General features: G+C 45.5%; 1 protein-coding gene across 1 annotated transcript; it reads left to right on the forward strand.

The window, feature by feature from the left end:
- Positions 1-2765: 2765 nt before the first annotated feature.
- Positions 2766-107682, forward strand: LOC132588946 (uncharacterized). Its single transcript, XM_060261424.1, has 3 exons — positions 2766-3120; positions 28918-29156; positions 107302-107682. The coding sequence occupies exons 1-3, from the start codon at positions 2766-2768 to the stop codon at positions 107536-107538; spliced, it is 831 nt and encodes a 276-aa protein (XP_060117407.1). The 3' UTR covers positions 107539-107682.
- The last annotated feature ends 7590 nt before the right edge of the window (positions 107683-115272 follow it).

The following is a 115272-nucleotide window of genomic DNA, read 5'->3' on the forward strand; positions in this document are numbered from 1 at the left end:
TGTGTTTCCTTTCTATTGTATCTGATGAAGTATACATGCATACGAAAGCGTACTTTCTGAATAAAACTTACTTGATCTTAAAGGTGCTCCTGGACTCCTACTTTGTCCTATCGCTTCAGGCCAGTATGGCTGCCCACCTGGATCTACACACATGCGCATGTGCATGCACACACACACACACACACATACACGAGAGAGAGAGAGAGAGAGTTCTGTAGCTTTACCACTCTGCGCAATGCTCTATCTTAGGCCTCGGATTCCACAGGCGCTCACAGGAGCGCAGCTCCTGAACCTTTCTGAGGGTTCCCCTCCTCCTCCCCACCTTGCCCATTGAATAGTAGGTGCAGCTGCATAACAAGTCCTGGATGAGCATTACCACCTATTTTTCTACAAAGTTACCCCTGCCCTCTCTCCTTCCACTTTTCTGTTGCTTGTAAGGAATGGCACAGTTCACACTTCTCATAAAATGAGCTCTGACTCGAAAGTTTATGCTGGAATAAATGTTGTCATTGAAGGGGAACCCCTGAATAATTAATTAATACCTCTGTAATGAATGAAAGCATGCTTCTGCCTTCAAAACCAGGGCGTCTGATGTAACTGTCCATTAGAGGCCAGACAGCTCCAGTGAGTGTGGATTCAAGTTGTGTATTAGATAAGAGACAGGGGCCTCATTGAAGGCGTCTGTCTGAAGCAGATAGAAAGAGGGGCCTAGCCATGGAATTTTACTAGAAGAGCAGTGAGGGAGATGTTGCAATCAGATAAGCTTATGCGCCTGCATTGCTTGCTTTGCGCTTAAGACTGTCTTTGTATTATAGGATTCAGTTCAGTATTTGGGGTCTACCATGCTTCACTGAACTCTGCTTTTGGCGCCTAAGTAAAAACCACACTTCATACCAGTTATTTTGTGCGGACTCCGTTATTTTTCTGCTACATTAACCTGGTGCATTGGTTGAGAAATAACGGGGTAGGATCTTTCCTTCCACTTGGGGTGGCTGTATAACCATCTGCCTTCCATCCTCGTGGCAGGAAGATCGGACTAGGCGCCATGGTCACATTTTTGATCGAGTCCAGCTCTCTTCGCCCCGGTGGGGGAGAGTGCCTGGTCTGTCAACCAACGTCCCACGCCTGGTTGAACCAACGTGTGCAGGAAATCAGAAGATCTTCAGGATTGTGAGAATGAACTGTCTGGGAATCTGGATTACCTCTTCTTGAGAAAGAAGAAGGATCTGATCACCCCTTAAGCCCTGTTCAGTAGGCTCCGCTTTGGCACTGAAGCGCAAAGGCTAGGAGCTCGGAGGATTTCTGTGGTGTGTGTGTGTGTATGAATGAGAGGAGGCAAAAGCCTCCAAGCGAAAGTGGACTCTCTATTACGAGAGGAAGTGAAAACCCCCACGGCTTCCTGGCTGTCCAGACCCTTTAATGGCGGCTGCCATTTTTCTGTTCTCCCTAGAAGTGTCTTGTCTAAACGTCTGGTGCCAAGTGTTTAGACAATTCAGTCAAAAACTCCGCTAGAATACATGTGTATGAACTTTAAGGAACATTTCTGTGATGATTATGGAGTCAAACTGCCTCCTGAAACTCTGAAAGCGTTATGTCAGAAAGATTGGGTGGCCTTACATGTAGAATGGCCGCCTGAGGGTCGCTTTGACCAAGGCTTGGTTCACCAAGTTTATAAGAGCGTGGTACAGTCCCTGACTCGTGAAAGTCAGTTTCCCTACATCGATCATTGAGCAGCAACGGTGCAGAAGTCTTACAGGCCACAGAAGTTACAGGGCATGAAGAAAAGATGGGCTCAGAGGGCCGCTGATAAAGCTGCAAGTCAAGTTATGGCTTCGCGCTGGGATGTATTAATAAAAACAACAATCCCTTCAAAGAAGGAAAAGCCTCCAGTGTTAGATGCCGATCCCAAAGACTCCTTGGCAAGTCCATCACCATATCTTCCAATGTACCCCTCTCTCTCCCAATGCAGCCAGCTGAAAGAGGTCCTGAGGCAGCAGAAGGAGGAGGTGTTGACGGCCAGGATCAAGCGCAGCCAGCCAAGGGCGCTCTAAAATCCTTTGATGTAAAGAGCCAGAAAATAGAGATGAATGAGGGAGCTAGAGCTGAAAAAGGGAGACCTACCCCCCCTGCAAACTCTAAATTCGGTTCAGCAGCTGTTTTCAGAGCAACCATTTCTTACAACAGCTCCTCGTTACTTTACGCCTGTGTTTAATAGTCAAAGGTTGGCTGCAAGTTTTAGTTCGCCTCCCGAGCCTCCCCTCAACACAGAACTCTCATCCAGTACTGAGCAAACTTCCAGCTCTTCCACGGCCTTCCCCTCAACTTTTCCAGGTTTTACATCTGGCACAGAGATCTCACTGCTAGCTCCCCTTTGGGAAATGCATATCCCTCAACAGCCTGGCCCTGGCAATGAGACCCGATACATGTACGTGCCCTTCACTTCTAGTGATCTAGTAAACTGGAAAACTCATACTGTTGCATTTTCTGATAATTCTGCCCCAATGACAAATCTTCTAACCAGCATTATGGCTATGCATCAGCCTACCTATGCAGACTGTCAGCAGTTTTTACTGTCCCTCTTCACAACTAAGTGAAGCCGTTTCCTGCATCATGCCAGAAATGTAGAAGGAAAAGTCCCTCAGGGAACTGTAAATAGAGAAGAGTGGATAAAAGCCCGTTTTCCTGCAACAGATCCAAAATGGAACCCCAATTCTCAGATTTCCAAATAGCATCTACCAGAATACAGGCAGGCAATCTTAGAAGGGATGAAAGAAGCAGGCAAGAAGCCCATTATTATGTCTAAAGTCAGTGAAGTTCTCCAGAAAATAGATGAAAGCCCCGGAGCCTTTGCTGAGCGCTTGATGCAAGCGTTTCGAATGTACACTCCATTCGATCCTGAGGCTGCAGAAAACTTGTGCATGGTAAATACAACTTTTGTTGTTCAATCCTATGCTGACATTCGCAAAAAGCTTCAGAAGCAAGATAGCTTTGCTGGCGTGAATTCATCCGAACTGTTAGAGATTACCCCAAAAGTTTATGCCAATCGGGATGTAGACCAGAAGCAAGAGGAAAAAAGAAGGATAAAAAAGAAGACTGATCTGTTGGCAGCAGCTTTGGCTGGTCAGCCACCTATGAGAGGCAGAGGGACTGCTCGGGGAAGGAATGAATGCCAGAAATTAAAGAATGGTGTTGACCAATTTAGACCCAAACCAGTGTGCGTTTTGTAAGGATTTTGGGCACTGGAGAGATTCATGCCTGAATCGACCCTGACCCCGGCACACAAGAAATCCAAAGTGCCCCTAGACAGATGAGAGGACTGGAGTTTAAAGGACGTGGGAGCAGATGAGCCAGAGCGAGGGGAAGAGGAAGAGGCCAAGTCCAGAGCGGCAGATACTGGAGGAACAAAGAAGAGCCTGTCCAGGGCTTGGCTGGGCTGGAAGGATGGGATGACTAGGACAGACTGGGCACCGACAATCCTGACCCTGCGGAGCCTATGGTCACAGTTGATGTTGAGGGTCGGGAGATCACGTTCCTTGTAGATACTGGAGCTGCGCGATCTGTTGTGCCTGATAAGACTGCCCCTTCAGTTTGCAAATATATTAATATAATTGGAGCTAAAGGGCATAAACAATCCAGACCACTTCTAGCCAAACGAACTTGTACAATAGGAGGCCAGTAGGAGGCCATGTGGTCCGTCACAATTTTGTTCATTTGCCTGATTGCCCAGTGCCACTGATGGGAAGAGATGTGCTTTCCAAGTTGTGCTTTCCAAGTTGCGAGCCCGATTGGCTTTTGAATCAGAAAATCAAATGAACTTTGAGCTGCCTTATATAACCTCAAAAGGCGAATTGCCGTATCAAGGTGTATATGCTCTAGAATGCTGAGGGTAGAATGCGCACGCTCTAAAGAGAAGAAGCCTCGGCTCGCCCCTCTCCAGATAAGAAAAGAGATTAGGACCGAAAGATAAGTAAATATTGAAGTTTTTGGGGTCATAATATTTGGCAGTGAAGCTAGAGAGTCAAAGAAGTAAAAGGCGTGCTCAGAAGAAAGCTAGCACTGAGAAAAAGGGAGTATTTTGGCAAAACAGATAAGAAACGGAGGCAGTGATTAGCACCGTTAAAATGGCTGCCACTACAGTGAAACAGCTTTCCGAACAAATAGCACAGTTCCAGGCTTTAATGATGCAATCTCAGAACAAAATAGAGGAGACTGTTGCTGAAATTAAAAATGAAGTTAGTCAGATAAACAAGGAACTGCAAGATATTAGGCAGCTGGCCAACAAAGGAGATAAGGCAGCTTCAACAAATAAGAAGGACATAGTTCATTTAAAGGAACAGATTAAGAGCCTCTCTGACAGAGCAAGAAGGGCAAACCTTATCGTTCATGGTATTTCAGAAGACATTGACTCACGACACTTGGAAGATGGGATAATAAATTGGCTTTCAGAACAGCAAACAGCTGTTATGATTAATGCTGACCAGGTTGAGAGAGTTCATAGGCTTAGATCCAGAAGATCAGGAGGAGATCCTAGACCAGTGATAGTTAAATTCACAAGAGAAAAAGTGCAGCAGCAAGTCTTTTTTGGCTTTGAAGAAGAAGAGGGGACTGAAATTTAAAGGGAAAAGGGTATATGTGAGACAAGACTTTTGCAGTGAGACACTGGAAGAAAAAAGACAAATGAAGCCATTTGCAGATAAACTCTTTCAGAACAAGATACTGTTTACATGGGCTTACCCAGCCACTATTGTAATTTATAAAGAAGGCAAAAGACTCACAGCAAGGAACCCAGCTGAAGCAAAGAAACTCTTGGAGAAGATGGGTCTGGACACAGGCGAAACAAGAACTCAACCAGAGGAAGAGCTTAATGTCGATGAACCAGAGGAGGGGCCCTCTACACGTCAGGAGAAATGACAGAGGACGAGACTATAAGACGTCTAAGGAGAAGGAGGAACTTTAAAAAAAAAGGGAAGTACCCCACAAATAAGAGGGAGGGGATATCACGGTCTTAAGTGAAGGAAGGAAACAATAAAAGATCCAGGGTGGGGGGGAGGTGTGCCCACCTAAAGGTATAGGGAGGGTGGAGAGATCAACCCAAACGCAAGCCCTATACCAGAAGAGGGGAGGGGGGATGATGGGGAAGAGTGGAGGGAAAGGGTGTGGGAGGGGGAAAGGGAGAAAGGGGAGAAGCATAATAGACCTTGTTATCCAGCCAGGGAAGGGAGGGGAGGTGAATGATTATGGCTAAAACTTTGAAAATGCTCTCACTGAATGTCAATGGACTAAGTTCAGACCTGAAAAGATATAGATTAACAAGAATGGCAAAACAACAAAATATAGATATAGTGTATTTACAGGAAACACATAAGGCAAAGGATGACATTAAACCGTTGATTAAACACCCAGGGTGGAAAGTATTGGCTGAAGCAAGAAGTAGAACTAAGACGAGAGGAGTAGCAATTTTAGTACACACAAGGATTGATATTAGGATACTAGATCTCATTAGTGATAGGGAAGGGAGATATTTGTTCATCAAAGGTAGGTTTCAAAATAGAGTAATAACGCTGATAAATATATATGCCCCAAATACAGGACAGAGGAGATTTTTGAATAAAGTTATGCAAAAAGTTCAGAAATTCTCAGAGGGAGAAGTTATTATAGCAGGAGACTTTAACATAGATATCACCAAGGAGAAGGAGGCTAGGTGGAAAAGGAATTTGGTAGAAGCGCATGAGGCTTTAGGCTTGGTTCCAAAGCTGACACATTAATCAAGTAGACACAAGACAGCTTCTTGTATAGATTATATATTTCTTAAAAAATCAAATAATTGGGAGTCGAGGAAAGTAACAACCCATCCAATATGGATCTCGGATCACGCTCCACTAAATATAGAACTGGTGACAAAAAACGAGCAAATTAGAAGGACCTGGAGATTTAACAGTATGGTCTTATTAAAAAAAGAAAATAGACAATATATGGAAAATCAAGTAAAACAATATTTTAGAGAAAATAAGGGAACAGTGGCCACAAATATCTTGTGGGAAGCAGCAAAGGCAGTGTTAAGAGGTCATTGTATGATGAAGGAGAAAGAAATAAAAAAAGAATGGTATGCTAACAAGACACAGAAACTCCAGGAATTAGGTGCACTGCAGAGCAGTCAAGGTATTAGATTCTGCCCTGATAGGAAAAAAAAGATCGAAGAGATTAGGAAACAATTGGACTTTGTGGATTCGAGGGCATTATGGAAAAAACAAACCATGGTAAGAAATGAGTTTCAAAGAGATTCAATAAACTCCATTAGGAGACTGGCTAATTATCTCAAGACTAGGAAAAGCAAAAGGTGGAAAGTATAAAGAGACAAGGAAAGGTCACGCAGAACCCGAGAGAAATTAGGCAAGTGTTTCAAGAATTCTACAAAGAGTTATACGCTAGGAGGGATATAACAGAACATATTGAAGAAAGTGGAGAAGTGTTGGAAGACATAGATAAAGAGAGTTTGGAGAAGGAAATAACAGTTCACGAAATAGAGGAAGTTGTGAACAATTTAAAAGTGGGTAAATCCCCAGGGCCAGACGGCTTTACTGCGGATTTTTATAAGGAGATGAAGGAGTTACTGATCCCCGAATTACAACAAGTGTTTAATGCTATATTGAAGGGAGGGAAAGCTCCCGACTCTTGGAGAATGGCTGAAATAACCGTAATATTAAAACCCCAGAAAGATCCTCGGGAAGTGGGTTCATATAGACCAATAAGTCTACTTAACCAGGACTACAAAATATTCGCTAAAGTTTTAGCAAATAGGTTAAGGAACATATTACCTTATATAATAAAAGAGGATCAATATGGTTTTGTGAAGAATAGGAGTATTGCACATCCTATAAGGAATATATTTAATGTATTGTACCATAAACATTTTGGGCAACTTGCTTTACTTAAATTAGATGTATACAAGGCATTTGATACGCTATCCCATGAATTCTTATGGTCCCTAATGAAGAAGTGTGGGATTGGGCCACTATTCTTAAAAGCCATTCAAGAGGTCTATAGGGAGGGGTCAGCAGTGGTAAGAGTAAATAACGAACATACGGATCAGCTCCCAATTGAGAGAGGTGTGAGGCAGGGGTGTCCACTTTCCCCACCCCTGTTTATAATGGCGATAGAGCAACTAGCAGAAAGGATCAGGAATTCAGGGAGAATAGAAGGCTGTAGAATGGGAAAGGAGGAAATAAAAATCAATTTATTTGCAGATGATATAATCATGACAATATCTAACCCGAAAGAAGCCATTAGGGAAACGAAAATTATTTTAGAGGATTTTGAAGCCATGTCAGGTTTAAGAATAAATATGGGAAAGTCTGAAATAATGTACTTTAATGTTGGTTTGGAAGAAAGGAAAGAGATTAATAGGATAACTAATATGGGGATGGGAGTTAAGAAATTTAAATATCTAGGGATAGAAATTTATAAAAATATTAACAGGATAGTGGAGGGAAACTATAATAAAATCTGGGAGAAAATAGAGAGGGATATGCAGCAGTGGGGGAAAAGGACGATGAGCCTGACCACTAGAATAAAGAGTGTATCGATGTTTTGGATGCCAAGGTTGTCGTACCTTTTTCAAATGATACCATTGGAGTTAGATAAGCAAAAAATGACTAACTGGAACACTAAAATAAGGGAATGGATATTTGGTAGTAGGAAACTTAGATTCCCAAAAAAATTGGCATACAATCATAAATCGGAACTTGGATGGGGAGTCCCAGATATAGTCAATTATTATGAAGCATTTCAGCTTAAGGCATTATTAGAAATAGAGAAGGAAGGGGATCAGAAATGGATAAGGTTTGAGAATGAAGCTAATAATGGGGTAGGAAAACATGGCATCTTTATGAACATGGGGGCGAAGGAACTTAATTTAAACGTGGGACCAAGGGAACATGGGCTAAATGTTTGGAAGAAATGGCAACCAAAATGGCTGAATCGGGTATCTAGATGGACGCCATTAGAAATGTTGAAGGAAGGAGATAAGGAGCATAGGTGGAACGAACTACTTAAGGCTAAAGGATTTAGAAGGGTAGAAGATTTGTTAATACTAGATAAGTTAAAACCATTACATGAGTTTCAAGAAGTCGTAGGAATACAATACTGGCTTAAGGCTACAGGATTGTACACTAAAGTTAAGAAGGAAGTGGAGAAGAGTAATTTAAATGAAGAAGAACCTATGGAAAAGTTTTATAAATTAATGGGTAAAACAAAAAAAGGATTAGTAGGCATCCTATACAGGAGTATGAATTCAGGTAACGAAGGAGCAATAAGCTACCTTCAACGGTCATGGAGTTTAGAAGGCCAAATAACGAAACGAACAGGGGAGAAGATAATGGAAGGTTTAAAAAAAGTTAAGATACATAAGGTTAGAGAAATGGAATTGAAATTTTTCACTAAATGGTATAGAACTCCAGCTGCTTTAGCCAATATGTTTCCTGGGTTGAGCCCTAAGTGTTGGCACTGTAAGAAAGAGAAGGGATGGTATTCCCACATGTGGTGGGAGTGTCCTGAGGCCAAGAAACTATGGGATATGGTAGTGGGAATGATAAAGAAATTCTTTCAGGTAGAGCCGAGAATTAACTTTGAACTAATGCAGATGAGTTTATTAGGGAATGAAAAAATAGGGAAGAACAATCAAGATTTACTAAAAGCAATTATATCAGCGGGTAAAGCGGTAATAGCAGCAGGATGGAAGGATAAAAGTAAATGGAAGGAAAGTACTTGGCATAACTACCTCTTTGATTTTGTCCAGTCAGATATAACTGCTATAATGTCACAAGAATAATCATGGGAAGAAAGAACATCAAGAATTAAAGAAAAGTGGCGGACCTATCTGAAATGGGCGAAGGAAGAAAGGAGAGTGGACATTCAGTGGAAGCTTCAAGTCCTTTGTCCCTGGCTGGAAGAAGAAAAGGATGTATAGACTAAGGGGGGTGGGTTGGGGGAAAATGTAAAATGGATATCAGAAACCATGTAGAGAAACAGATAATGTATAATAATAATAAAAATATACATAGAGAAAAAATATGCTCTAGAATGCCCCCAAGGAGAAGAGTGGCGGCTTTACCAACTAGCTCCTGTAAGGGCCATGTCAGAAGTCTGGGTTCAACAATTTCCAGATGTATGGGCAGAAGAGAACCCGCCTGGGCTAGCAGTAAACCATGTGCCTATTAAAATAGAATTAATCCCAGGGGCCATTCCAGTCCGAGATCTCCAGTACCCAATCCCTAAGAAGGCAGTGGTTGGCATCCAGAAACACCTTGACAGGCTTCTTGAATATGGAATTCTTATTGAATGTCAATCTCTGTGGAATAGCCCCCTTTTGCCAGTTCAGAAGGTAGGTACCAATGATTATAGACCAGTGCAGGATTTACGTGCTGTTAACGCTCCCACACAGACTTTGCATCCTGTGGTTCCCAATCCATATGTCTTGTTGGGACTTATACCTGCCTCTGCTGCTTATTTTTCAGTGGTGGATCTTAAGGATGCCTTCTTTTTTCTAAGACTGGCACCTGAGAGTCAGCCACTGTTTGCCTTCCAGTGGGAAGAGAAAGAGACTGTGTGTGCTATTCCTGTGCCCACTACCAACCGTCAGCTAAGGGTATTCTTGGGAGCCTCAGGGTTGTGCAGAATCTAGCGTCCCAATTTTGCTATAATAGCTAAGCCCTTATATGAAGCTACAAAGCGGGGGAGAAAAAGCACCTTTTGAATGGACAGAGCAATGTCAGGATGCCTTTGAAACCCTGAAGCGTCATGCAGTCTCCAGCCCTGGGATTACCAGATACTGATAAGCTCTTTACTCTGTATGTACATGAGCGATGAGGAATAGCTGCAGGAGTTCTGACTCACTTGCTGGGATCCTGGCCCAGGCTGGTGGCATATTTGTCTAAGCAATTAAGTGTAGCAAAAGGGTGGCCTCTCTGCGTTCAGTTGCTGCTGTTGCAGAACTTGTGAAGGAGGCAGACAAGTTTACCTTTGGAAGTCAACTTGAAGTAAGAGCCCCCCACTATGTGCAAGCCCTTCTGGAACACAAAGGGAACTACTGGTTCACTAATGCCTGCATGGTCAGATATCAGACACTTATGTGTAAAAATCTCAGAGTGAAAATAGTGACTGTGTCAACTCTGAACCCAGCCTCTTTGTTGCCAACACCTGGTGATACATTGGAACATAACTGCCTAGAAGTTATGGAAGAAATATTTTCCAGCTGGCCTGATCTAAAAGATGTCTCATTTTAAGATCCAGATATTGAATATTTTACTGATGGGAGTAGCTTTGTCCCAGATGAAAAGCAGAAAGCAGGATATGCAGTAGTTACCTTGGAGGCAGTGATAGAAGCAGAACCACTGCCGGTTTCTACCTCTGCTCAGAAAGCTGAGTTAATTGCCCTCATCAGAGCACTCCGGTTAGCAGAGGGACTTAAAGTAAATATTTACAGAGACTCAAAATATGCTTTCCTGATCTTGCATGCCCACAGAGCTTTGTACAAAGAAAGAGGATTAATAACTGCCAGTGGAAAAGGAATTAAAAATGGGAAAGAGATTTTGGAATTGTTGGAAGCTGTCTGGGCCCCTCGGCATATAGCTGTCATTCACTGCCGTGGCCATCAAAAGCCTCTAAGTTTGGTGGCAAAAGGGAATTGTAAGGCAGATTTGACAGTGAAGGAAGCTGCCCTCAAGCCTTATCAGGGAGGTACAGAAGTCCTGCCTGTTTTCCAAATCTCCCTAACTGAATGGAGCCCTTAAGATTCACTAGCACAGCAGCAGTGGGTAAGGGGCAGTAACCAAATGAAGGGATGGCTGGTACGTTCTCCCTGATGGCAGAATTTATATTCCAGAAGCTGTAGGTGGACGTTAATCTGGCACTTACGTGAGGGAACCCACTATGGGAAAACTGCACTAGAGCATTATGTGAGTCAGTGGGCATATATTAATAATGTGAGTTCATTGACAGCCCAAGCCTCTGCACAATGTGTTACATGTGCAAAGAACAATCCAAGGTCGGGCCCCACTCAACTGCCTAGGAGTCAGCCAGTGGGAGCAACACCTTTCTCCTCCCTAGTTGTGGATTTCACTGAGATCCCCAAAGATGGACGTTACCTACATGCTTGTACTTGTTTGCACGATGTCTGGATGGATTGAAGCTTACCCCACACGCACTGAGAAAGCTAATGAGGTTGTAAAAGCCTTATTAAAAGTCACTGTGCCTAAATCTGGTTTACCTGTAATCATCGAGAGTGATAATGAGCCATCGTTTATAGAGAAAACTGTACAAGGTGTATCTACGTTGCTTGGTATTACCTGGAAATTGCATGCTGCCTACCGCTCACAGAGTTCAGCAAAAGTTGAAAGGGCTGGTAGATCTTTGAAGAATGCCTTGTCTAAACTCTGTCAGGAAACCCATTTGCCATGGACTACAATGTTGCCAATTGCATTGATCCGGTTGCACTGTTTGCCACACAAACAACTTCGTCTGCCACCTTTTGAGATCGTTTATGGAAGACCCCCCCGTCCAAGGAGTTTGAGGTGACCTTTCACAGTTGGGGAGCCTTATAACTTTTGAGGAATTGCAAGCTTTGGGCAAAGCTGTAAAAGATGTGAATAAGTATGTGTTTGAAACTTTGCCATATCAGATTTATTCTCCTGTACATGCTTACCAGCCAGGGGATAGTGTGTGGTTGAAAAGCTGGATGACAAAGACCTGCGGTGGAGGGAAGAGAGGTGGTAGATCAAGAAGGAATAAAAAGAGAATTCTTTAAGTATTATGCCAAATTATTTAAGGGTGTTAAAATAAAGAAAGAAAAGATGGAAGAGTATTTACAAAAGATTAAAATAGCTCCCTTAACAGAAAATATGGGGAAAGTTTTGAATGATCCAGTTGAAAAAATAGAAATTGAAGCAGCAATTAATGCAATGGAAAATGGAAAAGCACCTGGGCCAGATGGATATACAGCTAAATTTTTTAAAACCTTCGAAGAGGAGTTAATACCATACCTTCAGAAATAGATGAACGTGATAAGAATAAAAGGGAAAATACCAAATAGGTGGAAGCTGTCATTTCGTTGATTCCAAAGGAAGATCGAGATGTTACGAATGTAAAAAATTATAGACCAATCTGACTATAAAATATACAAAAGAATCTTGGCAGAATGGCTTAAACAACATTTGACAAATTTTATAAAGGAAGATCAAGCGGGGTTTCTACCCAAAAGGCAAATAAGAGAAAATATTAGAACTGTTGTAAATATTGTAGAATATTATGAAAGACATCCAGAAAAGGAAGTAGCATTATTCTTTGCAGATGCAAAGAAAGTATTTGATAATTTAAATTGGGACTTTATGTTTGCAATAATGGAGAAAATGGAGTGGGGGAAAACTTTACAAGGATGATAAAAGCAATATATACTGAACAATGTGCAAGGCTATGTATAAATGCAGATCTTACAGAAGACATGATAATTAGCAAAGGTACAAGACAAGGCTGTCCATTTTCCCCACTGTTGTTTATAATGACTCTTGAAATCTTACTGATGCAAATCCAAGAAGATAAAGAAATAGAAGGATTAAAAGTAAAAGGATTTATTTACAAATATAGAGCATTTGCAGATGATATAATGTTTATAAATGAAAATCCCATACAAGACACACCTTTGTTGTTAGCTAAAATACAAGAATATGGGGAATTGGCGGGACTTTGTATTAATAAAGAAAAATCAAAACTTCTATGTAAAAATATGCAAGTAAATAAGCAAAAGGAATTGCAGAGGCTAACGGGTTGTGAAGTTACTTCTAAGGTAAAATATTTGGGTGTGGAGATAACAATGAAGAATATTGATTTGTTCAAAAATAATTATGAGAAGCTATGTCGTAAAATGATTGAAGATATGTTAAAATGGAATAATTTGTCGTTGCTGGGCAGAATAGCCGCAATTAAAATGAATATTCTACCAAGAATAATGTATTTGTTTCAAACTATCCCAATTGTGAAAAACAGTAAACAATTTAATAGATGGCAAAGAAAAATTTCAGAGTTTGTGTGGGCTGGGAAGAAACCAAGGATTAAAATGAAAATTTTAACAGATACAAAAGAGAGAGGCGGATTCCAATTACCAGATTTAAAATTATATCACGAAGCAGTTTGTTTAGTGTGGATAAAAGAATGGATGATGCTGTTAAACAAAAACCTTTTAGCGTTGGAAGGTCATGGAAATAAATTTGGCTGGCACACTTATATGTATTATAGGGAAAAAATGATGGATGGTTTTTTCTCTCACCATTATATAAGAAATAATTTGCTAAATACATAGATGAAATATAAGAAATATGGAGATGAGAGAAAACCGTTACGGATAGTGCCAGCAGAAGTAATAAAAATAACAGCTGAGAAGGGTGAAGAAATGTCATATAATCAACTATTAAAAATACAAAGTGGCAAAATAGAATTGAAAACTGCTAAAGAGCTGAATAATTAATATGATTGGTTCCAAATGCAACAAATAAAGAGCTTGGTGGATAATGATATTAAAATGGAAGGAATAACAAAAGAGCAAACAGAAATGGAAAGAGTTCTGCTTGGAGACAATGAAAAATTAATTTCAAAACTATATACATTACTTTTAAAATGGTCTATGGAAGATGAAGTAGTGAAATCTCAAATGATTAAGTGGACAATAAATGTAAATAAAGAAATACAGATGGAAACTTGGGAATATTTGTGGAAGAACTCTATGAAACTTTCGACATGTCGTAGTATTAAAGAGAACTGTTTTAAAATGATGTATAGATGGTATATGACTCCTAAAAAGTTGGCAAAGATGAACAATAAGATGCCAGACAGATGTTGGAAATGTAAAAAACACGAAGGTTCTTTCTACCATATGTGGTGTACTTGTGAAAGAGCAAAAAAGTATTGGCAGATGATTCAACAAGAAATTTCTAGGATCTTGGGATATGAATTTAAGAAAATTGCAGAGACTTTTCTGTTGGGATTACAAATGGAAAAATTTCTAAAAGAAGATAGAACTATAATTTAGTAATTGCTTTCAGCTGCTAGGACATTATATGTGCAGTTGTGGAAGCAAGAAAAAATACCAGAGAAATGGGATTGGATTGTAAAAGTTATGACATGGAGTGAAATGGACAAATTAACAAGAATTTTAAGAGACTATGACTTAGTAGGTTTTACGATGGAGTGGAAAAAGTTCAGAAGATATGTAGAAAAAGAGTGGAAAATAAAAGGACATTGGACAATTTTTGATAATGATTAAGCCTTAGAATGAAGAAGAATGTAAATTTTTGTTTTTATTAGTTACGCGTACCTTTTAATATTAGTATTATAAGTAAATAACACCGGCGGGGGTCAAGTAACGGGGGGAGGGGTGGGTAGAAAGTAATATATGGGATAGATAAAAAGAAGTTATTAATGATGCAGGAATAAGATACTGTTACCATATGTTACTAAATAAAAATTGTTTTAAACAAAGAAAAGCTGGATGGCAAAGGCCTTGCAACCGAGGTGGAAGGGCCCATTCACTGTTCTTTTAAGTTCCCCTGCACCCACCAAGATACAAGGAGTAGCAGTGTGGATCCGTTGGTCTCATTTAAAGTGAGCTGCAGTTCACTGGAAAGCACAACCTGTTCCAGGGAAGCCATTAACTTTGAAACTTTATAAAGACTCTATCCAGCCTTATGCCACGCAGTAAAGACTGTTCAAAGTCAACAGCTTGTAACTGGTGGGACTTGCTTGGGAAGCAGGTCCAGCATACCTGAGCTTCATCGGCAGCCTTGCTCTAGCTACACCCGGAGGCTGGTCTACGCACAGCCAAATAAAAGGAAAAAAAACGGATAAAAGGAAGTACTTCTTCACCCAAAGGGTGATTAACATGTGGAATTCACTGCCACAGGAGGTGGTGGCGGCTACAAGCATAGACAGCTTCAAGAGAGATTTAGATAAAAATATGGAGCAGAGGTCCATCAGTGGCTATTAGCCACAGTGTGTGTGTATATATATAATTTTTTTGGCCACTGTGTGACACAGAGTGTTGGACTGGATGGGCCATTGGCCTGATCCAACATGGCTTCTCTTATGTTCTTATGTGACACAGAGTGTTGGACTGGATGGGCCACTGGCCTGATCCAACATGGCTTCTCTTATGTTCTTATGTGACACAGAGTGTTGGACTGGATGGGCCACTGGCCTGATCCAACATGGCTTCTCTTACGTTCTTATCTTATTGCTATATTTTTGCCTGTGTGCCAATATGCTGTACGCAAGCCGTGAGATGTACTAGATGCTGAGAAGGAGAGGATTCTAAACGTATGTTGTGTGCTCAATCTAAGGGAGTGCAGGGAGCCTGCATAGAGCCTAACACTCAGTTTGTGTAGAACGTGGAGTGTCTTATTATCAGGCAAAAATTGAGTATCCTGGATCAAGCAGGACAAACCTTTTAGAGGAAATTTCCGCTGCCCGACGTCACAGTGGGTATGCTTGCCGGTTGATTTAAAGTCTTACGAGGTGAAAAAGCCTAAGCTACCTGTCCAGGAGACTAAGAAAATTCTATATAAGGCTGTGTTTAATGATGCTCAGCATGAGAAATTTGTCATTCCAGAAGCTGGGAGTAATCTTTTAATAGCCTTAGCTGAGCAGATAGCTGCCTCCCTAAATATTTCTAACTGTAGGATATGTGGAGGTCCGCTGATGAGTGAGAGATGGCCTTGGGTTGGCACTGAGGTTTTGCCTTCTGACCTAGTCCAATGGAATAAACCTAGATCAGAGTCAAAGACAGAAGAGAGAGGGGGCGGAGCGTCGCAGGGCAATGCCGGATGCTTAATTTCAGCGCTCTTCCTCTCTACTTTAATTTTGTGAAGACAGCTTGGAAAACATCGGGCGAAAATAGATTATTTTAATGAAAAAGGCTTTGAAAGTCAAATGGAGAGCAAGAAAGCCTAATCCAAAGTCAGTGAAAGACTTTTTTGGTGCAGGAAACTCAGCATCAGCAAGGAGGGTAAAAAAGACCTTGGAGAAGGAAATGACGGCCACAAAGAACATCAGTCCCCCGGGGCAAACGGACAATGACTCTACTCCAATAACAAAAGGAGACCTCCTTCTCTCTTTTTTTTTTTGTCCCAAAACCTTTTTATTGAATTTAATAAACATACAAATAAAGCAATCAATGACTGTATCTGCAATCATTCTTTGTGTATAAGCATAGCATACCAGCAGAAAGCAATATACATATATATACAATAAACAATATATATATATATATATATATATATATATATATATATATATATATATATATATATATATATACATACACAAAATACAAACACAACAAAACACTATACACACACACACACACACACACACACACACACACACACACACACACACATATATATATATATATATATATATATATATATATATATATTCACACACACACACACATAATTGGCAGCTGAATTAAAAAATAAGTACTCGATCCATATATGGCAGAGATGGCAGAGGCAACCCGTTTTTTCTTAATTAAATTATTTAGCCCATTACAGTTTAGAGATAGAAATTTCAAGTGGCACTCTGCCATAATTGAAAGAGGAAATAACCAAGGTTATCAAAATTATTGCAATTCATAGCTTTGAACCCAGGTGCCACCAGGATAACTAGAGGCGAATCCTTTAGAACAAATTTCAAAGGTATGAGGACAGATTTCAGATCAAAGGCTTTAAAAAACTTCCAACTAAAACCATAATAATTCAATACAGTTATGCTGCCCATAACACAAACAAAAAAACATGTGACACAGAGTGTTGGACTGGATGGGCCATTGGCCTGATCGAATATGGCTTCTCTTCTGTTCTTATGTGACCCAGAGTGTTGGACTGGAGGGGCCATTGGCCTGATCCAACATGGCTTCTCTTATGTTCTTATGTGACACAGAGCATTGGACTGGATGGGCCACTGGCCTGATCCAACATGGCTTCTCTTATGTTCTTATGTGACACAGAGTGTTGGACTGGATGGGCCATTGGTCTGATCCAACATGGCTTCTCTTCTGTTCTTATGTGACCCAGAGTGTTGGACTGGATGGGCCATTGGCCTGATCCAACAGGGCTTCTCTTACGTCCTTATGTGACACAGAGTGTTGGACTGGATGGGCCACTGGCCTGATCCAACATGGCTTCTCTTCTGTTCTTATGTGACACAGAGTGTTGGACTGGATGGGCCATTGGCCTGATCCAACATGGCTTCTCTTATGTTCTTATGTGACACAGAGTGTTGGACTGGATGGGCCACTGGCCTGATCCAACATGGCTTCTCTTCTGTTCTTATGTGACACAGAGTGTTGGACTGGATGGGCCATTGGCCTGATCCAACATGGCTTCTCCTACGTTCTTATGTGACACGGAGTGTTGGACTGGATGGGCCATTGGCCTGATCCAACTGGGCTTCTCTTATGTTCTTAAAGTACCCTTCATTAGGTCATTAATTCTCTTTTTTAAAATTTGTTAGGGGTGGGGCGCAAGTAGGTAGCTTCACCTATGGTGCCAAAAATCCTGGCTGGGAGAAGTTGAAAGTGGCAGCAGGGAAACAGGAAGACCCAAGGAAGCCGTGGCCCTCAGGCGGTAGGACTTGGGCAAGGCTGTCAACAACAGGACGTTGGGGAGGTCAAGGGCTCTTTTTGTAGCAGGAGCTCCTCTGCATATTAGGTCACTCCCCCCTGCTGTAGCTAATCCTCCAAGAGCTTAGAGAGCTCTTAGTACAGGGCCTACTGTAAGCTCCAGGAGGATTGGCTACATCTAGGGCTGCCAATCCCCAGGTAGGGGCAGGGGATCCCCCGCTTTGGAGGGCCTCCCCCCGCTTCAGGGTCGTCAGAAAGCGGGGGGAAGGGAGGGAAATGTCTTCTTAAAATTTATTATTATTATGGGAACTCTATTATTCCCTATGGAGATTTATTCCCATAGAAAATAATGGAGAATTTATCCGTGGGTATCTGGGGCTTTGGGGGGGGGCTATTCTTTGGGGTAGAGGCACTAAATTTTCAGTATAGCATTTAGTGCCTCTCCCCAAAATACCCTGCAAGTGTCAAAAAGATTGGACCAGGGGGTCCAATTCTATGAGCCCCCAAAGAAGGTGCCCGTACCCTTCATTATTTCCTGTGGAAGGAAGGAATTGAAAAGGTGTGCCGTCCATAACAACATAAGAACATAAGAGAAGCCATGTTAGATCAGGCCAATGCCCCATCCAGTCCAACGTTCTGTGTCACACAGTGGCAACATTTCTCTCTCTCTCTCTCTCTCGGCTTGACTTCGCGAACGAAGATTTAAGAAGAGTGCAGTAGTCCACGTCTGCTGCAGGCTTGCTGGTGGCTGACAAGACCAATGCGGGACAGGCAGATCTGGCCACAGTGGCTGCAGGGAAAAGTCTGATTTGGGGTTGGTGCTGTAGCAGTGCGATTCTTCCTCAATCTCCTTTTGTCCTCAAGACCAGCTAGAACTCCCTTTGGAGTTCAATTATGCTTGTCACAGGCTTGATCTTGGCTCCACCCCTAAGGTCTCCTGGCTCCACCCCCAAAGTATCCTGGCTCCACCCCCAAAGTCCCCAGATATTTCGTGAATTGAACTAGGCAACCCTAGCTACACCAGGGGGGCGTGGCCTAATATGCAGAGGCACTCCTGCTAGAAAAAGAACCCTGGAGGTCATGATTTCCTTCCTCTCTTTTTTTGTATTCCTTCCTCACAGTTATCCCACAGTGATTGTCGTTCCTCAGCAGTGTAGGGTGGTAGTCCTCTGCCGGTTTAGGTGTTAAAGGCCTGCCGAAATAGTTCAGTCTTACAGGCCCTGCAGAATTGGGAGAGATCCCACAGGGCCTTTATGGCCCCCAGGGGAAACATTCCACATTTCTGGTACTGCCACTGATATTATTTGATGAATGAACAGCCCCAATGCTTTCTGGCTGACTGAAGAGAAGCTCTTTGGACTAGCCAGAAGCCGACTTTGGTCATTCTTTGGCCTTTTCTCTTCCAGATGCCTGTTGGGGCAACAGTGATCCTTTTCCGGGTGTGTGCGCAGGAAATATCTGATGTCATGGATGTTTTGTTTTAAATAGCAATAAACTGAATGCTTTCACTTTTTGCCTTCTATTTTTTACCACTTAGATTTTCCCATTGGCTTATTTGCGTGCGTTTGGAATAAAAGAAATAACCTTTTCCCACATTTGCTCTTTGTTTCTGCAAGACTCTCTGGATCGGGGGTGGCCAAATTTGCTTAACGTAAGAGCCATATAGAATAAACGTCCGATGTTTCAGAGCCCCAAGACAAGAACAAATATTACACACATGACTTTATTAAAACTCTTAATACTTTACACAGAAGGATAAAATACAAATGTATGCACTGTACACCACGACCGTGCTAGAGGGAGACTTTTGAGAGCAAGAAAAAAAACAATAGCTAGGAATAACAGTCCCCATAAGACTTGCATAGGGAAAAGTTAGGGAATTTTTGTTTGTCACCAGTGGGAGAAGGAAGCACACATGTACCATATGAATCACTGACCCCCATTTGCATCCTTACACATCTCTTTGTGTGGACTCCAAGGATAGTAAATACAGCTCCTACAACAGCTATGAAATTCGGGGGGGATCCTGCACCACCCTCTTTAATGCCATCCCTCCTAGCAGTGGCACCCTTGGCTCTTGCACTCTCTTTCTGCACTCTAGGTCTCTGGGTGACCTCTGTGGTGGAGGAGAAGAGTTTGCAAGCCTGCCTATTTCCTGCTTCACACACGGAAGAAATAGTCACTCAGAGGCTGACTGAGGCTCTGACGCTAAGCACACTTATGTGAGAGTAAGCCTGCATTCAGTTAATCCTCAAACTCCAGGAGCTGCACAATATGTGTGAAAGAGCCGCATGTGGCTCCCAAGCTGGAGTTTGGCCACCGTTGCTCTAGATTATTCTTCCCTCTGTGTGTGTGTGTGTGTGCGCACACACATGAGAGAGGGGTGGGGAAAGAAAGAGAGCTATGAAAGTTGGCTGAGGTTGAGGTACTCAAGCTGCAGTTCTTCTAGGGGGCCTGAGAAAACACAGATGCTTCTGACAGGGCCGATTGCAGAGCGCTGCTCTGTCGACCCCCTATATTGAGCACTTGGAGGGGTTCCCCAGAAGGAGAACTCAAACAGAGACTCAGGCGAGGGTCTCCTGAAGCAGGGAGCTTGGCGAGAGCCGAGGATCTCAACGGCGGTCGGGTCCTCAAACTCTCAGTCGTCCCTACGCTCCACCGATGCAATCGCCATATTAAATGGCATTAGAAGCGAACACCCGCACAGCTTAAATTGATTCAAGCGCTTCTGCTGATTCCTGCTGGATTGTGACAGTTTTAACAGAAATAGGTTTTTAGCGGTTTCTCTTTGCCGTGCAAAAACGGCGATAAATGCTGAAGCCCCGGGAAGATAGCGGGAAATCAGAGGGACGCCGCGCTGAAAAAGAGGAATGTCTGCATATATATGAACATATGAAGCTGCCTTCTACTGAATCAGACTGCCGGTCCAACAAAGTCAGTCCTGTCTACTCAGACTGGCAGCAGCTCTCCAGGGTCTCAAGCTGAGGTTTTTCAAATCTATTTGCCTGGACCCTTTTTAGTTGGAGATGCCGGGGATTAGAACCTGGGAGCTTCTGCCTACCAAGCAGATGCTCTACCACTCAGCCACCGTCCCTCCCCTAAGTCTGATTGCAAGTTATTTTACTTTACTTGGACTGTAATAGCGTTGGGATTTATTACCATGGAACAAAGATAGACTGATATTGAAAAGGGGAGGGTGGGTTGGCAGAAGTTTGGCAGGCCACCCTTCCCTGAAGATCTGGGTTTCAACCGACTTTTCTTTACTGGAGATTTTAACTTTGATTTTGTTCCAATGAAGTTTTATTTTGAATACTACTCTCTGTTTGGATGTTACCTAGTTATGGATGTATACTTTTACTTAAAGTTTCCTGGCTGATCTGAAGATAAGTGGAATATCTGGAATATCCTTTGCATTTGTCTTTCTAGATCTATAACTGGCTCTTATACGGGTTTGGCCAGTTTTGGCTTTGATTTTTAAGTTTTGCAAACTTCTGGGGCCTATTTGGTGAGCCAGTTTGGTGAAGTGGTGAAGTATGCGGACTCTTATCTGGGACAACGGGGTTTGATTCCCCACTCCTCCACTTGCACCTGCTAGCATGGCCTTGGGTCAGCCGTAGCTCTGGCAGAGGTCGTCCTTGAAAGGGCAGCTGCTGGGAGAGCCCTCTCAGCCCCAACCACCTCACAGGGGGTCTGTTGTGGGAGAGGAAGATAAAAGAGATTGTGAACCGCTCTGAGACTCGGAGTGGAGGGCGGGATATAAATTCAATATCTTCTTCTATTGGATTACAACACCTAACTGCAGTGACTATTTCTTTCATGGAAGGATTATAAAAATTTGGATTGTAGTTTCATTTGCATCTATGACTAAAAGCAGCCTAAGGCATTAAATAAGTCTGCTTCGCATTGACTTTTCGAATTCCAGCAATCCAGAAGAACCATATTAGAGAGCTATAAGGCTACAGTGTATCCTGGACTTTCAGGCCGGAAGAAGGGGGGATGAGATTCATTTCCTGTTTTTGGCATAACACTGCGTATTGTTTGGGTTAAGAGTGGGGGGGTGGGTTTGGTAAATATAAAATGCTTATGGCTTGGCGACTGTGTTTATCTTACATGTGGGGCAATTGTTGTCATTAACTAGAACATACTATTTTAAAATAATTTGGTGATTGTGTTTACATATGGGGAAATTGTTGTCATTAACTAGAACACACTGTCCCTAGACAATTTAGAAAATAACTGAGGTATGTTAGCCAATTAAGTTAGAATAAATTTGCAATGGTGGTACAGAAAAATGACAATCTGCAGTATTAGAATAATTAGAATTCTGCAGAGTCTTCTGAAAGTAACAAACTCTTGAATTAACTACAAATTTTTTTGCAGCTGCTTATAGGTCAGAGATCCACAGCAACAAGTTGATTTGTTTTATTTCAGGGCAAGATAAGACTTCTTTCTAGTTTTATATTATTTCCCTCGATTGATACCTTTTTGTTTTATTCTGATCTGTGATCACAATAAATATTTTGATTGACTGAATCTTAGAACCATAGAGATGGAAGGGACCTCAAGGGTCATGTAGTCCAACCCGCCCCCCTGCACAATGCAGGAAATTCACAAATACCTTCCCCTAATTCACAGGATCCTCATTACTGTCAAATGGCCATCTAGCCTCTGTTTAAAAACCTCCAAGGAAGGAGAGCCCACCACCTCCTGAGGAAGACTGTTCCACTGAGGAATCGCTCTAACGGTCAGGAAGTTCATCCTAATGTTGAGCCAGAAACTCTTTTAATTTCAACCCATTGGTTCTGGTCCTACCTTCCGGGGACACAGAAAAGAATTCCACACCATCCTCTATATGACAGCCCTTCAAGTACTTGAAGATGGTGATTATATCACCTCTCAGCAGCCTCTTGCTATTAGAAGGCCATGATCTCACTATGGGGTGCCATGCTTATTTGTGGTATCAAAAAACAGAGGGTCATAACTATTTTAAAAATCATTTGTTGAGAAAATCCTTTTACACAACACAACGTGGGCATGGCTGAAACTGCAAATATATCAAAAGATCCCAAAATGGGTCTTACCAGTGGAAGCTTTTGTTCAATCTGCCTTATCATCTCAAGATATGATATTAAGATATGAACAACTTCTGAAAGATACTGACAACTTAAAATCTAACGAGGAGCTCAAATCACAAAATGTGATTTTAGACTGGTGGCTGAGATTACAAATTGATTCTAGAGATGCTAAGTCTGTGGGTTTTTCCAAGGAACAAAATGGGTTTGACAGAATAACATGATTAAGAAAATATAGTCCTTATTGTTGCAAATGACGATGCAAGATGAGATTGTAAAAGATTAACTAAATGGGCTTTTTAGAAATTTAATATAAACATGACTAGATCTGTTACTTTTAAAGAAAATTTGTGTAAAATGTTTTATAAACAGTACACGACTCCTAAAAAATTGTCTAAGATGTATGCTAATGTATCCAATAAGTATTGGAAATGGGAACATTTTATCATATGTGGTGGTCTTGTGATACGGCGAAAAAATATTGGGAAATGGTTCATGAATTACTGCAAAATATATTGAGAAATTCAATTAAATTCAATACAAATTCAATTTAAGACGGAATTGTTTTTAATGAACATTTTCCCCAAGGAATACTCAAGGGAAATATGACATTTGACAGCACACATTATCACTGCAGCAAGGATTTTAATTGCAAAAAACTGAAAACACCCAGAAATGCCAAAAAAGCAAGAACTGATTGAAAAAAATACTAGGGACAGCAGAACTGAACTCACTTTCATCTTTATGAAAGATAGTACAAGATAGAAGAAAAACCCCTTGGAATCCTTTTTACCATGGTTTCATGTACAGACATAACCCTGTTCGCTACATGGAATAGTAGTAGAAAGAAGTTACGTACTCTGACTGACCCATACTTACTTTAAGATGCTGATTATAGATCATAAGTTTGTCTGTTTTATGAATTACTATTTCTATTTGTACATGGCTGATGTATTTTCTGTATATACATCATTTTTGTAGCAAGAACTCCTTTGCATATAAGGCCATATCCCCCTGATGTAGCCAATCCTCCAGGAGCTTACAGGGCTTTTAGTACAGGACCTACTGTAAGCTCTTGGAGGATTGGCTACACCAGGAGAGCCAGTTTGGTGTAGTGGTGAAGTGTGGGGACTCTTATCTGGGAGAACCGGGTTTGATTCTCCACTCCTCCACTTGCACCTGCTGGAATTGCCTTGGGTCAGCCATAGCTCTGGCAGAGGTTGTCCTTGAAAGGGCAGCTGCTGGGAGAGCCCTCTCCAGCCCCACCCCCCTCACAGGGTGTCTGTTGTGGGGGAGGAAGCTAAAAGAGATTGTGAGCTGCTCTGAGACTCTTCGGCATGGAGGGCGGGATATAAAATCAATACCTTCTTCTTCTATAGTGATATTGTAGAAACACAGGGCTTTTTTTGTAGCAGGAACTCCTTTGCATATTAGGCCACACGCTTCTGGTGTAGCCAATCCTCCAAGAGCTTACAGTAGGTCCTGTACTAAGAGCCTTTTAGCTCTTGGAGGATTGGCTACATCAAGGGGATGTGGCCTAATATGCAAAGGAGTTCCTGCTACAAAAAAAGCCCTGTAGAAACATAATACCATGCCCCCTTGCTTTCCCCCCCTTTTGATCCCTTTCCCCCCACCTACTTTGAAACCAATCAAATATTTCAAATCAAGAGCTAGTAGGGATGGAAAAGCATTGGCAGGAGACTGGGAAACCTAAAAGCACTCTAGAAGTTCTGCACTGTGGTGCAATTAGGGTTGCAAAGTCCAATGCAAGAAATATCTGGGGACTTTGGGGGCGGAGCCAGGAGACATTGGGGGTGGAGCCATAAGCAAAGTTGTGACAAGCACAATTGAACTCCAAAGGGAGTTCCGGCCATCACATTTAAGGGGATCACATATCTTTTTAATGCCTTCCCTACCTTAGAAATAATGAAGGATAGGGGCATCTTCTTTTGGGGCTCATAGAATTGGACCCCCTGGTCCAATCTGTTTGAAACTTGGGGGGTATTTTGGGGAGACTCATCAGATGCTATGCTGAAAATGTGGTACCTCTACCTCAAAACACCATCCCTCCAGAGCCCCCGATACCCCGGGATTGCTTCTCCATTATACCCTATGGCGCAGCAGACATTTCCCTGCCTTCCCACCCCCCTTGTTTATGATGACCCTGAAGCTCCAGAGGGCCTCCGAACCGGGGATCTCCTGGCCCCATCTGGGGATTGGCACCTCTATTCACGAGTTGCTGAACTTCCAAGTTTTTCACAGTAACACAGGGCAAGCAAAGGTTCAAACCTCTGCAAGGATTGTGCAACAAACGGAGGGTCTGGGCTCCTTTCACAGCCATGTTGTTCTGCCTCCCCGCCCCCCGCTCCCCTTCAGCCTTAAAGACGCAGACACACCATCCCAAGAGGAAGGCTTTCCAGGTAGAGACTGAAGCCTCCGGAAGTGGAAAGTCACATGATGGTTGTGGGGCGGGGCTTCCCCCTGCTGGCCAGTTGACTGGGGAGGAGGAGCCTGGGAAAGCGGGAGAACCCCCGCCGGGACCTGGGGACTGGCCAGCCTAGGTGCAAAACAGCATTCACAGAGCCTCGTTTTGTTCCGAGGTGAAACGCGTTCCCTTAACCCCACAAGGGACCTTTCATATGTTTATCTTTTGCTTGCATGCCTCGTTCTGGGTTGTCGTGGCGAAATGGAACAGGGGGAGAACAAGGTTCCAAATTGCTTTGAGTCCCAACTGAGGAGCAAAGTGGGGGATAAAGAATATCTGCTCTGAGCTTCTAAGGGGCAAATAGCCAGGCAGGCACCCAGGGCCATGATTTGCTCATCTTAAAACACCATCTCTTGGTACAGAGCACAAGGGATGCTAGCTCGGGGGTGTCAAACATGCAATTCGGGGGCCGAATCAGGCCTCCGGAGGGCTCCTATCAGGCTCCCGAGCAACTGGATGTCATCTGCTTCCTTCTCCCTATATCTTGCTTCCTTCTACATAACAGCAAGCTTTGCAAGGCTTGCAGGAGCTACAAAGCAAAACCTCTATTTTCCCCATTGGCTGAGGCTCCTCCCTTGGGGAGAAAGGGGAGAGGAATAGCTTGCTTTGCCAGGCCCTCTCAATTGCACATCAGAGCTACTGAGCCAAGCCTCTCTTCCTTCTATTGGCTGAGGCTCCTCCCCCCTCCAGTCCCTTGGAGTAGGAAGGAAAGAGCCAGAGCTTCCTTTGCCCAGTTCCCTGGATCCCATGGGAGAAATACAAAGAAAGCATCTTTAAGACCAATGAGTGCTAACGATTTAAGTGTGATTTAAGTTGTTGGGTTTTTTTTTAAGATATTTGTGTTTGTCTATGTTCTTTATAAAATTTATATCTCTGCTACCTAATCTTAAATAGATCCGAGGGGGCAGCCGTGTTGGTCTGAAGCAGTTGAACAAAGCAGGAGTCAAGTGGCACCTTTAGGACCAACCAAGTTTTATTTAGAACATAAGCTTTCGTGTGCTCTCTAAGCACACCTCATCAGACGAGGGGATCAGGTATTGTGGCTGGAATACTGTGCAGTTTGTCGATTAAGAGGGCAAACTAATTGATCACATGGTCACATAAAACAGTGTGGCTTGGCCATTTGGTCTGGATAGCCATAAAAGGTAATAAAATTCCCTGCCAAATCTTAAATAGGTACACACATGGCCCGGCCCAACCAAGATGGTTTAAATTGTGGCTTGGATAAAGCAATATTGTGAAATAGGAATCCAGGGGTGGCCAACGGTAGCTGTCCGAAGGTTTTTTTGCCTACAACTCCCATCAGCCCCAGCCATTGGCCATGCTGGCTGGGGCTGATAGGAGTTGTAGGCAAAAAACATCTGGAGAGCTACCACTGGCCACCCCTGCAGTAGACCAATTATACCTGTAAGCTGATACTTCTAAATATGTGGCAGTATCCTGTGCATACATGGTGCAAATCCGGACTTATTGTCATCAGTAAACATTTCGATACAAACAACTAAAATTGTGGGAGTGGATTTTTTTTAAGAAAGGAAATTGACAAGAGGTGAACTATACACGGAGCTAGACCCAAGCAGGCAGCCGCGTTGGCCTGGAACAGTTGAACAAAGCAGGAGTCAAGTAGTCCCTTTAAGACAAACCAAGTTTTCTTCAGAACGGAAGCTTTCGCGTGCTCTCTAAGCACACTTCCTCAGACAAGGACTCCAGCACAGAGCATAAGAACATAAGAGAAGCCATGTTGGATCAGGCCAGTGGCCCATCCAGTCCAACACTCTGTGTCACAGAAGAACATAAGAGAAGCCATGTTGGATCAGGCCAACGGCCCATCCAGTCCAACACTCTGTGTCACATAAGAACATAAGAGAAGCCATGTTGGATCAGGCCAATGGCCCATCCAGTCCAACACTTTGTGTCACATAAGAAAAGCCATGTTGGATCAGGCCAGTGGCCCATCCAGTCCAAAACTCTGTATCACATAAGAGAAGCCATGTTGGATCAGGCCAACGGCCCATCCAGTCCAACACTCTGTATCACATAAGAACATAAGAGAAGCCATTTTGGATCAGGCCAATGGCCCATCCAGTCCAACACTCTGTATCACATAAGAACATAAGAGAAGCCATTTTGGATCAGGCCAACGGCCCATCCAGTCCAACACTCTGTATCACATAAGAGAAGCCATGTTGGATCAGGCCAACGGCCCATCCAGTCCAACACTCTGTGTCACATAAGAACATAAGAGAAGACATTTTGGATCAGGCCAAGGGCCCATCCAGTCCAACACTCTGTGTCACTTAAGAACATAAGAGAAGCACGGAAGCAGAGAGAAGGGTGCTCCAAAGAGTGACGAGAAGAGCACAAAAGATTTGTGGATGTTCTCTCCCCTCATTGGTGGATCTGTATAATATGGGATGTAAAAGGAAGATACAAACAATCCTAAGGGACCCTTCACATCTGGGCCATTTGCTATATGAGATCTTACCGTCAGGTAGACGATATAGAGTGTTGAAGGCTAGGACAAACAGATTTAAGGACAGTTTCTATCCAAGTGCTGTGGTTAGGTTAAATGCAGGGTTATGAAGGATTATCTGTTTTAGATGTATTTTAATGGTTTTAATGGTTTTATGAAAGTTTATCTGTTTTAGATGTAGTTAAATGGTTTAAATGGTTTTAATGGTTTAAATGGTTTTAGATGCATTTATATGGTATGAATATGAATATGTGTGTTTTGATGTGTTGGTATGTGTGGAAGAGCACCTCATTTCGTTGCTCTCTTTTTGTGGAGAACAATGACAATAAATTTTATCTATCTATCTATCTATCTATCTATCTATCTATCTATCTATCTATCTATCTATCATCTATCTATCTATCTATCTATCTATCTATCTATCTATCTATCTATCTATCTATCTATCTATCTATCTATCTATCTATCTATTTTGGATCAGGCCAACGGCCCATCCAGTCCAACACTCTGTATCACATAAGAACATAAGAGAAGCCATTTTGGATCAGGCCAATGGCACATCCAGTCCAACACCTCTGTGTCACATAAGAACATAAGAGAAGCCATGTTGGATCAGACCAACGGCCCATCCAAATCAACACTCTGTGTCACTTAAGAACATAAGAACATTCCTGTGTTGTAAGCCACCCTGAGCCACATGTTGGGAACGGCGGGATAGAAGTCATAAAATAAATAAATATATAAATAAATAAGATCAGAACATGTTGGATCAGGCCAACGGCCCATCCAGTCCAACACTCTGTGTCACACAGTGGCCAAAAAAATTATATATATGTGTGTGTGTGTGTGTGTGTGTATATATACATACATACATACATATATATACACACACACAGACTGTGGCTAATAGCCAGTGATGGACCTCAGCTCCATATTTTTATCCAATCCCCTCTTGAAGGTGGCTCTGCTTGTAGCCGCCCCCACCTCCTGTGGCAGTGAATTCCACGCGTTAATCCCCCTTTGGGAGAAGGAGGACTTTTACTTCTTGTTGCTTATTCCTCCCCACCTGGGGATTGGCGACCCTACTCTGGATCCATCCTGCAAAAGTGATAAATTTCCGAAACCCAATCTGCCCACTGGACGGCTCCTGCGCCCGGCCCGGGGAAAAGGAGGCGTCGCTGGGTCAACACGCCCCCTGGCGGCTGCTGCGGCTGAAGCCCAGAATCCGCCTGCCTCCCTGCCTGCGGGCGGGCCCCTCCCCCCTCCCCCCTCCCCGGCGCTTTCCCGGCTGAGCCGCTGATAAATACCGGAGGGCTGGCGGAGGCAGCAGCAGGAGGCGAAGCGCGAGCGAGTCCAGAGAAACCTGCGCCCCCGTCTGGGCTCCCCTCCGCCTTCGTGACCGTCTGCTGGCTGCGCTGCCCCGCGCCCTTCGAAGCTGCAATCATGCGCAACTTGCCTCCGGTGAGTTTGCCCTCGGTCGCCTCTCCTTCAAGGCTTGGGGGGAGGGAGTTGTTGGCCGTGGCGGACTGGCAGGGGGTTGCCAATCCCCAGGCGGGACTGCAGATCAAGCGTTGGCACCGTGTACCACTGACAGAAGAAGAAGAAGAAGAAGATGATACTGGAGTCCCAGAACAACTCACAATCTCCTTTTCCTTCCTCCCCCGCCCCCCCTAACAGACACCTCTGAGGTGGGTGGGGCTGAGAGGGCTGCCCTTCCAAGGACAGAGTCTGAGAGCAGCCTACAATCTCCTTTACCTTCCTCCCCCACAACAGACACCCTGTGAGATAGGTGGGGCTGGAGAGGGCTCTCCCAGCAGCTGCCCTTCCAAGGACAGAGTCTCAGAGCAGCCTACAATCTCCTTTCCCTTCCTCTCCCACAACAGACACCCTGTGAGTGGGGTCCAATTTTATGAGCCCCCAAAGAAGGTGTCCCTGTCCTTCATTGCTTCCAATGGAGGGAAGGCATTTAAAAGGCGTGCGGTCCCTTTCAGTGTGATGGCCAGAACTCACTTTGGAGTTCAATGATGCTTGTCACAACCTTGCTCCAGGCTCCACCCCTAAAGTCTCCAGGCTCCACCCCCAAAGTTCCCAGATATTTCTTTAATTGGACTTGGCAACTCTATGGACTGGCTAGGGTGTCAGCTTGCTGGATGGCAAGTGGGTCCCTGATGAAGTTTGGGCCCCCTTAAACAATGTGTTAAAAATATTTATGTCCTTTTAGTCACTTGAAAATAGAAGTTCCGGTATTATTACTGTAATGCAATTAAAATTTGCATTGTATTTAGCAGGGGTAGCCGACGGTAGCTCTCCAGATGTTTTTTTTGCCTACAACTCCCATCAGCCCCAGCCATTGGCTATGCTGACTGGGGCTGATGGGAGTTGTAGGCAAAAAACACCTGGAGCGCTACCGTTGGCCACCCCTGGTATTTAGGGTTGCCAACCTCCAGGTGGGGTTGGGGATCTCCCACATTTAGAACTGGTCTCCAACTGGCAGAGATCAGCTCCCCTGGAGAAGATGCAATCTGTATTGGCATTTAATATCTACTGCGTACTGCCAGTAAAATGTACAATATACGTACACTATAATTACTAAAATATATATATATATATATATACATTTCTTTCGCAAAAGTTTTAATTGTACCTTTGTTCCACTTTCGTATTTTTTTGAAAATTTTATTTCTTATAAAAATGAAACGATAGCCTTATTGTTGTGGGTGGGCCCCCTTTGTCTCCTGGCAACCAGTATTTTTAGACCCAGTCCACCACTTGTCGGCCTCTCCAGGGCGTTCAGCGTGCCGTTCTCCCTTCCCGCAGGTGCTCTGTGGAGCCACAGATCCAGGGCTTTTTTTTTTTTTGTAGCAGGAACTCCTTTGCATATTAGGCCACACACCCCTGACGTAGCCAATCCCCCTGGAGCTTACAGGAGGCCCTGTTCTAAGAGCCCTGCAAGCTCTCGGAGGACTGGCTACATCAGGGGTGTGTGGCCTAATATGCAAAGGAGTTCCTGCTACAAAAACACCCCTGCAGACAGGTCCATCTCGGCCAGGCCTCAGGGCTCCTGAATGTGCAGCTGCTTTCTCCATCTGGTTCTTCCGGGAACTTCTCCGGAAACGCCCCTTGGCTAGGTGTTTCTTGGGGCTGACCGAGAGAGGGGGAAGTGTGTTGGGGTGGGGGGGTGGCTCTCTGCAGAAATTTTGGGAGAAGCGAGATGGCGATTTGGTAAAAAGGCAAGAGTTGGCCTGTGAAGGGTGTTGGTCAGCTTTGGGTTGGGTTCCCTCCCTCCCATTGCCTGCCTTTTCTTATCCTGGTTCTTGCTGGAAAACTCTCCACAGAGTGGCGGCAGCTGGGAGAGAGAGGCAGCCCTTTTGCAGCCTAGAGAACGTGGGAGTCCAGCGGTACCAAGAAGCTGAAACTTTGTGGCAGGTTTTCAGCCTCTGGATGCCAGCTTTGCTCTGCTACCGCAGACTAACAGCCCCTCCCAATCTATTTAGCAGCCTGTCTACCCTGTTTAGTAAGAGCCCCGTGGCGCAGAGTGTTAAAGCTGCAGCACTGCAGTCCTAAGCTCTGCTCACGACCTGAGTTCGATCCCGGCGGAAGCTGGGTTCAGGTAGCCAGCTCCAGGTTGATTCAGCCTTCCATCCTTCCGAGGTCGGTCAAAGGAGTCCCCAGCTTGCTGGGGGGAAAGCGTAGAGGACTGGGGAAGGCAATGGCAAACCACCCCGTCAAAAGTCTGCCATGAAAACATTGTGAAAGCAACATCACCCCAGAGTGAGAAACGACTGGTGCTTGCACAGGGGACCTTTCCTTTCCTTCCATACCCTGTTTGAAGTCACTAGCCCAGACCTAGGAGGGGCTTCCTCCAAACCATTTGAGGTTGGTCGTTCTGTCAGTCTGTTTATCTATCTAGTGGCAGACTGGGTCTAAAAATATTGGTTGCCAAGAGACATAGAGGGCTCACCGACAACTATAAGGCTATCATTTAATTTTTTATAAGAAATAAATAAAATTTTCGAAAAATACGTAAGCAGAAAAAAGGTACGTTTAAACGTTTGCAAAATAAATGCACATCCCTAATACTATCCTTGTCGGCAAGTTGGTAAGATGTGGTTTGGATCCTGTTACCGTTAGGTGGATCTGTAACTGGTTGACAGACGGCACCCGAAGAGTGCTTGCGAATGGTCCCTCAAACTCTTGGAGAGGAGTGACAAGTGGAGTGCCTCAAGGATCTGTCCTGGGACCTGTTTTGTTCCAACATCTTTGTCAATGATTTGGATAAAGGAATGGAGGGAATGCTTATTAAATTTGCAGATGATACTAAATTGGAAGTCTAATTTGTGTTAGTCATCAAATACAGCAGAAGACAAAAACAGGATACAGGATGATCTTGACAGGCTGGAAAACTGGGCTGAAACCAACAACATGAATTTTAACAGGGATAAGTGTCAAGTTCTGCACTTAGGTAGGAAAAATCCAATGCATGGTTATAGGATGGGGGAGACTTGTCTTAGCAGTAGTATGTGCGAAAAGAATCTAGGGGTCTTTGTGGACCGTACTCTGAACATGAGTCAACATTGTGATGTGGTGGTTAAAAAGGCAAATGCAATTTTGGGCTGTATCAACAGGATAATAGCATCCAGATCATGTGAAATGATGGTATCACTTTACTCTGCTCTGGTAAGACCTCACCTGTAATGTGTTCAGTAATGTGTTCAGTTTTCAAACCTCCCAGGAACAAAAATGTATTTCTTCACAGCAGCATCCTCCTCCCAATGTGACTGCCCTTTGCAATGGGCCCTGTTGCTGCCATGAAGAAGAAGAATTGCAGATTTATACACCGCCCTTCTCTCTGAAGCAGAGACTCAGAGCGGCTTACAATCTCCTCTATCTTCTCCCCCCACAACAGACACCCTGTGAGGTGGGTGGGGCTGAGAGAGCTCTTACAGAAGTTGCCCTTTCAAGGACAACCTCTGCCAGAGTTATGGCTGACCCAAGGCCATTTCAGCAGGTGCAAGTGGAGGAGAGGGGAATCAAACCCCATTCTCCTAGATAAGAGTCTGCACACTTCACCACTACACCAAACTGGCTACACCACCTACCTCACAGACACCCTGTGAGGTGGGTGGGGCTGGAGAGGGCTCTCACAGCAGCTGCCCTTTCAAGGACAACTCCTGAGATAGCTCTCTGTGAGAGTCTGTGCGCTTAACCACTACACCAAACTGAGAGAGTAAAACCAACACAGTAGTGGCAGCTGCCACTGAAGCAACATTTTAATCTGCCCAGCCAATCAGGTCTCCAATGGCTAATCAGAATCCCTGCTGGGCTGAAGTCCCACCTGGCTCCACCCACTTTCTAAAAACAGCAGATGGGCACCAAGAACAGTGTTGGGGTCTCATGGACACTAATTTGGGGACACCTGGTCTATAAAGTGCCTTTCTTTAATATCCAAAACACGTCACCAGAGATTCGGGGGCGGGGGGCGGGTGGAAAGTTTTCCACAGGACATTTTCAAGTGTTTCATTCCCTCCCCCCCCCCATGGAATTTTTTTTCATTGCTAAAGAGTGGCTGTTTCATAAAATTTAACAAGGGAGGGATGTCAAGGTCAAGAAGAAGAAGAAAAAGAGATTGGATTGATATCCTGCCCTATACTATGAATCTCAAAGCAGTCACAATCTCCTTTACCTTCCCCCACCCCCAGAACAGACACCCTGTGAGGTAGGTGAGGCTGAGAGAGCTCTCCCAGAAGCTGCCCTTTCAAGGACATCCTCTGCAAGAGCTATGGCTGACCCAAGGCCATTCTAGCAGCTGCAAGTGGAGGAGTGGGGAATCAAGCCCGGTTCCCCCAGATAAGAGTCCGTGCACTTAACCACTACACCAAACTGGCTCTCAAAAAGTACGTGGTGCTGAAAGAGCTCTCCCAGAAACTGCCCTTTCAAGAACAGTTCTGCCAGAGCTATGGCTGACCCAAGGCCATTCCAGCAGCTGCAAGTGGAGGAGTGGGGAATCAAGCCCGGTTCTCCCAGGTAAGAAGACTGCAGATTTACACCCTGCCCTTCTCTCTGAATCAGAGACTCAGAGCACCTCACAATCGCCTATGTCTTCTCCCACCACAACAGACACCCTGTGAGGTGGGTGGGGCTGAGAGAGCTCTCCCAAAAGCTGCCCTTTCAAGGAGAACTTCTGCGATAGCTATGGCTAACCCAAGGCCATTCCAGCAGCTGCAAGTGGAGGAGTGGGGAATCTGGTTCTCCCAGATAAGAGTCCGCACACTTAACCACTACACCAAACTGTCTCTTCCGTCATAACCCTCTGGCTTCTTTCCTCTTCCCTCTCCACAGGGGACTCTTCAGGGCCTCTTCCCGGTTAACCTGATTGTCATCGCCTTTTCAGCTGTTGCCCTGGGCGTTTCGGTTGGAATGCTTGGGTCTATGTTTGCAGGTCTGTTCCCTTTGCAACTCGAAAGTCGTGTGCTGGCTATCTTGGATAGATGGAATAATTCCCAGCCGGCTGCCATGGGCAAATGGAATATCTCCCAGTAAGAGTACCCAGGGCTCCCACCTGCCGCTTGAAGCGCCAACGACGAGAACAGCCCGGCACCAAGCGATTTTGTGTCAAGCGATTAATGGCTTTGCTGTTTTAAAAAGTTTCAGTTGCTTGTTGTGTGCTATGAGAGTGTAGTGGTTTGAACCCCAATAAAGCCAACTTGTCACACAGCCGTTGTTGTGTGTATGTGTGTTTGTGACCTCGTTTCCAGGATGACAAGCAAAACTGAAAATATTTACTTTTTGCAAATTAGTTTTATAAAAAATTCCAACCTGCTTTGCACGGGGCGGGGCAAGGGAGGTGCATTCCACAGTGACACAGTGCTTCCAGTTTGGCGGCTGCCCTATTAAAGAAATTCATTCGTTCGTCCGTTCATTTACGTTATATTTATATCCCAGCCATTCTATGCAGACTCAAGGCAGCTAACAGCATACAATACACAATAAGCAATATTAAAACAATAAAGAAATTCATTAATTCGTTCATTTACGTTATATTTATATCCCAGCCATTCTATGCAGACTCAAGGCAGCTAACAGCTAGGGTTGCCAAGTCCAATTCAAGAAATATCTGGGGACTTTGGGGGTGGAGCCAGAAGACTTTGGGGGTGGAGCCAGGAGACATTAGGGGTGGAGCAAAGATCAAGGCTGTGACAAGCATAATTGAACTCCAAAGGGAGTTCTGGCCATCACATTTAAAGGAACGGTGCACCTTTTCAATGCCTTCTTTCCATAGGAAATAATGAAGGATAGGGGCACCTTCTTTTGGGGCTCATAGAATTGGACCCCGTGGTCCAATTGTTATGAAACTTGGGGGAGGTATTTTGGGGAGAGGCACTAGATGCTATACTGAAACTTTGGTGCCTCTACCCCAAAAAACAGCCCCCCCCAGAGCCCCAGATACCCCCGGATCAATTCTCCATGATTTTCTATGGGAATAAATCTCCATAGGGAATCATGAGTTCCCAGCAGACATTTACCTCCCCTCCCCCCGCTTTCTGATGACCCTGAAGCGGAGGAGGGCCTCCAAACGGGGATCCCCTACCCCCACCTGGGGATTGGCAACCCTATCTAAAATGCATCAGGCATCTTATAGGAAGTTTATGAAATCCTATGAGATGGCAATCAAGGCCGCAAAGAAAACATACTTTGCGGCTAAGATTGCATCTGCAAATTCGCGCCCAGCCCAATTATTTAGAATAATTCGGAACCTCACCACATTGCCTCAGGGCAATTCAAAAGCTAAGGAATTGGAGATTGGCTGTGAGGCTTTTGCGAAATTTTTTGCCGATAAGGTCCAATCGCTCCGCCATGACTGCCCTGCCAATTTGGAGGCAGTAAGCGAACTCGAAGCCCAATGCGTGTCTTCTGATTTAACCCTGGATTGCTTTGACCCGCTTAGCTTGGAGGAAGTCGACAGAATTCTTGGCACTGCACGATCTACAACTTGTGATCTGGACCCATGCCCCTCCTGGCTAATTAAGGCCTGCCAGGAGGAACTAAGATATCCTATACGGGATATTATAAATCGATCTCTTTCAGAGGGTGTTTTCCCAACACCCCTGAAAGAGGCATTGGTCCGCCCTCTCCTGAAAAAACCGTCATCAGATCCGGCCGAATTGGCTCACTACCGACCGGTCTCAAATTTGCCCTTTCTGGGCAAAATTATTGAGAGGGCTGTGGCATTGCAGTTACAGGATTTTCTGGAGGACGCTTCCATCTTAGACCCATGCTAGTCCGGCTTTCGCCCGGGCCATGGGACGGAAACAGTCCTGGTCACCCTCATGGATGACCTCCGACGACAACTGGATCGAGGCAGCTCGGCAGTATTGCTGTTGCTAGACCTATCGTTCGATATGGTCGACCATCGGCTGCTGACCCGCCGCCTCGCCGACGCAGGAATTCGGGGGCTAGCCTTACAGTGGCTCTCCTCCTTTCTTGAAGGTCGGGGACAAAGGGTGGCAATTGGGGGGGAGCTGTCCCAGAGGCACCCACTTCACTGTGGCGTGCCTCAGGGAGCAGTCCTCTCCCCGATGTTGTTTAACATCTTTATGCGCCCCCTTGCCCAGATCGCACGGAGGTATGGGCTGGGCTGTCATCAATATGCAGATGACACCCAGCTCTATCTATTGATGGACGGCCGGGCTGGTGATGTCCCTACAAATCTGGACCGGGCATTACAAGCCGTGGCTGACTGGCTCAGGCTGAGCGGGCTGAAGTTGAATCCGGCGAAGACTGAGGTCCTTTGCGTGGGCCGCGGCGGACCGGGAGGGGAGATTACCCTACCGGCTTTCGACGGTGCGCCACTGATACCAGTGCGCAAAGTCAAGAGCCTGGGAGTGCTACTGGAATCCTCTCTATCAATGGAGGCCCAGATAGCTGCCACTGCTAGATCCGCCTTCTTTCATCTCAAGAGGGCGAGGCAGTTGGCTCCCTTCTTGGAGCGCAGCGACCTAGCAACTGTGATCCACGCAACAGTCACTTCGAGACTAGACTACTGCAATGCCCTCTACATGGGGCTGCCCTTATATCGAACACGGAAACTTCAGGTAGTCCAGAACGCGGCGGCCAGGCTGCTTGAGGGACTACCACGGTGGGAACATGTGCGGCCTGGGCTGCGGGATCTGCATTGGCTGCTGGTTGTGTACCGTGTTCGCTATAAAGTGCTGGTTATCACCTTTAAAGCCCTATATGGCCGGGGACCTGCCTACCTAAGGGACCGCCTCTCCCCATATGTTCCCCAGAGAGCACTGAGATCTAGCTCTCAGAACCTTCTAACAATCCCTGGGCCAAGAGAACCTAGGTTGAAGGCTACTAGGGAGCAGGCCTTCTCGGTAATGGCCCCTTGTTGGTGGAACCACCTTCCAGAGATGGTGCGAGCCCTGCGGGACCTGAATCAGTTCCGCAGGGCTTGCAAAACATTTCTTTTCCAGCTCACTTTTGAGACAGAACCTGATTAACTTGACGTGTGGCCACCCAGCCATCTTGTGGATATTATGTCTTATTGTATTTTAGCACCTAATTTATATATTTTATCTATTTTAAAAATAAATAGAAGTCCTTTGTCTGGGTCGGGGCGCTCGGGGAGGGGAAATACCTCTCCCGGTCTTCGACGGGGTGCCGTTGAAAGCGGCGCACCGGGTTAAGAGCCTGGGAGTTTTACTGGAGCCTGCATTATCAATGGAGGCCCAGATTGCAGCCACTGCCAAGTCAGCCTTTTTCCATCTAAGGCGGGCAAAGCAGTTGGCTCCCTTCCTAGAGCGCCAAGTTCTGGCAATGGTGCTTCATGCAACGGTCACCTCGAGACTGGATTACTGTAATGCCCTCTACATGGGGCTGCCTCTGTACCGAACCCGGAAGCTGCAGCTGGTGCAGAACGCAGCGGCTAGACTGTTGCTGGGACTCCCTAAATGGGAGCACATACAGCCTGGGCTGCGCGAACTGCACTGGCTGCCAGTTACATACCGGGTTCGTTACAAAGTGCTGGTCATTACCTTTAAAGCCCTATATGGTCGAGGACCTGTCTACCTTAGGGACCGTCTCTCCTCATATGAACCCCAGAGAGCACTGAGGTCAGCCGGGAAAAACCTGCTGACTATCCCCGGACCGAGAGAGGTGAAGCTGCAAAGCACCCGTAACCGGGCCTTCTCCTCTATAGCCCCGAGCCTATGGAACCAACTTCCAGAGGAAATGCGGGCCCTGCGGGACCTAGAACAGTTCCACAGGGCCTGCAAGACCTTCCTCTTCAGACTGGCTTTCCCTGATGAAAATGGAAATTGCGAAGGAAACCGCCATCAGAAAAAGTAAACATAGCACTAGCACTTTTAAAAAATTAATTTAATTTTAAAACTTAACCAGATTTTAATTAAATGCTTATAATGTTTAATGTAATTTTATCCATTTGTATAATTCAACCCTGAACCATGTTGTTAGCCGCCCTGAGCCTGCTCCGGCGGGGAGGGCGGGATACAAATAAAATTTGTTGTTGTTGTTGTATATTGTTTTATTGGAATCATGGAACTCCATGTCTGTGAGCCGCCCTGAGCCCGCCTTTGGCGGGGGAGGGCGGGATATAAAAATAAAGTTGTTGTTATTATTATTATTATCGGCATGAATAAGGAGAGAAAGCCCTTGCAACGATAGTGCTGAGTTTGGGCGATTACCAGCTGTTGTATGTCCGGGGGAAAGCTACTTCTAAGGAGGCATGGGATGCGCTCAAAGGAATTTATGTGCAGAGCACTGCCGGCTCTCTCCCCCGGGATACTCGGTCTTTCACCAGTCGCAGACTAGCGGGCGGGGGGGAGGGGTGGCTCTGTTCATTCAAGAGGCTTACTCCTTCCGGGCCCTCCCGGCCCCGGAGATCAAGGGCATTGAATGTGCCGGTCTGGCGTGGGATGTTGGGGAGGGGTTGGCGATCTGGCTGGTGTACCGACCGCCTATCGTACTGGCCAGCGCCTTACTATCCCTGATGGAGGCCGCAGCAGGATGGGCATTGGAGCACCCGAGGCTTCTGATCCTGGGTGACTTCAATGTTCATGCCGATGACGTGACCTCCAATCAGGCGATGGACCTAGTGTCTTCCATGGCGACACTAGGACTCTCCCAAGTAGTTACGACACCCACTCACCAGGCGGGTCACATGTTAGACTTGATCTTCGCGACGGGAGTTTTAGTGAACGATCTTGCTTCTATAGCAGTGCCATGGTCGGATCACTATGCCCTCAAGGCTCGTGTGGACGTCCCACCCCAAGCCCGTTTGGGCGGCGAGCTTATTTTAGCTCGCCCGCGGAGCCTGATGGACCCGGAATGGTTCCTGACGGCCCTGCGGGATCCCTGCCCCCCTGGCGATTTCCTCTATGACCTGGTAGAGTCTTGGAATGATAGGCTCGCCGGGGCCATCGATGAGATCGCACCTAGACGTCCTCTGCGCCCTCGTTCAAGGCCGACACCCTGGTATAACCAGGAGTTGCGGCATTTGAAATGGGGACTCAGACGACTAGAGAGGCAATGGCGGCGTACTCGAGACGAAGCGACTCGAACATCTTATAGAGAGTTTATGAAGTCCTATGAGATGGCAGTCAAGGCCGCAAAGAAAACATACTTTGCGGCGGAGATTGCGTCCGCAACTTCGCGCCCGGCACAACTGTTCAATACAATTCGGACCCTTACAACACTGCCACAGGGCAGACCAAATTCTAATGAATTGGAAATTGGCTGTGAGGCTTTTGCGAATTTCTTTGCGGATAAAATCGCATCGCTCCGTTCCGACTTCCCTGCCATATTAGATACAGTTAGCGAACCTGAGGCTCCGTGCCTGTCTTCGGATTGTGTTCTGGACGGCTTCGGCGCGCTCAGCCTGGAAGAAGTTGACAGGATCCTCCTATCTGCACGCCCAACAACTTGTAAATTGGACCCGTGCCCCTCCTGGCTTATTAAGACCTGCCAGAGGGAGCTAAGATATCCTATACGGGATATCATAAACAGATCCTTATTGGAGGGGCATTTTCCATCAGCGCTTAAAGAGGCGGTGGTCCATCCCCTCTTAAAAAAACCAACGTTAGATCCGGCCGAATTGGCACACTATCGGCCGGTCTCGAATTTTCCCTTTTTGGATAAACTTATTGAGAGGGCAGTGGCGTTGCAGCTACAGAGTTTCCTGGAGGATGCTTCTGTCCTTGACTCCTGCCAGTCTGGCTTCCGCCCGGGCCATGGGACGGAGACGGTGCTGGTTGCCCTGGTGGATGTCCTTCAGCGGCATCTGGATCAAGGCGGCTCGGCGGTGCTGATGTTGTTAGACCTATCGGCAGCGTTCGATACGGTCGACCATCGGCTTCTGGCGCGCCGCCTTGCCGACGCGGGGATTCAGGGGCTGGCCTTGCAATGGCTTTCCTCTTTCCTTGACGGTCGGGGACAAAGGGTGGCGATTGGGGAAGAACTGTCCCAGAGACACACGCTTGATTGCGGAGTGCCTCAAGGGGCGGTACTTTCCCCGATGTTATTTAACATCTACATGCGCCCCCTTGCCCAGATTGCCCGAAGGTACGGGCTGGGTTGTCATCAATATGCTGATGACACCCAGCTCTATCTGCTCATGGACGGCTGGCCTGCCTGCGCCCCAGAAAATCTGGACCGGGCATTACAGGCAGTGGCTAGGTGGCTTAGGCTGAGCGGGCTGAAGCTGAATCCGGCGAAGACAGAGGTCCTTTGCTTGGGTCGTTGCGGCCCGGGAAGGGAAATCCCCCTGACAGTTTTTGACGGCGCGCTGTTGACAGCGGCGAGCAGGGTCAAGAGCTTGGGGGTACTATTGGAGCCTTCATTGACAATGGAGGCTCAGGTAGCGGCCACTGCCAAGTCCGCATTTTTTCATCTTAGGCGGGCGAAGCAACTGGCCCCCTTCCTGGAACGCGACGACCTAGCAACAGTGATTCATGCTACGGTCACCTCAAGGTTGGACTACTGTAATGCCCTCTACATGGGGCTACCCTTGTGCCGGACCCGGAAATTGCAGTTAGTGCAGAATGCCGCTGCCCGGCTGCTATTAGGGCTCCCAAGATGGGAGCACATTCGGTCGGGGCTTCGGGATCTGCACTGGCTGCCAGTAATATTCCGAGTCCAGTACAAGGTGTTGGTTATTACCTTTAAAGCCCTATATGGCCTAGGACCTGCCTACCTTAGGGACCGTCTCTCCCCACACGTTCCCCAGAGAGTACTACGATCGGGTTCACAAAACCTGTTGGTAATCCCCGGGCCAAAGGAGGCCCGCCTAAAATCCACCAGGGATCGGGCCTTCTTGGTAACGGCGCCTTACTGGTGGAACCAGCTGCCGGAAGAGGTGCGGGCCCTGCGGGACCTAGGGCAGTTCCGCAGGGCCTGTAAGACAGCCCTCTTCCGGCAGGCCTATAACATCTAACTGACAATGAGAATATCTTTTGGATGGAACTAAAAATGTATTTACAGACCGCTGGTTTTTTTATTCTTACTTTTGTTCTGTTTTATTAACTATGGTTTTAACTTTGCTATGTAAATGTTTTTAAGTTGAATTTATGTGAATTACAATGTTGTAAGCCGCCCTGAGCCACTTCGGTGAGAAGGGCGGGATATAAGTCTAAATATAAATAAATAAATAAATAAATAAATAAATAAAGGCTCTGACTAGAAAGACGTATAGGACCCTTTTGTTACCAGGGGGGTCCATGAGAGCTCATCTGGACTGTTTGACAGGCTGTTTCCAGGAGCTACAGTCCAGGGGCAAGGATGTCTCTCAGGAAGACCAAGTTCATATCTTGCTGAGCTCTCCCCCCCCCCCCCCCCCGGATTATAATTTTTTGATAACGTCGTTGGAGTCAGCTCCCCCTGATTCACTCACTCTGGTTTATGTTACTACAAGGCTTCTTACTGTCTGTCAGGACCAGCGTCCTGTTTTAACCATTTATTAATAACACATGGTTACAATATCTAATTATATTTTTCTTTTATTAAACCATATGATATTTCACCCCCCTCCCTCCAATATTGACTTCCCCGAAGTTATAAATTTGCAGTTAATTCTAAAGGTACCACTAATCTATCAAAATGTAATACTTTTAATTAATACTAAAAAATTGTCCAATGTCTTTTTACGTTCCACTCTTTCTCCATATATCCTTTGAATTTCTTCCACTTCTTTTTGAATAAGTCTGAGTCATAGTCTCTCTGAGGGGGGAGGGGGGCTCCCTCTTGGGTATCCTGCCCCCCCAGGGAAAGTGTATGCGCAATACATAGCCTCTCCTCTCCCGGTGTAGTGAATGCCGCGTGGTCACTGTCCGGCTATGCCTGGCAGATGGTCACTGCAATGGCCTCTCCTGCATTACTGCATCCGTGGCAACACCTGGCTGCCGGTTGTGTACCGTGTTCACTATAAGGTGCTGGTTATCACCTTTAAAGCCCTACATGGCCGAGGACCTGCCTACCTCAGGGACCGCCTCTCCCCATATGTTCCCCAAAGAGCACTGAGATTTAGCTCTCAAAACCTTTTAAAAATCCCTGGGCCAAAAGAGGCTAGACTGAAGACAACTAGAGAGCAAGCCTTTTCAGCAATGGCCCCCCGATGGTGGAATCAACTTCCAGAGATGGTACGAGCCCTGCGGGACCTGAATCAGTTCCGCAGGGCTTGCAAAACCTCTCTGTTTCAACTTGCTTTCGAGACAGAACCTGGCTAAACGGATCTGTACCCATCCAGCCATCTTGTCCATGATTGTGATCTGTAGCACTTTATAGCACCTGTTTTTATTTATTTAATTAATTAATTATGTAACTGAATTAGTTAATTATGTAACTGTATTTTAACTGAATTGTAATTTTAAAACTGTTCATTTATATTGTATATCATGGTCCTCCATGTCTGTGAGCCGCCCTGAGCCCACCTTTGGCGGGGGAGGGTGGGATATAAAAATAAATTTATCTTATCTTATCTAACACCTTCCCGCTGGTCCCCCTCGTTTCTCACAGAGTTTGCCACGTCATGGTGCGACCGAATGTCCGGCGGTATAACCAGATGGGCAGGCTGGGCTCACCAACCTCGCCAGCCAAGAGAAGGAAAACTCTAACATCAAACCCGGGCAGATAGAGCTTGTTAATGTAACACCTACCACCTGGAGGACTCGCTGCCAGCGTCCCGGCTTACTGGGCCATGGAAGATGACCCCAAGGTGAAAGGGTGGAGCCAGTACTGCGCACACTGTGCTTCACCTAAAAATTCCTCTGCGCAGGCCTGAAGGGCATATCCACATCCACAACCCACAACACACCAAGTCCTGCAGCGATGGGCAAGGGGCGAAACGGCAGGTGGAAGATGCCACTGGAAGCCGCAGTCCCGATCCTGCATGTAGGCGGTTCAGGGTATTGGTCGCCTGATGCTGACCCGGAGACGAAAGCATTTTTCGGCAGCACCCTGAACGACCAAGCAGCCTTATCTAGGGACAGTACTGCTTGCTCCACATGGAGAGGGGCCTAGAAAAGGTGGCCTAAACAAAGCTCGTCTCCCCCACCTCAGTTGGCTAGCCGCGGTCAACGGGCATCCTTACTTGCGGTCGAAAAATAACAACAAAGAAAAGGCATGCACCTGCCTCACAAAGTGTGCAAAGACTAAAGCTTCCGTGTTGGAACATCAGAACCATGCTTGACACAGTAGACTGTGGTCGCCCTGAACGACGCTCTGCTCTAGTTGCCCACGAACTTCTCAGGTTGAATATCTACATAGCAGCTCTCAGTGAGGTCCGTTTCCCTGAGGAAGGTAGTCTTCAAGAACACGGTGCTGGCTATACCCTCTACTGGTCGGGTAAGTCAAAGGCTGAGAGCCGCCTTTCTGGCGTTGGCTTCATGGTCAGGAACTCCATTGCCTCCAAACTCGAAAACCTGCCAACAGGTCACTCAGATCGCATCATGTCCATGCGCCTCCCACTTCAAAACAAGCAGCATGCAACACTCTTCAGTGTGTATGCCCCAACCCTTCAAGCAGATCCTGCAGAAAAGAACAAGTTCTATGCTGATCTACGCAACCTCGTACGGAAGACCCCTACAGAGGACAAGGTGATCATCCTTGGCGACTTCAATGCCAGAGTAGGTAAAGACTCAGAAGCCTGGAAAGGGGTACTTGGCAAACACGGCATTGGCAATTGCAGTGATAACAGGCGCCTCCTGCAAGAATTCTGCACGGAGCACCAGCTCACCATCACCAACACTATCTTTCAGCAGAAGAACAGCCTGAAGACAACCTGGATGCACCCACGGTCCAAGCACTGGCACCTTATCGACTACATTCTGGTGCGCCAGAGAGACCTTCGAGATGTCTTACACACCCGAGTAATGCCCAGTGCGGAATGTCATATGGATCATCGTCTTGTACGCTGCAATCTCTGTCTTCACTTTAAACCCACACCCAGGAGAAGAGGTATCCCTCGGAGGAAGCTTCAGGTTGGCAGCCTTCAGTCAGCCGAAGTTAAAGCTGCCTTCCAGGCAAAACTCCAGTCAAGAATTGAGGACCCCAGTTGCCCCACAGACCCTTCTCCAGAAGCACTCTGGGAACACCTAAAAACTACCATCCTGTCGATCTCTGAAGAACTCCTCGGGTTCTCCACAAGGAAGAACAAGGACTGGTTTGACGAGAACAATCAAGAGATCCAAGAATTACTAGTGAAAAAGAGATCTGCCTACCAAGCACATCTTGCTCAGCCCTCCTGTCCCCGGAAAAAAGCAATCTTTCGCGCTGCATATAGCAACCTTCAGCGCAAGCTTCGAGACATTCAGAACAAGTGGTGGACCAAGCTTGCAGAGAGAACCCAGCTTTGTGCAGACACTGGTGATTTAAGAGGGTTCTATGAAGCCCTGAAGGCAGTATATGGGCCATCATATCAGGCTCAGAGTCCCTTGTGTAGTGCAGACGGCCAAGTGCTCCTCACAGACAAGGCATCCATACTGAACCGGTGGTCGGAGTATTTTCAGGTTCTCTTCAGTGCCAACCGTGTAGTTCAAGATTCAGCAATCCACCTCACCCCACTTCAACCAGTGAAAACAGAGTTGGATGAGATCCCCACCCTAGAAGAGACTGTTAAAGCCATCAAGCAACTGAAAAGTGGCAAGGCAGCGGGAGTTGATGGAATCCCACCAGAGATCTGGAAGCATGGGGGCACAGTACTACATAGCACACTTCAGAAAGTACTTGCCTTGTTCCCAGTACTTGCTGGGAACAAGGCAAACTACCACAGGACTTTCGCGATGCAATCATCATCATTCTACACAAGAACAAAGGGGGAAAAGTCAGACTGCTCCAACTACCGGGGGATAACCCTGCTCTCCATCGCAGGCAAAATCCTTGCCAGAATACTCCTGAACAGACTGGTGCCCACCATTGCAGAAGAACTCCTCCCAGAGAGCCAGTGCGGCTTCAGAGCTAACAGGAGCACCACCGACATGCTATTTGTTCTCAGGCAGCTCCAAGAGAAATGCAGGGAACAGAACAAGGGTCTATATGTGACTTTTGTCGACCTTACCAAAGGTTTCGATACCGTTAGCAGGAAAGGCCTATGGCAAATCTTGGAACGTTTAGGATGTCCCCCAAGGTTCCTCAGCATGATCATCCAGCTACATGAAGACCAGCGAGGCCAAGTCAGACACTGCAACGACCTCTCGGAGCCCTTCCCAATAGGCACAGGTGTAAAGCAAGGCTGCGTTCTCGCGCCAACTCTCTTTACGATCTTCTTTAGCATGATGCTTCAAAGAGCCGCAGTAGATCTAGATGATGACGATGGTGTCTACATCCGCTATCGCACCGATGGCAGCCTGTTCAACCTGAGGCGACTAAAGGCTCACTCCAAGACAATGGAAAAACTTATCCGCGAGCTACTGTTTGCTGATGATGCTGCACTCGTCTCCCACTCGGTATCACCTCTGCAGCATATGACGTCCTACTTTGCAGAGGCTGCCAAGCTATTTGGCCTAGAAGTTAGTCTGAAGAAGACAGAAGTTCTCCACCAGCCTGCACCCCAGGAAGATTATCACCCTCCCTACATCACTGTGGGTGAATCAGTTCTGAAGACAGTCCAGCAGTTCAGCTACCTGGGGTGCATCATCTCCTCAGATGCCAAGATCGACAAGGAGATTGACAACAGGCTGGCAAAGGCAAACCGTGCATTTGGCCGACTGCACAAAAGAGTGTGGAGCAACAAGCATCTTAAAAAAGGCACAAAGATCAATGTTTACAAAGCGGTTGTGATGACAACCCTCATCTACGGCTCCGAATCGTGGGTTTTATACCATCATCACCTGCGACTCCTCGAGCACTTTCATCAGCGCTGCCTTCGCACCATCCTCAACATCCACTGGAGTGACTTTGTGACCAACACTGAAGTCCTCAAGAGGGCGGAGTTTACAAGCATCAAGGCACTGCTGTTGAAGACGCAGCTGCGCTGGGCAGGGCATATTTCTAGGATGGAAAACCACCGCCTTCCTAAAATTGCTGTGTATGGCGAACTTTCCACCAGCCATCGAAATAGAGGGGCACCAAAGAAGAGGTACAAGGACTCCTTGAAGAAATCCCTTGGCACCTGTCGCATCAACCATCACCAGTGGTCTGACCTAGCCTCAGATCGCAAAGCATGGAGGCACACCATCCACCAGGCTGTCTCTTCCTTTGAGAACGCACGCATAGCTGGTCTTGAGGACAAAAGGAGATTGAGGAAGAATCATACTGCTACAGCACCAACCCCAAATCAGACTTTTCCCTGCAGCCACTGTGGCCGGATCTGCCTGTCCCGCATTGGTCTTGTCAGCCACCAGCGAGCATGCAGCAGACGTGGACTACTGCACCCTTCTTAAATCTTCGTTCGCGAAGTCAAGCCGAGAGAGAGAGAGAGAGAGAGTCTCTTGAAGTTTTAGTTAATTTGTCCATCTCACTCCACGATAAAACTTTCACAATCCAATCCCATTTCTCTGGTATTGTTCCTTGTTTCCAAAGCTGCGCATACAATGTCCTAGCAGCTGAGAGCAAATACCAAATTAAAGTCCTGTCTTCCTTTGGAAATTTTTCTAATTGTAATCCAAGCAAAAAAGTCTCTGCCGTTTTCTTGAAGTCGTAACCCATAATTTTGGAGATTTCTTGTTGTATCAGCTTCCAATACTTCTTCGCTTTTTCACAAGTCCACCACATATGAAAGAAAGAACCTACATGTTTTTTACATTTCCAACACCTATCCGACATCTTTTTACTCATCTTAGCCAGCTTTTTCGGAGTCATGTGCCACCTATACATCATCTTAAAACAATTCTCCTTAATACTCTGACAAGTTGAGATTTTCATCGAGTTCTTCCAAAGGTGCTCCCATGTATCCATTTGTATTTCTCTATTCACATTAATTGCCCATTTTACCATTTGAGATTTTACTACTTCTTCTTCTGTAAACCATTTCAATAATAATTTATATACTTTCAATATTAATTTTTCATTATCTCCAAGCAGGACCCTTTCCAGTTCTGTTTGCTTGCATCTAGTTCCATCCATTTTAATATCATTTTCCATCAAGCTTTTAATTTGTTGCATTTGTTGCACCAGTCATATTTATTTTTTAACTCTTCTGCAGATTTTAATTCAATTTTGTCTCCTTGAATCTTGAGCAGTTGATTATATGACATCGCTCTTTCTTCATCAGATTCAGCTGTTATTTTTATTACTTCCGCTGGCACTATCCAAAGCGGTTTTCTCTCGTCGCCATATTTCTTATATTTTATCCAAGTGTTTAATAAACTATTTCTGATATAGTGGTGAGAGAAAAAACCGTCCCTCTTGTTCTTCCCATAACACAGATATGCGTTCCAGCCGAATTTATTCCCATGAGCTTCTAACCATAAAGGTTTTTTTATCTAACAGCATTATCCAATCTTTGATCCATATCAAACAAACCGCATTATGATACAATCTTAAGTCCGGGAGCTGAAAACCACCTCTCTCTTTAGCATCTATTAAAATCTTCATCTTAATCCTTGGTTTCTTTCCAGCCCATACAAAATCAGAAATTTTCCTTTGCCATTTGTTAAATTGTTTGGTATCCTTCACAATCAGGATAGTTTGGAACAAATACATTATTCTTGGCAAAATATTCATCTTAATTGCAGCTATCCTGCCCAATAAGGACAAGTTAAGTCTATTCCATTTCATCAAATCTATGTTACTACAAGGCTTCTTGATGAGGAGAGGAGATTGCTGACTGATAGGTAGGCAGCTGTTGCCTCTAGGAGCGGTGTCAAGTGGCAGGCTGCCAGAGGCGGTTCTACAGAGATTGGTCGTAAAGCTGTCATCAGTAAAGTAGAGAATATCCACACCTCCGGAAGTGTTTAATTTATGGCTCTCAAGCGCATTTGAAGAAATCTTGCTCGGAGTTTAAGAAGAGGAAAGGCAGCAAGGCTTCATCCCAGCAGTTTGCTGGGAACGAGCAGGTAAAGCTTGTCACAACTGCGGCCCCACACAGGGCTATTTCATGGCTGCTTGACTCAGGGGCTTCATCTCATATATGTAACCAGAAAACCCTGCTGGAGGATGCCAAACAGTGCAGACTGCAGCATGTGCATCTGGCAGATGGTTCTGAATTGGAAATTCTGTATGAGGGGAATGTTAATGTTCCTGTGTTGGGTTGTGTGTTACCACATGTTGTGATGGAATCAAAGGGTTAATGGAGAAGTTGAGGACTCAGAGAGCCCTGAGTCATGTGACCCGAAGGTGGGGTCCGGGGGTGCTCAGAACTCTCAAGTCCTGAGTGACAGCTAACGGCTCAGAGGTTAACTGTCAGAAAAAAAAACGGTCAGAAAAAGAGAGTTGGACTCAGAGTGTGTGAGAGAGGCTTGGTGTGAAGTCAAGCTCTATATACACTCTGTGAAATCAGCCAGGTGGCTGAGCGTGAGGCATATCTCTAGGTCACGAGTGCCCTCTAAGGAAGAGGAAGGTGACAGAGAGTGTCTAAGTGGAAGACCTTAGTGGTCACAGACATATGATGCACTGCTCCTAGGAGTTTATAAAGTGGCTGAGGGAGAGCCGTGGGTATGAGGGAGTCAGGAGAGCTGGGGCTTGTCTAACCAGACGACTCGAGGGACCAGGCACTCAAAGCCCAAGAGGCCAGCCTGATTAAAGTTTAGGAGAGTGGATTAATAGAAGAACTGTGTACCCTGAAATACCTCAGAGCATTGCTGGAGGGTCTAGCCGACATACTGTATAGGAAATGTTATTCCTACAAAATACAAACTAGCCTCTGTATATACATCCCATCCCCCAGTTAAAGCCTATTGTGTAAATAAAGAAGTATAGTTTGCTGTTACATCCTCTGGTGCCTGTGTGATTGGGAAAGTCTTTAAATCTGCAGTGGTCCCCTACTCATATACCGTATCAGAACCCCAAAGAGACTAATGTATATTTAGCTGCCCTCGCTGAGGCAGGAGGCGATAGGCTGGCGTCGCCATAGCAGCGTGTGATACATGTACTCTGCGTTCCCTCTCTTTCTCAGAATTTGCTTAGCGTAAGTGCTCTCACAAAAGAGGGCTACACTGTGTCATTTAGTGACAAGGAGTGCAATGTAGCCAAGCAGGGGAAGGTTTTGGCTACAGGTAAATGTGTAAAAAATGTCTATGTGCTGGAGAGTATGTCAGCTCAGGCTGGCAAGGTAACAACTGTGTGTCCTCATAAGGACTGTGTACATCTCCTGCACAGGAGGCTGGCTCATGTGAGCTTCGATACCATCAGCAAGACCTTGGCACTCTTGTCGAAAGAGAAGGTAAATCAATGTAATTGTTTCCTTGATTGTCAGGTTTGCAAAAGGGTTAAAAGCAAGGCTTATCCTGTGGCTAAAGAAGAAGAAGAAGAAGATATTGGATTTATATCACACCCTCCACTCCAAAGAGTCTCAGAGTGGCTCACAATCTCCTTTACCTTCCTCCCCCACAACAGACACCCTGTAAGGTGGGTGGGGCTGGAGAGGGCTCTCATAGCAGCTGCCCTTTCAAGGACCCAAAGCCATGCTAGCAGGTGCAAGTGGAGAAGTGGGAATTCAAACCCGGTTCTCCCAGATAAGAGTCCATACGCTTAACCACTACACCAAACTGGCTCTCCACGCCAACTGGCTAAAGAGAGTGATAGAATGTCAGAGCGGCCCCTGGCTCTGATACATGCTGATGTGATTGGTCCCTATCCTAACAGCCATTCCGGTTCTAGGTTTGCTCTCACCTTGACCGACAACCAGTCACGATATGGGTGGGTATTTCCCCTTAAGTACAAGTCCCAGGTGTTCCAAACATTCGAACAATAGACCAAACGTATTCAAAAGCAGTTAGGGATACAGTTTCTCGTTGTCCAAACCGATCAAGGGGGCAAGTTCATGTCTAATGCTTTTGAAGGTTGGTACAGGAGCAATGGGGTGGAGCACAGGGTGGTGAATACATGTGTGCCCGAGGAGAATGCAAAATTGTCTGAAGAGCTGTATATGGGTGAGGTGCCCTCCTGCCCCCAGGAAATGCAGTGCTGGGTCAGAGTATGTGGGCCGGAAACCAGTTCCCAGGAGGTGGCCTTGGCCGAAGGTTTCCTCCTGAGTCAGCCTCTATCCTTCACTGTTTCCAATGGGGAAACATAGGCAATGAAAGCTCTGCGGAATCTCTGCAAAAAAGTGAAGTGTGGGTGTGTGGGAGGGAGGGGGGGAGAGGGAAGGGATGCTTTAGACCGAGGGTGAGTTTTATAGCATCATAGACCCACGGAGGTCCCTGCCTCCCCACACCCCAGGTTCCATCCCCAAATCTCCAGCCAGGAGATGGCAACCCCAGGTAGGTGATTGCTTTCTCCTACGAATTTCGGGTCACGCAAACCTTATGATGTTGGAGGATCTGTGAAAGGCTGGCTTTGTTCCACAAGTTTTTGAGGCTAAATAGCGGGGGGGGGGGGGGGCTCGCTCCATTCTGCCTTTGGAGGTGGGGGGAAGGCACATTTAACCGTCTTTTCCTCCCACTGGCATCTTGCAGCTCCAAGCTGCCCCCCCTCCACAGCTGTTTCTGCACTTGCGTCCTCCACAAGAGCAACAGAAGAAGCGACCTCCCCCCCCCCATGGGGCGTCTCCAGAAAAAACTGGGAGGAGGACCAGCTAAGCAGCAACCCCACACCACCACCTAGCCCTGATCCCGATGTGATCCCTTTCAAGGACAACTCTTACTAGAGCCATGGCTGACCCAGGGCCATTCCAGCAGGTGCAACTGGAGGAGTGGGAAATCCAACCCGGTGCTCCCAGATCAGAGTCCACACACTTCACTGCACAAAACTGGCACTGGAGGCCCGAAAGCAGGCACTGGAGACCCACCCCAGACTGTCGAGCCTTGGAGTGGGGGGGAGGAATCTTCAAAATGTCACTCTGGGATGCACTTGGTCGGGGGGCGCCTGGGAAGCCCCTCCTTGTCCTGGGAAGGGAGGGTGGCAGGGCCAGGAGGGGCGGTGGCTGTGGGGCTGCAAAAGCTGGAGCTCGCCCCGACGGCGGCGCTTGGGAGGAGGGAGCGCAGCTATTCAACCAGGCCAGCTTCATGGCCCAAAGCCATCCAGGGGAAGTTGCAGGACGGAGCTCGGTTTTGCCAGTCCAGCCGCCCTCGGCCTTAGGGGAGGGGGCTCAAGCGGAGACTGCTGACTCTGCTTTCAATATGGCGAGCATGTCTCAAGAGGACGCACAATATTTTTACAAACGTGATGATTGGGTTACAGATAAAATTATTGCGCTTGAAAACCAGTTAAAAGTGGGAAATGTTAAGATTCGTGGTCTCCCTGAAAACTCAGCTTTCCCTAATGACTTGAACAGTCTTATAAACAAGTGGCTATCTAAAGAGCTGGGCTTCTCTGAATCAGAACTTGGCATGCTAGAAGCTGCATATAGAATCGGCCCCATGCGTAGACAAAAATCGTCAATGTCTAAAGACATTCTAGTCCGTTTCTCGATGGTTTCCACTGAAGCGAAACTCTTGCAAAAGGCCCGCGCTTCCAGTTCATTTAAATTGGGTGACCACAAAGTTCTAATTTTACAAGATATGTTTGCTGAAACTTTGCAAAGACATAAGGTTCCAAAGCCAATCACTGAGATTTTGAACAAAGACAACATTCGGTATCGCTGGATTGCTTTTTATAAATTGCAATTCACGACCAAACGTTTATGCCGTGTGATCTGAAATCGGGAATAGGCTTGCTACAAGACTTGAAACTTCATGTTCCTAATGAACTATTAGAAGCTGCATTCCAAGAACCACCTGCTGTCTTCCCACACTAGATGGCGACGTGTGCCCATGAATCGTCCTAATCGTCCTGGATCTCCTAGCAGTTGAACTTTTGAAACTCTTTCTTTGTTAGACACGGACTCTTTGCCTTCAAACGCTAAGCTGAAGTAAAGCTGAATGATCTTCTGCTGGCCTGTCTGGCTCTATATGTTCTGGGTTGGTTCGTTGCAATGCATATACTAAGTGACTGTGACTGCAAAATCTTCTACACCAAATGGAGTAAAACAGAAGATATTTTTGGTATCTTTGAAGTGGATGCATTTGACAAACTCAGTTGGCGTAAAAATTCCCTTGTAGGAGTATATTGGCGGATTGCAATTCAGGCCATTATTTGAAAGTTTATGAATACTTATACTAGCAGTTGTTCTTTGCTAGTCAAGTTATGGTTTCTTCATGAAATGTTTTATATTTAGAAAGTTTATATATGAAATCTGAATGAGTAAAGAGGGGTTGAAGTTTGAAATTTACATATATATATATATATATATATATATATATATATATATATATATATATATATATATATATATATATATATTCATTTTTCTTTAAAATGTTTAAGAACTGGGCTGATAATAACATCAGTATTAAATGTATTAGGTGGGAAGGGGGGAGGGGGAACGGAGACTTTCAGTTTTTCTTATAGCTCCACTTTGTTGTTAATTTTTTGCGTGGAGCTTCTTGAAGGGAGTCTCCACTTTTGTTTTTTTGTTCAGTTACATAAATAATTTCAAACATTGGCTGTTGTTTTCCCTATTCGGGGTTAGCAGAAATTGCTGGTGTTTTTAGCAGTTGGTGGCTTTTTCTGTTGAGTCACTGGAGTTGGCTGTTATTTGTTCATGTTATGGGCAGTGTGAGTTTATGGCAATATTTTGGAACATACCTGGGGGTGCTTCTAAAGTTCTATGGTTGCATTTTTCAGTTTGCTGACAGAAAGGTCAGCCCTTTATTGCGTGGTAAGCCCTTTATTGTCTTTTCAGCTGATCTTATGGTCATGCGTTACTTAAAAGGCATATTTTTGGCAGCTAAAATGAGGTTACTGATCTCCTATCGTGTGAGGATTATGATTGGCAATATTCTTACTTTTCTCCTTCTATATGGCTGAGTGTCAATTGAAATTTTTATCTTTGAACTGTAATGGTTTAAACAATTTGATTTTAAAAAAACGCATTGCTTCTGCCATCACTTGTCAAAAACCGGACATCATCTTTTACAAGAGATTCATCTTAAGAATACTCATTTTAATGTTTTTTGAGTTTTCAAAAGTTTTATTAGTTTCAGAAAAAATGGGAGGGTAAGGGTAGGGGAAAAATAAAAATAAAAGCCCAATACATTCTGATCTTTTATAATATAAAATGCAGGAAAAAAGGAAAAAGAAATCAGTTCACACTAGAGAATCTTAAGAGTCTTGAATCTCCAACCAAGCATATAATTTCATCCAATATTTTCTTGCTTCTTCATTAGATTTTCCAGCCATCAGCTGAGATAGAAAGTCCAGATCTGTTCATGGGGATTTCCTGCGATTTCCATCTCTGCACCAGAAGGATCCTAGCTGCTGTGATAAAATGTGCGAACAAATGTCTCATCTCTTTCGAATAGTCCTCAGGAAATATGTTCAATAAAAACAGTTCTGGTTTGAAATGGATCTGAGTCTTCATGATCTTCTGCAACATTTCATGCACTATTTTCCAATAGTCTTTAACCGTCTCACACGTCCACCACATATGATAAAAGGTACCAATCTGTTTAGTACATTTCCAACATTTGTTAGACACATTGATATAAATCTTACACAATTTCTGTGGGGTCAAGTACCATTTATAAAACATCTTGTAAAGGTTTTCTTTGAAGACTACTGACCTAGTTAGTTTAACATTAAACTTCCACAGGGGGGGAGGGGTGGGCTCCCTCTTGGGTATCCTGCCTCGCCAGGGAAAGTGTATGCACAATACATAGCCTCTCCTTCCTGGTGTAGTGAACGCCGCGTGGTCACTGTACGGCTATGCCTGGCAGATGGTCACTGCAATGGCCTCTCCTGCATTACTGCATCCGTGGCAACAGCTTCCCGCTGGTCCCCCTGGTTTCTCACAGAGATTGCCACGTCATGGTGCAACCGAATGTCCGGCGGTATAACCGGATGGGCAGGCTGGGCTCACCAACCTCGCCAGCCAAGAGAAGGAAAACTCTAACATCAAACCCGGGCAGATAGAGCTCATTAATGTAACACCTACACCCTGGAGGACTCGCTGCCGGCATCCCGGCTTACTGGGCCATGGCAGATGACCGCAAGGTGAAAGGGTGGAGCCAGTACCGCACACACTGTGCTTCACCTAAAAATTCCTCTGCGCAGGCCTGAAGGGCATATCCACATCCACAACCCACAACACACCAAGTCCTGCAAAGATGGGCAAGGGGCGAAACGGCAGGTGGAAGATGCCACTGGAAGCCGCAGTCCCTATCCTGCATGTAGGCGGTTCAGGGTATTGGTTGCCTGATGCCGACCCGGAGACGAAAGCATCTTTGGGCAGCACCCTGAATGACCAAGCAGCCTTATCTAGGGACAGCACTGCTTGCTCCACACGGAGAGGGGCCTAGAAAAGGTGGCCTAAACAAAGCTCGTCTCCCTTACCCAGTTGGCTAGCCACGGTCAACGGGCATCCTTACTTGCGGTCAAAAAATAACAACAAAGAAAAGGCATGCACCTGCCTCACAAAGTGTGCAAAGACTAAAGCTTGCGTGTTGGAACATCAGAACCATGCTTGACACAGTAGACAGTGGTAGTCTTCAAGAACATGGTGCTGGCTATACCCTCTACTGGTCGGGTAAGTCAAAGGCTGAGAGCCGCCTTTCTGGCATTGGCTTCATGGTCAGGAACTCCATTGCCTCCAAACTCGAAAACCTGCCAACAGGTCACTCAGATCGTATCATGTCCATGCGCCTCCCACTTCAAAACAAGCAGCATGCAACACTCTTCAGTGTGTATGCCCCAACCCTTCAAGCAGATCCTGCAGAAAAGAACAAGTTCTATGCTGATCTACGCAACCTCGTACGGAAGACCCCTACAGAGGACAAGGTGATCATCCTTGGCGACTTCAATGCCAGAGTAGGTAAAGACTCGGAAGCCTGGAAAGGAGTACTTGGCAAACACGGCATTGGCAACTGCAATGATAACGGGCGCCTCCTGCAAGAATTCTGCATGGAACACCAGCTCACCATCACCAACACTATCTTTAAGCAGAAGAACAGCCTGAAGACAACCTGGATGCACCCACGGTCCAAGTGCTGGCACCTTATCGACTACATCCTGGTGCGCCAGAGAGACCTTCGAGATGTCTTACACACCCGAGTAATGCCCAGTGCGGAATGTCATACGGATCATCGTCTTGTACGCTGCAATCTCCATCTTCACTTTAAACCCACACCCAGGAGAGGAGGTATCCCTCGGAGGAAGCTTCAGGTTGGCAGCCTTCAGTCAGCTGAAGTTAAAGCTGCCTCCCAGGCAAAACTCCAGTCAAGAATTGGGGACCCCAGTTGCCCCACAGACCCTTCTCCAGAAGCACTCTGGGAACACCTAAAAACTACCATCCTGTTGATCTCTGAAGAAGTCCTCGGGTTCTCCACAAGGAAAAACAAGGACTGGTTTGACGAGAACAATCAAGAGATCCAAGAATTACTAGCGAAAAAGAGATCTGCCTACCAAGCACATCTTGCTCAGCCCTCCTGTCCCGGGAAAAAAGCAATCTTTCGTGCTGCATGTAGCAACCTCCAGCGCAAGCTGCGAGGCATTCAGAACAAGTGGTGGACCAAGCTTGCAGAGAGAACCCAGCTGTGTGCAGACACTGGTGATTTAAGAGGGTTCTACGAAGCCCTGAAGGCAGTATATGGCCCATCATATCAGGCTCAGAGTCCCTTGCGTAGTGCAGACGGCCAAGTGCTCCTCACAGACAAGGCATCCATACTGAACCGGTGGTCGGAGTATTTTCAGGCTCTCTTCAGTGCCAACCGCGTAGTTCAAGATTCAGCAATCCACCTCACCCCACTTCAACCGGTGAAAACAGAGTTGGATGAGATCCCCACCCCAGAAGAGACTGTTAAAGCCATCAAGCAACTGAAAAGTGGCAAGGCAGCGGGAGTTGATGGAATCCCACCAGAGATCTGGAAGCATGGGGGCACATTACTACATAGTACACTTCACAAAGTACTTGTCACCTGCTGGGAACAAGGCAAACTACCACAGGACTTTCGCGATGCAATCATCATCACTCTACACAAGAACAAAGGGGAAAAGTCAGACTGCTCCAACTACCGGGAGATAACCCTGCTCTCCATCGCAGGCAGAATCCTTGCCAGAATACTCCTGAACAGACTGGTGCCCACCATTGCAGAAGAACTCCTCCCAGAGAGCCAGTGCGGCTTCAGAGCTAACAGGAGCACCACCGACATGGTATTTGTTCTCAGGCAGCTCCAAGAGAAATGCAGGGAACAGAACAAGGGTCTATATGTGACTTTTGTCGACCTTACCAAAGCTTTCGATACCGTTAGCAGGAAAGGCCTGTGGCAAATCTTGGAACGTTTAGGATGTCCCCCAAGGTTCCTCAGCATGATCATCCAGCTACATGAAGACCAGCGAGGCCAAGTCAGACACTGCAACGACCTCTCGGAGCCCTTCCCAATAGGCACAGGTGTAAAGCAAGGCTGCGTTCTCGCGCCAACTCTCTTTACGATCTTCTTTAGCATGATGCTTCAAAGAGCCGCAGTAGATCTAGATGATGACGATGGTGTCTACATCCGCTATCGCACTGATGGCAGCCTGTTCAACCTGAGGCGACTAAAGGCTCACTCCAAGACAATGGAAAAACTCATCCGAGAGCTACTGTTTGCTAATAATGCTGCACTCGTCTCCCACTCAGTATCAGCTCTGCAGCATATGACGTCCTGCTTTGCAGAGGCTGCCAAGCTATTCGGCCTAGAAGTTAGTCTGAAGAAGACAGAAGTTCTTCACCAGCCTGCACCCCAGGAAGATTATCACCCTCCCTGCATCACTGTGGGTGAATCAGTACTGAAGACAGTCCAGCAGTTCAGCTATCTGGGGTGCATCATCTCCTCAGATGCCAAGATCGACAAGGAGATTGACAACAGGCTGGCAAAGGCAAACCGTGCATTTGGCCGACTGCACAAAAGAGTGTGGAGCAACAAGCATCTGAAAAAAGGCACAAAGATCAATGTTTACAAAGTGGTTGTGATGACAACCCTCATCTACGGCTCCGAATTGTGGGTTTTATACCGTCATCACCTGCGACTCCTTGAGCGCTTTCATCAGCGCTGCCTTCGCACCATCCTCAACATCCACTGGAGTGACTTTGTGACCAACACTGAAGTCCTCAAGAGGGCGGAGGTTAGAAGCATCGAAGCACTGCTGTTGAAGACGCAGCTGTGCTGGGCAGGGCATATTTCTATGATGGAAAACCACCGCCTTCCCAAGATTGCTCTGTATGGCAAACTTTCCACCGGCCATCAAAATAGAGGGGCACCAAAGAAGAGGTACAAGGACTCCTTGAAGAAATCCCTTGGCACCTGTCGCATCAACCATCACCAGTGGTCTGACCTAGCCTCAGATCGCAAAGCATGGAGGCACACCATCCACCAAGCTGTCTCTTCCTTTGAGAACGCACGCATAGCTGGTCTTGAGGACAAAAGGAGATTGAGGAAGAATCGCACTGCTACAGCACCAACCCCAAATCAGACTTTTCCCTGCAGCCACTGTGGCCAGACCTGCCTGTTCCGCATTGGTCTTGTCAGCCACCAGCGAGCCTGCAGCAGACGTGGACTACTGCACCCTTCTTAAATCTTCATTCGCGAAGTCAAGCCAAGAGAGAGAAACTTCCACAATCTCTCCCAATCTTCTAATGAGATATTATAACCAACATTTTTTGCCCATTGAACCATACAGTCCTTTACAACTTCATCTTGTGTCTTCATTTGGGGTAAGTACGCATTTGGAGTAAGTACCAACATTCCCAGAATTGAAGTCAAACTGACTGGCCTGTAGTTTCCCGGATCTCCTCTGGAACCCTTTTTAAAGATGGGGGTGACATTTGTTACCTTCCAGTCTTCAGAAACGGAGGCAGATTTCAATGAAAGATTACAAATTTTTGTCAGGAGATCCACAAGTTCAACTTTGAGTTCTTTCAGAACTCCTGGATGTATGCTATCCGGACCTGGTGACTTATTAGTTTTTAATTCGTATATCAGTTGTAGGACCTCCTCTCTTGTCACCTCAGTCTGACTCAGGTCTTTCAACCCCCCTTTCAAAATTAGTGGTTCTGGAGCGGGCAAACGCTTCTCATCTTCCACAGTGAAGACTGAGGCAAAAAATGCATTCAGCTTCTCAGCTATTTCCCTATCCTCCTTCAGTAATCCTTTGACGCCTCGGTCATCCAAGGGCCCCACTGCCTCCCTGGCTGGTTTCCTGCTTCTAATATACTTGAAGAAATTTTTATTGTTGGTCTTTATGTTTTTTGCAATATGCTCCTCATAGTCCCTTTTTACCTGCCTGATCACAGTCTTGCATTTGATTTGCCACAGCCTGTGTTCTCTTTTATTAATCTCACTTGGACTAGCTTTCCACCTCTTAAAGGAGTCCTTCTTACCTTTTACAGCTTCCATTACTTTGTTTGTTAACCATGCAGGCCTTTTCTTATACCTGTTTGTGCCTTTCCTAACTTGTGGTATATATTTTATCTGAGCTTCTAGGATTGTAGTTTTAAATAGCCTCCAAGCTTCCCCAAGGGTTTGACTGTATTTACCTTTCCTTTCAGTTTCCTCTTCACATGCCTCCTCATCTCAGAGAATTTACCCCACTTAAAGTTAAATGTGGTTGTGCCGGTCTTTTGGGGCAACTTCCTATTTATACAAATGGTGATATCAATAACATTATGGCCACTGCTCCCAAGTGGTGCAATTACTTTTACACCTCTCACCAAGTCTTGAGCATTACTTAGGACCAAATCCAGGATCGCCCCACCCCTGGTAGTTTCTGTGACCATCTGCTCCATAGCACAGTCATTGAGAGCATCTAGAAACTCAATCTCTTTCTTTCGACCTGAACACATATTGACCCAATCAATCTGCGGGTAGTTAAAATCACCTATTACGACACAGTTTTTACGTTTAGCCGCTATCTTTAATCCTTCGATCATATTATAATCGTCTTCTATCTTTTGATTTGGTGGGTGATAACAAACTCCCATAATTAAATTTCCTTTTGGGCCCTCTATTTCAACCCAAAGCATTTGTAGAAGGGAATCCAATTTTCTGACCTCAGTCTTACTGGACTGCATACCATCTCTGACATACAGAGCCACCCCACCTCCAACCCTTCCCTCCTTATCCTTCCGATATAACTTATATCCAGGAATCACCGTGTCCCACTGATTCTTCTCATTCCACCAAGTTTCTGAAATTCCCACAATGTCTATGTTTTCTCCCAACACTAAACATTCCAACTCACCGATTTTACTTTGAGCACTTCTAGCATTTGTATACAAATATCTATGATTTCCCATACAAGTTAGGCCCGCAACCTTCCTCCTGCTGCCTCGAGACTTTGGCAGGCATCCCATACTGTTTGTCACCATCTCAGTGGACAGCTCTGATCCATTACCCAATAGAAAAGTAACAGCTAATCCATCATCTCTTTGAGATGAGTCCTCCTGAAGTAGAGACATTTCATCTCCTGTCGGGTTTCCTCCAAGATTTAGTTTAAAAACTGCTCTGCCACATTTTTGTTTTTAAGCGCCAGCAGCCTAGTTCCATCTGGGGACAAGTGGAGACCATCTCTTTTGTACAGCTCCCGCTTGTTCCAGAAACATAAGAACATAAGAGAAGCCACGTTGGATCAGGCCAATGGCCCTTCCAGTCCAACACTCTGTGTCACATAAGAACATAAGAGAAGCCATGTTGGATCAGGCCAATGGCCCTTCCAGTCCAACACTCTGTGTCACATAAGAACATAAGAGAAGCCATGTTGGATCAGGCCAATGGCCCATCCAGTCCAACACTCTGTGTTACACAGTGGCCAAAAAAAAAAAAATTATATATATACACACACTGTGGCTAATAGCCACTGATGGACCTCTGCTCCATATTTTTATCTAACCCCTTCTTGCAGCTGGCTATGCTTGTAGACACCACCACATCCTGTGGCAGTGAATTCCACATGTTAATCACCCTTTGGTTAAAGAAGGACTTCCATTTATCCTTTTTAACCTGACTGCTCAGCAATTTCATCGAATGCCCACGAGTTCTTGTATTGTGAGAAAGGGAGAAAATTACTTCTTTCTCTACTTTCTCCATCCCATGCATTATCTTGTAAACCTCTATCATGTCACCCCGCAGTCGACGTATCTCCAAGCTAAAGAGACCCAAGCATTCTAACCTTTCTTCATAGGGAAAGTGTTCCAAACCTTAATCATTCTAGTTGCCCTTTTCTGCACTTTTTCCAATGCTATAATATACTTTTTGAGCTCCGGTGACCAGAATTGCACACAGTATTCCAAATGAGACTGCACCATCAATTTATACAGGGGCATTATGATACTGGCTAATTTTTTTTCAATTACTACTAATTCCCAGCATGGCTTTGCCCTTTTTTATTGCAATTGCACACTGTCTTGACATTTTCAGTGAGTTATCTACCCCAAGATCTCTCTCTTGGTCAGTCTCTGCCAGTTCACACCCCACCAACTTGTATTTGTAGCTAGGATTCTTGGCCCCAATGTGCATTACTTTGCACTTGGCCACACTGAACCTCATCTGCCACGCTGACGCCCACTCATCCAGCCTCAACAGATCCCTTTGGAGTGCCTCACAATCCTCTCTGGTTCTCACCTCCCTAAACTATTTAGTGTCATCTGCAAACTTGGCCACTTCACTGCTCACTCCTAACTCCAAATCATTTATGAACAAGTTAAAGAGCATGGGACCCAGTACTGAGCCCTACAGCACCCCACTGCTTACCATCCTCCAAGCATCCCAGTGCCTAACAAACTTAAACCCTTCCTCCCTATACCATTACCTCACCCACACATTGAGACTTCTAATCGGGATCTGCGTTCCTGGTCCTTACAGAGCCCCCAGGCTGAGCCACAGGCCAAGAGCCCTTTAGCTCTCGCCCTGGCAAGGCGCAGCTTAATAATGCAAAGAGGGTGGGGAACACAGCCACTCCTAATCAATCAACAACAATCACCTTCAGCCCACTCAAACCAAACAAACAGCAGTTCCCCAGCAACCACAAACTCAGAATTTTCAGCAAACTTCTCCAGCTGCTTAATAATAATAATAATAATAATACTTTTTATTTATATCCCGCCCTCCCTGCCGAAGCAGGCTCAGGGCGGCTCACAACATATTAGTTCAATACAATACAATACAATACAATCATATAATTCAATAAATACTATGTTATAAAACTATCATTTAAATCGACATTCCAATTAAAATTAACAGTTATGGTGCTAAATTACAGGTTTTTAAAAAATTGATGATGGAATACAACAGCAGCAAATCTATCATTTGCTCAGCATTCAGCGGCCATCTTAAAACGAGTAGTCTTGCAGGCCTTGCGGAATTGGTCAGGACTCCACAGGGCCTGCACTTCGTCCGGAAGTTGATTCCACAGGTGTGGAGCTGCAATAGAGACAACCCGTTCCCTTGCGTTCTTCAATTTGGCCCTCGGCCCAGGGATATTCAGCTGGTTCTTTCCCGCTGACCTCAGTGCTCTCTGGGGTTCGTATGGGGAGAGACGGTCCCTCAGGTAGGCAGGCCCTCGACCACATAGGGCTTTAAAGGTAATAACCAGCACTTTGAACCGAACCCAGTATGCAACTGGCAGCCAGTGCAGCCCATGCAGCCCCAGCCGTATGTGCTCCCACTTCGGGAGCCCTAACAATAGCCTAGCCGCTGCGTTCTGCACCAGCTGCAGCTTCCGGGTTCAGCACAAAAGCGGCCCCATGTAGAGGGCATTACAGTAATCCAGTCTTGAGGTGACCGTTGCATGGATCACTGTTGCTAGGTCCCGGCGCTCAAAGAAGGGGGCCAACTGCCTCGCCCGTGCTTAGAAATCCAAACGTCACCCTTGTAGCACTTCTTCTCTGCTCTCTCTCAGAGCTCTCTGAAATGTGCTCAGCCTCTGGCAAGACGCAGCTTAATAATATCTTAGGTGGACATTAAATTTTATGACTCATTGCAGCAAATGGATTGGAAAATCATAGAAAGCTCTTATCTTAGTCATAATTAATACTCTACTCTGGGAAATCCCAAGACGCAGGCCATCTGCTATAGCATCAGATTGTTTCCTTAAAGCTGTCTTTCAGACTTGGGACAAACTTTGTAGTCATTTAGCTCCTTCAATCTCTCTAGTTTCTCATTTTTAAGACGTTCTTGGTTTTTACTGGGGCATCTGCATAATTCTTATTGTGCTTGGAGGCATGCTGATTTGTGCAGCTTTAAAGACATAATGTTAAAGGGTGCTTTGATTGATAAACAGGCCTTGGATAAAAAGGCTGGGAAAACACTATCTTGGTTTGAGTATTTGCAGGTGAAACACCCGGTAACATCTTTTTATAAAAATCAAGATTTTGGATGTGCTCTCACATTTTTTTAAAATCTATTGCCTTTTCCCGCTTCTAAACCCCAAGGACTGATTTCTTATATACATAAAGGATTGTTGGAGAAGGACAGTGAGTAACTCCTTTCCTATCAAAAGGCATAGCAGAGAAATTGTTTTATTAATTTAAATGAGACTGGCTGGCAACAGATCTGGACCTCACCTTCATACTCATCGGCTGTATTAAATATTGAACTACAAACTCAAACATTTTTGTTCAGTGGTATTTGACACCCAAAAGGTTGCATCATATTTTGCCACATAACTCTTCCCTTTGTTGGAAGGATTGTGGTGGAGAGGGTTCATTTGTCCACTGCTGGTGGTCCTGACCAGCGGTAAACTCATTTTGGTCTCGGATCTTGGAAAAGATTAAGGATATCACAGGTTACACTCTCCCTGTTAAAATGGAACTTATACTTTTAGATTGTTGGGTTGGTATTTGCATTCCAACATCTAGTAAATTACTAATATCATTTCTACTTGCTGCAGTCAAGATGGTCCTAGCTCAGTTCTGGAGATCTCCTAATTCCACACCCTTAAAAGTTTGGTATGCAAAAATATGGGAGGTATATGCAATGGATAAAATTGCAATAGCCTAAAATACCCTTCTGAATCAGATGGTGATATGTCTCCAATGTATAAGTGGTTGCCTTTTCTTGAATTTTCTTTTGCCGATTCGGACCTTGCAAGGTCGTACATCCCCAGCAGATATTTTGATATTATTAATCTAATGTAATGAATGCAATTGAATTGTGATTAGTGTATTATTTTCTTACCCATACTGCCAGTTGTGAAGTTGTATAGTTTGGTTATGTTTTGTAATTGTGTACTTTATTGTTTATTGTTTGATTGTCCTACTTAAGTGTTTAAGTAGCGATGCTGAAGATGTGACTAAAGATTATGCTGTACTTACTTTTTGATACCAATAAACTGTTTTAAACTTAAAAAAAAAAGGGAAAGGCCTGGAACAAGAGTGCCACCTTGTGGCTGTTTTTACGGGGTGGTTTGCCATTGCCTTCCCCAGTTGTCTACACTTTCCCCCCAGCAAGCTGGGTACTCATTTGACGGACCTTGGAAGGATGGAAGGCTGAGTCAACCTCAAGCCTGTCGCTTATATTTGACAGAAGTGACAGTTTCTAACACATGCTGTGAAAGTGAAACTGATGCTGGAAGCTAGATCATCTAAATGACAGTAGGTGGCTGGGTGCCAGAGGTTGCATCAGCCAGAAGCACAGTCAGCATGACTCAGCAAGATGCTGATTGGTTACTGGATGTATAAATGTACAAAGACACATTGCTATGTGTGGGTTAAGGAAGTTGGAGAGGAGCGGAGCATATTGTCGGAGTGGAGCGTGAATGGTGTGTAAATAAACTGTATATAGTGGTTTTACAACTACTGTGTGCAACCTTCATTCTTGCGTCACCAAAGATCACCCTCTTGAGCTCTAAGCGCATCGACAGAGTTATGGGCCCAGTACGCTTCCGCTGTGCATAGAAGCCCTGAGAGAGGTGGTGAAGAAAGGACGCTGAGGTGCTCCAGAAGCTGCCTTGGAGGTGAGATCAGCAGTGGCTGAACGTCGGAGGCTGCGCAGGATGGCTACAGCAGCAGCTACCGTGCTGGTGGAGAAGCTCACCACCACCAACTACAACACCTGGTCGTTGAGTTAGAGCATTTCCTGAAGAGAGAGGGGCTTTGGGACTGTGTGTCAGCTCCTCCCGCTGATCCCACGCCAGCAGAGGCCGTTCAGGACCAAAAGGTTCTAGCCACTATCATTCTAAGTGTCTCAGACGACCAGCTGGTGCATGTCCGTGGGCACCAGACAGCTAAGGAGTCTTGGGAAGCTCTCAAGGCCGTGTATGTACAGAAATCAGCAGGCTCGTTGATATCCCTGACTCGGAGGCTCTACAGGAAACGTATGCTGGCCGGGGAGTCGATGAGGGACCACCTCAACGCTATGTCTGTTTGTTTCCAAGAGCTAGAGGTGAGAGGGAAAGCGGTGGCTGAGGAAGATAAAGTCTACCTAATATTAAGCTCTCTGGATGAGAGATACGATATGCTGGTGATACTGTTTGAAGGGCAAGATGCCGACAAGCTGACGTTGCCTTACGTGACCGGCAAACTCTTGGCTGAGGAGCAAAGGCAGCTGGAAAGTAAGAAGGAGCAGGCTGACCGCAAGGACAAGCGGAAGTCTGTGGGAGACGTTTCCAGCTGGCAGGCGAAGGAGGAGGAAAGAGCTTGCAAGTGCAGAAGAAGCGGTGCTATTTGTGCAACCAATTCGGGCATTTGCGGAGGAGGTATCCTCAACAGCAGCAGAGAAAAAGCCGACAACGGTCTTCAAGGACACAGGCAACTCTGGTGAGAACTGGCCCGGGGCTGCAGAGTGTGCCGTGGATCATTGACTCTGGGGCTACGCAGATTTTTTGCTGCAAGCAAGACCAGTTGCAGGATAGCAGACCGGCTAGTCAAAAAACAGTAAGCTTGCCTGATGGCCGGGAGGCTGACGTGCTTTGTCAAGGAACGGTCCATTTTCCTGGACTTAATCATACTTTCAGTAATGTGCTGTGTGTGCCAGAGTTAGAGACTAATTTGTTAAGCGTCTCAGTCCTGGCAACAGCTGGGTTCACAGTGGTGTTTGATGATAAGGGCTGTGAAATCTTGAAAAAGGGTAAAAGGCTGGCTAAGGGTATATTAAAAGCTAACGTCTGTGAGCTTGGGCAGACAGTGGGGAAGGCACAGAGGTTTTGGAATAAACAACCACACAGCAGGTGCATTCACCGGTTGCATAGAAGGCTTGGCCACGCCAGCTATAATACTATAAACAAAACCCTAGAAATATTGCAAGGGGAAAAGGTGGATAAATGCAATGTGTTTCTAGACTGTAATGTTTGTAAAGAAGCTAAATCAAAATCGTTTCCAGCATCTAGGAGGAGTGAGCGTGTGTCTGCAAGACTGCTCCAGTTAGTCCACGCAGACGTTGTGGGGCCGTATGCACCCAGTGTTTCTAAAAATAGATTCGGCTTGGTTATAGTGGATGACTGGAGCAGGTTTGCGTGGGTGTATGCAATCAAGCATAAAAGTGATGTGTTTTCTACATTTAAGTACTGGGCAAAGAGAGTACAAAAGCAATTAAATGCACTCCAGACAGACCAGGGAGTTGAATTTTTAAGCAAAGACTTTGCCAGCTATCTGAAGCAAGAAGGCATAAATCACAGGGTTGCCAAGGTCTCCTCTCCGTGGGAGAACGGGGTGGTAGAACGCAGAGCAGCTATTCTCCAGGGGATGTGCCATGCTTTACTGGAAGACAGTGGGTTGAAGCTGGCATATTGGGGAGAAGCATTAAAAACGTCCTGTTATATATCTAATAGGTTGTGGACTGAAGCTCTGAACGATATACCCTATAGAGTCCTATATGGGAGAAAGCCAACCCTGGACTACCTTAGGATCTTTGGGTCTAAGGCATGGGTGAACATTCCTCTAGACAAAAGGAGGAAGGGTGGTGCTAGAGCCAGGAAACTGGTGTTTGTGGGCTATCAAAACGGCATGAAGTCCTACAGGTTTGTGGACGGGAATGATGTAATAAAACTAAGCCGATCAGCATCGTTTTGTGAGGATGAAAATTGGTCTGATATCTCTCTCTCGGCTTGGCTTCGCGAACGAAGATTTAAGAAGGGTGCAATAGTCCACGTCTGCTGCAGGCTCGCTGGTGGCTGACAAGACCAATGCGGGACAGGCAGGTCCGGCCACAGTGGCTGCAAGGAAAAGTCTGATTTAGGGTTGGTGCTGTAGCAGTGCGATTCTTCCTCAATCTCCTTTTGTCCTCAAGACCAGCTATGCGTGCGTTCTCAAAAGAAGAGACAGCCTGGTGGATGGTGTGCCTCCATGCTTTGCGATCTGAGGCTAGGTCAGACCACTGGTGATGGTTGATGCGACAGGTGCCAAGGGATTTCTTCAAGGAGTCCTTGTACCTCTTCTTTGGTGCCCCTCTATTTCGATGGCCGGTGGAGAGTTCGCCATACAGGGCAATCTTGGGAAGGCGGTGGTTTTCCATCCTAGAAATATGCCCTGCCCAGCGCAGCTGCGTCTTCAACAGCAGTGCCTCGATGCTGGTAACCTCCGCCCGCTTGAGAACTTCAGTGTTGGTCACAAAGTCACTCCAGTGGATGTTGAGGATGGTGCGAAGGCAGCGCTGATGAAAGCGCTCAAGGAGTCGCAGGTGATGACGGTATAAAACCCACGATTCGGAGCCGTAGATGAGGGTTGTCATCACAACCGCTTTGTAAACATTGATCTTTGTGCCTTTTTTCAGATGCTTGTTGCTCCACACTCTTTTGTGCAGTCGGCCAAAGGCACGGTTTGCCTTTGTCAGCCTGTTGTCGATCTCCTTGTCGATCTTAGCATCTGAGGAGATGATGCACCCCAGGTAGCTGAACTGCTGGACTGTCTTCAGAACTGATTCAGCCACAGTGATGCAGGGAGGGTGATAATCTTCCTGGGGTGCAGGCTGGTGGAGAACTTCTGTCTTCTTCAGACTAACTTCTAGGCCGAATAGCTTGGCAGCCTCTGCAAAGCAGGACGTCATATGCTGCAGAGCTGATACCGAGTGGGAGACGAGTGCAGCATCATCAGCAAACAGTAGCTCTCGGATGAGTTTTTCCATTGTCTTGGAGTGGGCCTTTAGTCGCCTCAGGTTGAACAGGCTGCCATCGGTGCGATAGCGGATGTAGACACCATCGTCATCATCTAGATCTACTGCGGCTCTTTGAAGCATCATGCTAAAGAAGATCGTAAAGAGAGTTGGCGCGAGAATGCAGCCTTGCTTTACACCTGTGCCTATTGGGAAGGGCTCCGAGAGGTCGTTGCAGTGTCTGACTTGGCCTCGTTGGTCATCGTGTAGCTGGATGATCATGCTGAGGAACCTTGGGGGACATCCTAAACGTTCCAAGATTTGCCACAGGCCTTTCCTGCTAACGGTATCGAAAGCTTTGGTAAGGTCGACAAAAGTCACATACAGAGCCTTGTTTTGTTCCCTGCATTTCTCTTGGAGCTGCCTGAGAACAAATAGCATGTCGGTGGTGCTCCTGTTAGCTCTGAAGCCGCACTGGCTCTCTGGGAGGAGTTCTTCTGCAATGGCGGGCACCAGTCTGTTCAGGAGTATTCTGGCAAGGATTTTGCCTGCGATGGAGAGCAGGGTTATCCCCCGGTAGTTGGAGCAGTCTGACTTTTCCCCTTTGTTCTTGTATAGGGTGATGATGATTGCATCGCGAAAGTCCTGTGGTAAATTGCCTTGTTCCCAGCAGGTGACAAGTACTTTGTGAAGTGAGCTATGTAGTACTGTGCCCCCATGCTTCCAGATCTCTGGTGGAATTCCATCAACTCCTGCTGCCTTGCCACTTTTCAGTTGCTTGATGGCTTTAACAGTCTCTTCTCGAGTGGGGATCTCATCCAACTCTGTTTTCACTGGTTGAAGTGGGGTGAGGTGAATTGCTGAATCTTGAACTACTATACATGCAAATGAAATGCCCAAGGAAGCTGAACTGCAGCTGTCTCTGAAAAGTGAGGAGGGGCAAAAGCCAGATGTAAGTAAGGAAGTTCCCTCACTGAAGCAGGAGGAGGACGGTGCAGGCAGTTCAGGCAGGATTGAGCAGGAGAGCTCTGAGGCTGTAAAGAGTGAACCAGTTGAAATCAGAGTCTCTGCAAGGGAAAATAAAGGAATGCCACCGAAGCGGTACGGCTATGATAATGAGATACATTATCTGGGCAATGGAGGTTATCTGCCTAATGGAGAGCCCAGGTGTTACCAAAGTGCACTGGATTTAAACTTTGGTACCTCTTCCACAGAGGGAGAGGGAGATTATATATATGATGATGAACCTAAAAATTATCCAAGTGTACTGGAATTGCTGTATCGTCCAAAGAGGAGGGAGAGACATAAGCTAACAGCCTGGAAAGAGAGGCTTTAAACAGTAACTTAATGAAAAGGGTTCAGTATGTAAATAAATACATGCTAGAATGCTAAAAGGAATGAATGTAACATCAAAGATAGAACTGGCTGCTCCAAAATGTGTTGAGCTGTAACTGTAAAATGTAATTGTTAAGCTGAAATGTGAATAATCCAAACTGTAACTGTTAAAACAAAATGTAAAAACTCAAAGCTGTAAAATGTGTGTACTGAAAAACAGTGTGCCTCTATACTAAACAAGGTACGGTAAATGCCAGCGGAGATAAGGAGAGTGCTCATTCTGGGATGTTATCTAACTGATAAGAATGTGCTTGCAAGGTAATTAGCAAGCAGAGCTAAATGTGTGTGTGTCAGCACAGAGTTTCAGAGGCTGAATACTGAACTGTGACAATTGTAAATATGAAAGAAATGTAAACTGTATGTATCAGTGTTACTATGGACAATATGAATATGTAATATTGTAATGGATTGTAGCATGAGCTTATAAACTGAGGAGGAGTGTCGCTTGTATTTGACAGAAGTGACAGTTTCTAACACATGCTGTGGAAGTGAAACTGATGCTGGAAGCTAGATCATCTAAATGACAGTAGGTGGCTGGGTGCCAGAGGTTGCATCAGCCAGAAGCACAGTCAGCATGACTCAGCAAGATGCTGATTGGTTACTGGATGTATAAATGTACAAAGACACATTGCTATGTGTGGGTTAAGGAAGTTGGAGAGCAGCGAAGCATATTGTCGGAGTGGAGAGTGAATGGTGTGTAAATAAACTGTATATAGTGGTTTTACAACTACTGTGTGCAACCTTCATTCTTGCGTCACTAAAGATCACCATCTTGAGATCTAAGCGCATCGACAAAGCCGGCTACCTGAACCAGCTTCCTCTGGGATCAAACTCAGGTCGTGAGCAGAGTGCTCCAACTGCAGTATTGCAGGTTTACAACTCTGCGCCATGGTGTCAAAGTGTTAGCAGAGGGCTATGAAGAACTTGTGTTCGTATGAAAGGGACTCTGCCGTATAGATGGAGAATGGGAACTTTTAAGACGGTCTTCCCTGGGATATTTTCTCCTTCTTACGCATGCTTGGAATTGCTGTTCTTCAAAAATCTTTTCACATCTCTGTGATTTGTTTGAAGTCACTATTAATCATTTCTTTTTCCTGCCTTTGGGATCTGGAATGTTCTGCCTTAATAAAGCTCCTCCTTTTTCTCTGTTCTGCTACTGACCCAGTGTTTTCATTTTGGTTAAGTAGGTTGATAAAGGACCCGGATTTACCACTAGAAATTAAGAACAACATTTGGTTTTTATACCCTGCGTTCCTCAAAGCAACTTACAATCTCCTTCCCTTCCTCTCCCTACAAAAGGCACCTTGTGAGGCGGGTGGGGCTGAGAGAGCTCTGAGACAACTATGACTGATCCAAGGCCACCCAGTTGGCTTCATAAGGAGGAGGAGTGGGGAATCAAACCCAGCTTTCAAGATTAGAGTCCACTGCTCACAGCCCTGTTGCGTGGTGTTGTGCCACCCCTGTGTCGCACCTCCCTCCCCCAGCTCTTGTCAATTGCATGTGCGGCACGATGACGTCACAAAGTGGTATGGCCACCCGGCTCTTCAGAGGCTTCATTGGAAGACTCCAAAGAGCTCAGGGTTTTAACAGCACCCGGCCACTTATGCATTGAAAGTGACCAAGCGGCACCTTCATGCAAAGGCGCCACTCGGCCGCTTTCAACCCAAAAGTGGTGGTGTGCCGCTAAAACGCCGCACTCTTTGAAAGCCTCTGAAGAGCCGGGTGGCCCTGCATGATGATGTCACTTTGTGACATCATTGTGCCATGCACGTGTGAAATTGACAAGAGCCAGGGGGTGGTCAGCACTGAAATTGCTGAGTGCACCAGAGCGGTGTGGAGATTGGGGCCGCTAGAAAAGTGACAGCAAAGAGAGTGGGGGCTGGGGAAAGGAGGGACCATAATAGTCCATGGGGGGTTACAGGCCTGGCCAACAGCCGAAGCACTAGCAACTCAGAGAGGTTGTAACCTCAAGGATACCTCAAGCAGACTTGAAAGCAATCCGTAGTGAGACCCTAGACACCAAAACCAGAACCTGCATTGTGAAGGGAGAGGCATTGGAGAAAATTTTGCCCCTATAGAAAGCATGAGCGGAGCCATAGCTTTTTCAACCCCCTCCCCTCTTGAAGAGCAGGGCCGTAGCCAGGATTTTAAAAGGGGGGGGGGCTTTTTAAAAAGTCAGGGGGCATCCTTTCTCATTGGGATTGGATTCTGTTATTTGAACAAGGGAGAGACTGGGGGGAGAAAGAAGGCTTGAGTACTGGAGTGCGGAGCTGCGGGGGAGAGAAAAATGGAGGCGTGGGCGGCGGACTGTGGTAGCACCCGGCGGGAGACGAGGCAGGCAAACTAGGTGCTTGCCAGGGGCACCGGGAGGGGGTGGGGAGCCCAATTTGTCACCCCCAGCCTCCTGGCGCCCTAGGTAACCACCTAGTTTGCCTAGTGGGTGAGCCGGCCCTGGGAGCTGCTAGAAGAGCCTGTTTCCCTAGTAACTATAGAAGCAGACCAGCCTGGTCTACGTGGGTTAAACAAAACTGAGAACTATAAGAACTAAGAGAAGGAGAAAAACAAGGCACTCATTCAGAGATTCAAGTTTTACAGCAAATTTTTAGCAAATTTACATTTGCACTTGGGGAATTTGCACTTGAGAAACCAGAATGGGGGTATGAGAAAAAACGTGGGTGGGACTAGCAAAGAGTCTGAATCTCACCAACTTTTGTATGCACGATGGTTTAACAGGAGATGAGTTGTTTTCATCCTGAAATGGGACCCATCTCGACAGCTTGCAAAAGTATTTAGCCCAGAATTCGTTTATCAATAGATGGGACCTCTCTCACAAGAACTAACAGCTAGACATTCAATTGAGCTTTCCAAAATATTGCTAGCAGCAAACTGTTATTCTTTTCTTGGCTGAAACATGAGACCAAGAAGGGAAGTGTTGGAGTTTAAAACACAGGTATTAGAAATGAAGAAAGACATACTATCCTTATTCCCAAGAGTCAGACATAGACCTGCTTATAGGGCAGTTTTTGTTATGTGGACAGATACATGGAGAGCCAGTTTGATGTAGTGGTTAAGTTTGTAGACTCTTATCTGGGAGAACCGGGTTTGATTCCCCACTCCTCCACTTGCACCTGCTGGAATGGCCCTGGGTCAGCCAGAGCTCTCTTATCTGGGAGCACCGGGTTTGATTCCCCACTCCTCCACTTGCAGCTGCTGGAATGGCCTTGGGTCAGCCATAGCTCTCTTATCTGGGAGAACTGGGTTTGATTCCCCACTCCTCCACTTGCAGCTGCTGGAATGGCCTTGGATTAGCCATAGTTATCTCAGGAGTTGTCCTTGAAAGGGCAGCTGCTGTTAGAGCTCTCTTAGCCCCACCCACCTCACAGGGTGTTTGTTGTGTGGGGGAGAAGATATAGGAGATTGTGAGCCGCTCTGAGTCTCTGATTCAGAGAGAAGGGCAGGGTATAAACCCCAGTCCCAATTGACAACGTCTCTCAGCCCTGCATCTTCCCATAGTTCAAAGGCTTCAGTAATGGTCCCTTTGAATTCTGTGAAGCTGCATCATTAATTCTGTGAAGCTGACATCATTAATTGGGATCCCCAGAAGGAAATTTATTGCATGTGAAAATTAGATTAAGAGAATTGCCCTTGAGAGGAACAAGGCGATCTGAACAAGGGCTACGTTCTGAAACATGCTAGATGTCTGGAAATCGCGTTGTGTTATGTGTACCTATTTGGAGGCTTTAATAAACCGTATAATATCCACAAGGAAGTCTGCTTATTATAAAGATATGGCTAATATATATTTTTGAGGAAGGCTACTTTGCTATTACTTCAGGGATATTGTGCACACACAGCTGAACCTTTGGGCTTTGAAGAACATTTTGCTATTACTTCAAGGACATTGCCTATATACAGCTGAGCCTTTGGGACTTTTGTTATTTGTTATGTGCTATGTACCATTTATATTGTATGAATTCTTTTGGACATTTTTGTATGTAGGCTGTTATAAAACACAGTTTTCTTTGTTAATTGCAGTGGCGGTGCTAGGATGCCGCCCCAAGACTAGACTGGCACCCCGGGCAAGGTGCTACTGCCGCCCCAACGCCAGCACCAGCAAGGACGAGCGCAGCTGCAGCGAGGTTCCCGATGTCAGTGTGTGTGCCGCTGCTGCCCACTGTTGCTGTGCCTCTTGCATCTGTGATGTGGGAGGTAGAGCGATGGCAGACAGTGGCAGCACGCTTGCCGATACCGGGAGCCTTGCTGTTGGGTGGGTCGGAGGGCCCGAACTGGCACTCTCTTCCCAGCTCACTGCTCTAGGCAGCCGCCTACTGTGGCTCAATGGACGAGCTGGGCCTTGGTAATTGAATTTACATATCTTATTACTGTGTTTCCTTTCTATTGTATCTGATGAAGTATACATGCATACGAAAGCGTACTTTCTGAATAAAACTTACTTGATCTTAAAGGTGCTCCTGGACTCCTACTTTGTCCTATTGCTTCAGACCAGTATGGCTGCCCACCTGGATCTACACACATGCGCATGTGCATGCACACACACACACACACACACGAGAGAGAGAGAGAGAGAGAGAGAGAGAGAGAGTTCTGCAGCTTTACCACTCTGCGCAATGCTCTATCTTAGGCCTCGGATTCCACAGGCGCTCACAGGAGCGCAGCTCCTGAACCTTTCTGAGGGTTCCCCTCCTCCTCCCCACCTTGCCCATTGAATAGTAGGTGCAGCTGCATAACAAGTCCTGGATGAGCATTACCACCTATTTTTCTACAAAGTTACCCCTGCCCTCTCTCCTTCCACTTTTCTGTTGCTTGTAAGGAATGGCACAGTTCACACTTCTCATAAAATGAGCTCTGACTCGAAAGTTTATGCTGGAATAAATGTTGTCATTGAAGGGGAACCCCTGAATAATTAATTAATACCTCTGTAATGAATGAAAGCATGCTTCTGCCTTCAAAACCAGGGCGTCTGATGTAACTGTCCATTAGAGGCCAGACAGCTCCAGTGAGTGTGGATTCAAGTTGTGTATTAGATAAGAGACAGGGGCCTCATTGAAGGCGTCTGTCTGAAGCAGATAGAAAGAGGGGCCTAGCCATGGAATTTTACTAGAAGAGCAGTGAGGGAGATGTTGCAATCAGATAAGCTTATGCGCCTGCATTGCTTGCTTTGCGCTTAAGACTGTCTTTGTATTATAGGATTCAGTTCAGTATTTGGGGTCTACCATGCTTCACTGAACTCTGCTTTTGGCGCCTAAGTAAAAACCACACTTCATACCAGTTATTTTGTGCGGACTCCGTTATTTTTCTGCTACATTAAGCTGGTGCATTGGTTGAGAAATAACGGGGTAGGATCTTTCCTTCCACTTGGGGTGGCTGTATAACCATCTGCCTTCCATCCTCGTGGCAGGAAGATTGGACTAGGCGCCATGGTCACATTTTTGATCGAGTCCAGCTCTCTTCGCCCCGGTGGGGGAGAGTGCCTGGTCTGTCAACCAACGTCCCATGCCTGGTTGAACCAACGTGTGCAGGAAATCAGAAGATCTTCAGGATTGTGAGAATGAACTGTCTGGGAATCTGGATTACCTCTTCTTCAGAAAGAAGAAGGATCTGATCACCCCTTAAGCCCTGTTCAGTAGGCTCCGCTTTGGCACTGAAGCGCAAAGGCTAGGAGCTCGGAGGATTTCTGTGGTGTGTGTGTGTGTATGAATGAGAGGAGGCAAAAGCCTCCAAGCGAAAGTGGACTCTCTATTACGAGAGGAAGTGAAAACCCCCACGGTTTCCTGGCTGTCCAGACCCTTTAATGGCGGCTGCCATTTTTCTGTTCTCCCTAGAAGTGTCTTGTCTAAACGTCTGGTGCCAAGTGTTTAGACAATTCAGTCAAAAACTCCGCTAGAATATATGTGTATGAACTTTAAGGAACATTTCTGTGATGATTATGGAGTCAAACTGCCTCCTGAAACTCTGAAAGCGTTATGTCAGAAAGATTGGGTGGCCTTACATGTAGAATGGCCGCCTGAGGGTCGCTTTGACCAAGGCTTGGTTCACCAAGTTTATAAGAGCGTGGTACAGTCCCTGACTCGTGAAAGTCAGTTTCCCTACATCGATCATTGAGCAGCAACGGTGCAGAAGTCTTACAGGCCACAGAAGTTACAGGGCATGAAGAAAAGATGGGCTCAGAGGGCCGCTGATAAAGCTGCAAGTCAAGTTATGGCTTCGCGCTGGGATGTATTAATAAAAACAACAATCCCTTCAAAGAAGGAAAAGCCTCCAGTGTTAGATGCCGATCCCAAAGACTCCTTGGCAAGTCCATCACCATATCTTCCAATGTACCCCTCTCTCTCCCAATGCAGCCAGCTGAAAGAGGTCCTGAGGCAGCAGAAGGAGGAGGTGTTGACGGCCAGGATCAAGCGCAGCCAGCCAAGGGCGCTCTAAAATCCTTTGATGTAAAGAGCCAGAAAATAGAGATGAATGAGGGAGCTAGAGCTGAAAAAGGGAGACCTACCCCCCCTGCAAACTCTAAATTCGGTTCAGCAGCTGTTTTCAGAGCAACCATTTCTTACAACAGCTCCTCGTTACTTTACGCCTGTGTTTAATAGTCAGAGGTTGGCTGCAAGTTTTAGTTCGCCTCCCGAGCCTCCCCTCAACACAGAACTCTCATCCAGTACTGAGCAAACTTCCAGCTCTTCCACGGCCTTCCCCTCAACTTTTCCAGGTTTTACATCTGGCACAGAGATCTCACTGCTAGCTCCCCTTTGGGAAATGCATATCCCTCAACAGCCTGGCCCTGGCATTGAGACCCGATACATGTACGTGCCCTTCACTTCTAGTGATCTAGTAAACTGGAAAACTCATACTGTTGCATTTTCTGATAATTCTGCCCCAATGACAAATCTGCTAACCAGCATTATGGCTATGCATCAGCCTACCTATGCAGACTGTCAGCAGTTTTTACTGGCCCTCTTCACAACTAAGTGAAGCCGTTTCCTGCATCATGCCAGAAATGTAGAAGGAAAAGTCCCTCAGGGAACTGTAAATAGAGAAGAGTGGATAAAAGCCCGTTTTCCTGCAACAGATCCAAAATGGAACCCCAATTCTCAGATTTCCAAATAGCATCTACCAGAATACAGGCAGGCAATCTTAGAAGGGATGAAAGAAGCAGGCAAGAAGCCCATTATTATGTCTAAAGTCAGTGAAGTTCTCCAGAAAATAGATGAAAGCCCCGGAGCCTTTGCTGAGCGCTTGATGCAAGCGTTTCGAATGTACACTCCATTCGATCCTGAGGCTGCAGAAAACTTGTGCATGGTAAATACAACTTTTGTTGTTCAATCCTATGCTGACATTCGCAAAAAGCTTCAGAAGCAAGATAGCTTTGCTGGCATGAATTCATCCCAACTGTTAGAGTTTGCCCCAAAAGTTTATGCCAATCGGGATGTAGACCAGAAGCGAGAGGAAAAAAGAAGGATAAAAAAGAAGACTGATCTGTTGGCAGCAGCTTTGGCTGGTCAGCCACCTATGAGAGGCAGAGGGACTGCTCGGGGAAGGAATGAATGCCAGAAATTAAAGAACGGTGTTGACCAATTTAGACCCAAACCAGTGTGCGTTTTGTAAGGATTTTGGGCACTGGAGAGATTCATGCCTGAATCGACCCTGACCCCGGCACACAAGAAATCCAAAGTGCCCCTAGACAGATGAGAGGACTGGAGTTTAAAGGACGTGGGAGCAGACGAGCCAGAGCGAGGGGAAGAGGAAGAGGCCAAGTCCAGAGCGGCAGATACTGGAGGAACAAAGAAGAGCCTGTCCAGGGCTTGGCTGGGCTGGAAGGATGGGATGACTAGGACAGACTGGGCACCGACAATCCTGACCCTGCGGAGCCTATGGTCACAGTTGATGTTGAGGGTCGGGAGATCACGTTCCTTGTAGATACTGGAGCTGCGCGATCTGTTGTGCCTGATAAGACTGCCCCTTCAGTTTGCAAATATATTAATATAATTGGAGCTAAAGGGCATAAACAATCCAGACCACTTCTAGCCAAACGAACTTGTACAGTAGGAGGCCAGTAGGAGGCCATGTGGTCCGTCACAATTTTGTTCATTTGCCTGATTGCCCAGTGCCACTGATGGGAAGAGATGTGCTTTCCAAGTTGTGCTTTCCAAGTTGCGAGCCCGATTGGCTTTTGAATCAGAAAATCAAATGAACTTTGAGCTGCCTTATATAACCTCAAAAGGCGAATTGCCGTATCAAGGTGTATATGCTCTAGAATGCTGAGGGTAGAATGCGCACGCTCTAAAGAGAAGAAGCCTCGGCTCGCCCCTCTCCAGATAAGAAAAGAGATTAGGACCGAAAGATAAGTAAATATTGAAGTTTTTGGGGTCATAATATTTGGCAGTGAAGCTAGAGAGTCAAAGAAGTAAAAGGCGTGCTCAGCAGAAAGCTAGCACTGAGAAAAAGGGAGTATTTTGGCAAAACAGATAAGAAACGGAGGCAGTGATTAGCACCGTTAAAATGGCTGCCACTACAGTGAAACAGCTTTCCGAACAAATAGCACAGTTCCAGGCTTTAATGATGCAATCTCAGAACAAAATAGAGGAGACTGTTGCTGAAATTAAAAATGAAGTTAGTCAGATAAACAAGGAACTGCAAGATATTAGGCAGCTGGCCAACAAAGGAGATAAGGCAGCTTCAACAAATAAGAAGGACATAGTTCATTTAAAGGAACAGATTAAGAGCCTCTCTGACAGAGCAAGAAGGGCAAACCTTATCGTTCATGGTATTTCAAAAGACATTGACTCACGACACTTGGAAGACGGGATAATAAATTGGCTTTCAGAACAGCAAACAGCTGTTATGATTAATGCTGACCAGGTTGAGAGAGTTCATAGGCTTAGATCCAGAAGATCAGGAGGAGATCCTAGACCAGTGATAGTTAAATTCACAAGAGAAAAAGTGCAGCAGCAAGTCTTTTTTGGCTTTGAAGAAGAAGAGGGGACTGAAATTTAAAGGGAAAAGGGTATATGTGAGACAAGACTTTTGCAGTGAGACACTGGAAGAAAAAAGACAAATGAAGCCATTTGCAGATAAACTCTTTCAGAACAAGATACTGTTTACATGGGCTTACCCAGCCACTATTGTAATTTATAAAGAAGGCAAAAGACTCACAGCAAGGAACCCAGCTGAAGCAAAGAAACTCTTGGAGAAGATGGGTCTGGACACAGGCGAAACAAGAACTCAACCAGAGGAAGAGCTTAATGTCGATGAACCAGAGGAGGGGCCCTCTACACGTCAGGAGAAACGACAGAGGACGAGACTATAAGACGTCTAAGGAGAAGGAGGAACTTTAAAAAAAAAGGGAAGTACCCCACAAATAAGAGGGAGGGGATATCACGGTCTTAAGTGAAGGAAGGAAACAATAAAAGATCCAGGGTGGGGGGGAGGTGTGCCCACCTAAAGGTATAGGGAGGGTGGAGAGATCAACCCAAACGCGAGCCCTATACCAGAAGAGGGGAGGGGGGATGATGGGGAAGAGTGGAGGGAAAGGGTGTGGGAGGGGGAAAGGGAGAAAGGGGAGAAGCATAATAGACCTTGTTATCCAGCCAGGGAAGGGAGGGGAGGTGAATGATTATGGCTAAAACTTTGAAAATGCTCTCACTGAATGTCAATGGACTAAGTTCAGACCTGAAAAGATATAGATTAACAAGAATGGCAAAACAACAAAATATAGATATAGTGTATTTACAGGAAACACATAAGGCAAAGGATGACATTAAACCGTTGATTAAACACCCAGGGTGGAAAGTATTGGCTGAAGCAAGAAGTAGAACTAAGACGAGAGGAGTAGCAATTTTAGTACACACAAGGATTGATATTAGGATACTAGATCTCATTAGTGATAGGGAAGGGAGATATTTGTTCATCAAAGGTAGGTTTCAAAATAGAGTAATAACGCTGATAAATATATATGCCCCAAATACAGGACAGAGGAGATTTTTGAATAAAGTTATGCAAAAAGTTCAGAAATTCTCAGAGGGAGAAGTTATTATAGCAGGAGACTTTAACATAGATATCACCAAGGAGAAGGAGGCTAGGTGGAAAAGGAATTTGGTAGAAGCGCATGAGGCTTTAGGCTTGGTTCCAAAGCTGACACATTAATCAAGTAGACACAAGACAGCTTCTTGTATAGATTATATATTTCTTAAAAAATCAAATAATTGGGAGTCGAGGAAAGTAACAACCCATCCAATATGGATCTCGGATCACGCTCCACTAAATATAGAACTGGTGACAAAAAACGAGCAAATTAGAAGGACCTGGAGATTTAACAGTATGGTCTTATTAAAAAAAGAAAATAGACAATATATGGAAAATCAAGTAAAACAATATTTTAGAGAAAATAAGGGAACAGTGGCCACAAATATCTTGTGGGAAGCAGCAAAGGCAGTGTTAAGAGGTCATTGTATGATGAAGGAGAAAGAAATAAAAAAAGAATGGTATGCTAACAAGACACAGAAACTCCAGGAATTAGGTGCACTGCAGAGCAGTCAAGGTATTAGATTCTGCCCTGATAGGAAAAAAAAGATCGAAGAGATTAGGAAACAATTGGACTTTATGGATTCGAGGGCATTATGGAAAAAACAAACCATGGTAAGAAATGAGTTTCAAAGAGATTCAATAAACTCCATTAGGAGACTGGCTAATTATCTCAAGACTAGGAAAAGCAAAAGGTGGAAAGTATAAAGACATAAGGAAAGGTCACGCAGAACCCGAGAGAAATTAGGCAAGTGTTTCAAGAATTCTACAAAGAGTTATACGCTAGGAGGGATATAACAGAACATATTGAAGAAAGTGGAGAAGTGTTGGAAGACATAGATAAAGAGAGTTTGGAGAAGGAAATAACAGTTCACGAAATAGAGGAAGTTGTGAACAATTTAAAAGTGGGTAAATCCCCAGGGCCAGACGGCTTTACTGCGGATTTTTATAAGGAGATGAAGGAGTTACTGATCCCCGAATTACAACAAGTGTTTAATGCTATATTGAAGGGAGGGAAAGCTCCCGACTCTTGGAGAATGGCTGAAATAACCGTAATATTAAAACCCCAGAAAGATCCTCGGGAAGTGGGTTCATATAGACCAATAAGTCTACTTAACCAGGACTACAAAATATTCGCTAAAGTTTTAGCAAATAGGTTAAGGAACATATTACCTTATATAATAAAAGAGGATCAATATGGTTTTGTGAAGAATAGGAGTATTGCACATCCTATAAGGAATATATTTAATGTATTGTACCATAAACATTCTGGGCAACTTGCTTTACTTAAATTAGATGTATACAAGGCATTTGATACGCTATCCCATGAATTCTTATGGTCCCTAATGAAGAAGTGTGGGATTGGGCCACTATTCTTAAAAGCCATTCAAGAGGTCTATAGGGAGGGGTCAGCAGTGGTAAGAGTAAATAACGAACATACGGATCAGCTCCCAATTGAGAGAGGTGTGAGGCAGGGGTGTCCACTTTCCCCACCCCTGTTTATAATGGCGATAGAGCAACTAGCAGAAAGGATCAGGAATTCAGGGAGAATAGAAGGCTGTAGAATGGGAAAGGAGGAAATAAAAATCAATTTATTTGCAGATGATATAATCATGACAATATCTAACCCGAAAGAAGCCATTAGGGAAACGAAAATTATTTTAGAGGATTTTGAAGCCATGTCAGGTTTAAGAATAAATATGGGAAAGTCTGAAATAATGTACTTTAATGTTGGTTTGGAAGAAAGGAAAGAGATTAATAGGATAACTAATATGGGGATGGGAGTTAAGAAATTTAAATATCTAGGGATAGAAATTTATAAAAATATTAACAGGATAGTGGAGGGAAACTATAATAAAATCTGGGAGAAAATAGAGAGGGATATGCAGCAGTGGGGGAAAAGGACGATGAGCCTGACCACTAGAATAAAGAGTGTATCGATGTTTTGGATGCCAAGGTTGTCGTACCTTTTTCAAATGATACCATTGGAGTTAGATAAGCAAAAAATGACTAACTGGAACACTAAAATAAGGGAATGGATATTTGGTAGTAGGAAACTTAGATTCCCAAAAAAATTGGCATACAATCATAAATCGGAACTTGGATGGGGAGTCCCAGATATAGTCAATTATTATGAAGCATTTCAGCTTAAGGCATTATTAGAAATAGAGAAGGAAGGGGATCAGAAATGGATAAGGTTTGAGAATGAAGCTAATAATGGGGTAGGAAAACATGGCATCTTTATGAACATGGGGGCGAAGGAACTTAATTTAAACGTGGGACCAAGGGAACATGGGCTAAATGTTTGGAAGAAATGGCAACCAAAATGGCTGAATCGGGTATCTAGATGGACGCCATTAGAAATGTTGAAGGAAGGAGATAAGGAGCATAGGTGGAGCGAACTACTTAAGGCTAAAGGATTTAGAAGGGTAGAAGATTTGTTAATACTAGATAAGTTAAAACCATTACATGAGTTTCAAGAAGTCGTAGGAATACAATACTGGCTTAAGGCTACAGGATTGTACACTAAAGTTAAGAAGGAAGTGGAGAAGAGTAATTTAAATGAAGAAGAACCTATGGAAAAGTTTTATAAATTAATGGGTAAAACAAAAAAAGGATTAGTAGGCATCCTATACAGGAGTATGAATTCAGGTAACGAAGGAGCAATAAGCTACCTTCAACGGTCATGGAGTTTAGAAGGCCAAATAACGAAACGAACAGGGGAGAAGATAATGGAAGGTTTTAAAAAAGTTAAGATACATAAGGTTAGAGAAATGGAATTGAAATTTTTCACTAAATGGTATAGAACTCCAGCTGCTTTAGCCAATATGTTTCCTGGGTTGAGCCCTAAGTGTTGGCACTGTAAGAAAGAGAAGGGATGGTATTCCCACATGTGGTGGGAGTGTCCTGAGGCCAAGAAACTATGGGATATGGTAGTGGGAATGATAAAGAAATTCTTTCAGGTAGAGCCGAGAATTAACTTTGAACTAATGCAGATGAGTTTATTAGGGAATGAAAAAATAGGGAAGAACAATCAAGATTTACTAAAAGCAATTATATCAGCGGGTAAAGCGGTAATAGCAGCAGGATGGAAGGATAAAAGTAAATGGAAGGAAAGTACTTGGCATAACTACCTCTTTGATTTTGTCCAGTCAGATATAACTGCTATAATGTCACAAGAATAATCATGGGAAGAAAGAACATCAAGAATTAAAGAAAAGTGGCGGACCTATCTGAAATGGGCGAAGGAAGAAAGGAGAGTGGACATTCAGTGGAAGCTTCAAGTCCTTTGTCCCTGGCTGGAAGAAGAAAAGGATGTATAGACTAAGGGGGGTGGGTTGGGGGGAAAATGTAAAATGGATATCAGAAACCATGTAGAGAAACAGATAATGTATAATAATAATAAAAATATACATAGAGAAAAAATATGCTCTAGAATGCCCCCAAGGAGAAGAGTGGCGGCTTTACCAACTAGCTCCTGTAAGGGCCATGTCAGAAGTCTGGGTTCAACAATTTCCAGATGTATGGGCAGAAGAGAACCCGCCTGGGCTAGCAGTAAACCATGTGCCTATTAAAATAGAATTAATCCCAGGGGCCATTCCAGTCCGAGATCTCCAGTACCCAATCCCTAAGAAGGCAGTGGTTGGCATCCAGAAACACCTTGACAGGCTTCTTGAATATGGAATTCTTATTGAATGTCAATCTCTGTGGAATAGCCCCCTTTTGCCAGTTCAGAAGGTAGGTACCAATGATTATAGACCAGTGCAGGATTTTCGTGCTGTTAACGCTCGCACACAGACTTTGCATCCTGTGGTTCCCAATCCATATGTCTTGTTGGGACTTATACCTGCCTCTGCCGCTTATTTTTCAGTGGTGGATCTTAAGGATGCCTTCTTTTTTCTAAGACTGGCACCTGAGAGTCAGCCACTGTTTGCCTTCCAGTGGGAAGAGAAAGAGACTGTGTGTGCTATTCCTGTGCCCACTACCAACCGTCAGCTAAGGGTATTCTTGGGAGCCTCAGGGTTGTGCAGAATCTAGCGTCCCTATTTTGCTATAATAGCTAAGCCCTTATATGAAGCTACAAAGCGGGGGAGGAAAAGCACCTTTTGAATGGACAGAGCAATGTCAGGATGCCTTTGAAACCCTGAAGCATCATGCAGTCTCCAGCCCTGGGATTACCAGATACTGATAAGCTCTTTACTCTGTATGTACATGAGCGATGAGGAATAGCTGCAGGAGTTCTGACTCACTTGCTGGGATCCTGGCCCAGGCTGGTGGCATATTTGTCTAAGCAATTAAGTGTAGCAAAAGGGTGGCCTCTCTGCGTTCAGTTGCTGCTGTTGCAGAACTTGTGAAGGAGGCAGACAAGTTTACCTTTGGAAGTCAACTTGAAGTAAGAGCCCCCCACTATGTGCAAGCCCTTCTGGAGCACAAAGGGAACTACTGGTTCACTAATGCCTGCATGGTCAGATATCAGACACTTATGTGTAAAAATCTCAGAGTGAAAATAGTGACTGTGTCAACTCTGAACCCAGCCTCTTTGTTGCCAACACCTGGTGATACATTGGAACATAACTGCCTAGAAGTTATGGAAGAAATATTTTCCAGCTGGCCTGATCTAAAAGATGTCTCATTTTAAGATCCAGATATTGAATATTTTACTGATGGGAGTAGCTTTGTCCCAGATGAAAAGCAGAAAGCAGGATATGCAGTAGTTACCTTGGAGGCAGTGATAGAAGCAGAACCACTGCCGGTTTCTACCTCTGCTCAGAAAGCTGAGTTAATTGCCCTCATCAGAGTACTCCGGTTAGCAGAGGGACTTAAAGTAAATATTTACAGAGACTCAAAATATGCTTTCCTGATCTTGCATGCCCACAGAGCTTTGTACAAAGAAAGAGGATTAATAACTGCCAGTGGAAAAGGAATTAAAAATGGGAAAGAGATTTTGGAATTGTTGGAAGCTGTCTGGGCCCCTCGGCATATAGCTGTCATTCACTGCCGTGGCCATCAAAAGCCTCTAAGTTTGGTGGCAAAAGGGAATTGTAAGGCAGATTTGATAGTGAAGGAAGCTGCCCTCAAGCCTTATCAGGGAGGTACAGAAGTCCTGCCTGTTTTCCAAATCTCCCTAACTGAATGGAGCCCTTAAGATTCACTAGCACAGCAGCAGTGGGTAAGGGGCAGTAACCAAATGAAGGGATGGCTGGTACGTTCTCCCTGATGGCAGAATTTATATTCCAGAAGCTGTAGGTGGACGTTAATCTGGCACTTACGTGAGGGAACCCACTATGGGAAAACTGCACTAGAGCATTATGTGAGTCAGTGGGCATATATTAATAATGTGAGTTCATTGACAGCCCAAGCCTCTGCACAATGTGTTACATGTGCAAAGAACAATCCAAGGTCGGGCCCCACTCAACTGCCTAGGAGTCAGCCAGTGGGAGCAACACCTTTCTCCTCCCTAGTTGTGGATTTCACTGAGATCCCCAAAGATGGACGTTACCTACATGCTTGTACTTGTTTGCACGATGTCTGGATGGATTGAAGCTTACCCCACACGCACTGAGAAAGCTAATGAGGTTGTAAAAGCCTTATTAAAAGTCACTGTGCCTAAATCTGGTTTACCTGTAATCATCGAGAGTGATAATGGGCCATCGTTTATAGAGAAAACTGTACAAGGTGTATCTACGTTGCTTGGTATTACCTGGAAATTGCATGCTGCCTACCGCTCACAGAGTTCAGCAAAAGTTGAAAGGGCTGGTAGATCTTTGAAGAATGCCTTGTCTAAACTCTGTCAGGAAACCCATTTGCCATGGACTACAATGTTGCCAATTGCATTGATCCGGTTGCACTGTTTGCCACACAAACGACTTCATCTGCCACCTTTTGAGATCGTTTATGGAAGACCCCCCCGTCCAAGGAGTTTGAGGTGACCTTTCACAGTTGGGGAGCCTTATAACTTTTGAGGAATTGCAAGCTTTGGGCAAAGCTGTAAAAGATGTGAATAAGTATGTGTTTGAAACTTTGCCATATCAGATTTATTCTCCTGTACATGCTTACCAGCCAGGGGATAGTGTGTGGTTGAAAAGCTGGATGACAAAGACCTGCGGTGGAGGGAAGAGAGGTGGTAGATCAAGAAGGAATAAAAAGAGAATTCTTTAAGTATTATGCCAAATTATTTAAGGGTGTTAAAATAAAGAAAGAAAAGATGGAAGAGTATTTACAAAAGATTAAAATAGCTCCCTTAACAGAAAATATGGGGAAAGTTTTGAATGATCCAGTTGAAAAAATAGAAATTGAAGCAGCAATTAATGCAATGGAAAAGCACCTGGGCCAGATGGATATACAGCTAAATTTTTTAAAACCTTCAAAGAGGAGTTAATACCAAACCTTCAGAAATAGATGAACGTGATAAGAATAAAAGGGAAAATACCAAATAGGTGGAAGCTGTCATTTCGTTGATTCCAAAGGAAGATCGAGATGTTACGAATGTAAAAAATTATAGACCAATCTGACTATAAAATATACACAAGAATCTTGGCAGAATGGCTTAAACAACATTTGACAAATTTTATAAAGGAAGATCAAGCGGGGTTTCTACCCAAAAGGCGAATAAGAGAAAATATTAGAACTGTTGTAAATATTGTAGAATATTATGAAAGACATCCAGAAAAGGAAGTAGCATTATTCTTTGCGAATGCAAAGAAAGCATTTGATAATTTAAATTGGGACTTTATGTTTGCAATAATGGAGAAAATGGAATGGGGGAAAACTTTACAAGGATTATAAAAGCAATATATACTGAACAATGTGCAAGGCTATGTATAAATGCAGATCTTACAGAAGACATGATAATTAGCAAAGGTACAAGACAAGGCTGTCCATTTTCCCCACTGTTGTTTATAATGACTCTTGAAATCTTACTGATGCAAATCCAAGAAGATAAAGAAATAGAAGGATTAAAAGTAAAAGGATTTATTTACAAATATAGAGCATTTGCAGATGATATAATGTTTATAAATGAAAATCCCATACAAGTCACACCTTTGTTGTTAGGTAAAATACAAGAATATGGGGAATTGGCGGGACTTTGTATTAATAAAGAAAAATCAAAACTTCTATGTAAAAATATGCAATAAGCAAAAGGAATTGCAGAGGCTAACGGGTTGTGAAGTTACTTCTAAGGTAAAATATTTGGGTGTGGAGATAACAATGAAGAATATTGATTTGTTCAAAAATAATTATGAGAAGCAATGTCGTAAAATGATTGAAGATATGTTAAAATGGAATAATTTGTCGTTGCTGGGCAGAATAGCCGCAATTAAAATGAATATTCTACCAAGAATAATGTATTTGTTTCAAACTATCCCAATTGTGAAAAACAGTAAACAATTTAATAGATGGCAAAGAAAAATTTCAGAGTTTGTGTGGGCTGGGAAGAAACCAAGGATTAAAATGAAAATTTTAACAGATACAAAAGAGAGAGGCGGATTCCAATTACCAGATTTAAAATTATATCACGAAGCAGTTTGTTTAGTGTGGATAAAAGAATGGATGATGCTGTTAAACAAAAACCTTTTAGCGTTGGAAGGTCATGGAAATAAATTTGGCTGGCACACTTATATGTATTATGGGGGAAAAATGATGGATGGTTTTTTCTCTCACCATTATATAAGAAATAATTTGCTAAATACATAGATGAAATATAAGAAATATGGAGATGAGAGAAAACCGTTACGGATAGTGCCAGCAGAAGTAATAAAAATAACAGCTGAGAAGGGTGAAGAAATGTTGTCATATAATCAACTATTAAAAATACAAAGTGGCAAAATAGAATTGAAAACTGCTAAAGAGCTGAATAATTAATATGATTGGTTCCAAATGCAACAAATAAAGAGCTTGGTGGATAATGATATTAAAATGGAAGGAATAACAAAAGAGCAAACAGAAATGGAAAGAGTTCTGCTTGGAGACAATGAAAAATTAATTTCAAAACTATATACATTACTTTTAAAATGGTCTATGGAAGATGAAGTAGTGAAATCTCAAATGATTAAGTGGACAATAAATGTAAATAAAGAAATACAGATGGAAACTTGGGAATATTTGTGGAAGAACTCTATGAAGCTTTCGACATGTCGTAGTATTAAAGAGAACTGTTTTAAAATGATGTATAGATGGTATATGACTCCTAAAAAGTTGGCAAAGATGAACAATAAGATGCCAGACAGATGTTGGAAATGTAAAAAACACGAAGGTTCTTTCTACCATATGTGGTGGACTTGTGAAAGAGCAAAAAAGTATTGGCAGATGATTCAACAAGAAATTTCTAGGATCTTGGGATATGAATTTAAGAAAATTGCAGAGACTTTTCTGTTGGGATTACAAATGGAAAAATTTCCAAAAGAAGATAGAACTATAATTTGGTAATTGCTTTCAGCTGCTAGGACATTATATGTGCAGTTGTGGAAGCAAGAAAAAATACCAGAGAAATGGGATTGGATTGTAAAAGTTATGACATGGAGTGAAATGGACAAATTAACAAGAATTTTAAGAGACTATGACTTAGTAGGTTTTAAGATGGAGTGGAAAAAGTTCAGAAGATATGTAGAAAAAGAGTGGAAAATAAAAGGACATTGGACAATTTTTGATAATGATTAAGTCTTAGAATGAAGAAGAATGTAAATTTTCGTTTTTATTAGTTACGCGTACCTTTTAATATTAGTATTATAAGTAAATAACACCGGTGGGGGTCAAGTAACGGGGGGGAGGGGTGGGTAGAAAGTAATATATGGGATAGATAAAAAGAAGTTATTAATGATGCAGGAATAAGATACTGTTACCATATGTTACTAAATAAACATTGTTTTAAACAAAGAAAAGCTGGATGGCAAAGGCCTTGCAACCGAGGTGGAAGGGCCCATTCACTGTTCTTTTAAGTTCCCCTGCACCCACCAAGATACAAGGAGTAGCAGTGCGGATCCGTTGGTCTCATTTAAAGTGAACTGCAGTTCACTGGAAAGCACAACCTGTTCCAGGGAAGCCATTAACTTCGAAACTTTATAAAGACTCTATCCAGCCTTATGCCACGCAGTAAAGACTGTTAAAAGTCAACAGCTTGTAACTGGTGGGACTTGCTTGGGAAGCAAGTCCAGCATACCTGAGCTTCATTGGCAGCCTTGCTCTAGCTACACCCGGAGGCTGGTCTACGCACAGCCAAATAAAAGGAAAAAAAAAATGGATAAAAGGAAGTACTTCTTCACCCAAAGGGTGATTAACATGTGGAATTCACTGCCACAGGAGGTGGTGGCGGCTACAAGCATAGACAGCTTCAAGAGAGATTTAGATAAAAATATGGAGCAGAGGTCCATCAGTGGCTATTAGCCACAGTGTGTGTGTATATATATAATTTTTTTGGCCACTGTGTGACACAGAGTGTTGGACTGGATGGGCCATTGGCCTGATCCAGCATGGCTTCTCTTATGTGACACAGAGTGTTGGACTGGATGGGCCATTGGCCTGATCCAACATGGCTTCTCTTACGTTCTTATCTTATTGCTATATTTTTGCCTGTGTGCCAATATGCTGTACGCAAGCCGTGAGATGTACTAGATGCTGAGAAGGAGAGGATTCTAAACGTATGTTGTGTGCTCAATCTAAGGGAGTGCAGGGAGCCTGCATAGAGCCTAACACTCAGTTTGTGTAGAACGTGGAGTGTCTTATTATCAGGCAAAAATTGAGTATCCTGGATCAAGCAGGACAAACCTTTTAGAGGAAATTTCCGCTGCCCGACATCACAGTGGGTATGCTGGCCGGTTGATTTAAAGTCTTACCAGGTGAAAAAGCCTAAGCTACCTGTCCAGGAGACTAAGAAAATTCTATATAAGGCTGTGTTTAATGATGCTCAGCATGAGAAATTTGTCATTCCAGAAGCTGGGAGTAATCTTTTAATAGCCTTAGCTGAGCAGATAGCTGCCTCCCTAAATATTTCTAACTGTAGGATATGTGGAGGTCCGCTGATGAGTGAGAGATGGCCTTGGGTTGGCACTGAGGTTTTGCCTTCTGACCTAGTCCAATGGAATAAACCTAGATCAGAGTCAAAGACAGAAGAGAGAGGGGGCGGAGCGTCGCAGGGCAATGGCGGATGCTTAATTTCAGCGCTCTTCCTCTCTACTTTAATTTTGTGAAGACAGCTTGGAAAACATCGGGCGAAAATAGATTATTTTAATGAAAAAGGCTTTGAAAGTCAAATGGAGAGCAAGAAAGCCTAATCCAAAGTCAGTGAAAGACTTTTTTGGTGCAGGAAACTCAGCATCAGCAAGGAGGGTAAAAAAGACCTTGGAGAAGGAAATGACGGCCACAAAGAACATCAGTCCCCCGGGGCAAACGGACAATGACTCTACTCCAATAACAAAAGGAGACCTCCTTCTCTCTCTTTTTTTTTTTGTCCCAAAACCTTTTTATTGAATTTAATAAACATACAAATAAAGCAATCAATGACTGTATCTGCAATCATTCTTTGTGTATAAGCATAGCATACCAGCAGAAAACAATATACATATATATACAATAAACAATATATATATATACACACAAAATACAAACACAACAACAAAACACAATATATAATTATAATAAATTTTATTTCTATCCCGCCCTCCCCACCTCGGCAGGCTCAGGGCGGCTAACAACATTTTATAAAAACATACAATAACAATAAAAGCCTTTAAATTTAACAATATAAACATCAACAGTAACTTAATAACATTAAAAACCAGTTCAATAAATACAGTATTCGGTGGTATAGATCTTCAAACCACAATGGCGGCTCCTTAATTACTGATCTTCCTAGCAGTCTGAGTGTGCGAGCTTAAAAAGGACGGTATTGCAGGCCCTGTGGAACTGCTCAAGGTTCCGCAGGGCCCACACCTCCTCGGGGAGTCGGTTCCACAGGGTAGGGGCCGCGATCGAGAATGCCCGTGCTCTGGTGCTCTGGTATTTAATCTCCTTCGGCCCAGGGATGGTCATTATATATATATATATATGTACATACACATACACACACACACACACACACACACATAATTGGCAGCTGAATTAAAAAATAAGTACTCGATCCATATATGGCAGAGATGGCAGAGGCAACCCGTTTTTTCTTAATTAAATTATTTAGCCCATTACAGTTTAGAGATAGAAATTTCAAGTGGTCCAATTCTATGAGCCCCCAAAGAAGGTGCCCCTACCCTTGAACTCTAAATGTGATGGCCAGAACTCCCTTTGGAGTTCAATTATGCTTGTCACAGTCTTGATCTTGGCTCCACCCCTAAAACCTCCTGGCTCCACCCCCAAAGTATCCTGGCTCCACCCCCAAAGTCCCCAGATATTTCGTGAATTGGACTAGGCAACCCTAGCTACACCGGGGGGGGGCGTGGCCTAATATGCAGAGGACCTCCTGCTAGAAAAAGAACCCTGGAGGTCATTATTTCCTTTCTCTCTTTTTTTGTATTCCTTCCTCACAGTTATCCCACAGTGATTGTCGTTCCTCAGCAGTGTAGGGTGGCAATCCTCTGCCGGTTTAGGTGTTAAAGGCCTGCCGAAATAGCTCAGTCTTAGGCCCTGCAGAATTGGGAGAGATCCCACAGGGCCTTTATGGCCCCCAAGGGAAACATTCCACATTTCTGGTACTGCCACTGATATTATTTGATGAATGAACAGCCCCCTGCTTTCTGGCTGACTGAAGAGAAGCTCTTTGGACTAGCCAGAAGCCGACTTTGGTCATTCTTTGGCCTTTTCTCTTCCAGATGCCTGCTGGGGCAACAGTGATCCTTTTCCGGGTGTGTGCACAGGAAATATCTGATGTCATGGATGTTTTGTTTTAAATAGCAATAAACTGAATGCTTTCACTTTTTTCCTTCTATTTTTTACCACTTAGATTTTCCCATTGGCTTATTTGCGTGCGTTTGGAATAAAAGAAATAACCTTTTCCCACATTTGCTCTTTGTTTCTGCAAGACTCTCTGGATCGGGGGTGGCCAAATTTGCTTAACGTAAGAGCCATATAGAATAAACGTCCGATGTTTCAGAGCCCCAAGACAAGAACAAATATTACACACATGACTTTATTAAAACTCTTAATACTTCTTTACCCAGAAGGATAAAATACATAGGTATGCACTGTACAACACGACCATGCTAGAGGGAGACTTTTGAGAGAGAGAAACAAACAATAGCTGGGGATAACACTTGCATAGGGAAAAGTTAGACTTGCATAGGGAAAAGTTAGGGAATTATTTTTTGTCACCAGTGGGAGAAGGAAGCACACATGTACCATATGAATCACTGACCCCCATTTGCATCCTTACACATCTCTTTGTGTGGACTCCAAGGATAGTAAATACAGCTCCTACAACAGCTATGAAATTCGGGGGGAATCCTGCACCACCCTCTTTAATGCCATCCCTCCTAGCAGTGGCACCCTTAGCTCTTGCACTCTCTTTCTCCACTCTAGGTCTCTGGGTGACCTCTGTGGTGGAGGAGAAGAGCTTGCAAGCCTGCCTATTTCCTGCTTCACACACGGAAGAAATAGTCGCTCAGAGGCTGACTGAGGCTCTGACGCTAAGCACACTTATGTGAGAGTAAGCCTGCATTCAGTTAATCCTCAAACTCCAGGAGCCGCACAATATGTGTGAAAGAGCCGCATGTGGCTCCCAAGCTGGAGTTTGGCCACCTTTGCTCTGGATTATTCTTCCCTCATGGATTATTCTTCCCTGTGTGTGTGTGTGTGTATGTGTGCGCACACACATGAGAGAGGGGTGGGGAAAGAAAGAGAGCTATGAAAGTTGGCTGAGGTTGAGGTACTCAAACTGCAGTTCTTCTAGGGGGCCTGAGAAAACAGAGATGCTTCTGACAGGGCCGATTGCAGAGCGCTGCTCTGTCGACCCCCTATATCGAGCACTTGGAGGGGTTCCCCAGAGGGAGAACTCAAACAGAGACTCAGGCGAGGGTCTCCTGAAGCAGGGAGCTTGGCGAGACCCAAGGATCTCAATGGCGGTCGGGTCCTCGAACTCTCAGTCGTCCCTACGCTCCACTGATGTAATCGCCATTTTAAATGGCATTAGAAGCGAACACCCGCACAGCTTAAATTGATTCAAGCGCTTCTGCTGATTCCTGCTGGATTGTGACAGTTTTAACAGAAATAGGTTTTTAGCGGTTTCTCTTTGCCGTGCAAAAACGGCGATAAATGCTGAAGACCTGGGGAGATAGCGGGAAATCAGAGGGACGCCGCGCTGAAAAAGAGGAACGTCAGAGTGGTGTAGGGTGAGTGCAAAATTGGTCTGCATATATATGAACATATGAAGCTGCCTTCTACTGAATCAGACTGCCAGTCCATCAAAGTCAGTCTTGTCTACTCAGACTGGCAGCAGCTCTCCAGGGTCTCAAGCTGAGGTTTTTCAGACCTATTTGCCTGGACCCTTTTTAGTTGGAGATGCCGGAGATTGAACCTGGGACCTTCTGCCTACCAAGCAGATGCTCTACCACTGAGCCACCGTCCCTCCCCTAAGTCTGATTGCAAGTTATTTTACTTTACTTGGACTGTAATAGCGTTGGGATTTATTACCATGGAACAAAGATAGACTGATATTGAAAAGGGGAGGGTGGGTTGGCAGAAGTTTGGCAGGCCACCCTCCCTGAAGATCTGGGTTTCAACCGACTTTTCTTTACTGGAGATTTTAACTTTGATTCTGTTCCAATGAAGTTTTATTTTGACTACTACTCTCTGTTTGGATGTTACCTAGTTATGGATGTATACTTTTACTTAAAGTTTCCTGGCTGATCTGAAGATAAGTGGAATAATAATAATAATAATAATAATAATAATAATAATAATAATAATAATAATAATAATAATAATAATAATAATAATAATAATAATAAATTTATTCTTATATCCCGCCCTCCCCCGCCAAAGGCGGGCTCAGGGCGGCTCACAGGCATGAAATTCCATGATTCAATAAAACTATATCCTTTGCATTTGTCTTTCTAGATCTATAACTGGCTCCTATACGGGTTTGGCCAGTTTTGTCTTTGATTTTTAAGTTTTGCAAACTTCTGGGGCCTATTTGGTGAGCCAGTTTGGTGTAGTGGTGAAGTGTGCGGACTCTTATCTGGGACAACCGGGTTTGATTCCCCACTCCTCCACTTGCACCTGCTAGCATGGCCTTGGGTCAGCCGTAGCTCTGGCAGAGGTCGTCCTTGAAAGGGCAGCTGCTGTGAGAGCCCTCTCAGCCCCACCCACCTCACAGGGGGTCTGTTGTGGGAGAGGAAGATAAAAGAGATTGTGAACCGCTCTGAGACTCGGAGTGGAGGGCGGGATATAAATTCAATATCTTCTTCTTCTTCTATTGGATTACAATACCTAAATGCAGTGACTATTTCTTTCATGGAAGGATTATAAAATTTTGGATTGTAGTTTCATTTGCATCTATGACTGAAAGCAGCCTAAGACATTGAATAAGTCTGCTTCACATTGACTTTTCGAATTCCAGCAAACCAGAAGAACCATATTAGAGAGCTATAAGGCTACAGTGTATCCTGGACTTTCAGGCCGGAAGAAGGGGGGATGAGATTCATTTCCTGTTGTTGGCATAACACTGCGTATTGTTTGGGTTAAGAGTGGGGTGGGTGGGTTTGGTAAATATAAAATGCTTATGGCTTGGTGACTGTGTTTATCTTACATGTGGGGCAATTTTTGTCATTAACTAGAACATACTATTTTAAAATAATTTGGTGATTGTGTTTACATCTGGGGAAATTGTTGTCATTAACTAGAACACACTGTCCCTAGACAATTTAGAAAATAACTGAAGTATGTTAGCCAATTAAGTTAGAATAAATTTGCAATAGTGGTACTGAAAAATGACAATCTGCAGTATTAGAATAATTAGAATTCTGCAGAGTCTTCTGAAAGTAACAAACTCTTGAACAACTATTAACTGCAAATTTTTTTGCAGCTGCTTATAGGTCAGAGATCCACAGCAACAAGTTGATTTGTTTTATTTCAGGGCAAGATAAGACTTCTGTCTAGTTTTATATAATTTCCCTCGATTGATACCTTTTTGCTTTATTCTGATCTGTGATCATAATAAATATTTTGATTGATTGAATCATAGAACCATAGAGATGGAAGGGACCTCCAGGGTCATGTAGTCCAACCCGCCCCCCTGCACAATGCAGGAAATTCACAAATACCTTCCCCTAATTCACAGGATCCTCATTACTGTCAAATGGCCATCTAGCCTCTGTTTAAAAACCTCCAAGGAAGGAGAGCCCACCACCTCCCATGGAAGACTGTTCCACTGAGGAATCGCTCTAACGGTCAGGAAGTTCTTCCTAATGTTAAGCCAGAAACTCTTTTAATTTCAACCCATTGGTTCTGGTCCTAACTTCCGGGGACACAGAAAAGAATTCCACACCATCCTCTATATGACAGCCCTTCAAGTACTTGAAGATGGTGATTATATCACCTCTCAGCAGCCTCTTGCTATTAGAAGGCCATGATCTCACTATGGGGTGCCATGCTTATTTGTGGTATCAAAAAACAGAGGGTCATAACTATTTTAAAAATCATTTGTTGAGAAAATCCTTCTACACAACATGGGCATGGCTGAAACTGCAAATATAGCAAAATATCCCAAAATGAGTCTCACCAGTGGAAGCTTTTGTTCAATCTGCCTTATCATCTCAAGATATGATATTAAGATATGAACAACTTCTGAAAGATACTGACAACTTAAAATCTAACGAGGAGCTCAAATCACAAAATGTGATTTTAGACTGGTGGCTGAGATTACAAATTGATTCTAGAGATGCTAAGTCTGTGGGTTTTTCCAAGGAACAAAATGGGTTTGACAGAATAACATGATTAAGAAAATATAGTCCTTATTGTTGCAAATGAAGATGCAAGATGAGATTGTAAAAGATTAACTAAATGGGCTCAGAACACGAGCCATAATGCTGATATAGACACTTGGGGAGCTTTTTGGAAATGTAATATAAACATGACTAAATCTGTTACTCTTAAAGAAAATTTGTGTAAAATGTTTTATAAACAGTACACGACTCCTAAAAAATTGTCTAAGATGTATGCTAATGTATCCAATAAGTATTGGAAATGGGAACATTTTATCATATGTGGTGGTCTTGTGATACGGTGAAAAAATATTGGGAAATGGTTCATGAATTACTGCAAAAGATATTGAGAAATTCAATTAAATTCAATACAAATTCAATTTAAGACGGAATTGTTTTTACTGAACATTTTCCCCAAGGAATACTCAAGGGAAATATGGCATTTGACGACACACATTATCACTGCAGCAAGGATTTTAATTGCAAAAAACTGAAAACACCCAGAAATTCCAAAAAAGCAAGAACTGATTGAAAAAAATACTAGGGACAGCAGAACTGAACTCACTTTCATCTTTATGAAAGATAGTACAAGATAGAAGAAAAACCCCTTGGAATCCTTTTTACCATGGTTTCATGTACAGACATAACCCTGTTCGCTACATGGAATAGTAGTAGAAAGAAGTTACGTACTCTGACTGACCCATACTTACTTTAAGATGCTGATTATAGATCATAAGTTTGTCTGTTTTATGAATTACTATTTCTATTTGTACATGGCTGATGTATTTTCTGTATATACATCATTTTTGTAGCAGGAACTCCTTTGCATATAAGGCCATATCCCCCTGATGTAGCCAATCCTCCAAGAGCTTACAGGGCTTTTAGTACAGGACCTACTGTAAGCTCTTGGAGGATTGGCTACACCAGGAGAGCCAGTTTGGTGTAGTGGTGAAGTGTGGGGACTCTTATCTGGGAGAACCGGGTTTGATTCTCCACTCCTCCACTTGCACCTGCTGGAATTGCCTTGGGTCAGCCATAGCTCCGGCAGCTGCTGGGAGAGCCCTCTCCAGCCCCACCCCCCTCACAGGGTGTCTGTTGTGGGGGAGGAAGCTAAAGGAGATTGTGAGCTGCTCTGAGACTCTTCGGCATGGAGGGCGGGATATAAAATTAATACCTTCTTCTTCTATAGTGATATTGTAGAAACACAGGGCTTTTTTGTAGCAGGAACTCCTTTAAATATTACGCCACACGCTTCTGGTGTAGCCACTCCTCCATTGGCTGAGGCTCCTCCCTTGGGGAGAAAGGGGAAAGGAATAGCTTGCTTTGCCAGGCTCTCTCAATTGCACAGCAGAGGTACTGAGCCAAGCCTCTCTTCCTTCTATTGGCTGAGGCTCCTCCCCTCTCCAGTCCCTTGGAGTAGGAAGGAAAGAGCCAGAGCTTCCTTTGCCCAGTTCCCTGGATCCCATGGGAGAAATACAAAGAAAGCATCTTTAAGACCAATGAGTGCTAACGTTTTAAGCGTGCTTTAAGTTTTTTAAAAAAAAGATATTTGTGTTTGTCTTTGTTCTTTATAATATATATATCTCTGCTACCTAATCTTAAATAGATCCAAAAGGGCAGCCGTGTTGGTCTGAAGCAGTTGAACAAAGCAGGAGTCAAGTGGCACCTTTAGGACCAACCAAGTTTTATTTAGAGCATAAGCTTTCGTGTGCTCTCTAAGCACACCTCATCAGACGAGGGGATCAGGTATTGTGGCTGGAATACTGTGCAGTTTGTCGATTAAGAGGGCAAACTAATTGATCACATGGTCACATAAAACAGTGTGGCTTGGCCATTTGGTCTGGATAGCCATAAAAGGTAATAAAATTCCCTGCCAAATCTTAAATAGGTACACACATGGCCCGGCCCAACCAAGATGGTTTAAATTGTGGCTTGGATAAAGCAATATTGCGAAACAGGAATCCAGGGGTGGCCAACGGTAGCTCTCCAGATGTTTTTTTGCCTACAACTCCTATCAGTCCCAGCCATTGGCCATGCTGGCTGGGGCTGATGGGAGTTGTAGGCAAAAAACATCTGGAGAGCTACCACTGGCCACCCCTGCAGTAGACCAATTATACCTGTAAGCTGATACTTCTAAATATGTGGCAGTATCCTGTGCATACATGGTGCAAATCCGGACTTATTGTCATCAGTAAACATTTCGATACAAACAACTAAAATTGTGGGAGTGGATTTTTTTTAAGAAAGGAAATTGACAAGAGGTGAACTATACACGGAGCTAGACCCAAGCGGGCAGCCGCGTTGGCCTGGAGCAGTTGAACAAAGCAGGAGTCAAGTAGTCCCTTTAAGACCAACCAAGTTTTATTCAGAATGGAAGCTTTCGCGTGCTCTCTAAGCACACTTCATCAGACAAGGACTCCAGCACAGAGCATAAGAACATAAGAGAAGCCATGTTGGATCAGGCCAGTGGCCCATCCAGTCCAACACTCTGTGTCACAGAAGAAAAGCCACGTTGGATCAGGCCAACGGCCCATCCAGTCCAACACTCTGTGTCACATAAGAACATAAGAAAAGCCATGTTGGATCAGGCCAACGGCCCATCCAGTCCAACACTCTGTGTCACATAAGAACATAAGAGAAGCCATGTTGGATCAGGCCAGTGCCCATCCAGTCCAACATTCTGTGTCACTTAAGAACATAAGAGAAGCCATGTTGCATCAGGCCAATGGCCCATCCAGTCCAACACTTTGTGTCACACATAAGAACATAAGAGAAGCCCTGTTGGATCAGGCCAATGGCCCCTCCAGTCCAACACTCTGTGTCACAGAAGAACATAAGAGAAGCTCTGTTGGATCAGGCCAACGGCCCATCCAGTCCAACACTCTGTGTCACACATAAGAACATAAGAGAAGCCCTGTTGGATCAGGCCAACGGCCCATCCAGTCCAACACTCTGTGTCACAGAAGAACATAAGAGAAGCCATGTTGGATCAGGCCAACGGCCCATCCAGTCCAACACTCTGTGTCACATAAGAACATAAGAGAAGCCATGTTGGATCAGGCCAGTGCCCATCCAGTCCAACATTCTGTGTCACTTAAGAACATAAGAGAAGCCATTTTGGATCTGGCCAACGGCCCATCTAGTCCAACACTCTGTATCACATAAGAATATAAGAGAAGCCATGTTGGATCAGGCCAATGGCCCCTCCAGTCCAACACTCTGTGTCACAGAAGAACATAAGAGAAGCTCTGTTGGATCAGGGCAACGGCCCATCCAGTCCAACACTTTGTGTCACATAAGAGAAGCCCTGCTGGATCAGGCCAACGGCCCATCCAGTCCAACACTGTGTCACACAGTGGACAAAAAAAAATTATATATATATATATATATATATATATATATATACACACACACACACACACATTGTGGCTAATAGCCAGTGATGGACCTCTGCTCCATATTTTTATCCAATCCCATCTTTAAGCTGGCTATGCTTGTAGCCGCCACCACCTCCTGTGGCAGTGAATTCCACGCGTTAATCCCCCTTTGGGTGAAGGAGCACTTCCTTTTAATTCTTGTTGCTTATTCCTCCCCACCCTACTCTGCATCCATCCTGCGACCCTACTCTGCATCCATCCTGCAAAAGTGATAAATTTCCGAAACCCAATCTGCCCACTGGACGGCTCCTGCGCCCGGCCCGGGGAAAAGGAGGCGTCGCTGGGTCAACACGCCCCCTGGCGGCTGCTGCGGCGGAAGCCCAGAATCCGCCTGCCTTCCTGCCTGCGGGCGGGCCCCTCCCCGGCGCTTTCCCCGCTGAGCCGCTGATAAATACCGGAGGGCTGGCGGAGGCAGCAGCAGCAGGAGGCGAAGCGCGAGCGAGTCCAGAGCAACCTGTGCCCGTCTGGGCTCCCCTCCGCCTTCGTGACCGTCTGCTGGCTGCGCTGCCCCGCGCCCTTCGAAGCTGCAATCATGCGCGGCAACTTTCCTGCGGTGAGTTTGCCTTCGGTCGCCTCTCCTTCAAGGCTTGGGGGGAGGGAGTTGTTGGCCGTGGCGGACTGGCAGGGGGTTGCTAATCCCCTGGCGGGACTGCAGATCAAGCGTTGGCACCGTGTACCACTGACAGAAGAAGATGATGATGATACTGGAGTCCCAGAACAACTCACAATCTCCTTTTCCTTCCTCCCTCGCCCCCCCAACAGACACCTGTGAGGCTGAGAGGGCTCTCCCAGCAGCTGCCCTTCCATGCACAGAGTCTGAGAGCAGGTCACAATCTCCTTTCCCTTCCTCCCCCACAACAGACACCCTGTGAGGTGGGTGGGGCTGAGAGGGCTCTCCCAGAAGCTGCCCTTCCATGGACAGAGTCTCAGAGCAGGCTACAATCTCCTTTCCCTTCTTCTCCCACAACAGACATCCTGTGAGGTGGGTGGGGCTGAGAGGGCTCTCCCAGAAGCTGCCCTTCCAAGGACAGAGTCTGAGAGCAGGTCACAATCTCCTTTCCCTTCCTCCCCAACAACAGACACCCTGTGAGGTGGGTGGGGCTGAGAGGGCTCTCCCAGAAGCTGCCCTTCCAAGGACAGAGTCTGAGAGCAGTTCACAATCTCCTTTACCTTCCTCCCCCACAACAGACACCCTGTGAGGTGGGTGGGGCTGAGAGGGCTCTCCCAGAAGCTGCCCTTCCAAGGACAGAGTCTGAGAGCAGTTCACAATCTCCTTTACCTTCCTCCCCCACAACAGACACCCTGTGAGGTGGGTGGGGCTGAGAGGGCTCTCCCAGAAGCTGCCCTTCCATGGACAGAGTCTCAGAGCAGCCTACAATCTCCTTTCCCTTCTTCTCCCACAACAGACATCCTGTGAGGTGGGTGGGGCTGAGAGGGCTCTCCCAGAAGCTGCCCTTCCAAGGACAGAGTCTGAGAGCAGGTCACAATCTCCTTTCCCTTCCTCCCCAACAACAGACACCCTGTGAGGTGGGTGGGGCTGAGAGGGCTCTCCCAGAAGCTGCCCTTCCAAGGACAGAGTCTGAGAGCAGTTCACAATCTCCTTTACCTTCCTCCCCCACAACAGACACCCTGTGAGGTGGGTGGGGCTGAGAGGGCTCTCCCAGAAGCTGCCCTTCCAAGGACAGAGTCTGAGAGCAGTTCACAATCTCCTTTACCTTCCTCCCCCACAACAGACACCCTGTGAGGTGGGTGGGGCTGAGAGGGCTCTCACAGCAACTGCCCTTCCAAGGACACAGTCTCAGAGCGGCCTACAATCTCCTTTCCCTTCCTCCCCAACAACAGACACCCTGTGAGGTGGGTGGGGCTGAGAGGGCTCTCCCAGAAGCTGCCCTTTCAAGGACAGAGTCACAGAGCAGCCTACAATCTCCTTTTTCTTCCTCCCCCCCAGATAAGAGTCCGCTCACTTCACCAGGACACACCAAACTGGCTAGCAGAGTTAGCCCTTGAAGAACCAATCCAAAAGTATAGGAAAAGATTTCCAGTAATTTTTATTAATTTGTTCAGGGTGACGCACGTCGACCCAAAGGGTATGGAAAAAGATTCTTCAGTATCAAAAATTAATTTCCTCAAGGGAATGAAGCAGCAGATTCTTGGAAGTGTTTCGAGCGAGACGTTCTTTGAGAGGAGATTGTAGTATAAATAGAATTAAGCAATGGCTTGGATAAAGCCTCCAGCGAAACAGGGAAAGAGATCGGTTCTTCCTGTCGGCTTCATTCCCTTGTGGAAATTAATTTTTGATACGGAAGGATTTTTTCCATACCCTTTTGGTCCACGTGAGCCGCCCTGAGCAAATTAATAAAAATGACTGGAAATGTTCTCATGTACTTTTGGATTGGGTCTTCAAGGGCCAACACTGCAGGAGTCAGTGGTACACGGTGCCAACGCTTGATCTTCAGTTCCACATCCCGTGTGACTCTTTTTGGTTACCTAATTCCCAGGTGGGGGATCCCCCCCTCCTGGTTTTGGAGCCCCCCCCCCGCTTCAGGATCATCAGAAAGCAGGGTGGAGCGGGAGGAGTGTCTGCTTGGCCCTCCATTCTTCCCTTTGGAGACCCAATTCCCATAGGGCAGGGGCGATTAAACTTGCTTAACGTAAGAACTACATCGAATAAATCTCAGATGTTTGAGAGCCACAAGACATGAATGTCAGACGTCCGAGAGCCGTGAGGAAGGAAGTAAAGGAAGGGATGCAAATAGATGTGGAGGTGGAAAGAAAGTAAGTTTAAATGAATTCTCCAGACTGCCTGCTGGCTTGGCTTGGAGAAGTGAATGAAAGAGACAAATGCCTGCTCCAAGTTGGCCAACGGGGCAGTGGGGGCTTCAAGAGCCACACAATATGTGTGAAAGAGCCACACGTGGCTCCCCAGCCACAGTTTTGGCCACCCCTGCCATAGGGTATAATGGAAAATTTATCTGCGGGTATCTGGGGCTTTTTTTGGGGGGGGGGCTGTTTTTTGAGATAGAGACACCACATTTGCAGCATAGCATCCAGTGCCTCTCCCCAAAATACCCTCCAAGTTTTAAAAGGATTGGACCAGGGGGTCCAATTCTATGAGCCCCCAAAGAAGGTGCCCCTATCTTTCATTATTTCCTATGGAAGGAAGGCATTTAAAAGGCGTGCGGTCCCTTTCAATGTGATGGCCAGAACTCCCTTTGGAGTTCAATGATGCTTGTCACACCCTTGCTCCAGGCTCCACCCCTAAAGTCTCCAGGCTCCACCCCCAAAGTCCCCAGATATTTCTTTAATTGGACTTGGCAACTCTATGGACTGGCTAGGGTGTCAGCTTGCTGGATGGCAAGTGGGTCCCTGATGAAGTTTGGGCCCCCTTAAACAATGTGTTAAAAATGTTTATGTCCTTTTAGTCGCTTGAAAATAGAAGTTCCGGTATTATTACTGTAATGCAATTAAAATTTGCATTGTATTTAGCAGGGGTGGCCGACGGTAGCTCTCCAGATGGTTTTTTTTCTGCCTACAACTCCCATCAACCCCAGCCATTGGCTATGCTGACTGGGGCTGATGGGAGTTGTAGGCAGAAAACGTCTGGAGAGCTACCGTTGGCCATCCCTGGTATTTAGGGTTGCCAGCCTCCAGGTGGGGCCTGGGGATCTCCCGGTTTTGCAACTGATCTCCAGCTGGTAGAGATCAGCTCCCTTGGAGAAAATGCAATCTGTATTGACGTTTAATATCTACTGCGTACTGCCAGTAAAATGTACAATATACGTACACTATAATTACTAAAATATGTATATACATTTCTTTCGCAAAAGTTTTAATTGTACCTTTGTTCCACTTACGTATTTTTTTGAAAATTTTATTTCCTATAAAAATGAAACGATAGCCTTATCGTTGTGGGTGGGCCCCCTTTGTCTCCTGCACACCAGTATTTTTAGACCTGTTTTGTTCCAACATCTTTGTCAATGATTTGGATAAAGGAATTGTGGAGAAACGCCATCTTAGTTGGGAGGGAACATGAAACTGCTAAGCAGGCTTTGGGGCCTTACCCTCCTTTCATTCCCCCCCTCCCTTCCAGAGCCAAACCAACAACTCTAGGGGGAAAGCCTCCTAGAGCGGCAGGAAGTTCTTTTGTTCTTGGGATGTGAGTTAGGCAGGAAGAGAGGCAGTTCTCAGCGGGCGCTCAAAGGAAGAGGTTGCCAGTGTGGGGGCTCCTGCCTGTGGAAGAGGCCTATTCAAGAGGAAAAGGCCCCCAGGTAGTCAGACCAAGTAAGTCATCCACAAGACAGGGCAAGGTTAGACCAGGGACAGTAGGATGCGTTTATAACCACCTTTTCTTTGTCATGCTGTTTGCTGTGCGGGTGCTGTGCTGTGTTAACCTTTTACATGCAACTGTTTTTGTTTTGTTCTTCTTTTCTTTTTCTCTTTTAATTAAATATTTTTACTGTTTTGAATGCTGGCAGTCAAACTCTGTACCACATAGATCCCCAACTGCCTTAGACCATGCTGCTTTAAGACGAGGGCCCCGGGGAAGGGGGAAGGCATGCAGTTGGATAAGGTGCCAATCCTCCAGGGGTTCCTCGAAGAAGTGCTGTGGTCTCTGTGATACCCAAGTACTGGGTGGCAGAGGGCCTTGAGGCCTGGCCTCATAGCTGGAGAGGGGGATTGGGAGTCCTGTTCCTCTCAATCTGAACCCCTAGACTGAGCAGGTGGTGGCAGCGAGCCCAAGTGGCAGGAGTAGAAATAGCTCCCTCCAGGAGTTGGCGACTCAATAGGGAGTTGACGGGACCGGGTCTAAAGGCAGAATCGGGCCGGTTCCGTCACAGGAATGGAGGGAATGCTTATTAAATTTGCAGATGATACTAAATTGGAAGTCTAATTTGTGCTAGTCATCAAATACAGCAGAAGACAAAAACAGGATACAGGATGATCTTGACAGGCTGGAAAACTGGGCTGAAACAAATAATATGAATTTTAACAGGGATAAGTGTCAAGTTCTCCTCTTAGGTAGGAAAAATCCAATGCATGGTTATAGGATGGGGGAGACTTGTCTTAGCAGTAGTCTGTGCGAAAAGAATCTAGGGGTCGTTGTGGACCGTACTCTGAACATGAGTCAACATTGTGATGTGGTGGTTAAAAAGGCAAAGGCAATTTTGGGCTGTATCAACAGGATAATAGCATCCAGATCATGTGAAATGATGGCATCACTTTACTCTGCTCTGGGAAGACCTCACCTGGAGTATTGTGTTCAGTTTTGGGCACCGCATTTTAAGAAGGATCTAGACAAGCTGGAATGGTCCAGAGGAGGGCAATGAAGATGGTGTGGGGTCTGGAGACCAAGTCCTATGAGGAAAGGTTGAAGGAAATGGGGATGTTTAGCCTGGAGAAGAGGCGGCTGAGAGGTGATAGGATCACCATCTTCAAGTACTTGAAGGGCTGTCATATTGAGGATGGGGTGGAATTGTTTTCTGTGGCCCTGGAAGGTAGGACCAGAACCAGTGGGTTGAAATTAAATCAAAAGTTTCCGGCTCAACATTAGGAAAAGCTTCCTGACCATTAGAGCGGTTCCTCAGTGGAACAGGCTTCCTTGGGAGGTGGTGTGCTCTCCTGCCTTGGAGGTTTTTATACAGAGGCTAGATGGCCATCTGACATTGTGCAGGGGGTTGGACTAGATGACCCTGGGGTTCCCTTCCAACTCTATGATTCCATGAATGAATTGTTATTAATCAAGATTTTGTACATGAATTCCGAACTGGTACTAGGTTTAGTAATATAACACATTTATGGTATACTGTTTATAGAGTGTTGGATTCAGTTTCGTTTTGTATTAGTCATGAACTGTGTCCTGGATATTGTTTTGTACTTGGCAGGGGAAAGGTCAGTGTATGATCTTGAACCCAGTCCCCAAGGAAAGGGACCTCTTTCCTGCTGCAAGGAATTTTCCCCTCCCACTGACCCATTCAGGCCGGGTCAAGGAATCTTTTTCTGATGCCTCCAGAGTTTTCCTTTCTGAAGACTCCCTAGCCCAGCGGTAGCCAAACTTGCTTAATGTAAGAGCCACGCAGAATAAACATCCGATGTCTGAGAGCTACAAGACATGAACATCAGATGCTGGAGAGCTGCAAGGAAGGAAGGAAGAAAAGGCAAATAGATGGGGGAGAAAAAAGTGGAAAGAAAGCAAATTTAAATGCCTTCTTCGAGCCACTAGCTGGTTTGGCTTGGAAGTGATTTAAAGAGAGAAATGCTGATTTGAGGCAGTGGGACTAGCAGCGAGAGCCACACAATGTGTGTGAAAGAGCCACATGTGGCTTCCGTGCCATAGATTAGCCACCTCTGCTATAGCCGTTAACACTACCAAATCTCTGTTCACTGCTAGAATTGAGGTTGGCCCCTTATTGTCTCTAGCTAGACCGATTAGCATTTGTATGAGGATGAACGACCGTATTTTTCGGACCATAAGACGCACTCCCCCCCAAAAAAAAAGCGGGGGGGAAAGTGCATGCGTCTTATGGTCCGAATACTAAAAGATGAGGGGGGAGGGGCCTGCAGCCCCCGGAAGACAAGCGGCGAGATCGCTCCTTCCGCCCCCATCGCCAACCCAGCACTTTGCAGGGAGCGATCTCGCCGCTTCTCTCCCAGCCAGGCGTGCTTGCCCCGAGGCGGCCCAAAGGCTGCAATGGCGCCCGCGTCACCAAAGATGGCCATTTGCGCACGTAGACGAAGGTGCATCTTATGGTCCGGTGCGTCTAATCATCCGAAAAATACGGTAAGTCTGGAAAGCAACTGAACTGACCTCTCCGCTTTCCTGTTCTCTGTGGTGGGTGGGGTTGGCTTTTAAAACTCAGAGTGGAGGTTTTGCTCCTTTCAAACCTCCCAGGAACAAAAATGTATTTCTTCACAGCAGCATTCTCCTCCCAATGTGACTGCTCTTGGCAATGGGTCCTGTTGCTGCCATGAAGAAGAATTGCAGATTTATACGCCGCCCTTCTCTCTGAATCAGAGACTCAGAGCGGCTTACAATCTCCTCTATCTTCTCCCCCCACAACAGACACCCTGTGAGGTGGGTGGGGCTGAGAGAGCTCTTACAGAAGTTGCCCTTTCAAGGACAACCTCTGCAAGAACTTATTGAAGAAGAAGAATTGCAGATTTATACACTGCCCTTCTCTCTGAATCAGAGACTCAGAGCGGCTTACAATCTCCTCTATTTTCTACCCCACAACAGACACCCTGTGAGATGGGTGAGGCTGAGAGAGCTCTTACAGAAGTTGCCTTTTCAAGGACAACCTCTGCCAGAGTTATGGCTGACCCAAGGCCATTTCAGCATGTGCAAGTGGAGGAGAGGGGAATCAAACCCTGTTCTCCCAGATAAGAGTCTGCACACTTCACCACTACACCAAACTGGTTACACCACCTACCTCACAGACACCCTGTGAGGTGGGTGGGGCTGGAGAGGGCTCTCACAGCAGCTGCCCTTTCAAGGACAACTCCTGAGATAGCTCTCTGTGAGAGTCTGTGCGCTTAACCACTACACCAAACTGAGAGAGTAAAACCAACACAGTAGTGGCAGCTGCCACTGAAGCAACATTTTAATCTGCCCAGCCAATCAGGTCTCCAATGGCTAATCAGAAGCCCTGCTGGGCTGAAGTCCCACCTGGCCCCACCCACTTTCTAAAAACAGCAGATGGGCACCAAGAACAGTGTTGGGGTCTCATGGACACTAATTTGGGGACACCTGGTCTATAAAGTGCCTTTCTTTAATATCCAAAACACGTCACCAGTAGGGTTGCCAATCCCCAGGTGGGGGCAGGGGATCCCCCTGTTTGGAGGCTCTCCCCCTGCTTCAGGGTAATCAGAAAGCAGGGAGGGGGGAAGGGAAATGACTGCTGGGAACTCTATTATTCCCTATGGAGGCTTATTCCCATAGGAAATAATGGAGCATTGATCCACGGGTATCTGGGATGGAAGGGGGGGGCTGTTTTTTGAGGTAGAGGCACCAGATTTTCAGTATAGCATCCAGTGCCTCTCCACAAAATATCCCCCAAGTTTCAAAAAGATTGGATAAGGGAATCCAATTCTATGAGCCCCCAAAGAAGGTTCCCCTATCTTTCATTATTTCCTATGGAAGGAAGGCATTTAAAAGGGGTGCGGTCCCTTTAAATGTGATGGCCAGAACTCCCTTTGGAGTTCAGTTATGCTTCTGGCTCCACTCCCAATGTCTCCTGGCTCCACCCCCAAAGACTCCTGGCTCCACCCCCAAAGTCCCCAGATATTTCTTGAATTGGACTTGGCAACCCTAGTCACCAGAGATTCGGGGGCGGGTGGAAAGTTTTCCACAGGACATTTTCAAGTGTTTCATTCCCTCCCCCCCCCCCATGGAATTTTTTTTCATTGCTAAAGAGTGGCTGTTTCATAAAATTTAACAAGGGAGGGATGTCAAGGTCAAGAAGAAGAAGAAGAAGAAAAAGAGATTGGATTGATATCCTGCCCTATACTCTGAATCTCAAAGCAGTCACAATCTCCTTTACCTTCCCCCACCCCCAGAACAGACACCCTGTGAGGTAGGTGAGGCTGAGAGAGCTCTCCCAGAAGCTGCCCTTTCAAGGACAACCTCTGCAAGAGCTATGGCTGACCCAAGGCCATTCTAGCAGCTGCAAGTGGAGGAGTGGGGAATCAAGCCCGGTTCTCCCAGATAAGAGTCCGTGCACTTAACCACTACACCAAACTGGCTCTCAAAAGGTACGTGGGGCTGAGAGAGCTCTCCCAGAAACTGCCCTTTCAAGAACAGTTCTGCCAGAGCTATGGCTGACCCAAGGCCATTCCAGCAGCTGCAAGTGGAGGAGTGGGGAATCAAGCCCGGTTCTCCCAGATAAGACTGCAGATTTACACCCTGCCCTTCTCTCTGAATCAGAGACTCAGAGCACCTCACAATCGCCTATATCTTCTCCCACCACAACAGACACCCTGTGAGGTGGGTGGGGCTGAGAGAGCTCTCCCAGAAGCTGCCCTTTCAAGGACAACTCCTGCAATAGCTATGGCTAACCCAAGGCCATTCCAGCTGCTGCAGGTGGAGGAGTGGGGAATCTGGTTCTCCCAGATAAGAGTCCGCACACTTAACCACTACACCAAACTGTCTCTTCCGTCATAACCCTCTGGCTTCTTTCTTCTTCCCTCTCCACAGGGGAATCTTCAGGTCATCTTCCCGGTTACCGCGCTTACCATCGCCTTTTCAGCTATTGCCCTGGGCTTTACGTGTGCAATGTTTGCGACTATGTTGTTCACACCAGATGTGTTCCCTTTGCAACTCGAAAGTCGTGTGCTGGCTATCTTGGATAGATGGAATAATTCCCAGCTGGCTGCCATGGGCAAATGGAATATCTCCCAGCAAGAGTACCCAGGGCTTCCACCTGCCGCTTGAAGCGCCAACGACGAGAACAGCCCGGCACCAAGCGATTTTGTGTCAAGCGATTAATGGCTTTGCTGTTTTAAAAAGTTTCAGTTGCTTGTCGTGTGCTATGAGAGTGTAGTGGTTTGAACCCCAATAAAGCCAACTTGTCACACAGCCGTTGTTGTGTGTATGTGTGTTTGTGACCTCGTTTCCAGAATAACAAGCAAAACTGAAAATATTTACTTTCTGCAAATTAGTTTTATAAAAAATTCCAACCTGCTTTGCACGGGGCGGGGCGAGGGAGGTGCATTCCACAGTGACACAGTGCTTCCAGTTTGGCGGCTGCCCTATTAAAGAAATTCATTCGTTCGTCCGTTCATTTACGTTATATTTATATCCCAGCCATTCTATGCAGACTCAAGGCAGCCAACAGCATACAATACACAATAAGCAATATTAAAACAATAAAGAAATTCATTAATTCGTCCGTTCATTTACGTTATATTTATATCCCAGCCATTCTATGCAGACTCAAGGCAGCCAACAGCATACAATACACAATAAGCAATATTAAAACAATAAAGAAATTCATTCGTTCGTCCGTTCATTTACGTTATATTTATATCCCAGCCATTCTATGCAGACTCAAGGCAGCTAACAGCATACAATGCACAATAAGCAATATTAAAACTATAAAGAAATTCATTGATTCGTCCGTTCATTTACGTTATATTTATATCCCAGCCATTCTATGCAGACTCAAGGCAGCCAACAGCATACAATGCACAATAAGCAATATTAAAACTATAAAGAAATTCATTGATTCGTCCGTTCATTTACGTTATATTTATATCCCAGCCATTCTATGCAGACTCAAGGCAGCCAACAGCATACAATGCACAATAAGCAATATTAAAACTATAAAGAAATTCATTGATTCGTCCGTTCATTTACGTTATATTTATATCCCAGCCATTCTATGCAGACTCAAGGCAGCTAACAGCATACAATGCACAATAAGCAATATTAAAACTATAAAGAAATTCATTGATTCGTCCGTTCATTTACGTTATATTTATATCCCAGCCATTCTATGCAGACTCAAGGCAGCTAACAGCTAGGGTTGCCAAGTCCAATTCAAGAAATATCTGGGGACTTTGGGGGTGGAGCCAGAAGACTTTGGGGGTGGAGCCAGGAGACATTAGGGGTGGAGCAAAGATCAAGGCTGTGAGAAGCATAATTGAACTCCAAAGGGAGTTCTGGCCATCACATTTAAAGGAACGGTGCACCTTTTCAATGCCTTCTTTCCATAGGAAATAATGAAGTATAGGGGCACCTTCTTTTGGGGCTCATAGAATTGGACCCCGTGGTCCAATTGTTATGAAACTTGGGGGAGGTATTTTGGGGAGAGACACTAGATGCTATACTGAAACTTTGGTGCCTCTACCCCAAAAAACAGCCCCCCCAGAGCCCCAGATACCCCCGGATCAATTCTCCATGATTTTCTATGGGAATAAATCTCCATAGGGAATCATGAGTTCCCAGCAGACATTTACCTCCCCTCCCCCCGCTTTCTGAAGACCCTGAAGCGGAGGAGGGCCTCCAAACGGGGATCCCCTACCCTGCAGGATCCCTGGCCCCCTGGCGATTCCCTCGATGACCTGGTAGAGTCTTGGAATGATAGGCTCGCCGGGGCCATCGATGAGATCGCACCTAGACGTCCTCTGCGCCCTCGTTCAAGGCCGACACCCTGGTATAACCAGGAGTTGCGGCATTTGAAACGGGGACTCAGACGACTAGAGAGGCAATGGCGGCGTACTCGAGATGAAGCGACTCGAACATCTTATAGAGAGTTTATGAAGTCCTATGAGATGGCAGTCAAGGCCGCAAAGAAAACATACTTTGCGGCGGAGATTGCATCCGCAACTTCGCGCCCGGCACAACTGTTCAATACAATTACAACACTGCCACAGGGCAGACCAAATTCTAATGAATTGGAAATTGGCTGTGAGGCTTTTGCGAATTTCTTTGCGGATAAAATCGCATCGCTCCGTTCCGACTTTCCTGCCATATTAGATACAGTTAGCGAACCTGAGGCTCCGTGCCTGTCTTCGGATTGTGTTCTGGATGGCTTCGGCGCGCTCAGCCTGGAAGAAGTTGACAGGATCCTCCTATCTGCACGCCCAACAACTTGTAAATTGGACCCGTGCCCCTCCTGGCTTATTAAGACCTGCCAGAGGGAGCTAAGATATCCTATACGGGATATCATAAACAGATCCCTATTGGAGGGGCATTTTCCATCAGCGCTTAAAGAGGCGGTGGTCTGTCCCCTCTTAAAAAAACCAACGTTAGATCCGGCCGAATTGGCACACTATCGGCCGGTCTCGAATTTTCCCTTTTTGGATAAACTTATTGAGAGGGCAGTGGCGTTGCAGCTACAGAGTTTCCTGGAGGATGCTTCTGTCCTTGACTCCTGCCAGTCTGGCTTCCGCCCGGGCCATGGGACGGAGACGGTGCTGGTCGCCCTGGTGGATGTCCTTCAGCGGCATCTGGATCAAGGCGGCTCCGCGGTGCTGATGTTGTTAGACCTATCGGCAGCGTTCGATACAGTCGACCATCGGCTTCTGGCGCGCCGCCTTGCCAACGCGGGGATTCAGGGGCTGGCCTTGCAATGGCTTTCCTCTTTCCTTGACGGTCGGGGACAAAGGGTGGCGATTGGGGAAGAACTGTCCCAGAGACACACGCTTGATTGCGGAGTGCCTCAAGGGGCGGTACTTTCCCCGATGTTATTTAACATCTACATGCGCCCCCTTGCCCAGATTGCCCGAAGGTACGGGCTGGGTTGTCATCAATATGCTGATGACACCCAGCTCTATCTGCTCATGGACGGCTGGCCTGCCTGCGCCCCAGAAAATCTGGACCGGGCATTACAGGCAGTGGCTAGGTGGCTTAGGCTGAGCGGGCTGAAGCTGAATCCGGCGAAGACAGAGGTCCTTTGCTTGGGTCGTTGCGGCCCGGGAAGGGAAATCCCCCTGACAGTTTTTGACGGCGCGCCGTTGACAGCGGCGAGCAGGGTCAAGAGCTTGGGGGTATTATTGGAGCCTTCACTGACAATGGAGGCTCAGGTAGCGGCCACTGCCAAGTCCGCATTTTTTCATCTTAGGCGGGCGAAGCAACTGGCCCCCTTCCTGTAACGCGACGACCTAGCAACAGTGATTCATGCTACGGTCACCTCAAGGTTGGACTACTGTAATGCCCTCTACATGGGGCTACCCTTGTGCCGGACCCGGAAATTGCAGTTAGTGCAGAATGCCGCTGCCCGGCTGCTATTAGGGCTCCCAAGATGGGAGCACATTCGGTCGGGGCTTCGGGATCTGCACTGGCTGCCAGTAATATTCCGAGTCCAGTACAAGGTGTTGGTTATTACCTTTAAAGCCCTATATGGCCTAGGACCTGCCTACCTTAGGGACCGTCTCTCCCCACACGTTCCCCAGAGAGTACTACGATCGGGTTCACAAAACCTGTTGGTAATCCCCGGGCCAAAGGAGGCCCGCCTAAAATCCACCAGGGATCGGGCCTTCTCGGTAACGGCGCCTTACTGGTGGAACCAGCTGCCGGAAGAGGTGCGGGCCCTGCGGGACCTAGGGCAGTTCTGCAGGGCCTGTAAGACAGCCCTCTTCCGGCAGGCCTATAACATCTAACTGACAATGAGAATATCTTCTGGATGGAACTAAAAATGTATTTACAGACCGCTGGTTTTTTTATTCTTACTTTTGTTCCGTTTTATTAACTATGGTTTTAACTTTGCTATGTAAATGTTTTTAAGTTGAATTTATGTGAATTACAATGTTGTAAGCCGCCCTGAGCCACTTCGGTGAGAAGGGCGGGATATAAGTCTAAATATAAATAAATAAATAAATAATGGCTCTGACTAGAAAGACGTATAGGACCCTTTTGTTACCAGGGGGGTCCATGAGAGCTCATCTGGACTGTTTGACAGGCTGTTTCCAGGAGCTACAGTCCAGGGGCAAGGATGTCTCTCAGGAAGACCAAGTTCATATCTTGCTGAGCTCTCCCCCCCCCCGGATTATAATTTTTTGATAACGTTGTTGGAGTCAGCTCCCCCTGATTCACTCACTCTGGTTTATGTTACTACAAGGCTTCTTACTGTCTGTCAGGACCAGCGTCCTGTTTTAACCATTTATTAATAACACATGGTTACAATATCTAATTATATTTTTCTTTTATTAAACCATATGATATTTCACCCCCCTCCCTCCAATATTGACTTCCCCGAAGTTATAAATTTGCAGTTAATTCTAAAGGTACCACTAATCTATCAAAATGTAATACTTTTAATTAATACTAAAAAATTGTCCAATGTCTTTTTACGTTCCACTCTTTCTCCATATAGCCTTTGAATTTCTTCCACTTCTTTTTGAATAAGTCTGAGTCATAGTCTCTTTGAGGGGGGGGAGGGGGGGCTCCCTCTTGGGTATCCTGCCCCACCAGGGAAAGTATGCGCAATACATAGCCTCTCCTCTCCCGGTGTAGTGAATGCCGCATGGTCACTGTCCGGCTATGCCTGGCAGATGGTCACTGCAATGGCCTCTCCTGCATTACTGCATCCGTGGCAACACCTGGCTGCCGGTTGTGTACCGTGTTCACTATAAGGTGCTGGTTATCACCTTTAAAGCCCTACATGGCCGAGGACCTGCCTACCTCAGGGACCGCCTCTCCCCATATGTTCCCCAAAGAGCACTGAGATTTAGCTCTCAAAACCTTTTAAAAATCCCTGGGCCAAAAGAGGCTAGACTGAAGACAACTAGAGAGCAAGCCTTTTCAGCAATGGCACCCCGATGGTGGAATCAACTTCCAGAGATGGTACGAGCCCTGCGGGACCTGAATCAGTTCCGCAGGGCTTGCAAAACCTCTCTGTTTCAACTTGCTTTCGAGACAGAACCTGGCTAAACGGATCTGTACCCATCCAGCCATCTTGTCCATGATTGTGATCTGTAGCACTTTATAGCACCTGTTTTTATTTATTTATTTAATTAATTATGTAACTGAATTAGTTAATTATGTAACTGTATTTTAACTGAATTGTAATTTTAAAACTGTTCATTTATATTGTATTTCATGTATATCATGGTCCTCCATGTCTGTGAGCCGCCCTGAGCCCGCCTTTGGCGGGGGCGGGTGGGATATAAAAATAAATTTATCTTATCTTATCTTATCTTATCTAACACCTTCCCGCTGGTCCCCCTCGTTTCTCACAGAGTTTGCCACGTCATGGTGCGACCGAATGTCCGGCGGTATAACCGGATGGGCAGGCTGGGCTCACCAACCTCGCCAGCCAAGAGAAGGAAAACTCTAACATCAAACCCGGGCAGATAGAGCTTCTTAATGTAACACCTACCACCTGGAGGACTCGCTGCCAGCGTCCCGGCTTACTGGGCCATGGAAGATGACCCCAAGGTGAAAGGGTGGAGCCAGTACTGCGCACACTGTGCTTCACCTAAAAATTCCTCTGCGCAGGCCTGAAGGGCATATCCACATCCACAACCCACAACACACCAAGTCCTGCAGCGATGGGCAAGGGGCGAAACGGCAGGTGGAAGATGCCACTGGAAGCCGCAGTCCCGATCCTGCATGTAGGCGGTTCAGGGTATTGGTCGCCTGATGCTGACCCGGAGACGAAAGCATTTTTCGGCAGCACCCTGAACGACCAAGCAGCCTTATCTAGGGACAGTACTGCTTCCTCCACATGGAGAGGGGCCTAGAAAAGGTGGCCTAAACAAAGCTCGTCTCCCCCACCTCAGTTGGCTAGCCGCGGTCAACGGGCATCCTTACTTGCGGTCGAAAAATAACAACAAAGAAAAGGCATGCACCTGCCTCACAAAGTGTGCAAAGACTAAAGCTTCCGTGTTGGAACATCAGAACCATGCTTGACACAGTAGACTGTGGTCGCCCTGAACGACGCTCTGCTCTAGTTGCCCACGAACTTCTCAGGTTGAATATCGACATAGCAGCCCTCAGTGAGGTCCGTTTCCCTGAGGAAGGTAGTCTTCAAGAACACGGTGCTGGCTATACCCTATACTGGTCGGGTAAGTCAAAGGCTGAGAGCCGCCTTTCTGGCGTTGGCTTCATGGTCAGGAACTCCATTGCCTCCAAACTCGAAAACCTGCCAACAGGTCACTCAGATCGCATCATGTCCATGCGCCTCCCACTTCAAAACAAGCAGCATGCAACACTCTTCAGTGTGTATGCCCCAACCCTTCAAGCAGATCCTGCAGAAAAGAACAAGTTCTATGCTGATCTACGCAACCTCGTACAGAAGACCCCTACAGAGGACAAGGTGATCATCCTTGGCGACTTCAATGCCAGAGTAGGTAAAGACTCAGAAGCCTGGAAAGGAGTACTTGGCAAACACGGCATTGGCAACTGCAGTGATAACAGGCGCCTCCTGCAAGAATTCTGCACGGAGCACCAGCTCACCATCACCAACACTATCTTTCAGCAGAAGAACAGCCTGAAGACAACCTGGATGCACCCACGGTCCAAGCACTGGCACATTATCAACTACATTCTGGTGCGCCAGAGAGACCTTCGAGATGTCTTACACACCCGAGTAATGCCCAGTGCGGAATGTCATACGGATCATCGTCTTGTACGCTGCAATCTCTGTCTTCACTTTAGACCCACACCCAGGAGAAGAGGTATCCCTCGGAGGAAGCTTCAGGTTGGCAGCCTTCAGTCAGCCGAAGTTAAAGCTGCCTTCCAGGCAAAACTCCAGTCAAGAATTGAGGACCCCAGTTGCCCCACAGACCCTTCTCTAGAAGCACTCTGGGAACACCTAAAAACTACCATCCTGTCGATCTCTGAAGAACTCCTCGGGTTCTCCACAAGGAAGAACAAGGACTGGTTTGACGAGAATAATCAAGAGATCCAAGAATTACTAGCGAAAAAGAGATCTGCCTACCAAGCACATCTTGCTCAGCCCTCCTGTCCCCGGAAAAAAGCAATCTTTCGCGCTGCATATAGCAACCTTCAGCGCAAGCTTCGAGACATTCAGAACGAGTGGTGGACCAAGCTTGCAGAGAGAACCCAGCTTTGTGCAGACACTGGTGATTTAAGAGGGTTCTATGAAGCCCTGAAGGCAGTATATGGCCCATCATATCAGGCTCAGAGTCCCTTGCGTAGTGCAGACGGCCAAGTGCTCCTCACAGACAAGGCATCCATACTGAACCGGTGGTCGGAGTATTTTCAGGTTCTCTTCAGTGCCAACCGCGTAGTTCAAGATTCAGCAATCCACCTCACCCCACTTCAACCAGTGAAAACAGAGTTGGATGAGATCCCCACCCTAGAAGAGACTGTTAAAGCCATCAAGCAACTGAAAAGTGGCAAGGCAGCGGGAGTTGATGGAATCCCACCAGAGATCTGGAAGCATGGGGGCACAGTACTACATAGCACACTTCACAAAGTACTTGTCACCTGCTGGGAACAAGGCAAACTACCACAGGACTTTCGCGATGCAATCATCATCATTCTACACAAGAACAAAGGGGGAAAAGTCAGACTGCTCCAACTACCGGGGGATAACCCTGCTCTCCATCGCAGGCAAAATCCTTGCCAGAATACTCCTGAACAGACTGGTGCCCACCATTGCAGAAGAACTCCTCCCAGAGAGCCAGTGCGGCTTCAGAGCTAACAGGAGCACCACCGACATGCTATTTGTTCTCAGGCAGCTCCAAGAGAAATGCA

Source organism: Heteronotia binoei, chromosome 21, assembly GCF_032191835.1.
Source record: "Heteronotia binoei isolate CCM8104 ecotype False Entrance Well chromosome 21, APGP_CSIRO_Hbin_v1, whole genome shotgun sequence".
Taxonomy (NCBI): domain Eukaryota; kingdom Metazoa; phylum Chordata; class Lepidosauria; order Squamata; family Gekkonidae; genus Heteronotia; species Heteronotia binoei.

Excerpts from the sequence above, each read along its gene's own strand:
- LOC132588946 (XM_060261424.1), top strand. The coding sequence starts at position 2,766 with ATGAAAGAAGCAGGCAAGAAGCCCATTATTATGTCTAAAGTCAGTGAA. Across the intron at positions 3,121-28,917 it reads GTTGGCAGCAGCTTTGGCTG|AATCCGCCTGCCTCCCTGCC; the intron begins GTCAGCCACCTA and ends GCTGAAGCCCAG. Across the intron at positions 29,157-107,301 it reads TCATGCGCAACTTGCCTCCG|GGGAATCTTCAGGTCATCTT; the intron begins GTGAGTTTGCCC and ends CCCTCTCCACAG.